Consider the following 144179-nt stretch of genomic DNA (forward strand, 5'->3'; position numbering starts at 1 on the left):
TAAACTAGACTTTATGATAGGTAGATATGTATGGGAAAAAACATAGTACTCTTGACTCTTCAACAATGTAGGGGTTAGAGGTGTCAAACTTCCACACAGTCGAAAATCTGCATATAACGTTTGATTCCCCCAAAACTTAACTACTAAACAGTCTATTGTTGAACAGAAATCTTACTGAAAACAGTTAATAACACATATTTTGCATGTTATATGTGTTATAAACTATATTCTTACAATAAAGTGAGCTAGAGAAAACAAACGTTAAGAAAATTATAAGGAAGAGAAAGAAAATACATTTACAGTACTATAGCATAAAAAAAAATCCATGTATAAGTGGACCTGTGCAGTTAAAACTGTTGTTGCTCAAGAGCCCATTGAATACATGGGGTTCAATTTTACCCAGTTTCTGGTATCTACTGAAGGTCTTTTTTTTTTAAGATTTTATTTATTTTTTTATTCATGAGAGACACAGAGAGAAAGAGAGAGAGAGAGGCAGAAAGAGAAGCAGGCTCCACACAGGGAGCCCGATGTGGGACTCCATCCCTGGTCTCCAGGCTCACACCCTGGGCTGAAGGCAGCACTAAACCACTGAGCCACCCGGGCTGCCCTACTGAAGGTCTTAGAACATATCCCCTGTAAATAAGGGGACAACTATATAGGGGGAAATCTCTACCAAATGTCTATCATAGACAATCTTATAATTTCAGGGTATTTTAATTTTTGCTATGCATTGTAGTCACCATGGTCTTTGAAATGATAACAATCAAATGACCTCTGACTCTGTCCTTTGAGTCAGAGGATTCCTTCCTTCCTTCCTTCCTTTTTTTTTTTTTTTTTTGCCTATTGCTCATTAAAAGAACAGTAAATAAAATAATTAAATACTTAATTGCTCAATTTCTTAGTGATAATTTCCTTATTTTGGTGTACTCCTCTTAAAATCTCTCTCATTTTATCTCTGCACTACTTCAGACACTACACATCACAGTATGAAGAGAATGAATAGCGTGCGGGCCATGCCAGCTTTGGGATCAAATAGAACAGGCCCTGAATTCACCATAATATGACCAAGGGCAAGTTATCTCACCTTTTCAGTATTCCATTTCCCAGTAACTTCAACTCTACTTAAAAGGGGATAAAGTAAGAATGTACACGTCCAACATAATACTTTCTATTTTCTACAGCAAGTGCCAACTGAATGAATGAATGGATTTATGTGACTTGGTTTTGTCTGTATGATAAAAAAAAGTCATGCAAGACACATTGATCTACCCAGCTATGTCACTTTTTATAATAATTAAAATGAAGTTGATTCACTGTAGCTCTGCAGGTATTGTGCAATTTTTATCAAAAGTTTCTCCTGCATAAACTCAATGCATTATAGTTTTTAGCAGATCAAAATACTGAAAGAGAACTCCCTCTCCCTATCCCCTCTTTCTGTTCATCTATCTTTCTATCTCTATCTGGGTGTCTATTTCTATTGCTTTTTCTCCTATTTCAAGAGGGAAGAAAGGAGGAAAGTTAATGAAGAGGGGAATGGGGACATAAAAGCTTTTTGGCAATTAAGAAGGCAGTTAGAAGGTTTTAATTTATTTTACTTGCCAAACTCTGAACTTATAATAAGGAAAAGAAGTGCTGCTCTCTTGGAGATTATTTCCCCCATTAGTTGCCAGGGGTAACATAATGTCAGAGACAAACAGGAAATTGGTGGGTCATGGGCTTGCTGTCGTTGCCTGGCTCTTCTTTCCATGCCACATGTTTACAAACATGCTGTGTTCCCCTTGACAAAAGAAGACACAGACACACAGTGATTTCAAGGCTTTGCATTGTGCATGTGAAATGGTTTCATTTAAGAATTTCTGCTGTCAATTCTCAGATGATGCAGAGTTCGGGGAGCGAGTGTCAGTGCCTGACTAAAAGCTAGTTTGGACAGAAGGCTCTACACATCTATATACACATATACACACACATATAAATGCACACACACACGTATGTGTATGATGAATAGACACTCCAGATTGGAATTTGTTATGGAAAATTTGGCTTACATGGCTGCAACACAAACCAGGAAATACTGAACTTTAATGTTAGTATCTTTGTTTTTTAGAAGTTTCACAGTGCTGTAGGAGGGTGGATCTCATCCCAAGAGTCAGTATGGAAATAAAGGACTATTTTGTGAGTCCCTGCCAGTCCTGTGACTATTTACTGCTTTTACACAGCAATAGTAAAGGTTTCTCATATAGCACAGGAGGTCAACTCTATCAGATGTTTTAATATTTTCTTCTCTCTGGCTCCTCCAACTCAGAACTCAAGAGCCAGTGGCACAAAAATAAGCATTTAAATGAGATTTATCCCTGCCTTATGTTGTCTCTCTGTATACAATTATTTAAATATTTAGAAGACTCTATATCTGTGCTTCTAGGAGAAACAGAGAGCCGAGCCACTTTTCCTTTATCAATCACATGCACCTCCACAAAAATTTCTTCTGTGCTGCTTTAGGGCCTAATCCTCAGTAGTTGTGAGGCTAGGTGGGGTTGTGGCACTCATCTTCATTCTTTGTCAAAACTCACCTAATACACTGCATTTCTAATATTCCCAGGAAGGTTTATCAGGTCTGTGTTTAGATTTAGGGTAGAGGTGTAGATTTATACCCTAATATGAGGATGGAGAAGTGAGGCAGGCAGCTGACAAGAAAGGACACTCACTATATGTGTGGCCCTATATAAAATTATAAGCAGCCTTGAAAGAAGTATTTCAGGGACAACAAAAAGAAATTTCCCCTGATGCCCTGAGTTGCTCAATTTGCCTAAAGACTTTATTTTGAACGCATGTATTCATTCAACAAACATTTATTGAGCATGTATTAAATGCTAGTCATTGCCCTAGACCCTGAAGATATAGCAGTGAGTAAAACAGACAAGATCCCTGTTTTAAAGAAGTGTAATTCAAATCTAATGACTGAACAGTAAGGAATTTGGATTTTTCAGTCATATTTTACTAAGAATCAATGTATCAACTTTTTTCCTTACGGAAGTTTTAGGCATGGTAAAGGCGAGAAAATAATTAAGTTCTAAAATTATCTCTTGGTATATGAGGGGTGTAAATGTGTGTGTGCGTGCATGCCTGCATGTGTCTGTGTGTGTTTATGGCAAAAGGAGATTTGAAGTCTAGAGATAATCCCTTCCTTACTTGTCATTCTTATCTGACAAAAGCCAAGCACAATAGAAGAGATTGACTTTGGACTTGAGTGAGAATGAATAAAGCAGAACATTGAAGGTGGCAAAACTAAACAGATGTCTAATGTTTGCAGATATTTTCATAAGGAAATGTAAGACTCTTATTGAGAAATACAGCTAGAGACCAATTTGTTTCCCTGCTACCTCTCAAATCAATCTCTTAGTCATTCCTTTGTATGAGAAATCAGGAGACTAAATTACTGGCATGCCAAGGTGTGGTTAGAAAAAATAGATGATTTCCACCTCAGACTTGTCCTCTTGTGAAAAGTGAAAACCCAGCAGAAAGCCTTAATACTATAATATCACAGAATGAAGAAGAGTTCATTTAACCCTGCCTGGGTTTTCCCTTTTCACTCTTGCAAATTACACATATGTATGAAGTAGAGGGGGAAAAGTCCTTTTTGTTTTTCAATAGCTGTATAAAATGCTTTTTGTCTAATTACTTAATACTGAAAATTTTTCTCCAAAGAAGTTTCTAATTAAATATTTACTGAGGAAGCATTTTTGAGTAAAGATAACTAATGAATTATATAGAACATGTTTTACTAATTCTTCTTGAACATTAAAAAAATGGAATTAAACCACTGAGGTTTTTTATTAGAACTAAAGAACATCAGTCTTCCTTTTATATTTATTTTCTGTATAGTGCACTTGGCATTTCATCATTGGGGCGTGATATTCATAAGGATATGAATTGTTTTTTTGTTTGTTTCAAGATGTTTCCCGTGTCTCGGCTGTTGAAAAACAAGTATCCGTTATTGTGTTTTTTAAGTTCCTTAAATCGACCTTGACTTCTATTTCCTTTGTAATCCCCATAACTCCTGGTAGGGGGTAAGCACAAAGTCCACACTTGTTGAATGAATTAAAGTGAGTCAAATGGTATAACTTTGGTGAAACCAATCTTAAGACAAGACAATCAACTAGTTCTAATTTTCTTCTAAAACAAGACTCCCTGGGTCACATTTGTTAATCTCTGACATTTTGGCCAAGTATAGTTACCTGAATCACATAAATATAGTCAGATATATCACATGGACCTTAAGAAATCCAATCAGTGTTTTATTAACCAATTCTTTAGAAAGGTAGAAAACATGTAGGTGTATAAACTTTCCAGCAGCTCCCTTTTGAAATTGAAGGTTTAGGTGAGTAGGTGTAAAAGGAAATAAAACATCACTTTAGAACTTTAGACTTTGACAACTAACAAATAATTTATGAGAATAAAAAAAAAATAGAATACGAGCCATCCTATTGTGTTCCAAAGAAAATGCCTTGGAGAGGTTATGAATAAAGAATACCCACTGAAGCAGAAAAATTCAAAAGAACGCAAGCTTCAAAATTTCAATAACAATGAACATGTTTTTATGTTGGCTTGCAACTTCTCTGCAGATGTTACTTTCAAAGTTTGGACTTTTGCTAGATCTTAGCATAAAACATGTATCTTTGGTCTAATCACTGAACTGTGGTTAGGGAAGACCAGCTGGAAATAGCTTCTGGAGATAGATCTTTATGTTTTCCCAAGGTGAATATACTTTTTGTGTTTTGGTATAGAAAAGACCTTTTGTAAGCCAACCCTCTACAGTAAAATTATGGCATAAATCTTGTTAAGTGTTCTCTAGGGAAGCAGTAGAACAAGCAGAACTCGGTTGACATGCTGTTTCTTGTACCTGACATTTACTGATTTTAGCTTATATCTCATCAAATTTATATTTGGATTTAAGTAAATCCAAAGTCACAGAAAATTGGTCTCTGCACAAAATGAAATGGTTAATGCCTCTGTGTATGTGTATAAGATCGTTTCAGTGGAAGAAATTGTTATCGCAATCATTTCAATCTCTTGTAAGGTAATGGGTATTAATTTAGAAAATGTACTAAGAACAAAAAAAATGACAGGAAACATTTTCAGAGAGGAAAATGCAAGTGCATGGTCTTACATTCTTGTGAGGAGTTCTGATCAAAGTACAATTACATTGAAGGTCTTGGTTACATTCACTGCCGTTGCTATTATGAACTTCACATCTAGTACTACCAGTATTATGAATAGAACAAAACAGAAACAACAAAAATAAAAACAGATGAGCAAACAAAGAAAAACAGAAAGGGGTGCCTGGGTGGCTCAGTGGTTGAGCATCTGCCTTTGGCTCAGGGTGTGGTCCCAGAGTCTCAGAATTGAGTCCCTCATGGGGCTTCCTGCGTGGAGCCTGTTTCTCCTCCCTCTGCCTGTGTCTCTTCCTCTCTCTCTCTGTGTCTCTCATGAATAAATAAATAAAAATCTTTAAAAGAAAAAAAGAAAAACAGACAAGATTTCCACTCAAAATGATGGGCTTGAATCCCAGCCTTTTAATTTACTAACCATGTACTTGTGAGCAAGGGTTTTCATATCCATTTTCCCATTCTTAGAGAGAAAGCTGGGGTGCTAATAGTTACTCTTAATGGTGTAAAGGAAATTTTGTTTATGTCACTAACCAGAAATTTGTTTATGTCACTAATTGGTATACTGTTAATCTTTGAACAATGAAGGGGTTAAGAGTGCTGATCCCTATGCAGTAAAAAATCCGTGTGTAACTTTTGACTCTCCAACTTAACTACTAATGGCCTACTGTGGACTGGAAGCCTTATTGATAACATAAAGACTCAACACATGTCCCTCATTTATGGCACCCTAAAATGAGTGAGTAATCTGATAAAACCAGGATCAATGGAACACTTAGAGGGATGATGATCCTACTATTCATACATATTTTAGTCAATTCAGCACTTTAAAGGGCCAGTCTTATATAGCAGATGAGTTTAATGCCTGTTTCTTAATAATATAAAAAAAAATTCTTTCTAAATTCTACATCTAAAACTAATATAACACTGAATGCTAACTCACTGGAATTTAAATAAAAACTTGAAAAATAAAAAAATCTTATAAATATGACAAGGACTATCATTTATTGAGCACTACTATGTATTAGATATTATATCAGGTTTCTAAATAGATGACTAAATTTTGCTAATGTCCTACAAGATCATTATTATTGTATTATTTATAGTGCCAAGAAAGAACTCTATAAGATAAAAATAAATTTTGTTTTATCTTCATACGTGGGCTTGCTATCTTCTATTTACAGGGGGAATAAATTCTAGAAGTACACAGAGCCATAGGGCCACTCAACAAATCAATAATCATTGGGCCAGAACTAGAACCAAGACATCTTGACTTCTAATGTAGAATTCTACAAACTGGTAGTTTTAAATTGTTCATCACTTAAAAATTACCTGGAAAGTTTGTTAAAAACATAAAAGACTGGAATCTTTTAGGGTAGGGCTCCAGAAGCTAAATTTTAAGTGTTTCCCAGTAAGTTATTAAGAATTCTAAATCATTAAAACTGTAGTCTCAGGGAAAATATATTAGTCACTTAGCTGGAGACTGAGGAAATAACCCTGGAGAAGAAAAATTTTAAAGGAATTTTAGAGGAAGAAGAAGGAGAAAAGGGAAAAACCATCATTTTCTGCCTTAGTAACATTGAAGTATGAATTTTAACAATTTTCTAATATATGTTTACTCATCGATCTCAAATTTCCTTTTAAAAATCTGTCAGGGGTGCCTGAGTGGCTCAGTTTGTTAGGCACCTGACCTTTGATTTCAGCTCGCCACAGGATTTCAGGGTCATGGGATCAAGCCCCACATCAGGCTCCACACTCACTCCACATACTTGAGATTCCCTCTCCTCCTCTGCCTCAGCCCCTCTCCCTGCTTGCTTGCACAGGTCCTGCTCTTGCTCTCTTTTAATAAACTCTTTTTATAAAATTGTGTCAAAACATAAAAATGTAAAAGCAACAAGAAATTACATTGGGTCCCATTCATTCTCCAAACAGAGTTGCAACTCAGGTAAGTATGTGGCTGAACACAATGCGGATTCCATCGTGGGAAACATGAAAGTGAATTTTAAGCACTCTTTCAGTATGGATGCAAGAGAGTGTGTAAGCTACAGTTCATATTCCTCCTTGCTCTCCAAACTGTGTCGGTTGTGACAGTCTGTGAGTTGGTCAAACTGGATCTGAAGCAGCAGATCCACGGCTTCCCACTCAAATTCCGCACTTCCAATACTCAGGCTTCAATTCTTCATCCCCGTGACTTTCCATCAGTTTGAAAACTGGGCACACAAAATTGATGCTAGAATTAGAGCTGTTTTAGCAGGGTTTGTCATCGTTGTCATTGTTATTGTTGTTGTTTTGATTACACAGTGGGAGGATTTTTGTAGATGTTCAGCTCTTAACTCACTTAGCTCCACTTCCTCCTGAAATCTCACCACTAATTCAACTGTGCATTGTTCTATTAACTTAAAATGACTTCAATTTTCTAACAAAGAACATGCTTCAATGATTCTCCTCATCTTATTAACACTTTAGAGCTTTCACTTACTTTCCAAGTACATGTTTATGTAAAATACAGAGTAAGGATCCTAGCTTGGTTTAGTTACTAATTAGTCAGGTAAGCAGATGGGTGCTCTTACTCAAACTCTTTCAGATTAATATGCCTTAATTTCTATAGCTGAAAAATAAGGTGCTTACAGTAAACGGATATTACAGGTTTCTTCTGATGTTAAATATCCATAATAATTCAGATTGGGAACTAACAGTCATATTCTGGAACATTACATTTGACTCTTATAAATCATGTACTTCTGTATTATGTAAATTTAAGAAAGTATCAAAACTTTATAGGAAATAAGACAAGTTGATGGACTCATAGATGTGATAAAGCAAATATAGTAAAATGTTAATAATAGGTGGTAAATGGATAGTATTCACTTTAAGATTATTTCAATTTTCCTCTATTTGAAAAAAGTTGTAATAAATTATTGAAAAGTGGTATCATCAGATGTATGATACATACATATACATATGTATAAAATTATATCTCCTGGACACTACAGCCACTCATATTTGGAATTTTCTAAAATAATTATATTCACATACTCTCTAAAATATGTCTTCCCTTATTTTGTCCAGCATGGCAGACTACAATTTTTATTCCTTAGGCTTTACTCTGTATTTCCAAAGGATTTGAAGCATTCCATGGTGATTCTAGAGCATGTCAAATTCACTGCAGCTGCAAAACAGCTGGTGCAGGCAGTTCACAGTGGCACTCTGAAATGTAGTCTGAATTGATTAAAAGCTTTTGACCTGACGATAAAGTTTATTTTCATGTTTTATGATGTTAAAAATAAATATGGGAAATAATAATATTATTATATTACTTAGTGATCCCCAGCATTAAAAAATTCAACATCCCATTTGAACTTGATTAATTTGTATGTCTCTTCCTTTTTTTTTTATTAATTTTTATTGGTGTTCAATTTACCAACATATAGTAAAACACCCAGTGCTCATCCCGTCAAGTGTCCCCCTCAGTGCCCGTCACCCATTCACCCCCACCCCCCACCCTCCTCCCCTTCCACCACCCCTAGTTCCTTTCCCAGAGTTAGGAGTCTTTATGTTCTGTCTCCCTTCCTGATATTTCCCATTTCTTTTCCCTTCCTTTATATTCCCTTTCACTATTATTTATATTCCCCAAATGAATGAGAACATACACTGTTTTTCCTTCTCCAATTGACTTACTTCACTCAGCATAATACCCTCCAGTTCCATCCACGTTGAAGCAAATGGTGGGTATTTGTCGTTTCTAATTGCTGAGGAATATTCCATTGTATACATAAACCACAGCTTCTTTATCCATTCATCTTTCGACGGACACCGAGGCTCCTTCCACAGTTTGGCTATTGTGGCCATTGCTGCTAGAAACATCGGGGTGCAGGTGTCCCGACGTTTCATTGCATCTGAATCTTTGGGGTAAATCCCCAGCAGTGCAATTGCTGGGTCATAGGGCAGGTCTATTTTTAACTCTTTGAGGAACCTCCACACAGTTTTCCAGAGTGGCTGCACCAGTTCACATTCCCACCAACAGTGTAAGAGGGTTCCCTTTTCTCCGCATCCTCTCCAACATTTGTTGTTTCCTGCCTTGTTAATTTTCCCCATTCTCACTGGTGTGAGGTGGTATCTCATTGTGGTTTTGATTTGTATTTCCCTGATGGCAAGTGATGCAGAGCATTTTCTCATGTGCATGTTGGCCATGTCCATGTCTTCCTCTGTGAGATTTCTCTTCATGTCTTTTGCCCATTTCATGATTGGATTGTTTGTTTCTTTGGTGTTGAGTTTAATAAGTTTTTTATAGATTTTGGAAACGAGCACTTTATCTGATATGTCATTTGCAAATATCTTCTCCCATTCTGTAGGTTGTCTGTTAGTTTTGTTGACTGTATCCTTTGCTGTGCAAAAGCTTCTTATCTTGATGAAGTCCCAATAGTTCATTTTTGCTTTTGTTTCTTTTGCCTTTGTGGATGTATCCTGCAAGAAGTTACTGTGGCCAAGTCCAAAAAGGGTGTTGCCTGTGTTCTCTTCTATGATTTTGATGGACTCTTGTCTCACATTTAGATCTCTCATCCATTTTGAGTTTATCTTTGTGTGTGGTGAAAGAGAGTGGTCCAGTTTCATTCTTCTGCATGTGGATGTCCAATTTTCCCAGCACCATTTATTGAAGAGACTGTCTTTCTTCCAATGGATAGTCTTTCCTCCTTTATAGAATATTACATGACCATACATTTCAGTGTCCACTTCTGGGTTCTCTATTCTGTTCCATTGATCTATGTGTCTGTTTTTGTGCCAGTACCACACTGTCTTGATGACCACAGCTTTGTAGTACAACCTGAAATCTGGCATTGTGATGCCCCCAGCTATGGTTTTCTTTTTTAAAATTCCCCTGGCTATTTGGGGTCTTTTCTGGTTCCACACAAATCTTAAAATAATTTATTCTAACTCTCTGAAGAAAGTCCATGGTATTTTGATAGGGATTGCATTAAATGTGTAAATTGCCCTGGGTAACATTGACATTTTCACAATATTAATTTTGCCAATCCATGAGCATGGAATATTTTTCCACCTCTTTGTGTCTTCCTCAATTTCTTTCAGAAGTGTTCTATAGTTTTTAGGGTATAGATCTTTTACCTCTTTGGTTAGGTTTATTCCTAGGTACCTTATGCTTTTGGGTGCAATTGTAAATGGGATTGACTCCTTAATTTCTCTTTCTTCAGTCTCATTGTTAGTGTATAGAAATGCCATTGATTTCTGGGCATTGATTTTGTATCCGTATGTCTCTTCCTTGATTTATTTTTATGACATATGTAAATCTTCTAAATTAAAGTGAACTAAATCAAACATTATTTTGTGATTTGCAGTATTTTGTTCTTTGAATGAGAAGACACACATAGGGGCATTTCTGTTACTCTTATATAGAACATGGTACAATTATCACTTGGAGGTTTTGCAAAAATCTTCTCTTGCCATCTTGCAAACAATACGTTAGGTACTGATACCTTCCTTGTTTCAAGGCCTTCCAACAGGAATGGCAATGGCATAGCCTGAGGAGGCTAAACTCTGGATGTGGTGATACCCAGAAAGAGAGGTTATTCTGCATAATAGAGGTAGAAATGCCAGACAGGATTACTGGAGATACCAGCACAAGTGGAAGCAAAGCCCAGAAGATAGAGTGTGACCCAACAGAAAGTGACCCTGTCTAGAGAGTAGGGAAAAAAAAAATATCTCATGCTATGGATTAGCTGAAATGAGTTTCAGTGAAATATTCCTGGGGACGTGTTTGAATACCTGGAACTTGTAAGAATGGGATGTCTAGCAATTATATGGGGCTAAGAACCAGTGATATACAGTATATACATGTGCACACATACACAGGACCCTTACATACCTCTGTTTATCTTTCTAACACTTTGAATTCCTTTTTATTTTGAAGCTGATGTAATACTCGGATCACTTGTGGATAGGTCCCTTTTGGATAAGGCCAAAATCCCTTCTTTCCTCACCTTGATCTTGTTTCTCTTCCACCTCTTCCATAGTTTTCTATGTGTCCTATGAATCCACACTTACACTTGTCTCCAGTGGTCCACAGGAGACTACGATTCCTTGCTTTGTGGCCAATATCTCTTGCAGTTAGTTCAACCCCTTCACATGTTCTCAAAGTTCAGGTGGACAGATACTATGCAAATGTTTTTCTTGCTCTTGCTGTTTGATTTCTATTTGCTATGGCCTAGATGTGTGCACTCCAAGAACTGCAGAAGATATGCTATTCTTGAATATCTTATTGTTCTGCTGCCAAAACCTGTTCATATATTTTTTTAAGATTTTATTTATTTATTCATGAGAGACACAGAGAGAGGCAGAGACACAGGCAGAGGGAGAAACAGGCTCCCTGCAGGAAACTTGATGTGGGACTCAATCCCAGGACCCTGGGATCCCAAACTGAGCCAAATGCAGATGCTCAATCACTGAGCCACCCAGACACCCCTCCAAAACCTGTTCATCTTATTAACATCTTCTATTCAGTGGGAAAAGGTTACTAATTGTCTTTCCCTTAAAATGTAAAAATAACTAGAACGCCTGAGTAGCTTAGCTCAGGCGTGATCCTGGTTCAGCTTGCTTCTCCCTCTAGACAGATGTCTGTCTCTGCCTTTCTCTGTGTGTCTCTCATGAATAAATAAATAAAATCTTTTAAAAAATGTAAAAATAACTTATTTGGAGCTTTTTATTTTCTGATTTTTTCAAAACACCTTACATTCTTCCAATTATAATGACTATAGTTCAAAAGTATCTACTTGCAACAAAATAGTATCACTATGGCTACCATGCACATATATTACATTGTATATTTTATCTGAGTTGGCCTGGGCAATATTCCTGTAAGGAAGGTAGGTGGGCACAGTAAGTGTTAATCGTTTCCATTTTACCTTTGGAGATCACAGAGCCCTGTGACTTTTCCAAGAGTACCTCAAAACAGTGACTTAGATTAAAAACTGGGCCTTCAAGGGATATGAGTAGTTGGTTCTGATCAACTCCTTCCTGCTGCCAGGGAATGAAGGCTTAGAAGAGAATGACTACCATTTTTGGCATTATTCGTATAGTGAATGGTGACAGCCTGGACTTTGAGCCAAATATTTGGGATTGCTTTGAGAATTCTCCTATTGGTTGACCCAAGGCTTCTCATTAAAATTCATCAGAATGTTTGTCTTTCTAGGTTATTAATGACAACTCAGGAGGAGATGGGTAGATATTGATGTGCAACCATCAGTTTTAATGCCAAAACAGATTGATCTTTCCCTGCCACAGTCCTCTCCCGTGTTACCCTCTGGGAATATGGCAACTCCATTCTTTTAATTGCTCAAGTCAGGATTCTTTTTTTTTTTTTTTAAATTTTTTTTTAATTTATTTATTTATGATACTCACAGAGAGAGAGAGACAGAGAGAGAGAGACAGGCAGAGGGAGAAGCAGGCTCCATGCCCCGGGAGCCCGACGTGGGACTCGATCCCGGGTCTCCAGGATCACGCCCTGGGCCAAAGGCAGGCGCTAAACCGCTGCGCCACCCAGGAATCCCTCAAGTCAGGATTCTTGAAGCTATTCTTGATTCTTCATTTTATGTTGCACTATATACCTAGTCAGTCAGCAAACCCTGAAAACATATTCAGAATCTGACCAATTTTACCATTTCCATAGCACATACTTCATCCGAGCCAATAATTATTGGAATGGCCGCCACCTGATATCTTTGTCTCACCTTGATCATCTTTAGTCTGTTCCCCACACTGTGACCAAAGAGATTATGTTAAAACAATGGTCAGATCATGTTTCTCCTCTGCACCAAATCATGCAATGACTTCACATCTCACATAGAAGTTGAAATCCTCACAATGACTTGCAGTCTATGGATCATCCATCTCCCTAAATTTTCCTCTCCAAACTCATCTCCTGTTGCTCTCTCACTCACTCACTCTATCCAGCTACACTTGCCACCTCTTTTCCTCTTATGTGCAAATATATTTCTCTCTTGGGGCTTCTGTGCTTGCCATTCCCTCTGCCTGTAACCCTATTGTGCCAGATAACCATGCAATCAGTTATGTGATGTTCTCTGCTCCTATCTGTCTCTGTGTTTCTTGTAGGGACACCAATCATACAGGATTAAGGGCCCTCTCCATTTAAGTCTGGCTACATCTTAACTAATTGCATCTCCATCAATCTTAGTTCAAATAAGGTCACACTCTGGTGACTAGGGTTTATGACTTCAATATATTTTGAGAGGGACACAATTCAACCTGTCATACTCACATTAAGAGCCTTATAATATTAAAAGTAACTCACTAACATATCCTTTATGTTTTTAAGATAAGTATACTTCATTTTTGCCAGAGTCCAAGTGTTCCTCAGTCTGATATGTAAGCACATCTATGGGCATTTCTTATACCATCTTGGCTTATTCATTTAGTCACAACAGGCCTACAGAAGAATGCCGGCAGAATTTAGTAGAAGGACCATGCTTCCATTCGGTCAAAAGTTAAACTGGTAACTAATTTAGGATTTAGGATATGTGAGGAGGTAGCCTTAATCTATTTTTCTAAGCCATGTCTAGATTTAATAGATCATTCTACCTAATTGGTAATAGAAAATTCAAACTTCATGAAGGGCTCTGTAAATGAAGTCCACTGCATCTTTGATTGGTAGACTTGAGGATATTCTGTGCACTTCTTGAAACTGTATGAAGTTGTGTGTGTGTGTGTGTGTGTGCACATGTGTGTATGCATAAATGTACTTTCTGGGAGAGCATTCCTAACTTTCCTAAGAGTTAAGTGATTCATCATGCTTCCAAATAGGAGAACTACCGACCTAGAATAGATAAATCAAAATGGCTCCAGGAAAAATAGTGAATGTTGGCCAAGGGCATCTCTCTATGACTCACTTGTCAATTTTCTATCTTTAACTCTTTCTCTTAGGGGTGCCCATATTACTTAAAACTTTTCATTTTAGTGCAAAACTAGAGCCTATTGTTTTTTTTCATCCTAAGCTTTGTAACTTTTCAACCAGTTTTCCTGTTTTACATCATGTCTGTCCCATTACTCATTTCCTCACAGCCACAAGCTCTCCTTTGCAAAAAAATGGTTAGATTTCTGATAATCAAATCTGTAATAAAATTTAATGATTGACACTGAGCCAGTATTATGTTTCATTCATCAAATATTTGGCTGGCCTTATTATGCTCTATTTAGGCATTGTACTACGAAATAGAGATATAAAAGATAAATTTTTTTAAAGATTATTTTTTTTTTCATTTCAAAGAGATCACAATTCACATAGCATTTTAAAAACTTTAACATACATATGAATCACCTGGGAATCACATTTAATTTGCAGATTCTGCATAGGTGAAGCAGAGGAATCCTGAGATTCTAGATTTCAGATAAGTTATCAGATGATGCTTATGCTGGGGAACTGCAGAAGATATATCATATAGCAAGTATTCTGTGCGGGCTTTTTCAATCAGATCTGGAAGAGAAGTATGTCCTCATGTTTTAATTATCCATTTTATGTGATAAATTATAATTCCACTTCAATATTTATAGAAAACACTAGTTATGTACCTCCCTTGAGAGAATTGAGAATTTTTTTTTTAAGTCTTCCATGGTCAAGTGGAAACTTGTATCAGTAGGATTAGATTCAGATTTAAGCAACCAAAAATCTGTTTAGGCACTTAGACAAATAAGGGTCATTTACTTCGGACAGAGAGTAGCCAGGGCTTCATAGTCCAGTGCTTCAAGGAACTTTCTCCTTTTTTTCTTCAGTTATTTTCGGCATGTACAGGTAGGTGCTTACAGATGTTGTCTCAAGGTTGTGAGATGGCTGTTGCATTAGCAAGTATATATCCGCTTTACCAGTAGAAGCAGGAAGAAATGGGTAAGGAAAAGCCAAAGTGTAGTTTATAAATGTCCCTTTTTAAGTTTTTCAGCAGGTAAGCACAGTGACTTCAAACTAATCTTTTTGTGTATTACTGGGTCACATGGTCATTCCTACCTGGAAGTGAGTGTAGGAACATGAGTACTTGGAACTCCAACTATGGAGCTTCTATGGTAGCAGAACCTAAGAAAGAGGTTGCAAATGGCTTTGGAGTAGTCAGGTCATATCATGTGCCACACTCATGGAATTGAAATGTCTGTCATTAAGAAAAATAAGAATTATTCATGCTGACATTTAAAATAACATAGAGCCAAAATTCTTTAAAAATGTCCAGGCTTTTAAGAACTTCAAAGTTACTACAACAGACACTCTCTGCTCTGACTCCACATAGATTTGGTTGTGCCTGTGCCTTCCACTCAATGCAAGAAGTGCACTGGTGTTCTCTAAGTAAATTTCCTCAGTTTTACAAAGTCATTTGTAAATAGAAATAATACCTTGATGCACATATGAGCATATATGTTTCATTTTTTATCTATAAAAGACCAAACTCTTACATAAAAACATTAAGTTCTGGGGGCACCCAGGTGGCGCAGTTAAACAGCGAACTCTTGGTTTCGGCTCAGGTCATGATCTCAGGGTCCTGAGATCAAGCCCTAGTGGGGCTCCCTTTCTTCTTCTCCCTCTGCCCCCTCCCCCCTGCTCTTTCTCTCTCTAAAATATTAAATAAATCCTAAAAAAAATACATGAAGTTGTGAACAATCAATATCCTACATTAGTTATAGGGAAACAAGTCATTTTGAATAGATTATTTAAACATAGCTTTCTTCTCCATTTTAAAATCAAATTCTAGTATGTATAGTTAGGTGTCTGATAAAAACACATAAAAAGATATGATGAAGAGTAGAGAATTAATAATAAAATATTGTTTACAATGTCTTAGGTACTTTGCATATTTTAATACCATTAACTCTCTTAGCAACCAATTGAGGTCTCTTTTTCTACTTTCCTAATGGGGAAACTGAAAAGAAGTAACTGCTGAAGATCACATAGCTATAAAATGTCGGAGCTGGATTTGAAGCCAAGTGTCTTTAAACTTTCCACTTCCTCTCTCTCAGAAGGCACGTGTGGAACTTATTATCTTAGTCTACTTATTATCTTAATGACATTTATGAGGTGTATGTAAAAATAGTCAGGGTTTATTATTTGTATATATTCTCCTATTTAGAACTGAATTTTATAATTAAAAATTCATCAAGTGAGAACTATTGGAAGTAAGAAATGCTTGCATTTTATTTTTATGTGGTGATATTAATAATAAAAATTAAAGGAAGAAGAAAGAACAGTGATGCATTAGTAAGTATAGAACGATGTGGGTGTCCTATAGTCAAGTGTCTCTAATGGTTTATTTCTTTCTCTGATTTCATCTTATTTTATTTTTCCCTCCTTTCCCACATGATCCTTTGTTTTGTTTCCTAAATACCGCAAATGAGTAAAATCATATGATAATTCTCTTTCTCTGACTGGCTGACTTCACTTAGCATAACAAACCGACAGTTGCTGGAGGGGAGGTGGGTGAACGGCACTAAGGAGGGCTTGGGATATAATGAGCACTGGGTGTTATATGCAACTGTTGAATAAACCTCTGAAACTAAGGATACATTTTATGTTAATTAATTGAATTTAAATAAAACTTAAAAAATAAACAATAAAATGCTAGGTTGAAAAGAAAAAAAGAAAGATGTGGATGAAATGAAAAGAAGAGAATTCAAATAATAAATTAATTGCCACCACTATGATATAATAAATTAATTGGCATTTTACTTACAAAGTAACCAATATAATAGAACTTAATAAAAATGAGACATTAGCATTTCATGCATTTTAGAAAATAAATGAAATAAAATATTTAAATTTATATTTAAAACTATATTTATGGTTTCAGGTATCATGGAGGCAATAATTCATATTACACAGATTTAAATTTTCTATATTTTAAGATTATATCTCTATAACATAAATTCCTCTAAAATTAAGAAAAAGTGTTTTTTTTTTTTAAAGAGTGAGAAAAGTTCAGGCACCCGGGTGGCTCAGTGGTTGAGCATGTGTCTTCAGCTCAGGGTGTGATCCAGGGGTCCTGGGATCCAGTTCGACATCAGGCTCCCCATAGGAAGCCTGCTTCTCCCTCTGTGTATGTTTCTGCCTCTCTCTGTGCATCTCTCATGAATAAATAAATAAAATCTTTTAAAAAAGAGATTTTTTTCATTTATAACACAATGAATTATCAAGCACCCACTATATTCTAGTCCCTGGGCCAGGCACTAAGCATGTAGTAAGATATATAAGACCTTGGTCCTGCCCTAAGGACCCACTCTAGTGGGAAAAGACATGAGAAAAACAGCAACTCAAGCACAATGTGATATATAGCGGAGCATACAGAATAAGAGTAATTTGAATCACTTTCAGCCTAATAAGTTAGTAACTCATTTTTTAAAAGTCCATTCCAAATGAATAAAATACAAGGTTTAAATCTATAAGAAGGTAAAACCAAGGCTTTCTGAAAACTTTCCACTCAGAAATGAATCATGTTGGAAGAATACAGATACAAAGGCTAGCTCTAAATGAGTTAAAAGTTGTTACATTAAAAAGAACAACAACAAAAAGTAGTTAAGAGAGTTGAGTAATTAAGAGAAAAGATAATGGTTTTATGGTTTCAAAGCTTCTCAATTTTAGAAGAGACAGTATACATATTTACATAGAAAGTGTACATACATATATATATATATATATACACACACAGAGAGAGAAAAAATACAGGCGTGTGTGTGTGTGTGTGTGTGTGTGGTACACATACACATAAACAGTTAAATGAGCAGGAAGTAAGGCGTTCAGAGTCAAAGAGGTGAGGAGTGTCCTGATTGCCTCTGGGAGTTGGCAGGAAGCACAGAGGCTGAGGATAGGAATTAGAAGTATTTGATAGCTCAGAGGAAAACCTAGCACGGAGGGGGAAATAGTGTAAACAGAAAGGTCACGAAATCAAGGCAGGGCACTGGGTTCCCTGGTGGATGCAGACAGGAACAGAGGCTGTAATCCAATAACCAACAGGGTACAAAGTGCCTCCATCACAGAAGTAGCGACCTTGGCAGGAAGCACAGATCATACCATTATGTCCTCATTTTTCTCCTCTGTTGGGAACAGATTTTATGACTAAACTTTAGACAGAAGACATTGTAGAAAGAAAAATTAGGGGGCACAGGCTTTCAGAAAAGGAAGAAAGATTGCCTTGAGTCTTTCACCTAAGAGCCTTTTCCTGCAGATCAAGTTTTTTTGTTTTTGTTTTTGTTTTTTAAAGATTTTATTTATTTATTCATGAGAGATACACACACAGAGACAGAGAGGCAGAGACACAGGCAGAGGGAGAAGCAGGCTCCATTCAGGGAGCCTGATGTGGGACTCGATCCTGGGTCTACAGGATCATGCCCTGGGCAGAAAGCAGACGCTAAACCACCCAGGGACCCCCCTTGCAGATCAGGTTTTAAGGTTAATGAGGTATATTCTATTTTGGGGGGATTGGAATCTAAGATGTGAATTTTGATATCAATATCTAAAGAACTAGACTGAAGTTTTGATTTCTATTTTTTCATTCAAAACTGATTATCAGAGTTAGATATACCCTGAAGCTAATATTAACAGCTAAAACTTCAGGTTGACTCACTTTAATTGGTCCTTACAAAACACTGTACCTGATTTGGCATTTGTAATTTTGATTCCTTTTCAAATTGCACTGAGAATATAATTTATAATTTTTATAATAAAGACAGCAGATGACCACTGTGGTCACTTCATTGACAGATTTTGTAGGTGGCTCACTTTCTTGCCAGTTCTATGGAGGCCAAATTTCTACATTCAATGTGAAGAGGGCATGACATTTCAACTAAATTTCTAGAAAACCGAAAAGGACATTTTAATGCATTTCATAAGGAAAACTGACCAGTCAATTCTAAAATGCTACGAACTGAAATTCAAAAGTTTCTGAATATTTACTTCAGTTGCTTGGATTCTTGAGGAAAACCGCAATTGCAATTTGTCAGCCTCTGATTTGACACTACATTACCTGGATAGATTTAACTTAGTTTATGAACAAATACAATGCAAAATAGATATTTTTGTAAATTTAAAATCTTTACTTTTGTTCTTATGCTACCTTTTATCTTTATCTAATGAAATTTAATATTCCATTTGATTAGAAAATCGAATATGACACTTAGGGCTACAGGTTACAGGACACCCAAGTCAAAGTGGCATAAATCCTAAGGAAATTTATGATCTTATATTAACAGAATTCCGGATATGACAGAATGGCTCAGCAATGAAAGCTGGTGCCATTATCATTTTTCCATCTCTATTCCGTGCTTGTCAACATCACCCTTTGTCATAATTTCAATCATGCTCTAATCAACTATATTGCTGTGATAGTTCCATGAGGCACATGACCTCTCTAGTGAAGGAGGAAGACATGATCCCTTCTACGAGTCTCTGTTTTTGTTGCTAGGAAAAGCTTTTCCCAAAGGCTCTTCCAATCAGGACCCAGTTGGTCAGCAATGGTCACATGTCATACCATAGCTGTAAGTTTTCCTGGTGGTCCATGCCTGGCATTTTCAGCCCTAAAGGGGGAGATGGACTCTGCCAGGAGAGATGAAGAGAGTCAAGGGGATAGATCTACGGTGAGAAGTCAAGTACTGTCACAATTAGCCTTCATTAGGAAGGAAAATTAGTTACCTATTTGCTAAATTAGTTACCTATTTGCTAAATCTTGGTTTGATGGAGTGAGATCTTTATTTCTTTTCATCTTTTGGGTATATATTTATGGTTACGAGCACATCTGTACTTTTACCATCTGTGTGTCGCATTTTTTTCTCACCCTCTAGCAACTTCACTTGCCACAAATCTTCCTCCAGAGTCTGAAAAACTTCAGACATTTTTATGTTGATGTAAGTTCCTTTGAGCTGAAGACTTTGGCCAAGTTATAACAAATCCACTAAAGTGTGGACATTTTATATCCCACTTAGGCCAAGTGAGTGGGCGTCTGGACTACATAGCACAGAATGCCAACCATTCTGCATCCAATTGCTTGGGCACAGGCCAGAACAATTGGTGGTTCCTGTCTCTAGTCCAAACTTTGAGCTGCTTCCTAGTAGAGGTCACAGGAGGTTAAAGAATGTTCCCTAAGGACTCTGCCTACCCCTAAGAACTTATTGGGAAATAGAAGACTAGCTCAGGCTTCAGATTTGGTATTTAGCTGGTATCTTTAAAGACTCACATTTATTCAAAATGTCTGGACACTGTTCTTGCACTACAGGTGAAGGTCTAGCTCCATTTCTTATTTCTCCAGAAAACTGTCCATCCACACAGCAGCCCTCACTTAGCTAACCTGAGATTATATAACTCTCTGTGTCATTATTACCCATTTGGTACTTAATCCTATACTGTTCTGCAACATCTCTTCTTCAGTTATCTTATATTCGAAGACTTTTTGTGCTTTTTCCCAAACTACAAAATAAAATATTTGCAGCTCAAGGACCATATTTTCCCATTTATTTTTTTTTATTTTCCCATTTCTTATCACACTTTTACTATCCATGTGCCAAAGAAATATATTAAATAAACAACCACACATAAAATGAAAAAAATTAAGTGGTTATAAGTGCTATGATAGAAAAGATCACGAGCCATGTGATGTACAGGGGCATTTAACCTAATCTGCAGCTGAGGAATGATTTCTCTGAGAAAGTAATATTTGACCTGATACCTGCAGTATGAGTAGGAGAAAATCAAAGATAAATACCGCATTCATGTACAAATATAAAGTTGTGGCTGGAGTACAGAGTGCAAAGTGGATGATAGTAGAGAATGAAGCTGGGGAAAAGGTGAGCCAGAGAGTGTTACAATCTGTTCTCCTTTCCAGAATAACAGCATGGAGCTGCCCAACCGGAAACTACATTTTTCAGCATCTTTTGCATTAAGTGTGGCCATATGATGCATTTTCCTCCCGTGGAATGCAAGTAAAAGTGATGTCCCTGTCTCTCAAACAGGATTTTAAGTCGATGGGTGTCCTTCCTCCACATTTTCACCTCCCATTTTCTGTGCTCCAATGGTAAGAGCAGGATGACTTTGAAAGCTGTGTGACAAAGGTAGTCGCACCACTCTCAGTCCGGGACCCTGAATGAATGCTTGCAGAAGATCTTTTACCAACTGTGAGCCCCTGTCCTGGACTGTTCCATGGAGAAGGACAAACTTCATCTTTAAGTCATTGAAAGTTGGAGGGATCTTTGCTAAGATTTTTAATCTGACCAATGCTGGGGAGTTTGGTCCTGATACCATAAGTAATGAGAAGTTATTTAAAGATTTTTAAACTGAGTGATATATGATCAGATCAAATCAGTATTTTGAAAAGATTTCTGTTTGCAAAGTTGGGGATATATTGGGTTGAGTGAGAAAGAATTAGGTGAGAAAAAACTAAAACAAACAGAAAAGCTATAGCAGAAGTCCTAGTGAGTAAAAGGTTGAGGCTATGGAAACAGAAGTGGGTGGATTCAGGAGATCTAAAGTAAGATTTGGTAAGGTAGCAAATGTAAAAAGTTGAGAGAGAAGTATCTACAAAGACAGCTACTTCTCTAGCTTTGGGCACTGGGAATTGCATGGTGGGCTTCCTTCTGAAAAGCAAACAAAAAACATGGAGGAAAGTCCTGAGTTCACATTCATTTGCACACATGTACAAGTAGATGTCCTCATCATATACAGAGGGCAATCACCTATTCCACAAAAATGAAAGGAGAGATGTGCTGTCTTAGGAAGATGTGCAACCCCTTTAAAGCAGTTGTGCTAGTGGCTGAGGTACTGAAGCCTGAAGTCAGACCAGCTGCTTAATTAAATAGCTAGGATGGTTATTCAATTTTTATCTGCAAAATGGGGAAATAATAGTGCCTGTGACACAGGTTTATAACAAGGAGAAAATGCAAGAATACATATAAAGCATGTAGAAGGATACTTACCTTGGTAAGACTCATTCACTATGGCTTCTAAGGCAGCACAGTCACATACTCTTAGACATTTTCCAGGGTGGGAAGTGTCATCAGCACATCATGTACTCTTTAGGTGGCAAAGTATATTCAGCTAAAGCACTATTAATTTTAGAGTGCGTGCTTTGTCCAAATAAGTTAATTTTATGGGCCTGGCTGGGTCACTGAATTCCACAGACAAAGCTTAACACTAATGATCTAATTTTTTTCTGCTCTCATTCTGGCAAGTTTGTTTTTAGCCCTGATTTATAGATACACTCAAACTCCTGATCCTTTCTTCCAGGGCTCCACATTTAACCGACATTACAACAGATAATGTTTTTCCTTAGTTACCTAAATCTCAACTTACTTCCAGCAATTCTTAACTCAGTACTCCCTCTACAAATACTTTCTTTATCTAATTTCTCCACTCTTTCAACTTGGTTAAGTTTCATAAATCTTTAAGTATTTTTTCTTAAAAGAATCCATAGCTGCTCTAATCTTCCTCTTGTGAGCAGCTTTATACTCAATATCAATCTTATTTCCTATCATTCTTGCCAAAATCCTTCCCATTATCTTTCTGTCTGGTGCTCACAGAATTAGTCTTATCTTGTATTTCTTTCAACATAAGTAAGAAAGGTGTATGTGTGTCTGTGTGTGAAAGAGAGAGAGAGAGCGTGCACATGTGCACATGTGCATGTAGTGGGGGGCTGGGAGGAGGACTAAGGTTGAAAAAAGATAATATAACAGCAAAACACACAATTATAAATGTAGCTCCTTACATTTATATACACATTATACACCTAAATCCAAATATTTCAATGCTTCTTGGGGGAACACTATAATATTGTTTCAGGACCTATTTACAAGAGACCCTTTGAGACCCCTTTCCTTGGAGAGAAAGAAAACCCTTTTAGCCAGGATTCAATGTTCTAACACAGATTCTACTTTTTTGATATATGCCACTCAGAATGTTGGCTAATTCTGTGCCTAAACGTCACCTTTCATTTACACTGCCTTCTCATATTAAATCCATGTGAAGTTTTAAAGAAAAATATTCTTATAATTTCTATGTATATTCAAGTGAATTATACTAAAATTTCAGGGAGTTCCAAAAGATGACAGACAGGGCAAGACAGGGTCTGTGTAGTTCTGATCATCCAGCCAAATGTACTCATAATATCAGAATAATATCACACCTTTATAGCACAGCAAAAGGTCCTGCCTCAAAAATAAATATTTGATTTTACTCTACAGAAATACTTCAAGGGCAGCTTTTCTTTTTTGAAGGAGATAGATAATTGGCAGATTTCAAACATTGCCAAATTCACTTACTCCCTCACTCTTTCTATTCATTTATGCATGTATTCATTCTTACAGCAAGAACTTTTTGACAATTTTGTTAGAGGGGGGTTAGAAAGATGTGAGATATTTTTCTATTTTGAGGACTTTAAAAATCTGCTAGGTAATTAGTAATATAATTAAATATATTCATATATACAAAATACATAATATATTACTACAATAGCCAATTAATACATCAATAATATTATATATATTAAAATTATATATATATATATATATATATATATATATATATATATATTAAGAGCCAACATCATGTTAAACCCTATAAAAAACAAGGCACTAAGACAAGTATGATCCTCCCCATTTCTCTGGTAAAAGAAAGTGACACAGAAGTTAAGTAATTTATATAAACTCACCTAACTACTACTGAAGTAGCAGAGCCAAGATTTAAGTGAAACCATATCCTCCTGATTCTACAGTAGTGTTCTGAATCACTATACATTGGTTTCTACTAAAAATTGTTTTTATCAAAATAAAAGGAAACGGTAATATTCACACAAGATACAAAAATCTAGAGTTTTTATAAAATTAATAACTTGATTTTTCAATCATGTTTTATCTAATCTTTTCTCAACATAGCTATGTTTATAGGCATATTTTCTAGTAGGTGATTCTAATTCATGTATTTTATAAGGGGACTTAGAATTTTTTTCTTTTGTGCCTTTTAAACTCCTATTCATCCTTCAGATTCTACCATAAAAGTCATCCCCTCCAAACAACTTTCCCTGAACCAACCCCCAGGCAGCAGAAATCCTTTCCTCATGACTGAACCTTCCTAGCATGAAGTGCACAGGACTAAGAGTCTAGGGCTGCAGCACACAAAGTCATATCTGTGTCTTTCTGTGTGCCTGTCTTTCTAGATTGAATATGAGCACAATAGGGCAAGTCATAGTACAGTTCCCTTTTGTCATAACACCTGATACATTGTTTTCCACATAGTTAGTCCTAAATGAATGCTGGACGCTGCTGTTATTTAACTAAAGCAGTGTTCCAAACACAGCTATACTCAGGTATGTGAATCCTGGCTACACATATAAGCCAAACTAAAATGCTGGGCACAGGAAGGATTTTCTTTTTATCTTTCTATACTTACTTTTAAAAAGATTTAAATAAAAAATAAAAAATAATAAATAATAAAAAGATTTAAATAAATAAAAATAAAAATAAAAAGATTTTATTTATTTATTCCTGAGAGACAGAGAGAGACAGAGGCAGAAACACAGGCAGAGGGAGAAGTAGGCTTTCCACAGGAGCCCAATGTTGGACTCGATCCAGGACCCCAGGATCACACCCTGAGCCAAAGGCAGAGGCTCAACTGCTGAGCCACCCAGGCATCCCACTTTCTATACTTTTCTTGATGTTAGAACAAGAGCACCAAGTAAATGTTATCTAATGGCTATATTTACTCCTGTGTATGGGTATTAAGCTAGTGACTAGAAGGATGTGTGTGCCTAAAACAATGCTTTATAAATGATTTTACTTATTAAATCATCTATACATGTAAGTATAAATAAAAGACTCTAAATAAACTAGGAAAAGTTGACTATAGGTATGGAAAATTCACAGGTTTATGCAAGGTATTATTAGACACTCGTTACTTAAGGTGAGGCCAATGTCCTTATTTTTAACATCTTAAGGTACTACATTATAATAACGCTCCATATGATACGTTCTGTAATCAAAGTGCCTGAGCTGGAATCATGTTCTTCATCACTTACTGGCTTAGATATTTACTTCAGTTTTCCATATTATACCCACCTGTAAAATTGTTGTGACAAATAAAAACGCACACAAAGCCCTTGCTGGGTTCCTGGTATACAGAGAGTTCTCTGTACATATTAGTAATTACTATTAGAAATAAAATCCAGAGTTTCAGGTTTTGTTTCAGGTTACTCAGTATGTTTACTGATGGACTACACAGGACCTAACAAAGCCTCATGAAGCTAATGGAAAACCTAAATTATAGAAGATGGTCAAAATGGTAAAAATTTTGGCAAATATTTCCCCTTTATGCTGCTGTGGCTCTATGTTCTTTTTAAGTTTTATTTTAAATTTGCAGCACATGATGTTTAAAACTTTCCACATTGTGTGGGGCCTAGTTACGGTGCCTCTTTAGGTTAGAAAATAAAAGATGAATGTTGAAAGTTTGGAAGAAATATAATAGGGAGCCATATTTATGGGGAGTATATCAAACTGCCATCCCTAAGGGATCATTGTTCACTTATTCATTCAAATAAGCATTTTGCAGCAAGCAGACTATTAGTGAGGCAGGATAAAGGAGTGATTGTACATGAGAACAATTTCCAAAGTTTCTGAAAGGAAGTAAACACTAAATACATCCATGAAGGATATGTACATTCTAGGCTTTGGTATAAGCCAGGCATCCATCTGTATGCTTGCATGGAGAAATCTTTACCTCAAATTGCAAAGTAAAGTTAAGGAAGACCTATTCTGGGACAAGAGATCTATACTCAAGCTTTCTCCTAGACTATCTCTTTTCCATTCAAGAGGTGGTTCTGAAATAAATTCCCTAAAATCATAATCAGAACAGCTAGAAACACTGATGAGATTTATAAGTAGACAAGAAAAAATATATAATGAAGAAGCAAAGGAACACAACAACTGTGAGAGACACAGGAAATAGGAAAAAAACAAGAGGAAATGCTTCATGAAATAGATTAAATTTTTGACTATACATTCTCTTTGAAATTAGAGAAACCTTTTCCTCTTTGAAATAAAAGCTCAAAGAGAAGTTAAAGATTCAAAAACAAGCTGATATACATATAGTAAAAGAAAATAAGTATTGGATGGCAGATCTTGTAAGAAAAAATAATGATGCCCAGTAGAGATGGCAAAAGTAGTAACACTCAGGTGGTGATGACAAGCTCCCCCAGTGAAAAGTGATTTTTACAGAAGAAGAGGAAAGAAATAGTAGAAGCCACATGGCAGCTGACCAGACGTGTTGGTGAGCATATATGAACCATTTCTGCCACCTTTCAAAATTAACTGTTAAGATTCTGAATTAGGCTGAAGTCCTGTATTAGTACTGAATGATAAGTAGTTAGATCACGTTTCCATGAAATAATTCCTGAATAATATAACTGTTTTGTTTGGAAGGGATATTCTAAAACAACAACAACAACAACATCAACAACAACAGCAACAAAAACCTAAAACAAAACATAGAATCTTGTATATTCACATTAATATTTTATCATTTTAGTTTTTGTCTCCAAACACAGTCCCATCGTCCCTGGATCTAAATGTCCAAATGCAAAATACTGTCTGATTCAGGTAGGAAATACACAGCTATATCAGAATCTTTTTTTTTTTTTTCAATATCAGATTCTTGATGAGATTTTGGTTACCACCTTAATAGGGATAAAATGACCCTGGATACATAGGAAAGGGCTGCTTCCTACATGTCAGAGTGAAGCTTTAATTAGAAGTATTTACTGCTGGCTCCCTGCTTCCTATCCTCCATTCAGAGGAAATACAGTTATTGTGCAATATTCATACTTCTTGGAGAAAAGTGAAGATTAGAAGTTTCTCTTATTTCAATAGAAAAGATTATAAAGAGCCAAAGACAGTGACTGGCAGAAATTCAAATGGGTGGGAACGTTATGTTAAGAGATATGGTAAGAGGATGTTAAATTATGGAGAAGTGTTTGTTGTGTTTATTTTTTAACAACTGAGATAGTGTTTTAAGAGAATGAAACATTTCCAGTTATTTAAATGTCTTTGCTCCTCAGCCTCCTTCACCATAGGGGTTATAAACTCTAGCTTCTTTCAAGTTCAAATACGTTTGATCTCTTGGCTTCACTTTTTATTTAGTTGTGTCTTTGAGAAAAGATGAGAGAGTTTTGAAATTTCACAGGGATATCTAGGTGACACGGGTAAGTATCTACTCAGGTAGCAAGTTGGTTGCTGAAATTCAGGAAACCAGGCGCCAAGCATCTGGTATTTGCTATTGAATAGTTTCATACTGAAAGACTTAATGCCATACTGAAAGTTTCATACTGAAACCTTAAGTGGTGAGATTCAAACAAATGCATCCAAAAATCTGAATTTCAAAGTTCTGACCTTGGGTTAATAAGCTTGAATGTAGGCGAGGTTGGTATTTTAAAAATGCATGCAGTTTTACAGGCCCAAGCAGTCTTCAACTTTTTGAGTAGTCCAGGGTTGCAGAATGCATCCCATATGAAAAGAGGGCCATGACTTTGAATTCCATGTCTCCAAGCCAAATTTTACAAAGGTCCCTCATTAGTCCATTTCTCTCTATAATACCCATAATCTCTCCCTGGAAATTTGTTACATTTCAGGAGAACACCAAGGTCCACGGAGTCTGCTCAGTAAATTTAAAGAAATAAACATAATTTGAACAACATCGATATCTCACATCCATAAGATTTTGATTGATTGATTTTTTTTAAGATTTTATTTATTTATTCGTGAGAGAAGAGAGTAAGAGAGAAAGAGAGAGAGAGAGGCAGACACAGGTGGCTCCATGTAGGGAGCCCAACGTGGGACTCAATCCGGGTCTCTAGGATCACACCCTGGGCCAAAGGAGGCGCTAAACCCCTGAGCCACCCGGGCTGCTCAAGATTTTGATTTAATCTTGCAAAGTCTCTTTTCTCTCAAACAATTTAATTATTTTGTCTCTTTGTCTAAATATACCTTCTTCTTTATTTAGGACAAATATTGTGAAATGAAATTATCGGGTAAGAGAATACGCATTTTACATTGTGGTGAGCATTGTCAAATTTTCCTCCAAAAAGAGGAAACAGTTATACCTCAACCAGTTTTGCATGAATGTGTTCATTTCATCACATTCTGTCTATCCTAAATATTCCTAATAGCATTTATCCTTCTATGTCTTTGTTCTGCCTGTTTTTCTGTTAGGAGGACCCATATTTTTCTTACTTATGTTTTAGAAACACTTAATATTTTATATAAGATTGTTTTTCTGCTGTAAAAGTTGCAAGTATTTTCCTAGTTTGTTGCTTGTGTTTCTGTCTTTTTATAATTAATCTATTTCTATATAGATAGAAAATATTAATGTTTATGTAATCAGATCTATTAATTTTTTCTTAATCACTTTTCTTTCTGACTTTAATATTAGTTTAGAAAGTCTTTTTTTATACTAAAGAAGGTAAAAAAAAAAAACTTTCACTATATTCCCTTCTACTTATTTTATTATTTTTAAACTAGTGGTAGCATGGAACAGTTGCTAAGAACACTGACTCCCACAAGTTTCGATTTGAATTCTGCTCTTTAATTTTAAACTATGTGAATTTCATCATATGACTTTATGCCTAATATGGGGAAGAGAATCTCTATCTCTTGTTATGAGAGTATTAAAGGAAAAAAATAACTAGGAAGTACTTGGCATGGAATGTTGTGAGTGCCCCGCATATTATGATTGCTCTACAGATAGATATTTTTACTATTGTTATCTTTTACATTTAAATTTTGGATTCACTGAGAATATTTCCCTGAGAAGAGAGAAATATCCTTTTAAAGATTTTTCTCATCACAAATCTTTCTAATAGTCCCCTGTATTCTTCCAAATAAAGTCTTGATTCCTTACCTTGTCACTAACAGTCTTTACAACCTTACTTTGACATCGATGCTCGGCCAAAGTCTCTTATTGCTCCTTACCCCCATTCTATTCTCTCATTACACCAATTTATTTACTATTTCCGAATGGAACTTGTGCTCTGATACCTTTGTACTTTCCCAAAATTATTTTTTTTTCTTCCTGGAGTCTATCCCCTTTTCTTTCCTGAACATCTAAAATAATTACTTGAGGCCTAGGTCAAGAATGGCCTTCTTGATGAAACTTCCCATTGTTGCTCCTCCCTGTCAGAATTAATTGTTTTCTCTTTTAATTTCCAGGGGATGTTTACCCTCCTCTTAGCACCACAGTACGCATGGACATTGCTGTCCTCCACCAGCTCATGAATATCTTGTGGGGAATATCCTGTCATGCTTTTCAGAATTGCCTGCCCAGTGTTTGACACATGGAGTGGGAATGGAAAATATTTGTTGACTACAAAATACAATATATAGTTTCTGTCCTATTTATGTACACAAATCACAACACTTACTTAGATCTAATTCCTCATGTAAAACATATTGTGTGCATACATATATGTGTATAATTACATATGTACATATTTTTTCTATGTAAACATTTGCTTATTACATATGAAAACCTTGATAGGTTACATTTATAAATTGTATCAACCATGAAATATATTTTTTGGCAATGTCCTCATATTTTTCATGCTTCAAAATATTAAAAAGAGGCTGAACACTTTCAGAAACAGATATATTCTGTGCAAATTTAAGTTGGCAAAAGTTGTAAGATGTATAGAAAGTAAATGCTGACCTATAGCCATAGGACTTTAGAATGATTAGCCATGTGTTCATATTATTATATCATTTTCATTACTGAACATTGAGATCTAGGGTGAACTATAACTGGTCTGCATAAAATCCAGTTAAATTAGCATTCATTGATCACAACTCTGTACTCAGATACTATCATGCAAGTCACCATTTTTCAGACTGTACTCTCTGAAATATTTGTCCTAGAAGATGTTAAAAAATTCTCTTCAAATAAATGAATTCCATGAAATAATAAGTTTGGGGGGTGCCTGGGTGGCTCAGTGGTTGAGCATCTGCCTTTGGCTCAGGTTATGGTCCCGGGGTCCTGGGATCGAGTCACACATCAAGCTCCTTACAGAGAGCCTGCTTTTTCTTCTGCCTATGTCTCTGCCTCTCTCTCTCTATGTCTCTAACAAACAAATAAATAAAATCTTTAAAAAAACCCACAAAACCATAATTTTGGGGGGATAGCACATACTGATTTCTCCTCTAAGGTAAGAGAATCATTACCTCTTGAACTCCAATTTAACTTATTGTTCTTCAAACTTATTTGAAAACTGAACTTCTTTTCTAGTACATATATAGAAGCCAGATTGGAAAACCTGACAGGTATTATCTCCCTTCATCTTTACAGCAATTTTGTCAACAAGTTCTGTGCTGAAACTCCTGTTTTACAAATAAAGAAACAGAAGGTTTGCCAAATGTCATCAGCTGTGAGAGGACAGAACCCAGGTCTCCTTCTGACTACAGGACTCCTTATACCTCAGCCTCCTCCTGCAAATGCTTACAACATTGTGGCAATTTCCTTATCTAGGAAAATAGGGTATTGCTCTGGAAATTATAAAAAGTATTTTTCTAGGGAAAAATATTTTTCTAGGCTTTGGAATACCCCACTACCACCCTAGCATTACCATCATTGTTTAATATTCTCATTCTTCCCAGACCATCCTACAGTCCTATCTTCTCCACAAGGTCTATTATGACAATTTCATCATATCTTTCTCATTCAAAATGTTGAGGAATTCTCTGAATTTTGCATTCTTTCAGCTGCTGGATATTGCTTCATGTTGCTACATAACTATTTCATGTGTGCATGTCCTGTTTCTCTAACATCGGACAATTTATCTTAACCTCTTCATTTATCTAATATCTGTATTAAATCCTTTATATAGTACTTGCTGAATGAATGGATGCATGAGTGCATAAGTGAATGACAAAGTGGATGATGGAATTATGGACACGTAGTATGGACAAAATGCCTCACTATACACCAGTTTGATATCCCAACTCTTAAAACCTGCATCTAATGGGGATAGAGTAGCAACCTGAGAGGGAACAGAGTTTTAACTAGTTCACTGGATCTCAAACTTCAGCATGTATCAGAGTCACTTGGACAGCTCGTTAATCCACAGGTTTCTGAGCTCCAATCTCAGAGTTTCTGATTCAGCAATCTGGCATAGGCCCTGAGAATTTTCATTTCCAACAAGTTTCCAGGTGATGCCAATGCGGCTGGTCCAAAGTCCATACTTTCAGACACAGTAAGCAAGGATAAATTTGACAACTTAAGTCACTGGGTTTGCTATGTTCAACTGTGTGATGGAGCAAGGTTCTTAAAGACTTAGCCTCAGAGTCATTATTTTAAAAATGAACTTAATATACTTAAGTTTCAGAGTTATGGTGATATATTATATTAAATATATATGTTATATGGTGATATAGTATATTAAAAAGAGCCAGACATAGAAAAAGTCATTATTACAGATTAGGTTGCTTCCTTTCCCCCATTCTGAGGAAGTGGCTGAGAGCGCTTCATTACTGCAGACTTCCTTTTCCTTGTCTCCATCAGTTCTAGAAATTTATACTATACTATTCTTTTGTAAGTGTGCCCAAGTCCAATAGCATATACCTTGGAACCAAGATATTGGATAACAGAAGCAATAATACAGACCTCAGGCACAGAATTCATTACTTACAGCCAAAGGCAGTTCTTAGTACAGACTATAGTCGGTTCTAGTTACAACAATTCCTTGCTCAAGTACAGGCTTCTGCTTCAAAACAACTCAGAGACACTGATTGCTTTCTGTTTTATCTCCTCATGTAGCAGTGATAGTGCTTAAAGTCATCCCAGATCTGATGCCATTCTATCTCACTCCCTCAAAAGGCACAAAGAAGCCCTATCTTTGCTTAATTACGGCATCCTTTCAAGGGACCCCTTTGCTTGAGAAAGAAAAGAGCTGAGCATGAAGCATATTGCCTCACTTAGGAACTTAACCATTAGCAAAATTAATTGTGAAAAGAGAGACTACAGTAGTTTAAAAATTCTCTGGTGAGAGATTTCTCCTAATTTTGAGTAGATAGATGGCAATGAATATGTGTCTCCCTTCAGGGTTGTATTATCAAAATGGTCTCCTTTAAAGTCTTCAAAAATATCTATTTTGGGGGCTATTTTACTGTCTCAGTTGTTATATGCATTTCATATTTTTTTTTTCATGCCTGATAATCAGAAATTATATTTGCCCAGTTGGGTTCCGAGTTTGAGCCTAAGATCTGAGTCACAATAACACATATTAAAGCTTGGCACCTTTATATTACATAAATCCTCCAAATGCTGGAGGTAGAAATGTCCCTAAGGATCAACTAGAATTGACTGGCTGGCATCAAGTCTTCCAGGCTCCTCCAGGAGGGGTTAGAAATGTGACAGAAAATACTTGGGGATCTTGTCATGCAATACAGAGAGTTTCTGAAGGTTGAGTATGACCTCCTACTGCTCTTGGAGAGACATTTCACTCCATGTTTGGGAAAATGAATTACTCCCACTTGGTTTAACTTTCTGAGAACTTTTCTCCTCAGGTTTCTGGCAATTCTATCCCTACTCATCAGCACGACAACTGGGCTGAATAAGTCTGAAACACTGTCAGTGATAGATGAGTGGGCTTATGTTTTGGTGACTTTGCTTTCTTCACTTTGGCACACAGCTTCTTTTCATCAAAGAGGTACAACAAACCATGGAGAACATGAAGAGAAAAACCCTTTGTATCTCATTTGACACCAGATGGATCGCCCCAGTGCCTGCCAGTAGCAAGATTGGTCGAATATGAGAAAGGGGAATTAGGATCACCCAGACCTTTTTGTCTGCCCCCAGGCAGCCAATCCTTAGTAGAGGAAATCATAAAATTGTATAAATCAGTCCATTCCAGATAAATACTCTCTAATTTCTACTGATTCTTTTGGTAGGTGAGTAATCCTTTGATTCATCTTTCACTGAATCATAATCGCATTTGCCATTGTAGTTATTCCAAACGGTTTCTATTTCTCATGTTTAGAAGCTTAATCCAACACCTTCCAAATTAGTACATCATTCTCCCTCTAAGTTACCAAGAATATCAGAACAATTTGACAGCAGTTTCCTCAACTTTTCCTCTCACTGGTATCACCATCCTCCCATACCTGATACACTTCTGAGAAAGGGGGTCCATCTCCTTCCAAGGCTCTGTGTGTAGACTCAATCTCACCCTCTCACACTTTCTTCTTTACTGATTAGCTATTTCTCCACTTTGCTTTCTCCTTCTTTTTGGTTCTAAAAATTCCTATTCCTCTACTTGTGACTATGTATGGCCATTAGTCTTAAAACAACTTTCTCATAACTTACCTCTCTCTTAAGCTCTTACCTAGTCTCTACTTCCTTTCACACTTAAGACTGGCTTACAATCTCATTTCTGCTCCAACTACTGTATTATAACTGCCATATTGAACAGTCTATATCCTCACACTCTGTGTTGAAATGAACGTGAGCTCCTTGGGTTTTTGTTTGTTTTTTCTTCTCTAATACTTGTGATGTTCATTGCTGCTTCCAAAATTTTCATCCCTCTTCTGTCTTCTTAATCAGTGTTCAATTTCCTAAGATTTTATGCTAAAGCTTATTTTTGCTTTCTGTAATTTGCTTTGATGAGTGGTTTTATCTTCATGGTTTGAACTACCTCCACTGAACAAATAAATAACAATCTATCTCCCTGGCCCTCCTCTTTTTCTCAACTCATACGCATCAGCTCTTCAAACTCAAAATATTATGAATTAAATGAAATCCTCTTCTAAATCAACCTCTCCTTCTACTTTCCAGTTTTAATCATTCAACACTAATTTTCTGTTCCTGTTATCATCCCCCCCCAAACAACAACTTCCCTGAGAACTAGTTTGTTCATCTCTCTCTCTCTCTCTGAACAACTAAAAAAAATCATGGCACATGATCATCATTATATAGATATGTGGCAAATCAATGAATGGGAAATGAATGGATGCATCCTGGTTATCTAGGTTTGAGAAATTCAGTCATTTTTAATGAATTCTTTCTTTCCGTTGCCTCAATAATCAAAATGGTGGCCAAATCTCTTGAGTACTTTTACAATATCCTTTCTCTTTACCTTCTCTATTCTGACTGCAATTTCTTTGGTGGTTTAAAACTTTCAATTCTTCTTACTTGGCCTCTTGTTTTAGACTTCTTATTGATCTTCCCAATGGCCAGGAGCAGTTTCTCCCTCCTCTCAATTTCTTCCATACATTTGGGATATTTATTACTTGTACTAAGTAACATAGCTATAATGTACATTTTATAATGACTGTCTAAACTGTACTCATCGAAGCAGAAGGTTTATCATCTTATCACTTTTATCTCTCACGGCATTTAATGTGTATTTCCTTATTATTAAAATAATTGGTTAGTAAATAGATGTGAATGAGTAAACACCATGGCCAGAGTAAACTTCTCAAAGCACAACTCTTACCTAGTCACTTCCCTATCATTAAAACCTTTAATGGCTCTTCACTGCATACTGAATTAAGTTTAAATTCCTCAATTACAAGTTTAACTTCTACCCTATCACTTACTTCCTACCTGTAACATAGTCCTAAACCCATTGCCAAGGTTATATCTCTTTCCCTTCTTACACATTCTGTACTGTAACCATTGTAGGGAGGGGAAAACTTTATTGTCTTAGGTTCTTAGCTGAGCTCCTTAACAAAAAAGGCAGATTAACAAGACAAAAACAGTTTATTAATGTGTGTGATGCAAGTCACACGGAGAAATCTTGAAAAAAGTAACTCAAAGTGGCATTTAGAACTCCGGCTTATATAACCATCTTCAACAAAGAATAATAAACATAGATAATAACAGCAGAAAAGAAAGTTTCATGCTTCCAAGAGCAGCAAACTGTGGGAAGGTAAATATATGGCGGCAGGAGTAATGGAGTAAGATTTGTTTGCAGATTTTTCTGGTACCTCTGTGCTGCTGAAAGCAGTAAAAAAAGAATTTACCTTCCGCTGTCAGGCAGAAAGGGAGATGATAGAGATTTCCCCACATTTGCTGCTTCATAATTGTCTTCAGCTCAGAAATAGTTTTTGTGTCAGAGGCATAAATGTAAACAGTATCATTTGCTCCCAAGTAGAAAGAGAGAAACCTAGGACATTCTCTAGGCATCACAGATATTGGTCTCATTGGATGTAATTTTTGCATCTACCGGAAGCCCTTTACTACATTGCTAAGGCTGTATCAAGCCAGTTGCACAGATGTGGCCCGTGTTGTTCAAATGCTTACAACCTGAAACTTTAATTCATAGTCCTATCTTAGGATCTGCTGAGATCAAAAGTTTTGCCTGCCTCTTCTCTACTCAGGAAACCATTAATTAACACCTCTTCACAAACAAAGCTCACTCTGACTTTCCTTCTGCTTCATTCTTTCTTTTGTCTTATGATCCTCCTGACATAAACAGGTAGGATCAAAAGCTGCACCAGTTAGTTATCTTCCATAACCACCCTTAAATCTACTCTGGTATTTATGTCTCGGCCTACCAGACAAGAGTTTCCTTTCTACTTCACCCAAGAGTGTATTCTATTGTGTTTTAGAGCTACAAGGATGCAAGCTGACACTCTGGATAGGATGCTAAACAATGTCAGGGAAACACTAAAAAGCATCCTATTGAGAAAATCATCTACTTACTAAAGATTAGAAGCACATATGCAAGCCAAACATGCCCAAGTAGGAAGGAGATACATAAAAAAGGGAGGTCAGAGGGTATAGGGGTGAGTGACTAAAGGAAATAAATAAATAGAAATCAAGTGACTCAGAGCCAATGAATTACCTAAAGCCAATGAAAATAAAACAGCACACATGAAGTCTGGTGATTATGTAAAAGTTGGAAAGTTATGTGTAAGTCTAGAACTTCTTTAATTCAAATCCTATTCAGTTCTTCTGAAAATAATCTTTTATTTTCAAATCTTCGACTTTGAGCATAGTTGGCTCCTTTTCATTCATTTATAGAACAGACATTTATATGAACACTGTACTTTCCAATGATGACTAATCTAAGAAAAGTAAAAGGGGCCACTAGCTTAGCAGTGGCTGCCAGATGGCAGCTGGGACACAAACACCCCCAGGCATCACAAGGAAGTAAAAAGAATAGTTTATTGCAGGTGATAACACCACTTAAAGCAATGCAAATCATGACTAACAGATTTGAGAATAGTGTGGATGCTTGCTTAGCATTAACTGAGACCTAAATAAAATCAACTCTGAGTCATCAGGGGAAATTAATGACACTTAAATCTATCTTCTAAAATGAAGAGACTAAGGCATTCCCAGATTGTAGCTAATGCTTTTGTGCCCCAGAAAAATTAGCTTGTAATCCTCTGAAAAGGCTATGAATAACTCAAATGAATATAGTCTTAGTTTAATTTGGAATTAAATTTCCATATACAGTTCTGCTGGCATCTGTGCTATGCTGGCCTTTAGACAGTGCCTTATTTAATTTACTCTATCTATCTATCTATCTATCTATCTATCTATCTATCTATCATCTATCATCATCTATCATCTATCTCTATCATGCCTTTATTTAATGGATATAATAGCATGCTTCCATGTTTCTGGTTGTGGGTTAATTTCTACCAATGAGATGGTCTCATATGTAATTTGAAAGATAAAATATAGAACCCAATTTTCCTTTGCCAGAGTTGAAAGCCACAAAGGCCCTAGCAGATAGGATTTCTTACAAGGGCAGTCTGAACCCATTCCCCTACCAGTCACCCACATTGGGGGTGTGGTGGCAGCTGAGACACCATTTTTTGCATTTTCCTGACCTCTAGTGGCAACAACTTCATTACTTTCTGGATAACATTTGCATCTGTGACCAAAACCAGTAATAGGTGCCTCACGTTTGCTTCCGTGGTCCTTCCAACAGTATTGTATGCACCCAACTCCCTGTATTCAGTCAATTTCATTTGAAATAACTGGAAGGTTTCTATTCTCCTAAATGAACCAGTCCCATACTCCACTCCTATGGTTAAAATCTTAGAACATTTTCGCACAATAGTATAAAACCACATTTTATATACCCATCCTTCAGGGGATAAGTATTTGAATTGTTTTAATTTTTTGGCTATTATGAATAACGGTTCTATAAACATTCATGTACAAGTATGGTTCTGTAAACATTCATGGCATTTTTTTCAGTTCTCTTGGATATATACCTCAGAGTAGAACTACTAAATCATATGGTAACTATACGCTTGATCATTTGAACAATTTCCAGACGATTTTCCAAGGCACCATTTTAAATTGACACTACCGGTGAGCGACGGGTCCAATATTTCCACATTCTTGTCAATGCTTCTTACTATCTGTATTTTTTTACTATAGCACCCTAATGGATGTGAAAGTATATCATAACGGTATTCTGACTCACATTCTTTTAATAGCTAATTATGTTGAGCTTCATTTTATGAATTTTTTAATCATTATATGTCTTTTGGCCCTTTTTAAATTTATCTTTCTTATTAGACTATTTATTTTTATTATTGGGTTGTAAGAATGCTTTATATATTATAGACCCAAGTGCCTTATCAGATAGATAATTTGCAAAAATTTTCTCCCATTGTATGCATTGTCTTTTCAATTTATTGATGTTATCCTTGAAGAACAAAGCTTCTTAAAAATTAATTGATAAGGTCATTTTTATCGTTTCTTGTGTTGCTTGTGCTTCTACTGTCATAGCTAAGAAACTGCCTAATCTAAGGCTACAGAAATTTATGCCCACATTTTCCTCTAAGGATTTTGTACTTTTAGGTCTTACATTTAGGCTTTTCATCCATTTCAAAGTGATTTTTGTTTTGTTTTGTAGATGGTGTGAGCATTATTCCTTTAACAGTGGATACCATTTGTTGAAAAGACGTTCTTGTTCCATTTATCTGTCTGGATACCTCTATACAAATTTGACTGTAAGTGTATAGGTTGCCTTCTGGATTTTCAGAGGTTTGTGTTTTTGTTTTTGTTTTTTTTTCCTGTCGATCTATATGTCTATCTTAATTTTATTATCATACTGTCTAGATTATTGTAATTTCATTTGTAAGTTTTGAAATTGGGAACTGAGTTCTCCAAATTTGTTCTTTTTAAAGTTGTTTTTTTTCTATTCTCAGTCTCTTGAACCTGCATATGAATTTTAGAGTTAGCTTGTCAATTTCTATAAAGAAGTCAGATGAGATTTGATAGAGACTGTGTGGAATCTGTAGGTCAATTTGATGAGTATTGCCATCTTATTTTTCTTTTTAAATTTTATTCCTTTATTCATGAGAGACACACAGAGAGAGGTAAAGACATAAGAAGAGGGACATGCAGGCTCCCTGTGGGGAGCCCGATGCAGGACTCTATCCCAGGACCCTGGGATCACGCCCTGGGCCAAAGGCAGACGCTCAACCATTGAGCCAGCCAGGCATCCCAGGAGTATTTCCACCTTAGTATTAAGTGTTCAAATCCATGAATGTGGGGTGTCTTTTGATTTATTTAGGTCACTTTCACTATCATTTAATAGAAGGTTTTTTTGTTTGTTTTGTTTATTTTAGATTTCAGAATATACATTTTGAACTTATTTTTCAAAATTTATTCCTAAATATTTTTGACAGTATTGGAAATAGAATTGCTTTCTTAACTTTAACTTTGATTTGTTTATTGTTACTGACTAGAAATATAATTAACTTTGTACACTGACCATATATTCTGGTGACCTTTCTAACTTCATTATATTTAATAGTTTTTAAAATGTATTCCTTAGAACTTTTTAAATGTACAAGATCATATCACTTGCAAATAAAGAAAGTTTTTCTTCTACTTTTCTAATCTGGGTGCCTTTTATTTCATTTTTATGCTGAACTATCCTGACTAGAATCTCCATTACATTGTGCTAGAGAAGTTGTGAGATAAACTTGTTCCTTGTCTTGGATTAAAAAACAAACTTTCACCATTCAGTTTGATATTACCTGTGGGTCTTTGTCAATTCAGTTTATCAGGTGAGAAAGTTCCCTTATGGAATAACAATTTGTTAATTTTTTTTCATGAAGGGTGTTGAATTTTTCAAATGCTTTTTTGGTGCCTATTGAGATAATTGTGTGATTTTTGTCTTTTATTCTATTATGTGGTATATTACATTAGTTGATTTTCAAGATATTCAGTTAACCAATAAACCCAAGACTCATTTGATCATGGTGTAATATCTATATATACTTATGTTTCTGCATTTTGTTGAGAATTTTTGTGTCAATATTTATAAGAGACAGTGGTCTGCCATTTTCTTTTCTTGGGATGCCATTATCTGGCTTTGGTATCAAGGTAATACTGACCTCATGGAACTAATTGTTTCCTCTTCTTCTATTTTTGGAAGAATTTGTAAAGATTGGTTAGATTGTTATTTTACAATTAAATTATTTTCTAGCAATTAACTTCCTTAATCAGTTCAGAAGTTGGTTGGATAGAATGAGGTAGCAAAATAAACTGATTTTTTTTTTTTTTACACTAACAGCTAATGAAGATTTTATTTACACTAAAACCTAACCAATTGGACAAGTATTTATGAAGTAATGATCTTAAATCACTGAATTGGAATATTATTCTTTAATAATACTAAATTTATAGATTAATCAATCAAAAATTGCTTAGCTAACCCTACTTTCCTTTTTGTCTAAATTGCCTAGGTTGTAGAGTCATTCCATGAAGAACCTTCATAGACTTCCTGGCTGCGATAGTAGTATTGTTGTAGAGGCAATGTCTGTGTAATATTGTGCTTCTCAATCTTATTTAGTATCTCAATCTTATTTAGCTATGTAATTAATGTAATACTATCTTATATCCTATTTCATGTCAACTCTAGGATTTTCTCAGTCTTTTATTCCTACATCTTCATCTTCATGGATAACACATTTGACATTTATGGAGCAAACAATGAACAATACATTTGTCAAAACCCATAGAACTATACAACACAAAGAGTGAATTCTAATGTAAACTTTGGATGTCAGTAATAATATATCAATATTGGCTCATAGATTGTAACAAACATTCTATATTAATTGACTAAGATGTCACTAATACATTATAATGGAGGAAAGGGGGTATTTGGGACCTTTTTATACTTTCTGTCAATTTTTCTGTAAACCCAAAACTTCTCTTTAAAAAACATGCATTGATTTTTAAATTAAAAAATTCCTACAGTTTGTCACCCAGGCATACATTTCATTAAGCTGTCCATTAGAAAAAACAGCTCAACTAAAAATGCATATTTACAAGTCAGAGGTCCTAGTTTTCTAACACTGAAGTAGAAATATGTAATTTTTAAACTTTATTTTAATATAATTTTAGATTAACCAAAGAGTTATATTTGTATGAAATACAAATAGTTCTTAAATATCCTACATCTAGATCCCCTTCATATTGACATCTTACAATATGATGGCATGCTTATCAAAAGGAAGAAGTTATTGGTACAACACTATTAAATAAGCTATATATTTTATTTGGATTTCACTAGTTTTGTTTTCCTAATGTCCTTTCTCTGGTCCAGGATACCATATTACATTTAGTTTACATATTTCTTTGTCTACTCCAGTCTTGATAGTTTTACTATGCTTTCTTGGCTTCCATGACCTTGACACTTTTGAAGAATACTGTTTTAACATTTCATAAAATGTTTCTCACTTTAGGTTCATGTGGTAGCTTCTTATAATTAAAATAGGGTTATGCTCTTTTTGGTTTTGTTTGTTATAGTTTTTTTGTTTTCTGTTTTTGTTCTTGCAAAACTTCTAGAGAGAAGAAGTGCCCCCCTGCTCACTCAATGATATCGAAAAGTACATGAAATTAACATGACTTATTACTGGTGATATTAATTTTGTTCATTTGGTTAAGGAGATGTATTCAGGTTTCTCTACTATAAAATTATTTTCCACTTTCTGCACTCTATTCATTAGAAATTAGCATTAGTCCAGCCCACATTCAAAAAGCAGATGAATTAAGTATAGAATAAATATTAAAACAATGTTTTACACACCTGTTCTCTCTATAGCTTCTGAATGGTGTCTCACTTGACTGACCATGTGTAGCATGCTCATTGTATATGAGTTTTGCCACTGAAGGGTGAGGCCTAGCTGTGAGGGGCTCACAGTATATCTCACATTTGCCTTGATAGTTAAAGTTTGGTGTCATTTCAGCAGCCATTTTGCATGGTGTGATAATAGAGATAATAGACAGTTACCTTTTCTTACTTTTCTAGATAAAAGTGTTGGTTCATTCTGGTCATTCTAATTTTTTTAATATTTTGGTATTCATCAAATTTTCTTCAATATGCATGAGTGTCTTTCATAACAACAAAACATTTTTATAATATAAAAATAAACAAAACACTGGGTTTATGCAAGTAATGTATACTAATGGATTTGAAGCCTGAAATGGAATAGACAAAAAGCATCAATCTTACACATTTTTTCTATGACTAAAAATATGGACTGGTTTTGGTAGTGTTTCTCTGATGCTCTTTGCTGAACGTTTTACATTCTGTCCAGTTGTCTAGGTTTGTTCTCACTGCTGCCACTTATAGGAGGGTGAAGGATTAGTGGATGCCAATTATAAAATAAAGAGTAAAAATTTCCGAAGGAAATGAAAACTTGTGAAGTGGATGGAACCCAGATTATGTTGCTTTTTACTTAATAAATGTGTCTTGAATTCAGCCTCTTTTCATCATCACGTTCTATGCCACAGAATTATTTCAAACCATTGTTGCCTGCCACTTTGCAATAGTCTAGCAGTTTCTGTTATTACTTACTGCTGAGTTAGGACACAATTACACACTGTGGTGAGGTTTAACTCTAAATTCTAACATCTAATGTCACTTCCTATGGTGGGTTGAATGATAGATCCTCCAAAAGATATGGCTATATCCCAAGACTCATGAATGTAACATTATTTAGAAAAAAAGATCCTTTGCAAATATAATTAAGGATCATGGGATGAGATAATCCTAGGTTATCCAGGTGGGCCCTAAAGCCAGTGATACATATCCTTATAAGAGAAACATAGAATTGAGAATACAGAGAAGAAAAAAAGGCCATGCAAAGATGGAGGCAGAGATTGGAATTACACAGCTATGAGTAAAGAATGCTTGGAGCTACCACAACCTAGAAGAAGATAAAAAGGATTCTCTCTCAGACAGAGTCCTCAGAGGGAGTGTGCCCCCTGAAAACATCTTGATTTCAGACTTCTGCCCTGTAGAATTGTGAAAAAATAAATTTCTGTTCTTGTAAGCCACAAGTATAAGATAATTTGTTATAACAGTTGTAGGAAGTGTATATACTTTCAATTTATAAGTTCTTGTTAGATCCCTGTGATCTAAAACTGCTTTTCAAACTTGGAAATTCATAAGCTCTTAAGAATATTTCTATAGGCTTCTGAAGTCTAAGGGCTCTATTTTGAGAAATGTTTCAAATTCTTGTCACCATTTGTTTTTGTATTCAATGAGTATTGCCTATGTACCAGACATTGTGTAGTCCTACAGAGTACATCAGAAACAAGACTGATAGAATCTCTACTCTTTTGAAGTTTATATATTCATAAGTGGAATGCATAAGATAATTGTAGATAGTCATAAAGACTAAAATTAAAGCATAAGCTGATTGGATGGGATAAAGTATAAACAGAGTTCCAGAAACTTCTACTTTCAAATGAGTGATCAAAAGTCATTGAGGAGGGACACCTGGGCAGCTCAGTGGTTGAGCCCGGAGTCTTGGGATCCAGTCCTGCATCAGGCTCCCACAGGGACCCTGCTTCTCCCTCTACCTATGTCTTTGCCTCTCCATCTCTCATGAATAAATAAATAAAATCTTTTTTTAAGTCATTGAGGAGATGAAATGGATAAAATTAAGCAGCCACGTAAGCAAAGTGATAAAACAGCATTCTAGATAGAGTGTGGTGGGAGATTAGAAGAGAAAGGTATTTGGAGCCAGATTCTGGAAAGCCTTGTAGGCACTGATGAAGTGTATAGACATGAGTCTAGGAACAAGGCACAATCATCAGTGAGTTTTAAGCTGGAGAGTGAAATGAGGTGATTTCCTTTATAAAAAAAAAATCACTCAGCTGCTCTACAGTAAATTGATGTGAACTCCTCAATCAGAGCATCAAGAAGGAAGCAGGAAAGTGAATTGGAATCTCAGAGTAGAGATGAAAGAGTGGAGGTGGAAAGAAGTGGAACAATGAGTGTCATATTTTGAAGGTACAATTAATAGAACCTTTCGATGGACTGGATGTAAAAAGTGGGGGAAGGAGAAATTGGCCTTACAAATCTGGATGAATAAGGTAGAAAAGAGATAGGGAAGAATGGATTTGAGAGGGAAGAAATTAAGAGTTCTGGTTTGGACACAGTAAATTTGAAATACTTTAGACATTTAAGTAAAAATGATATGTTGACATTTGGATATCCAAATTAGTTGAAGTTCACTGAAGAGGTCAGGACTACTGGGAGTCATTAGCATAAAGATGATGGTTAAAAACGTGATGGTTAAAAACATGAAATTGGATTAAATTAACTTCAGAAAAAAACAAGAATAAGCAAAGAGAAGGGAACAGAAGAGAGAAGGGGAGGGTAGGAAGAGGGGAGACGAAAGTAGAAGAGAGGAAAGGAGATGAGACAAGATGATGAGCCCTAAGGAATACTCACATTTAAATTCTTGCAGATTAGGGGCAGCCCTGGTGGCTCAGCGGTTTAGCGCCACCTTCAGCCCAGGGCATGAACCTGGAAACCTGGGATGGAGTCCCACGTCAGGCTCCCTGCATGGAGCCTGTTTCTCCCCTTGCCTGTGTCTCTGCCTCTCTCTCTCTCTGTGTGTGTCTCATGAATAAATAAATAAAATTAAAAAATAAATTCTTGCAGATTAGGAGGCCCTTTAGTGTTAGAGAAATCCTGTATAATATAGTCTCAGAAAACACAGAAACAAAGAGAAGAAAGTGTTTTGCTATTGGAGTGTTTTCAATTCTACTGTATGCCGTTGGAAGTGTGTATAATGTGAAGAACAAAGAGTTTATTTGATAATGTAAAGGTAATCGTGATTTTCACAAAAGTAGTCATAGTAGAATCGTGAGTATGGGAAATCAACTGGAATGTATTTAGAACAGAATGACAAGTGATAAAATGGAGGCGGGAACTAGATATTATCATTAGAGTTGTGTGTGTGTGTATGTGTGTGTGTTTTTTCCCCTGGAATGGAAACAGAGAGCAGGATATGTAGAGGGATATACAGGACCATGTGTGGGCTTTTATAAGATAAGAGGCGACAAATCTTATTTGTGTACAGATAGAAATAAAATGAAAGGAAGAAATTGATGAATCCTGACTCTGGGAAAAAAGTGTTACTTGCAACAGGGAAGTCCGTGGGGAGCAAGACAGGATGATATTCCAGGCACACAGAAAGGATTTAGCCCATGATAATTGTAGGAAAATCTCTTCAATTCTATCAAAAAGGAAGGAAAAAGTTATAAGATAGAAATAGGCTGCTAGCAATTGTGTCAGCATTTTAAGTGGTCATTAAGTGAGCTAGAATATCTTGTATTAATTTTAGACAATCATCTAAGTGTAAAAATTTAAGTTTTTTTTCTTGAGATTTATTCATTTATTTAAGAGAGACAGAGAGAGAGTCAAAATGATTCTGTAATGAGCATGGAGCCTGAGATGGGGCTCCATCCCAGAACTTTGAGCTGAAACTGAGTTGGACATTCAACTGACTGAGCCACCAGGTGTCCCTAAAAAAATAATTTTTAAAAACCTCTTTACAATCATGAACACCTGAGAATATATCAGCACAGTTAGTTTAATAAATACTAGTCTACAAAATGAGGCTCAGAATTATAATCTTAACTTTGAATACATGAGTCCAGTTTGCTAAATATGCATGTAACTCACTTTTTTTTTTTGTCTTTAGAAGGAAAACCTTGCCTCAATTATAAAGTTTTTGTGAACATTGTAATATTTTTTAGCCAAAGTCTAAATTGGGACAGAGGTTACTTGAAGTATATACCTCCTTAATTTTCTTTGTCCTTTTGGACATTGGGAGTTAACAGTTCCGTACTAGAGATTTTTTCTTCATTTATACAAACTAGCAGGTTGTTAGTAATTCAGTTTATTGCTTTATCATTCATAATTTTGAACTATCCTTTACTGGCCTGGAAAGATTTAGTCTTCCCACACATGCTTGTAGGAATGTTTTGTCTACACAGAATGTCATGTTAGGCTCAGCTTTCTATTCTCATTCTTAGCACAGTAATTCATTTCATCAAATGTTGAAAGGTTGAGGGGAAATTGAAGATATATATATATATATGTATATATATTATATATAAATTAGAAGCCTATTTATATATAAGATATATATAGAGAAGATACATATATTATATATATTAGAAGTCTATTTATATAAAAGATATATATAGAAGATATATATACACATATATATATGAAGTATATATATATTAGAAGTCTATTTTCAACTTTTTACACATAATGTGTTAATAATGCAATTTGGAAGAAAGAACATATTTTTAGCTTACAGGGGGTCTGAACCAAAGTTCACTGAAGAGGTAAAAATCCTACCTGACCAGAATGATAAACAATGTCAACCATTTTCAGTTAAGAATAAAGTAAAGAACCAGCCAAAGAGAGAAACCAGCATGACTAAAAGAATATATGCCATCCCTGAGTTTGATGACAGTATAGCATTAATGAAAGAGTATAAAATTAATTTGTAAATGTAAATTCCCACCTAGTTAGAAAGTGATCTAGCTTCGAAAGATAGGTCAAAACTTGACAGTATAAGTCTGAAATTAATAGATACTCACTTATATTTTTTAAGATGAGAGGTGGATGGTGTAACATGATTAGACAGACTCATGCTTTTTTAAGACAGATGTGGCAACTATGTGTCTGGAGACAAAGTTGAAAGGCTGTGAGCAGTAACTGCTGTCAAATTGCTCTGAAAGTGGAGGTTAAAGGAGGCACATATCCATAGCCAATGTCTATTATGTTTCCATTAGATTCCTTTTAAAGTTAAACAATTTAAACAAATTTAAAAAGTCCCAAATAAAACAAGTTCAGAAATTTTATTGACTCATTAAACATCCACTAAATGAGGAAAACAGTGACCTACCTTGTGTGGAGACTTTCCCAAAAGCTTGCCAAAGTGGAAATCTGCAAAATATTCTGATTATTTGTCAAAAGCCCCAAATTTGTTACAGCTAGGATAAGTCCTAATAACATCAGCTAAATATTTTATAGTGCCCAAAACATTGTTTTGAACACTTTCTAACCTATCTGACTTATTTTTATGGAAAAGATGATTATTTTATTTCTTTATTAATGGATTAGGATACTTATCCACTTAAGTGTTTGTTGTGTTGTGTTTTCTTCTAAATGACCTTAACTTAATTACATGTCTATATTTATCTGCTTAAAATGAATATGGCAATAGAGGGTAAAGTAAGATCTACTTACAAGATATGATGGTGGCAGATTTATTAGAATGTAGAATGCGACATTGTACATAATTCTACCTAACTTTCCTTAACCAGGAGATTCTTCATTCTCAGAGTAAAAGTCCAAATATGAAGATTTTAAAGTAAACATGAGCTTTTCTTCTTATTCTTTTAGGAGAGGGTATTGTTTGATTTCACACACATAATTTTAAAATGGGTTAAAGGGAAATAAAAATGGGACTTATGCTATGTTATTGATGATTTACAAATAAATTTAAAAATGACTAAAACATCTACATTTTTAATGCATCATGATTACAAATACTTAGAAATAATAAAGTATAATGAAAGTAAGTTTACTATAAAATTTTTACTAAATAGGGTTCAGCTTTAACCACAAGTGATAATCCCAGTATAATCCATGACACTGGTTGTTTATTGTTTTCTACTCTCAGGAGGAATGAAATAAAATTTTTTACATTCATGGTAACTAGCTTAGCTTTTTAGTGAAGGTAGGAGAGAAAAGAAAGATAATTTAACTCTTAGGATTTCAGGGGAAAAAAAGATATTAAGGCAAAACACATTTTTAGGGTCACTACATAAATGATCAATGTTTAAATTCACCCAAAAGTTGTAACAACTTTACTTGCACTTGTCTCCGATAAGCTAGCCTCAAATTACACAAATTACAAAGGGGATAGAACTTCTGGGAAGTTTAAGAAAATCTATTAATATAGCAGAAGAGTTCAGCATTCTTCTATTAATCACTGAAGAAACAAATAGCAACCCCCTTCCAAATTGAAGATATGAGTTGAATAGTAAAAATGACATTTATTCTAATGGAGACACACAGATTTCTGTGCCCTCAATTTACAGTATACACATTTTTCTTGAGTGCAAAAGGTACATTCACAAAACCAATCATTTCACTAAGCCATGAATAAGGTAAAAATAAATATCAAAGTGTAGATATCATCTAGATCATGTTCTTTCAGGATGACACAATTCAGTTAAAAATGTAAAAGAACAACAATGACACAAGACAAATAAATAAACCCCCAAATATTTGAAAAAATTTTAAAACCCATTTAAACATTTAATAGTGAAATAAGTTGACATAATGTAAATTTAAAATAAATAACTTAAAACTAACTAAAAAATAATTATATTGTACATCAAATCCTTGGGAAACTGCAGAAACAATTTTTTGAACGAAATGTATAACCTTAAATCTTAAACTAGAAAAGAAAAACAATTGAAAAAGAATAAACTTACTTATAAACAGAACACTGAATATATCTCAAATTAGAAGGAGCAATGGGAACGGATCAAAGAATTAGAAACATTTGCGCACATTTATCACATGTACCAAGGCAAGACTGTTCATAGCACTGTCTATAATAACAACAGCTGGAAAAAGCACAAATGCTAATCAGTAAAAGAATATGCACATATACTATGTGGCAGTCACATTAGAATATTAAACCACAGCAAAAATGAATGAAAGAAATCTACATGCAAGAAATTGTATATCTCTTGGTATTTAACTTGTCACAAAAGATGAGTTGGAAGGTGTCTGAAAGAAAGAAAAAAAAAAAGTCCCAAAGACAATATATGGTGTAAACTACTATAAAATTTAAAAAGAAGCATTGTATTTTTAAATTAGGCTTTTTATTTTGAGATAATTGTAGATTCATATACAAATGTAAGAAATAATACAAAGGAGTCTTGTGTACTCTTTATGCAGTTACTCCCATTAGCAACATCTTGCAGAACTGGTTTTGTGGTACAATATCACACCCAGGATTTTAACATTAACTCAAACTACCAATCTCATTCAGATTTTCCAAGTTCACCTTGTATTTATTTTTCTGGGTATACTGAGTTCTATGCAATTCTAGCACAAGTGTAGGTTTGTGGATCGAGAACTCAGCCCCATAGAGCAATTCCATCTTAAGGATCCCTCAGATTGCCTTTTAATAACCACGCTTCTCTAACCTTATCCCTAACCTCTGGTAACTATGGATCTGTTTTACATTTCTATAAATCTGTTATTTCAAGAATCTTACATAAAGGAAATATTACAGTACGTAATGTTTTGGGACTGAATTTTTCTCTCATTATATCTCACTGTTGATTGACTTATGTCGTTGCCTGTATCCATCATTTTTCCATTTTATTCCTGAGGAGAATTGCATGGTATGGATGTACAACAGCCTGTTTCACCATTCACCCACGAGGGCCATCTGGGTTGTTTTCAGATTTCAGCTATTATGAATAAAGCTGCTATTCGTCATGTACAGGGTTTTGTTTGTTTGTTTGAATGAATGAACATAAGTTTCCATTTCCCTGGGATAAATGCCTGACTATTCAATAGCTGAGCTATATGTAATTAAGTGTTTAATGTTACAAGAAGATGTCAAACTGCTTTCCAAAGTCAGTATACAATTTTACATTCTCACCAGCAATGTATGAGTGATCCAGTTTCTTTGCATCCTTGTCAGTATTTGTTATTGTCATTATTTCTTATTGTAGCCAGATTGATAAATGGGTGAAGATATCTCATTGTGGTTTTAATTTGCATTTTCCTAATGGCTAATGATGTTGAAAATCTCTTCATATGCCAAATATTCTGTCCTATTTTTTTCTAAAAGTTGTATAATTTTATTTATTATGCTTAAGTCTATTACCCATTTTGAGCTCATTTTTTATAAAGTGTGAGGGTTAAGTCATGGGTTGTTTTCATTTGTTTGTTTATGAATATACAAGTGTTTCTGCATCATTTGTTGGAAAAGCCCAAGGATAATTTCAAAGATTGAGTCTCTGGAAAACAGAATCTGAGAAGATTTCTGGATAGAAAGTGAAGGAAGAAGAGAGACTGTATTGGAGTAAAATACAGTTTTAAAACCAACAACAACAACAAAGGCCTCAGCAGCCCCCAAAGAGAAGTCTGGTATTGGAATGGTCCCATAGGGTTGTCCTCCATTAGAGCAAATAGGCTAGACCTATACTCCCCCCCACCCCACCCCACACACTGACTGGACACATGCTGCCTCTGAGAAAGGACGTGACCTTGAAAGAGAAGGTTCTCAATCCCAAGAGGGAGACTAAAGAAGACTTTGTCAATCACCAACACTCCCAGCACTTGGCTGAATAAGCTCTTTATTCTTGAATAGGTGATCTAGGCAGCAAACCTCAGCATCTACTACAAAAAATTCAAAATTCAGAATAATGTTTACCTCTGTGAGTGGGGAAGATAGGAAAATGGTACAGTGAAGGAGCCCTTAAAATTACGCTATTTGTAAGGGTCTAGTGTTTGGTTTGGATAGTAGTTTCATAGGGATTTGTTATATTATTAAATGAGTAACTAAAATATGAATAAATAAAAAAAATAATAAGGCTTGGAACACCTGGGTGGCTCAGTGGTTGAGTGTCTGCCTTTGGCTCAGGTTGTGATCGTGGGGTCCTGGCATGGAGTCCCACATCAGGTTCCCCTCAGGGAGCCTGCTTCTCCCTCAGCCTATGTCTCTGCCTTTCTCTCTCTCTGTATCTCTCATGAATAAATAAATAAAATCTTGAAATAAATAAGATTCTTATATTGGAGCAGTGATGAGAGTTTGACATATATGAAAAATCAATACATAAAATGAACTGTAACTTAGAAAATGAACTTGTGATTCTTCCTTAAAGACAAATGATAGCTTCAGAAGTTGAATTATCCCATTGCCCAGCTGAATAGCTTTTCCAATACACCTGCCCTTGGGGTATGCTTTCTACACCTCATGTTTCCTCTTACCTTAATATCAAATGAAATTATTTTAACCCATTCCAAAGATCTATACACAGTCTTTGCTATTTACTAACTTGCTGTTCTTATCCTTTGAGAAGCAATGAAGAAACAGACAATGTAATCAGATCTGTGGCTCCTGGAAATTAACCAAACAAAACAATGTAGAATTCGAAAGCCCTGAATTTTAACATTACTTTCTTACTTCTTTAAGAGAGAAATTATGGTTTGACATTATTGTTTCTTAAACATGAACTCTGGGAAAACGTACATGGGGAAATCATGGAAAATTTAAATAACTGAGACTCCTGCAGGCAATTTCCATTTCCAGTCTGATTTGGTGATTTCCATTTGCAGTCAGCTTCACTAGAGCGGAAGCCTGTGAACTGTCATGTGTTTGCTAACAGCGATTCTCTCTGGGAAAAAATCATTTGTTCTCTCTGAATTGTGACTCTTTAGGCAGAGGATTCTGTGAGCGTTTATTCTCTGGTATTTTAATTTTCCTCTTAGCTTGAATTTTCCTTTACTCAAACATGAGGGTAGGATGCTGGTTTCTGTGCAGGAAGAATTTTGACAAAGAACTTGAATCAGTTATTTCCAATTCTACACCTAGACTTGTCTAGAAACCCACATGCTATGTGCTCAAATTTCCGACTTTTCATTCTTTGAAGTCCTTTTATGATTCACAGACATGCTGAGAGTGATTTGAATGTAAAAGAGTATTCAGAGTTATTGTTTCTGCAGATGCTTTGTTAGTCTGTAAAGTGAATCTCCCTGAACTTTGACTGTAGTGCCAGTCAGGTTCTCCCCATGCATATGTGTGGCACTGCTTGCCCTTCTGCTATATGACATCTGATGGCAACAGCCAGAATTTGTACAGGACCTCCATCTTTGAAGTTACCCTGTGCAAAAAATATTGCAGTGTTAAGATTTACATAAATGTTAAATTTATGAAAGTATAGGTTTACAATATTTCCTCAAAGATGAAATTTCTAAATGTTGCTACATATTTTTTATATACAAATAGTTTGTCACAATTTTCTCCAGTGGTTTGGAGCTTAGAAGAGAAAATGAGATTTTTTTCTTTTTTTTAGATTTTATTTATTCGAGAGAGAGAGAGAGAAAGAGAGAGAGAGAGAGGCAGAGACACAGGCAGAGGGAGAAGCAGGCTCCATGCAGGGAGCCTGATGTGGGACTGGATCCTGGGACTCTAGGATCACACCCTGGGCTGAAGGCAGGCGCTAAACCACTGAGCCACCTAGGGATCCCCCAGAAAATGAGATTTTTAAATAGGAAATCTGGCATTTCTTATTAAATTCTCATTACAGTACTAGGCAATAGGTGTGATTATTGTCACTGTACAAACGATGACAGGCTGTGAGATGCTAGGTTATTTGAAGGATAAAAGAGACTGATAAGGTTGCTAGTTTAGAACTAATTTCCTATCCATTGCACCTAAATTTTGCCCATTTTTTTTCTGCATGACTCAGATTTTAACCGGCATATCAAACAAACAAACAAACAAACAAACAAATCCCTTACAGTTTGGTTGCATGATAAAATGTTTAGAAAATCTAGGTTAATAAATGTTGCTCAAATTTATTTATGGCAATATAGCTCAAAAATTTTAATTGTATCATACAATATGATGTAACCCACCCACCCCCAAAAGATGTAGGATTTCCATTTGTAACTTATAAACATCTCAAGGGAAATACCATTCCAAGGTTCAAAATTTTAGAAAGGTGTTGCCTCTAAAGTATATATACTTCTTAATGAAGTGGTCTTTGAAAAGAATCTAGCTCATTTTCAGAAGCAGAGAGTCACAAAATGATTTTTTCCACAAGATATAAAGAAACATTTACTTTGGAGTGACTGCAAGTATGTACTGAGGGTTGAATGTATTTTGTTCTCAATATTTTCTTAAAACCACAGGAAGGGATTAGGTTTTATATATTCTCTCATAACCTCACATCATTAAAGGAAGACAAAAGTATCAGGGTATGCTGTGATTTATTCTCAAGGGAATTTCTATTTGCATTTATAAGTATTTTTACTTTGATATATAGTATTTTCTAGAACATACCAAGAACCCTAGGAAAGACTTCAGAATATGGCAGGGTCTTTGATAAAAGAAAGGCAGATTGTCCCCCATTGTGCTTTCTGCCCTACTGGCCAAAATATATATAATTGGACTTTGCCAGTCACATCTTGTTTTGTTTTGTTTTGTTTTTAAACCTTCCAGTCTCTCTATCCTTTACCCTATGCCTGCACACAAACATACATAAATGCATATACTCACAGATGATTCTAATATGCAGACCAGAAGAAATAAAATGTGGATTATGATAATATAGGTAGAATGCTTTAAAATCTCTAGTCTTGGGCATTTGAAAGTAAGCTTCTACATATTTATCATTCTGATATACTTCCTTTTATTAAATCATATTCATCAAACTTCTATTATGTTTCAGAATTTATAATAAAGATAAGGAGGTCAGGTATGGACAAGATAGATAAAGTTCCAATAGATATGGGGTTTAGAGTCAAGTATGGACACTGACCTGAAAAGTGAAGTGTGAAGTATTAAGGAAGAAGAGGTTCGGTGTACAAAGTCATTAGATTAAAACATGAGGAATTGGGATCCCTGGGTGGCGCAGCGGTTTGGCGCCTGCCTTTGGCCCAGGGCGCGATCCTGGAGACCCGGGATCGAATCCCACGTCAGGCTCCCGGTGCATGGAGCCTGCTTCTCCCTCTGCCTGTGTCTCTGCCTCTCTCTCTCTCTCTGTGACTATCATAAATGGATAAAAATTAAAAAAAAAAAATAAAACATGAGGAATTAAACTTGTCAAGTGATGAGGAAGTCTTCCCTAAAGATCTAAGTCTTAAACTAACATAAAAGAATAAGTAGGAATAGGGTGAGGATGAAGGAGTGAAAGCATACCATACAAATGCATTCCCCTGCAAAAGAACCAGAACCAATAAATTCTGTAAATAATGCTTGAAATCCAAACGCAAGTCAGAAGATAATATAGCATAAAAATCAAAGATAAAGTGACATGAGATAAGACTGAACCTATAGGAACCATAGTGTAGGTAGTTTTGTAGGGATTTTAGATATTTTACGACAAAATAAAGCTACTCCATGGTGTTAAGAATGGCAATTATAAGGTTAGATTTCTATTTTCACAAAAATTCCTCTAGTTTCTGGGCTAAGAATGAATCAGAGAGGACAAGAATAGACATGGAATGAATGATCAGAAACCTTTACGGTGGTAAGCCTTCGAACTTCACTGATGATGGCATAAGAAGGGATATTAATATTCCAAACATATTTCTCAAGTAGGAAGAACAATTTGATGAATGATTAAACATGGACTATGAGGAAGAATGAAAAATCAAGGATTATTTCCAGGTGTCAATTTTGACTAGCTGGGAGATGGTGGTCCCTTTTGCAGTGAAAAGGAATACTGGAAAAGAAATATGCCTTCTTGAGATGATGAGTTTGGTTGGTTAATATGTTGAATTTTAAGTTAATGACCTATGTCTAATTTAACCAGAGCTTATAGGACTAATGAGAAAGTATAGAGGCAACTGGGGCTTCCTCATCCCTCCCAGTGATATTGTGTCTCAGCCCCTCATTCTACAGGGATTATTCAATTTAGGACTATAGTGTCCATCACAGTCTGATCTTTGAAGCATTGTTAATTTTGAACTGGGTTCTATTATTGAGTGTAATGCACAAGCATACAATTGCTTTTCATTCATGAGTGCTGACATGTCCCCCAAAAGTGTCAAAACCTGGTATAACTAAGCAAACCTTCAAGAAAACCCATCATTCCATTCCTCTCAACCCAATATTACTGGCAAACTTGATATCCTAAACTTAAAACAATCAGACTGAGAATCTTTTTTCTCTTTCACATTTTACTTTTGTCCTTCCTTTTTTTTTTTTTTAAATTGCAGGTAGTTTTATTTTCTTTCTGAAAATATCAGATAACTTAGTATCCATATGTACAGATTTAACTTCAACTGAAGCTCTAAGGTCATTAATCAGAATAGTGATGAATAGCTATAGACTGCTTCAAATAACTTGGGGTCCCTCGTTGTCAATTACAAATTCAAACTGAAATGTAGGGAATATAAGCAGATTTGTTAAATTTGTCCAGTTTAATCTCATAAAATGCCTCAAGATTATATTCTAGTTCTTAATAGTTTAACCGACTATTTCCTTTAGAGGTAGAAAGCAGTTACTCCTAAAACAAGACTGGAATTAGTGTGCAGTTCTTGGAACAGAAAATTGCAATCCCATCTTTGAAGGATATCTAGTTCTTTATGTCAACCTCTTTAGTTCTTTATGTCAGAGCTTTCTAACCTCGTATCTAGAACTTCTGTGGTTAAGGAACAGTAGTTCTTTATGCAAGGTTAATGAAACTCTGATTTTGAAGTTGCAGAGACTCACAGCAAGAAACTTAAGAAGAGAGTAAACAAAATGGTAAGAATTACTAGAGATTGATTAGCTCTTATCTTTGATCTTTTCTTTCCAAAGCTAAGGTATCTTTGACTTTCTTTATCAAATAAAAGATAGCAGGAGAAAAACTAAGGGGAATTTAATGTTAGAGTAAAGGCTTTGGGACAAAAGAAGAGAAAAAGAAAAAGAAACCTTTTAAATAAATCCTATGGTTTTACTGCCATACTGTGATGTTCCAGTCCATAAAGTGTATGTCATGTTTGAAAAAATAGTGTCAACCTTTGGAGCATTTAATACACAATGTAAACTTGGCTTCACTCTGTCCTGGAACAGACTGAACTCATGTGAAGCCAAATTTCAGATCCAAGTACAACTGGAAAATTAGAACTTCAGTCTTTTAGCAAAGGCATATCATGAAGTCAGTTTAATTGCCTGCCGTCGTTGCTGTTTCTGTAACCATGTCAACAAAATATAAACAATAGTAAATGTCACTATTTAGGGTGCTTAACTCATCAAGATACCAAAATTGTATGGAAAATTGTATGGAAAGGAAGTACTTTGGTAAAGGAAATCAGAGTGGAAGAAGAATTTCAGAGACAACAGCTCTTTTGTGGCAGAGGCTGACCATCCAGGTTAGATTTCTCACTCAGAAGGACCTTTGGAGATCTACCATCCACTGATATCATCTGCGTGCAGCATTTGATGTAGACCTGGACCTTGGACAGTAGGATACTTTATAAATCGGTTGCCCATTACAAAGTAAGTATCTTAAGAAAAATCACTCCCTTGTATGTATCTCTTGTAAATTTTTGAGGCTATTGACTATTTATTTACCAAACAGATCCATCAACATTAGTGGGATTTTACAGAATAAAAATAAAGTAGAAACCTGAAAAGTTTTATTCATTATTTTTTTAAGTATCAGGAATTAGTACACAAATTTTCCTAATGTGCCAAAGGCTTATAGCAGAGTGCAGTCACTAACCCTATGTCTTTCCATCACTCAGACAACTTCTCCAGAGACAATAATTTTCTTAATGATTTTTTCCACATTTCTAACCAAAATATGCTTACATTATTATTAGTGATTAGCAATTTAGCATTTATCTATTGACTTTGGTTAGGCCAGATGGAGATAGATCTCTTTCTTCAAACTGTCTTTCCTTATCCTCAAGTAATTATGTTAACTACTGACTTATTGAATTAAATAGCTAGTGTTTACATCATCATAACTATATACTATTGTTGACTATAGCACCAAGCATTGTACTGTAATTGCATTTTTAGTTGCACAAACTTATTTTCCTTAAATCAAGAATTCCCTCCTTTTCTCTTATCTTTTTCCTCACCCCCTTCCTTCCTTTCTCTTTCTCTCTGGATGTAATCACCACCAAATCAAAAACAATAATCACCAACAAATCACTTCTCCTATTATTTATTTACTAAGTCTCTTATTTTTCTGAAGCTTGTTCTCCCTCCCTAAGATTATTTTAAAAATCTACCTGATTCCCAGTAACCCTAAAGTTTCTCTTCCCCTTTCTCTTGGGTTAGATCCACCCATTCCTGTATCTATGTCTTTGTCTATCTTGGTTTACATCACTACTTCAGTATTACTACATTACTATATTACTACTACAGTATTACTTAATTAATACTTTAATTATTCATTTAAAAAGGAGTGCATAGGGACAATATTTTGGGGGCCTTCACACATCTGAAATATGTTTCTATGTATTGTATATACTTGAGTCAAGTATCTAGCTATACACCTGCATTTTTCAGAATTGTTATAGTAGTTTTTTTGAAGTCTGTATTATTCACTTATTTCTTAAAGTAATTTTATCACCTGGGGCATCTGGGCAGCTCAGTCAGTTAAGCATCCAACTCTTGGTTTCAGCTCAGGTCACGGTTTCAGGGATATGAGACCAAGCCCTGCATCAGGATCTGCCCTCAGCACAGAGTCTGCTTGAGAGTCTCTTTCTCTCCCTCGCTTGCCTCTCTCCCAACTTGCATGTGTTCTCTCTCTCCCTCTAAAATAAAATATTTTAAAAAGATAAATAAATGATCTAATATGTATGTATATGTCTAATATGTATATACGCATCTATAATATATTGTTAAGTTTTGCCATTTTTGAATTTTAAAAAGCAGAATTATGAGAATTACTTTGCAGCTAACTATTTACTCTCACTCCTGTTTTTAAGGTCCATTCATATTGGTGCACATAAGTTAGAGTTTTAAATTTTTTCATTGACATATAATAATTCTTTGTATTGAATCCCTACTGGCATTCAAAAGTTGAATGGATTTTTTCCCATCATAAACCATACTACTATGTCTACAATTTTCAACAGTGTTGAAAATATATATTGTTGTGTTTCAAGAATATATAAAGGAATGGAATCCTGGGACCATATGATGAGTACATGTTCAACTTTACTAGGTAATGTGATACTATTTCCAAAGTGGTGGTAAAATATATACTCCCATGTTTTGTTCATGTTAATCCTTCTAATTGCAGATACTTGTTTTTGTCTGGCTTTAAATTTTTTCCCAATCAATTCTACACAAAATGATACCTTATTTTGGTTTTAGTTTGTAGTTACCCAATTGCTAATGCAATTGGGCATCTTTTCATATTCCTACACATTTTGCATGCCCTATTCTGAGAAAGACATCCATGTATTTTACTCATTTTACTGTTAATTTGTCTATTCTTATTTATAACGAGTTCTTTATTGTGGATATGAAACTTTTTTTAAATTTAAATTCAATTTGCCAACATATAGTATAATACCCAGTGCTCATCTCATCATGTGCCTTCCTTATGAAACTTTAATCAATTAAATGTACTGCAAATTTCTTCCCTCAGGTGTGATTTGTCTTCTCATTCTATGCTGTTGTTTGATAAACAAAATTCTTTAATGTAACTTAATTACATTTAATGTAGTTAATACATTTAATTTAATCAATAGGTTTCTTTTTTGTTTGCATTTATTTTTTTCAAGAACTCCCTCCTCATTCAAAGATTAAGATGAGGATAAAGTATTTTTGAAAGGGCTTAATTTTTTTCTGTCACAATTATATTTGTAATTCATTAAGAACTTTCTTAATAATATGAGTTCATTTAAATTACTTTTGTAGGAAGAATAATATTCATATTTTCTACTTCTCTTTCAACCAACATTGTTTGTTAGATACAGTTTCTTTATTGCGGCATTGTTTAACGTGCATTTTCTTTACTGTATAGCATTCTATTGAGTGAATATAACAATATTTATCTATCCCTGTGGGGGATACTTTAGTAGTTTTCAGCTATTAAGTATAGTGCTTCTATTAGGATTGTAAGACATATCTATTTCTGAATATTTGTATTCATTCTGGAGGATGTATACAGTGGAGAAGAATTGTTGTGTTACAGGAAATATATGTGTTATCTATGTAATATGTGTATCTATGTAATAGCCAATTTTTCTACAGAAATGATACAAAATTATCTTTCTACTTAAAATGTATGATAGTTTTACTTTACATGCTCACAGACACTTGATATTTTCAGCTTATTTCATTCTAGCAACTCTGGTAGATGGGTAGTATTATCTCAGATTTATTTAAATTTGTATGTTCTAATAAACAATAATGAACACCTTTTCATATTTATAAACATTTGGATATCCTCTTGTGAAATGTCTTTGGCCCATATTTCTATTTTATAGTATCTTTTTCATATTCATTTAAGAGTTTATTCAATATTCTAAATCTAAATTCTTTGTTAGATATATGTATTATATTTCTCTTTTGCTGTGGCTTTTCTTTTCAGTTTCTTACTGGTGTCTTTTGATTAATAGAACTTCGAAAACTAATAGAATTCAATTTACAATTTATTTTTGATAAGCACATTTTTTTTGTTCTTTTAAAGAAACCTTTATCATTCCCACATGATGAAATGTTCTCCTATTCTTTCCTCTAAAATTTGCATTATTTTATCGATTATTTTTAAGTCGTCAAATCAACTAGGACTGATATTTTTTCATAAATGATGCAACATAGAGATTTAAATACTTTCATTATATGAATAGTTAATTGAGCACCATTTATTGAAAAGATCAAGTTAACCACTGACAATAGTATTTCAGTATTGTTTTTGTATTTTCTGTTTCTAAACTGTTCTATTCCATTGCTGTTTTTCTACTCTTGGTCCAATACCATGCTGTCATCACGTCTGGTATTAGTAAACCTTCCATGTTTTCTCTCCTTCAAAATTGCCTTTATTATTCTTGATTCTTTGGATTTTCATATAAATTTTAGATCATTTTGTCAATATCTGCCACAGAAAAAGTTGACATTTTCACTAGACTTTAGGTCAATATATAGATTGATTTGATGGAGCATTGCTGTATTACAATATTTTCTTCCAACCCATGAATATTGTATATCTCTCCATTTATACACATTTTAAAAATTTCCTTTAATAATGCTTCATAGATTTAAGCATAGCATCTTATGCATCTTGTGATATATTTATTTCTATATTATTTGATATTTTTATGCAATGTAAATAACATTTTCATTTTTGTTTCCTTTTAATTTTTAATGGTACATAAGAATTAGATATTGTATTTTGACTGTGAAGATACGACAAAAAATTAAATTTGCTAATTAATTCTAATAGTTAATTCTAGTCACTACTATTAGATTTTCTAGGTTCACAATAAGATAGTCTTCAAATAATGACAATTTATTTCTAATATTTATGGTTAATTTCTTATCTTTGCTTTATAGTACTAGCTACGATCTCCTATATAATGACAAATAGAAATTGTGACAGTAGCCAATTGTGAATTGTCTTTCATTTTTCCGAGCTCAGGGAGAATATTTTTAGTATTTCTCATTGAGTAGTCTAAATTAAATTTATTCACATAAAGTTGTTTATATTTTCCTGTTATATCTTAGCTGTCTGTAGAATCTATGTTCTTGATATTGGTAACCTTTTCTTCTCTGCTTATATTTTGATCAGTCTTGATTAGTTACAGTTGTGTTAATTTTATTTGAGGTATATAGCATAATGACTCAATATTTCTATATATTGCAAAATGATCACCACAGTGTCTAGTTAATATCTGTCACCATACATAGTAACATTTTTTATGTGTGATGAGGAAACTAAAGATCTTTTAAATATGCAATATATTTATTAGCCATATATTACATCCCCATGATTTTTTTTAAGATTTTATTTATTTATTTATTCGTGAGAGAGACAGAGAGAGAGGCAGATACATAGGCAGAGGGAAAAGCAGGCTCCTCGCAGGAAGCCCAATGTGGGACTTGATCCTGGAACTCCAGGATCATGTCCTGAGCCAAAGGAAGACCGCTTAACTGCTGAGTCACCCAGGTGTCCCAGAGCCACCCAGGTGTCCCCGCATGAGTTATTTAATAACTGGAAGTTTGCACATTTTGACCTCCTCCATTCATTTTGCCCACCCCCATTACCTCCATCTTTGGCAATCAGCAATCTGTTCTCTGTACCTACAATATCTTTTAATTCCGCATGTAAGTGAGATTATATGCTATTTGTCTTTCTTTGATGACTTATTTCATATAGCATAATGCCCTTAAGGTCCATTCATGCTGTTGCAAATTAATTATTTTGCTTTGTTTTGTTTTGTTTTTTTACTAGTATCTTAAGATAGAATTTTGAGTTACTGATTTTTTTTTAATTAATTTTTATTGGTGTTCAATTTACCAACATACAGAAAAACACCCAGTGCTCATCCCGTCAAGTGTCCCCCTCAGTGCCCGTCACCCATTCCCCTCCAACACCCGCCCTCCTCCCCTTCCACCACCCCTAGTTCGTTTCCCCAAGTTAGGAGTCTTTATGTTCTGTCTCCCTTCCTGATATTTCCCAACATTTCTTTTCCCTTCCTTTATATTCCCTTTCACTATTATTCATATTCTCCAAATGAATGAGAACATACTGATTTTTAATCATTCTCTTTTTTTTTTTTAATTTTTTTTTTTAAATTTTTATTTATTTATGATAGTAACAGAGAGAGAGAGAGAGAGGCAGAGACACAAGCAGAGGGAGAAGCAGGCTCCATGCACCGGGAGCCCGATGTGGGATTCGATCCCGGGTCTCCAGGATCGCGCCCTGGGCCAAAGGCAAGCGCCTAACCACTGCGCCACCGAGGGATCCCAATCATTCTCTTTTTAACATATTTATTTAAAGCTATACATTTGTGAAATTTTCCAAATTTCAGGAAATTAGTGGTTTTCTATTATTTTTATTATTTTCTAATTAATTCCATTGTTATCATTGATTAAGGCTTTGTCAATGGCCTCAAACATTGTGGGTCTATTGTATATGTACTTGAAAACATGTATATTGCATGTGCACTTGAAAAAGTATATATGAATAATGTTGCTGTTGTATATAATATTCTTGATAAACCCATTTGGCCAAGTTTTCAAAAGTTTTTGTTTAGATTTTGTATATTCTTGTGAATTTTTTTTTCTATATGTTCCATTAACTATTGAGAGGTGTATTGTAATCTTTCTCTATATTTACTGGTTTATCTGTTTTGTTTTGTTTTGTTTTTATTAGTTCTGTCAATTTCCTATAGTTGAGTAATACGTTGTGTGATTCAGATTTAAGATTGTTTTATCTTTTGGTTGTATTGATCCTTTTTTGTATAGCTCTATTTTGCTCAAAGTCTATTTTGTCTAATATTTCTAGAGCTTCATCAGCTTTATTTTTGTTAGTATTTGCATTGTACGTGTTCAGTCCTTTTGTATTAAACCTTTTAATGTCCTTATATTTAAAGAGTGACTTTTTAAAGCATCATAGAGTTGGGTTTTGTTTTATTTTAATCCCACAATCTTTACTACTAAGAGTAGTAATTACTGACATACATGTATTTATATTTATCTTCTTACTATTGTTTTTAATTTGGTTTATCTATTTTTGTGTTACCCTTTCCGCTGTTTTTGGCTTTATTTTTGATTAATCAAGAACTTTATTACTTCCTTTTACTTCCATCAATTTTTAATCTTTGTTCCTTTAGGGATTATCTTAGAAATGATAACGTACATTCTTGTTCTGAAGGCTTGCAATATGTCCTTCTATCCTTTTAGAGGTTCCTAGCATCTGTTTTTCAATAAGAATGTAAAATCAAAAATATTTCACATAAATTTGTTTTTTCCTTCATTAACATGTGGATTTATTAAATGCAAACCTCACATTTAAATTTACTTTGAGTCAGATCTTGCCATAGTACCCAAATGTCACATTTATAATTTCATATAAACTTGTTTCCTTATACTTAAAGCCCATTAATAAAACAATAGGTAGACTTCTGTTTTGTAATACAGTTTCTTTTCATCATTTAAATAATAACCTGTAGAACTACAATCATTGTATAAATTTTATATACTCTTTCTTATTTGTGCAGGAAAATTAAAGTTTTCCACTCTAATCCTGTCTGATTAGAAATAGTAAAATAAAATGGTGAGTCAGCATTTATGATTTATGTTAAACAGAACCAATATTTCTTTCATAATTTTTATTTAATTCTATAAACTCACACATTTCCAACAAAATAAATATTTCTCACCATCAAGTAGTCCTAATGACACAGCATGTTTCAAAATCTTAGAAAAATAGCCTAACAATACAGCAAGAGTAAGGGGCCATAAATAAGCAAAATAAAAATTTAAATGATATAAATTATTTCTTTAACTTATCTAGCACAATAAAAGTTAAAAACCCTGGTGAGGCTTAGCACACTTAAATATCTTTAGATATTTGAAAGTAGATTCTATATTTTAATGATCATTCAAGTGTTCTTTAGATGCCTGATAATATGATAATACAGATTCTTAATTTAATAAATATGATAAAATTAGTTTATATTTAATATTTTTATTTTAATGATTTACACCTCAAAAAAATCATGTTTTTGAAATGTCATGTAATTACTCAAGATCAATTATATTGACCAGTTGCATACATGGAAAGATATGGAGCTGTTTGCTTATCATTTCCAACTTTAAGAGTAATAGTCTTGACCTCTTTGATCCAAATATTTTGTCTGAAAATTGAGATTTGTATCATTGTAGTCTTTTATTTCCTGTTCTTTTTCTGAGAGATATATCTAAATAGAGATGTAACAGGAGTCTCTGGTATTTTTAGCTTTGCCTAAGGCTACAAGTAGAAGTAAATATAATATGGTATGAGTTAAACTGTTAAGCTCTGTCACCACAGAACACAATGGAAAATAAGTTTTATTAGTCCTATGTTATATCTCCTCCCCCCACAACCACACATCAAACATACAAACAACTCCCTAAGGTAGAAACAATATGATATTTGGACATCCCTGCCCCCAGACTATTTTCTGGATGCTATAGAACCGTTTTTTAAAAGGGAAAATATTAAAATTGAAAATAGCTTAGAAAATTATTAGTGTTGATAAGTTTTCTTAGAACTTAGAAATCAAATTTATGGGCTCATATGGCATTTCAAAAAGTAACCAAATTTTTCTTGTTTCCCTTTTTTGAAAGATAGACTACAGTTAAAGGTTTGAAGAAGTACAATTTTTTTTTAAGATTTTATTTATTTATTCATGAAAGACACACAGAGAGAGGCAGAGACACAGGCAGAGGGAGAAGCAGGCTCCATGCAGGGAGCCCGATGTGGGACTTGATCCCGGGACTCCAGGATCACGACCTGGGCTGAAGATAGGTGTTAAATCACTGAGCCACCCCGGGATCCCAAGAAGCACAAAAATTTTAACACTACTGTTAACATACAATTTGTGAACAATGAAAGTCCATTGAAGAAATGAAAAGTACACCTTGCTGAGACATATGTACTAATGATATACAGATGGACAATGCATAAAATTGGCAGTATCCATAAGGTTATGATATATACTTTAGTCTATTAAAAATGGTAAACTAAGACATGTCTGGAGGTAGTGCCTCTAGGCACCACTGACATTTACCCTTCAGATTTAGGTTTCTACTCTCAGAATTAAAAAAAAAGAAATCACTATTTTATTGTCAAACTCATTAGTGTTTGTGGAGTCTCATTTCTTCATCTCTCTGTAGGTTCTCAGTTTATTGAATACTTATTTTATGTCCTCTGCCTTTAACATTTGATGATTCTTCTTATTTTCTTGTCTTTATAGCTGTTCTCTCTTTGCCTCTTTTTCAAGTTCCTTACCTGGGTTCCAGAATATTGAGAAGATACTAAAATTGTGCCTTTGGCCATATTCCCTTGTTTCTTTAAGTCTGTTCTTGTTAAGAACCACCTAAGGTCCTCAGGATCAATTCTTCTCTGTTCTTTGTGTTCTCTCTTAGCTCTCACCAAGAATCTCTACGTGGATATTCTTTAAGAATCCCAATTCAACCATTATAAATTTAATTCATCTGCCACTCCTGAATTGTAAAAACATTCTTGCTCTTCCTTTTCCTGCTGACTCACCTGTCATCTGAACTCTGGAAACTCAAATTCACCGTGGGTACTGTCCCAATGGCTGACGATAGTAAGCCCCAATTTCTGTCAATTTAGTATTGCAAAATTTCACTCAACACCAGTCATTCCTTTTCACTCACATTTCTCCATATTTGTTTAAGTCCTTGTGATAATTTGTCTGAACCACTACAATTGTCTACTAGCTGCTCTTAAGGGTTCTAATCTCTATACTTCAAAATTAGCTCTATATAATGACAAGAAATTTTTTAATAATGTAATTTCTTCTTCAAAAACACTTTATAAGCAGGTACATCTTGAGTAAGTATATATGATCATTTATTCCTTGTGGGTCTGGCAGTCAGAATCAACATTATGAAAACTGGTATCAACATACTAGTAAAGTGCATTTTTTAAAAAATCTAATAACATCTAATTGAGGGTAAACCAGTTAACAAAAGGCTTTTAAGGAATTTTTACATTAAAATAAATTGTGAATCATCCATTTTTAAAGTGAAGAACTCTGCCTTTTGAACATAACTTGCCTTTGAACATAAAGGATTTATAGTTATAGTGTCTTTTTATTACCCAATGTGATAAGATTTATATGAGCTATATTGTATTTACTTTGCAGTGATCACTGAATTTCCTTTATTGTCTTAATTTCTAAGTATGATTATTGCAATCATTTCCAATTCATACTCATGACATAAAAAGTATGAACATTTACTATTTCTTACATTTTTTCAAGTAATTTAATAGATATTATTTTAGCATTTCTATTAACCTGTGAGATAAGGAAACTAAAATGATAATTACAATCAAATGACTTGCATTTTATTTTTCTATTTTTTTAAATGACTTGCATTTTAACAAAGAAGTTCTTCATACAGATCATTAAAAGCATGTGACATTTTTAAGAGAGCTAGGGATAGAAAGACCAGAGAGCTGTCACTATGTGTCATAGTACCATAGTCACTATCCAGAGATCAGGTACTGGGGAGAAAGGAACTGCTACCAACTTAATGGCTGCCACTATCCAGAAAGTTGGTAATGAGGGAATGAAATGTAGAGTACAACCTCCCCAAAAAACACTGGCAAAAGGAAAGGGAATGGCTTTTACCTTCCTTCTGCCTTCCAAAAAAATCACATGGTTGCCATCTCATTGGCAGAACTTCAATCACACTCTCGTGATGGAGTCTGGCAAATTTACTTCTCAATCTTTTAATATATGGAATATAAAAGAAATAGTAAGATAATGTATATTGATTCTGGCTGCCAATAGGCAATGTCTATCACATGGGGTAGACTTGATGAATTTGTATTCTGTGTTTAACATTCCTTCCTTATGAGCAGCCAATAGCAGTTGTGCCAGCTGTGTTCTGCACATTCATAAACTATAACCCAGGCTTCACTCAGTTCTTTTATATTATATATGGAATTAGCATTAGGAAAGTCAAGTAACAATATAAAGAAAATCTGTAACCATGATAGCTTTATACTAGGATTTTCCAGTAGAACTAAAACATAAGCTGTATATGTACTTTCTTAGTAGCCAACGTAGAAAAAATTAAAAGAAACAGATAAAATTAATATCAACAATATATTTTATTTATCCTAGTATATACCCAATGATTTTAAAATATAATTAATATAACATTATAATGAAATATTTTACTTTTTTCATATTGTCTTTGTAATAAAGCATATATCTTATGCTTCTACTACACCTCTTCTGGGTGCTAAATTTTCAATAAAGATATTGAGTTGTATGTATTTGGATATCATAAAATTCATAACTGAAGTAATAAATTCACATACCCAAGTTGTTCCAAAAATACTGGCATGTTTTCAAATACTGACCCAACCCTCCTCACACAAACAAATATTTGTATGGGATTGATAAAGCTGGTTTATTCTTCTTGCATGGATTGATTTGCCTTTAAAACGAGTATATCAGTATATAGACAGAGGATGCCCCCATCCCAAGATGCCCACATCCTAAACTTTGGAATCTCTGAATATGCTATTATATAGCAAAGGAGAATTAGTATTGCAGATAGAATAAATGTTGCTAATCACCTGACTTTAAAATAAATAATCCTGGATTATCCTGGTAGGTCCAGTGTAATCACAAGTATCCTTAAAAGTAGAAAGGAAAATCAGATGAAAAGATGGCAGCTTAACAAAGTCTCTACTCAATGCTGCTTAGCTTTAAATATGGAAAAATGAGGCCAAGGAAGGCCTCAAAAATTTATGAGGCAAGGAAAGCAGGTGGCTTACTAGTGGGAACTAGTATTGAAGTAAGAAAACTTAAAGTGTAATTGAGGAGTTTCTGGAGACTCACTGTGAACAAGTCTGAGAATTAAAAACTCCAAGGAAACCCAGTACTATGAGAGACATAGTAACTTGTAGTTTACCTCCAGAAGCTATGATGTTCTCATAGTGAATATCAGAGGAAAATCTCCTCGTGCTTCCTGAAGTGGTGGTGGGATATAATTCCATTTTAAAATATGCCAGAGTATTTGGTTCTTCTTAACCAGGCCTACCCTCAAAGAAGCTGTTTCACCAGAGCCTAACTAACCTGGGTAAAGGGAAAACCAAACTCTAACCCCTTAACACTCTCCTGCCCCAATCCAAGTGGGGGGAAAACCCGATAAGCATTTGCAAAGTTCACAGTACAGGGACACAGGCTCAATAAAAGACTGAGGCATAATCACAGGACTACAGAACACTCTCCTCACTTCATATTTGCAGCACATCACTGAGGTTCTATTCACTAGAGTTCAATTTACCTACTATACTATACAGCTTTCAACAAAAAATTATGAAACATATTAAAAGACAAAAAATACAATTTGAAGAGACTGTGAGAGCATCAGAGCCAGATACAGATAGAGCAGATATGAAGGAGAAATAAAGACTTTCTCATATAGAAAGACTTTCTCTCCTTTTTTTAATAATAAATTTATTTTTTATTGATGTTCAATTTGCCAACATACAGAATAACACCCAGGGCTCATCCCGTCAAGTGCCCCCCTCAGTTCGTTTCCCAGAGTTAGGAGTCTTCATGTTCTGTCTCCCTTTCTGATATTTCCTACCCATTTCTTCTCCCTTCCCTTCTATTCCCTTTCTCTATTATTTATATTCCCCAAATGAATGAGACCATATAATGTTTGTCCTTCTCCGATTGACTTATTTCACTCAGCATAATACCCTCCAGTTCCATCCACATTGAAGCAAATGGTGGGTATTTGTCATTTCTAATGGCTGAGTAATATTCTTTCTCTCCTTGAAAAAAAAGTCAAAAGAAGTTCTTCAGAAAAAAGGAAAATGATATAGGTCAGAAATTTGGATCTACATCAAGAAGGAAGAACATTGGAGAAAGAGTAAGCTTCCACCTTAAGAGACTAGAAAAACAAAGCAAATTAAGTCCAAGGTGAGAAGGAAAGAAATGATAATTATTAGAGCAGGAATCAATGGAACTGGGGAAAAAAAGGAAAGCAATAGAGAAAATTACAATAAAGCCAAAAGCTAATTATTTTGAAAGATTAAAAAAAAAGACAAGTATTTGGCCAGGCTAAGAATAAAAGAGAAGACATAAATTACTAATACCAAAAATGAAATAGAGGACATCATTAAATTTTGCATAAAGATTAAAATGGTAATGAAGGAATATTATGAGAAACTTTATGCCCATAAATTGTATAACCTAAACAAAAGGGATAATTCCTTGAAAGAAACAATCATCCAAAATTCATATAAGAAACAGAGAATCTGAATAAGACTATATCTGTTAAATTTAATTGAAATTAATAACCTTCCAAAAAGGAAATCACCAGGTCCAGACAGGTTCACCCATGAATTCTATCAAACATTTAAGGAAGAAATTTATGAATCTCTATAATCTCTTCCAGAATACAGAAGTAAAGAAAGTACTTCCTAACTTATTTTCTGAGGCCAGCATTCTTCTAACACCAAAATCAGACAAAGACATCACAAGAAAAGTACAAACCAAAATCTCCCATGAACATAAATGCAAAAATCCTCATGAAAATATTAGAAAGTTGAATCCAACATTATATAAAAATAATCATATACCACAATCAAGTGGGATTAACCCACATATGCAAGGCTGACTCAATATCTGGAAATCAATCAATGTAATCTATTATACCAACAGGCTGAAGAAGAAAAAACCACATGGTCACATCAATAAATGCAGAAAAAGCATTTGATAAAAGCCAATACCTACCTGTGATAAAACTATGTAGTAACCTATAAATAGAGGGAAACTTTCTCAACTTGATGAAGAATACCTACCACATTACTAGTTAGCATGATTTTTAATGATGAGAAACTTGAAACTTTCCCACTAAGAACAGAAACAATGCAAGGATGTCCTCTCTCTCCATTCCTTTTCAACATCATCCTGAAAGTCCTGGCTAAATTCAATAAGACAAGGAAAGGAAATGAAAGACAGATTAGAAAGGAAGACATAAATTGTCTTTGTTCAGAGATGACATGATCATTTATGTAGAAAATCCAAAAGAACCAACAAAAACTCTAGGAACTAATAAATTGTTATAGCAAGGTTGCACGATACAAGGTTAATATAGAAAAGCCAACCACTTTCCTATCTATACGATGAACAAGTGGAATTTGCAGTTTACATTAGGCAAACACACAAAATGAAATACTTAAGTATAAATCTAACAAAGTTGTGTAAGATCTATATGAAAATAACTACAAAACATTGATGAAAGAAATCAAAGAATAATTAAAATAAATGGAGATATGGTCCATGTTTGTCGATATGAAGACTCAGTGTCAAGATGTCAGTTCTTCCCAACTTGATCTATAGGTTCAATGAAATGCAAATCCAGCAAGTTATTTTGTGGATATCAACAAACTAATTCTAAAATGTATATGGAGAGGCAAAAGACCCAGACCCAGAATAGTCAACACAATTTTGAAGGAGAAGAATAGAGTCCAAGGACTGGCACTACCTGATTTCAAGACTTACCATAGAGCTAAAGTAATCAAGACAGCTTGATATTGGCGGGGGTGGGGGTTGGGGTGGGGGATCAATGAAACAGAATAGAGTACTCAGGAATACTCAAATACTCACATAAATATATTCAAGTGGTCTTTGAAAAGGGACAAAAGGTAGTACAATGGAGAAAAAAATGCCTTTTAAACACAGTGTTGGAACAACTGAATATACACATGCAAAAAAAACAATCTAGACACAAATTTTATATCTTTCACAAAAATTAAAATAGAGCTAAATGTAAAACGCACAATTTTGTTATGATGGAAACTAATCTTTCCATATCAGGCTAAAATTCTTCTTTGACATTAAGAGGCAACTTAAAAACCTACACTATAAATTTGATATTTTAAGCTGTAGATTGACATTTCTTTCTAAATCTGGAAGTCTTTTGGCACAAAATGCACCCAAAGTACTCAGTGAGTAGTGCCTCTTACATCAAATGACTAATTTAAGGCTAGAAACAAATTCTTGAAAATTTCTGAACTTTGAATAAAATAATCTTTTATATTGTTAGAAAGATTTCTTTTGGATCATGGTTTAAATAAGATCTTTTGCTTTTTGTAAGACAGTTTTAAATTATATATCTTGTAGTTTCATTGCAAAATATCCATAACTAAAATAATAGGTTTTTAAACCATCTTTCTCTCTAAAAGATGTTTTCTTTGAGTCTACAAGAATCTAAGCCATTTTAAAGCTGTCCAAAGTTATACTCTCAGGTTCTGTTAAATGTTTAAAATTTTTTGTTGGACATTAATCCTAATTCCATGTGACTAATTTTGTTGTTTCTTATTTAATTATTGAGGGGAAACTTCAAGTAAGGTCACTATGTATTTACTGATGTAGTAATTGCACAATTTATTCTCTTCAATTAACTTTAACATCACAATAATATAGTTTTTTATTTTGTTTTGCTCTACTGCAGCAAATTGCAATGAATGGCCAATTCATCATGAAATTCATGACATGCCTTTTATTGGCTTCTTTTTTCTCTACCATTCTGAATATAGTACTATGATCTTTATTTCCGTTCAATTCTGCATTAATGATAGGTGAAGTTTAAAATTTGTCCATATTTTTTTAAAGTAGAAAAACAATTTAATTATATTTTAGTTAAGATATTAAGCATTTCAATATATTGACAACATATGATTCCTTTATAAGAAATAGCCTACATTCTATCAAATTTATCATTTTTAAATTTTCTAACACATTAGGTAATTTTCATTATATACAAATATATTTACTTAAATAAATATGATTATTTAAATTTGTCCCTAGACTTCTCTTGAATAAAATTATTATATCTATGTCTTTTATTGTAAATTCAAAATGGCAGTTTGGCTTCATGGAACAAATACCATAAACTCAAGTCAGACAGAACCACTCTTTATTGGCCAAATACATGACCTAAGCTGCAGTTTCTACAACTAGAATGTGGACAATAACATGTACATTTGAGGATTATTGTGAGGGCTAATTTATAGGGCACAGACCAAGCGCCAGGTCCTAGAGATCTAAGAATGATTATGATATGATTCTTCACCCAGTGCTCATAATGTTGCAGAAAAATCAGATATGGGGGGGCCACAACTATACTGTGACTTAAGTTATTTCAGGAATGTATAAAACAAGGAAAGTAATAATTTTCAGGAAGGGATAAGAGAATATTTAAATTTCAACTAATCTCAGGGATGCCTGGATGGCTCAGTGGTTGAACATCTGCCTTTAGCTCAGGGTGTGATCCCAGAGTCCCAGGATCGAGTCCCACATCAGGTTCCCTCCATGGAGCCTGCTTTTCCCTCTGCCTGTGTCTCTGCCTCTCTCTCTCTCTCTCTGTATCTCTCATAAGTAAATAAACAAAATCTTTAAAAAAATAAAATATATTTTAACTAATCTGCAAAATATGTAGGAGTTGTGGTTTTGCTGGAGTAGATATTGGTATACAGGAAGAAGAGAAAGATGGAGATATATAAAGAAAATAGATGACAATTTCAGAAAGGGAAGAAGGTAACTGAAGAAACCTGTGAACTTTCAAGGACCATGTGAAAATACATTAAAAATAAAACTGAGACAAATTTGTGAAGATTCTTATTTTTCATGTCTTACTAAAGCCCAAACACCTGACAAGTACAATGACTGGGTGAAACAGAACCTGTCAGGAAGAGTGAGGGGGACAGTGGAGAACAGCTAGTGCATGCCCCCATCTAATGGTGAGTGACTAACTCAACAGGAGACAACTGATCTGTGAGGATTCAAGCACAGTATTGTTAGATCTTCTGATTTTTTTCAGAAAAACTGGCAATTCCAATTTTTATGGGCAGTTTGTCAAGAGTTATCAACAAATTCTAATATTTTGAAAACATCATAAGTATTAAACATTTTTGTTGACTGAATCCAATTTGGAGGCAACAGTTTTCAAACTCTACATAGACAATAAAGTGATTAAGGCTTGTAGGCAGGTATTGACATGATAGCATGTTTGCATATGGCATATGAATGATAGAAAAATGCCCTAAACTGCATGAAAGATAGAATTAATTGATACTCAAAGCAAGAGGATTATGTCATGATTGATGTAAGAGCAGTATAGCATTATAAGTGACAGAAGAACTGTGTTTGGAAGTGTAAACCACAAAACATCCAAAATAGAAACAGAATAGAGGGAATAGGTGAGAAGAAGACAGAAAGGCTTAACATTCCTAAGATTTGACTGAGGTTATGGTGATGCAATCAACCAACGAATGAAGCAAGGAAGAGAAGAAAAGTTGAGAACTTGGAAAAAAATATACCGCATTCTACTATTTAATATATTACAATCGAAATGGAACTATGAAGGCAGAGATACTCAATAAACAGTAATAAATGTTTGAATTTCAAGAGCAAAATGAAGTATGAAAATATTGATGTTTTAATTAATTTTAATTGAGATATAATTAGAGTAAAATACATAGTTCTAAGAAGAGAGTTCAATAGTGTTGACAATGGAGCACCTGGGTGACTTAGTGGTTGAGTATCTGCCTTTGGCTCAGATCGTGATCCCAAGGTCCTGGAATTGAGTTCTGCATCAGGCTTCCCATAGGGAGCCTGCTTCTCCCTCTGCCTATGTCTCTGCCTCTCTCTGTGTGTCTATCATGAATAAATAAATAAAATCTTTTTTTTTTTTAAAAAGTGTTGAAAATTTATACAACTGTCTTACCAATATCCCAATTGAGATGCAGAACAATTATTACCTAAAAAGTCCAATTACCCCTTCAAGAAAATAACCTTCCTTCCAGGGTTATAGCTATTTTAATTTCTATCTCCATGAATTAGCTTGCCTGTTTTTGAGCTTCACATGAATGGAATCATATAAATTTGGGGGGTCTAGCTTCTTTCACTCAACATGGTATTTTTGACATTTAAAGCATGTGCATTAGAAGCTCATTCTTTAAAGTAGTGTATTGCTGAGTAATATTCCATTTTGTTATTCTATAATACATGACTTCTCATGATGGATATTTAGGTTGTTTCCAATATTTTGCTATTATAAATAAAGCTGCAGTGAATATTCTTATACAAGTTTTGGGGAGAGACAAACGTTCTTTCTTTTTCAGGAGATGTCTAAGATGGAATTACTGGATCATAATGTAGGAGCATGTTCAGCCCTATAGTGACTGCCAACATATTTTCCAAATAGGATCGCACCCTATCACACTCAGAAAAACAAGGTTCAGCTGCTCTGCATACTCTTCACCATACATACTTACTGTTTGTTCATCTAAATTTTAGGGGATCCCTGGGTGGCGCAGCGGTTCGGCGCGTGCCTTTGGCCCAGGGCGCGATCCTGGAGACCTGGGATCAAATCCCAAATCGGGCTCCCGGTGCATGGAGCCTGCTTCTCCCTCTGCCTGTGTCTCTGCCTCTCTCTCTCTCTGTGACTATCATAAATAAATAAATAAATTTTAAATTTTAGCCACTCTACTGAGTGTGTAGCAATAGCTTATTGTGATTTTAATTTGCATTTCTGATGACTAATGATGTTGATCATTTTTTTCAGGTGCTTATTGGCCATTCTTATATCTTGCTTTTTGAAATAATTAGTCTTTTAACCATTTTTATTGCTTTTTTAAGCTATTGATTTGTAGGAATCCTTTGCTCGATGTATGTATTCAGAATTTTCCTCATAGTCTGTAGACTTTTCCATTTTCTTAATGATATGTTCTGATTAGCAGATGTTTTTAATTGTTATGAAATCCAGTTACTTTTCTCTTTTATGTTTAGTAATTTTGAATTTTGTATAAATAATCATTTGCTTGTTCCATTTATGTTTAAAATCTATTTCAAGTTAATAGCTTGTTCTAATGAAGAAATCGAGGCTAATGCTTTTTTTTTCCATATAATTATTCAGTTGATTCAGCATTATTTCTGAAAAAGATTGCCCACTGTGCTTTTGTCAAAAACTATTTGACCTTATATCGGTAAATTTATTTATGTACTTTCTGTTCTGTTCCATTAATCTATTTGTCTATCTTGCATCAATTCCACACTAGCTTTATCAATATAGTTTTTAAAATGCAGACTTCTTGATGTATAGATAAGCTAATACACATATATTCTTCATATGTGTCAAGAGCAAACCACTCTGGGAAGAAATAAAACTAGGAAAAGAAAGCACATTGTAGTTCACCAAACCTTATATGAAGTGAGTAGAAGAAAAGTTACCAAAGAAAATAAAGGGTACTCAAAAAGGTAAGAAAATGAGAAAAGTTATGAACATGGAAATCAAAAAATGAAAGAGTTGTGAGAAAAAAAGTTTCCAGAAGGGTCTCATGCTGCAGAAAGCCATAAAGATGGTAATAAATAAATAAACAGTAAATAAATAAATAAATAAATAAGTGATCATTTGACAATTACATGAAGCCATTGATTACCTAAATGAAGACAGTTTAAGGAAGGTGATGGCAAAAAAAAAAAAAAAAAAGGATGGTGATGGCATATATTTATTCAATGGATATTTAGTGATTGCCTAGCCATATTGCAAAGTGTTGTGAACAAGATATGCTGTCAGCCTTTCTGAAGTTTATGGTCCTGCAAACACACAGAAGTTATGTTCCTATTAAGGAAAGAAAGAATGGATAATGTGGAAAATAAAAATCCAAAGCACAAAGCATCTTTATAGGATGGCAGTAAAATAAAGAAGCAACATTTGGTGGTTTTATGAGAAGATGTTGAGAAAGGGATTTTGTTTGTTTTAGTTTCAAGGCAGGGAATGTTTCCATCAGTTTTTAGGCAAAGTGGAAGGTAAGAGTAGAAAGAGAAAAACTGAAAAACAATCTAGGGAAATTGGAGTAATGATGGAATCCACATAAAGAAAATAAAATGACATTCCCTCAAAAAAGGAAAGGTAAAAATTAAGTTTTAAAAAGAAAGGGGGGTATTTATTTCTCAAAAATGCTGATGGAAAGTAGTGAGGGATGAGCAGAAACAAAAGTAAAGGTGGGAAGAGTATATAACATCATTCTTGAGATCTCTGTTCTTGGAGATGGAGTCTGCTGAAAGAATAGAAAGGTTCTAAGAGCTATTTTGAGGAGCAATAGGAGGAACTAATTGAAGTAACTAAAAAAGCATAATACTCTTTTAAAAGACTCACCAAAATTCAGAGATCGTGCATTAAGATACAATCTTAAGGTACAGATGCACAATTTTCTCCAGACCCTTTACAACCAGGAAAAAGAAGTGGGGGAAAAAAAAAAAAGACTTGGTTGATCCTGGGTTAGTTTTGATGGGTGTGTATAGTACAATGGGAAGGGCTGGAGAATTTGATTCTTTGGGGAGTTGTGTTTGAAGTGATGGCCAATAAGCTTTCAGAAATTGTTTGATGTTTAGTAATTGATATATTCAGTTTAATATTGAAAATATTTTAATAATATTTAGGAATTATCTTGTCTGCCCATAGGCCTAGTAGTTAAATACAAAAGTAGTTATTAAATGATAAACTAATAAGAATTTAAAATCTAAGCATTAGAGTCATAAGATTCTCTTTCTTTCTGTTATATTACTTTTTGAAAAGAAGTCTCCTCCAATGTTCTGTCTCCTGTTAAAATATAATTTATTGAATAATAAGAGAAAATGATTTGGAAATTACTCACAGACCAGATTTGCTTGTAGAAAGAGAAATAGACACATTATTTTTCCAAGTATAATGTTAGAGTATTAATAAAAACAATGAGGAAATAATAAATAAGACCTAGCATATCTTAAACATAAAATAGCTAAAGAAGAGTTCACACACATCCCAACATGAATTATACTTCTTGGAGAAGAGCTAAAACACCTGGCAAATTAACTTGAAGAGGAACACTAATATAGGAAATGCTGTTTGGAATTTGATCTCAAGAAATCTTGAGAAAATGTACTTGGGAAGGCTTTGTATACTTTCAATTATCTTGTGAAACTTATGTAAGTAAAAACTCATTCAACAAAATATCTAATATAATTATCCAACATCCATTTGGACTTCTCACTGTCTTCCTAAAGGCCTCAGTCCCTGAACCAAATGTTCTTAATATTTTCAATATACCAAGTACAAACATATGTGTATCATTAGAAAAAAAATAAAGTACACTTATTCAGGACCCACTTCAAAATACTGAAACAAAACCCACAAAATATATCCCCTAACTCTCTTACATTTAATAAAAGAATGTGTTTTTACACCCTTTCCCTCATATATTATATTATATTACTCTTTTCTCTCTTCACTTCAGGGAATATGAATTCTCAAGCACAGACAGAAGAGAAACCTTCAATCTTCTCCTTCTGAGCCAAGCTTATGCTCAGGACGAAAAGCAATGAATTGTTGCGCCAGGAAATGTTCGATGGCTCCCAGTTCTGAACTTTTATTTGTACACTGAAAGGCCTAGAAATCTCTAGGCCACTCTAGGCCTAGAAATCTCCTAGTAAGATTTAATGACTGCTTAAACAGCCTTGAAACTGGTAACAGTGGGGCAGTTTGGAGCAGAGGTAGGAAAGAAAAAAAAAAATACAAAAGTGCTTGAATTTTTGCCCATCCCTATACCCAACTGTTTTTGCGTTTCTATCCTGTTGCTCACTGGCCAAGAACCCCAATTCCTGAACTTTTTAAGCTTAGCCTGGAGCTGAGAAGTCTTTCCTTCAGCAGTGGAGATGTCAGATCCCAACACAGAGGTATAAGACAATTCACCAGACTGCAACATGCCATATAGTTGAATGTTCTCTACCTTGACTACACAAGGAAGGTGTACACAGTAAGTTCCTCAGGGACCTGGGGTCTGCAGATTGTATTAAAAATCATGTGGAACTTGAAGTTCTCTGCCACTCACCAAATAGGTGATCATGGAGAAGTTCATTTAGTTCATTTAGTCTCTGTGCTTCATCCAAATGGTATGAGTTTGCATAGTTGAAAATGACGATTGCCTATTCATTTCTATGTCCTGAAACATAAATCTGGATGTATTTCTGTGCATATAAGTGAGCATTCATGTGTGTTCAGTTGCCCTGGAGGCTCTTTACTCTAGTTTTCTTTTTACAAAGTAATCTTTTGATTATATCATCTAAGATTCACTGCTTGTAAAGTCTCAAACTGACCCTTACACTACTATTCATGTTAACCTAATCATTCTTTCATGGCAATAATTAACACAAGGGATGGTTTGATTAGTAGGACATTACAAATGTTTTTTCTTCTTAGAGATTCTAAATTGAGGATAGAAAACAACATCAATATTATCAGGCATAACCATTTTCACTACTTTTTTTTAAATAACACAGATCCATAATCTGGAATAGGCAAGGAAAGTTGGTTGTGTGGACTAGGGAATTTATCCAGGTATCTTAAACTGGGGACACATCTTTGCCTCAATTACCTACATAATTAAATGACATGCATTTTAACCTAAATTTCTCAGAGATTTACATTTATAAAGCAATTAATGCATAATGTGGAAATCATTCCACTTTCTCTCTGACTCTTGAATGAATTATTCCTTTATTTAACAAAGCTTTAAGAGGGCTATGACATTATTCTCTTCTCTAGGGATTCTGTGATGAAGAAGATAGAAATATTTTTGCCCTCATGACCCAATTCTACTTGTCTGAAGAGTTATCCTTGATCCTCAAATACAGGTACTGACTACATATTCAGAATACTTCCAGCACTTTGCATCTATCTCTATTAATTATTGAAATGCACAATCCATGAATCTCCATGCTAAACAGACTTCTTATTATATGATAAGTACATAATACATATTTACAATAGGAAGAATCAATGAGTGACTAAATCAAAGCTCTTAAGAATTCAGATTTATTGAGCCCCTATTTAGGATTTATTCCAAATGTTACAAAGCAAGAAAATATGTAAACAAAATGTAAGTATGTGCTACTACTTGGTTAGTGGGTGGAAACATAGCAGTGAACATTAGCACAATCTCTGTCTTCACAGAACAAGCGGCTCAGCATGGAAAAGAGACAAATCAGACAATGGAAATATAGCACTATGAAGCATGGAGAAGGGCACTTTAGAAGGGCACTGAACTCAGAATTTGGTAATCCGGAAAGACTTCTTGGAGGAAACATTATCTAAGCTGAGATCTGCAAGATTAGTTAGTAGGAGTTAGCCAGAAAAGGAGGTGAAAGGAAGAGAAAAAAAACTGGAGCAGAAGCCTGCCGGTAATCCTATTCTGGCCAAAGATTTCAAAATCATTCAATATAGCTGGAGGTAGTCAGTAGGAGTAGAAAGTAATGAGGCCTTTTCAAGAGATGGACAGACACATACATAAGGGTAGCAGAGTCGAGACAGAATGTAAATACTGAACAAGCGCACTAGTAGGTCTAGTTCTGGATGTATTTATCTCTGCTACTATGTGTAGGATTTCCTGTTACTTGCAAGGAGATGAGAAATTTGAAATTCATTAAAAAATTGTATTTAAACATGGAAAAATTATTTAATTATAGACATTAAATAACTGAGTGAAAACTCCATATATGTCTGTCTTGCTTAAATGTATTTTACTTAGAATTTTGCAGATGTAGTGCTCATGAATTGTTAGGATCTAAGGATTTGATAGTACTTTGATGATCATTTAATACAACTGTAGCCCTAATCTAGAATATGATGATATATTTTGAAACAAATTATGTAATTCCTTGGGTAAATTAAGTATTTTTTAAAGAATAAAAGTTTTTTTGGTTATTGTTTTTGTTTCTCGTTTCAATTTTTTTGGTCCTCTATCATTTATTTGAATTACTTAAAACTCTATAGAATTTTCTTCCCAATTATAAATGAATATGCAAATTTCTAGACATGCACAGTAATGTTTAGGGGTAAGAGAAACATACATGCTATTAATTGCTGTATTGATTAAAACAAACCCTCTAATCTCTCAAAAAAGAAGAATACAAACGCATTTTTCAGTATATCCAGTTAACATACTGTCTTTCTTAACAAACAAAACTTCAAAATTTTTGAAGTTTAATGAGTGTGTATAATTTCTATAAAGAACTTAGAAACTAATAGACTTAGTTTCTAATTTTCTTACTAATAAACTTAGAAAGTAATAATTCAAAATATACTATGTCATCCATAGCACTACAACCACTTTTACTAAATTTTTATATATTTCACCAAAATCAGTGAGAAAAAAACAAGTGATCATCTAGTAATCAAGAAGAAAATAATGTATTCTCCATTATTTTTTAAAAACCAAAGCCAATGTCTACTGAAATTATAGTCCATCTTATGTTGAAATTACCTATTTGTAATTTGAATTCAACATGTAAATTTTGATTGAGTGCATTTTAAATTTAATATGAATTTAGAAGCTCTAGGGACATGTGGGTGGCTTCAGCAGTTGAGCATCTGCCTTCAGCTCAGGGTGTGATCCTGGAGTCCTGGGATTGAGTCCTATATCAGGCTTCTTGGAAGAAGCCTGCTTCTCCCTCTGCCAATGTCTTTGCCTTTCCCTCTGTGTGTCTCTTATGAATAAATAAGTTAAAAAAAAAAAAAAGAAACTCTAAAGTTCCCCTATTGTGTCTCCTTATAATACGTTTTATTTAAGCAAAAACTGGCTTTAAAAAAAATCAGTGAGACGCCTGGGTGGCTCAGCTGTTTAGCACCTGCCTTAAGCTAAGGGCGTGATCCTGGAGTCCTGGGATCGGGTCCCACATCAGGCTCCCTGCATGGAGCCTGCTTCTCCCTCTGCCTGTGTCTCTGCCACTCTCCCTCTGTGTTTCTCATGAATAAATAAATAAAATATTTTTAAAAATCAGTAATTGACAATAGAAATGAACATCTATTTTCTTTCTCATTCTGCTGGGAGAGATCATCAGCAAGACATGATCACCAGCTGACCCCATGGAGCCGGACCTGGCAGTCGAAGTTCTTCACCCTTTCCCCCGTCCTTGGAATATACATTCTGCTTACCTTCCCCACTCCCAAAGTTGCCCTAAGGACATGGCCTTTAGACAGTGATATGGTGACGAGATCACCTAGATGGTCTATGTGACTAAACCCCCCTAAGGCCTCTACCTAAGTTTTCCAGGTTTTGGCGGGCCATTGTGCCACCTATAGATCTGGAATGGCCTTCCTTTTTCTTTGGTTTCTTCCCGCCCTCCATGAATAGGCTTCAGTTATAGATTAAAGCTAGGAAGCTCCTGAGGTTTCAAACTAATGAATCTTACTCAATATATGAAAATAATGATCAGTTGTTTGAGTTAGAGAACACTAAAGGAAGAGTATGGCAAATTTAAAGTGTGAAGTGAAAATTGCAATGGAATATTTTTGAATACACTTTTGAAATTTCTTCATTTCGTTTGCTGCCTGATGTGAATACAAACATAGCATTTGGCTGTTTACACCCTCATTAAAGAAGTATCAGAGATCAGGGATCCCTGGGTGGCTCAGTGGTTTAGTACCTGCCTTCAGCCCAGGGTGTAATCCTGGAGTCCTGGGATCAAGTCCCACATTGGGCTCCCCGCATGGAGCCTGTTTTTCCCTCTGCCTGTGTCTCTGCCTCTCTCTCTTTCTCTCTCTCTCTCTGTGCTCATGAATAAATAAGTAAAATCTTAAAAAAAAGTATCAGAGATCAATTAAATTATTCACTCATGCATTCATTTAATTTGTTAATTTAATTTACTCGACAATCACATTGAGTACATACATGTGCGAGCACAACACAAAGCACTGAGAAAACAAAATAGACAACTAGTTTCTGCTATCAGTAAAGGCAGATAAATAGTGGAAACAGAATATCACATGGTAAATGTCAATGCTATTTTTGTAGGAGAATGAGGCAAACCAAAAGCCATGTGAGAACCTCTCTCTTCAAATTAATGTTAAATAACAAAGCACACTTAGTACAAGTATTTATATCGTTTTGCTAGATAAAATACAGAATAACATTTTTCCAGTGCCCTTCTTAAGACATTGTAAACCCTACCATCTCCTCGTTTTGAAGTTAAGTCATCCTACTCCACAGATAATAACACAGGATAAAGGCTGAAGAAGGGAAAGGAGGGGGTGCTGGAATTGGTTTTTATTGGTTTGTAATGTGATATATACAAGGGTGGCTGGACCAAGCAGTTCTGCCTAAACTTCTCTGCAGCTGCTGATAGGGGGAAAAACTGGTGGAAAGGGGAACAGAGCCAAAAACCATGTCAGCAGTTTTCGTCCTGCAGTTTGTTGCAGTCTACTCCCCCCACCAAAAACACAATGAAACCCCCAAACGGAAAACAAACAAAAACTAATGGTGTCATACTATCAGGCTACTGTTGTTTTTTTTTTTAATGATATACTCATTTATTTTAGGAAAAGATTGAGAGCATGAGTGGTGGGAAGGGCAACAGGAGAGAGAGCAAGAGAATCTTCAGGAGACTCTTCGCTGAGCTCAGAGCCCAGCACCACTGGATCCCAGGACTCTGAGAGCAGAACCCGTGTGAAAACCAAGAGTTGGCAGCTTAACCAACTGAGCCACCCAGGGATCCCCCTATAATGCTACTGTTTACACTATCTTTTTCTTTTTTTAAAGATTTTATTTATTTGTTGAGAGAGAGAGAGCACAAGCATGGGGAGAGGTAGAGGGAGAGGGAGAAGCAGACTCTCTGCTGAGCAGGGAGTCAGACATGGGGCTCGATCCCAGGACCCCGGGATCACGACCTGAGCCAATGGCAGATGCTCAACCAACTGAGCTACTCAGGTGCCCCTGTTTAAGCTATCTTTTTGTTTTGTTGTTCATTTAAAATACGGTAACAGTGTTAACATGTAAATTCCTTATATATTTTGAACTCTCATTTACATGTATTAAAGCATTTAAACGTTAATAAGGCATCATGTTTTATAATCAAACATCAAAGTTCTACATATTATAGTCTAATAACTAAGTCCAATTTATGGAGTAGGATTAAAAATAATTCGGTCCAGAAACCGTTTTATTAGAAAAATTTATTCATAAGGGTAAAATACAAAGGCCCAAGAATTCTAGAAGCCAGAGGAAGGTCATTTAAACCTTTCTTGGAGCTTCAGGGTGAGCTTTTTTTTAAAGGTCACTGCATAAAATAAATCTTGTAAAATCCATAGTAATCAGCTAGGCATGGTGGAATCAGTGACCATGGTGGAAGTGTGAATGATAAGACGAGGGCATTCCAGGCAGGTTGACAGAATGAGAAAAGGCACATATATGAGAAAAACCATAGAGTGTGAGCAGCTTTCATTTCCATTAGATGTAAGAGCAGCCCATGTGAGCCTGGAAAAGGAGGCTGGAGGCTAGAAAACAGAGGAAACTTTATGCTATTGAGCCACTGTCAGGCTTTTGCTTTGGAGAGCTATCACTAGCATCTGGGAGGCAGATGGATTCACAGGTCAGGTCAGCTGGCAGAGAGCCCGGTTAGGTGGCCAGGAACACTGGCCACTTGAGGAATGACAGAAACTTTTTGAGGACGGTAATAATATGAAGAAGAGAGCTCAACATTAAAAAATACTTAGTAGTCAGATGGGTAGGGTATAGAAAGGGCGATTGGATAGGGGGCAGGGACAGAGAGAGGACAAAGGAAGCTATAAGGAAAATGCCTGGATCTTTAGCTTGAGGAACTAGGTGAGGGATGATCCCTCCTGTAAAAGAATATAGACTATAGGCAAAGCAAGTTTTAGAGAGATTGATGCCCATGTAGGGACTTGAACTCAATTTTCTGGAGCTAATGAATTCCATCTAAAAAATATATATTTTCTAGAGGTAAGGAACTATGCATAAACTTTCTGAATATTGAAAGATGATGCCCGTATTTGCTAAGACTTCAATCCAGCATCATTACTTCACTTCTAGGTGCTCAAATTAGTAGTCTAAAAAAACACAAAAACACAAAAACAAAAACTGGAGAGGGATATTTAAAACAATACAAAAGTAGCCAAATAAGTATTTCATATAATAATCAATTTTCCAAACGCTTGACCTGTATAGGATGCTTGACATACATAGGGTGAGCATACTTTACTCATTAATAATCAGAAATCTTATATAGTTTTTGTTATGGGCTGAGTTCTAAGTATTTACTCATTTCATCGTCATACAACCCTGTGTGGTAAGCATTGTTTTTACTCATATTTTATAAAGGAGGAAACAGAGGCCAAGAGTCACACACTCGAAGGGACAGGACTGAAATTCAGTTCTTGATAACCTGACTCCCTAGTCTGTGTTCTCTAATTCCAGACTAAGTTGCCTTTCTCACAATACGGAAAGGTCCTAATCTGGTTGTTCACCTTATCCTAATATCATCTTAAAATGGAATTCATTTGCAGTTGCAAAAATAATGTAGTAATGTTGGGTTATTTTATATTTTAAATAATGTAGGGCATGGGACATAGATGGCCTAGGAGCTTCAGTCAGGGAGGTGGGCTGTGACCCCTTAGCAGGTGAGGCATGTGCTCCACTCACAACCCCTTGCTTGGAGCCTAAAGTTCCAGCCTCCCCTTTTCATCCAGAATTAACCTTTTGTGACCACAAACATGGAACCCCACCTTACCACGAGGTTTCCTGGCCAAACTGCTTATAATTCTTGTCTATTCCTGGGCGATGGAGACTTTTCATCTGTTTGGGGTATTTTTAATTCATATATTTAATTATTAGTACTTACACAAATACTTTTACCTAGCAATCCAATAGATTTGAAACTAAAAGGAATTATTACCCATGGGCATATTCTGCTTTTGAAAAAAAGTATCTAACATCTTTCTAACCAAAGTAACATATTGACACACATTAAAATAAATCTTAAATTAAACAGACTTAAATGTAGTTCATTTTAACACACATAATCTTCATATTTCAGAAGATTAGCAAAGACCATATTTAACAAACTCATCACAATGGATCAGGAAACACTTGACACAAAAACCATAAAAAAAAATCACGGAACATCTTTGAGCATTTAAGAAAATGTTCTAATCATTGGGAATCTAGAGATGCATAAAAAAGATCTAACTCTATTTGAATGGTTGTACAGGACTGGTCTTTAAAGGAATCCGTAAATAAGAAAGCAAGTAAGGGAGCACTTGGGTGGCTCAGTCAGCTGAGCATCCTACTTTTGATTTCTTGCTCAGGTCATGATCTCAGGGTCGTGAGATCGAGCCCTGCATGGAGCTCTGCACTTAACAAGGAGTCTTCTTGATATTCTCTTTCCCTCTCTTCAGCATCTTCCTCCTCCCATTGCTAGCACTCTCTCTCTCAAATGAATAAACAAACAAACTAATAAATAAATAAAGCAATTTTTCTAAATATGTTTCTCCGCATACATTTTTGTTCTTTACAATATAAATTTACTTACCACTATCTTATGTATATTCGGAAACCTCTAAAAATAATATAAACTAATATTTGTTGAGTACTTACTGTATGACTAGTACCCTTCAAAGTACTTTATATGTTTTAGCTTTCTTAATCCTCAGAAAATGCATATAAAAGTATTATTCCCATGTTACAGATGCCAATAAACAAGTAGTTTATATAAGATCATAGAATGGGTAAGTTAAGGGAGTATTTTTAAAATATTTAACTGACACCTTCTTCCTTACAATGTACTTTTCATTAATTTTAAAACACAAAACCCATTTTTCCCCAAAAGATAATAAAGTGCAACTTAAACTGTTGCCAGCATAACTTATTTGAATAAAGACTATGACATGCTACAAGTATGATGGGGTCTCTTATTACTGGAAAAGTTAATACGCTGGAGAAGTTTTATGACAAATATTTCTGCTGGAAATACAGTGATTGAATTTTCTTCAATAAAGAACAGGAACACATGGCCTGGATTTAAGATAGGACATTGAAATAGAAACTGCTCTAATTATTTTGAGACATATATTCATCATAAATCTGAAGTGAAAAAATTATGAGGCTATATAAGCAGCTGACAATTCTAGGGTGTTTCATCACATTCCTATTTTGGTGAAATAAAAATCCGATTTGTTCTTTTCTTTTTCCCATAAATTGTCCAATGGCATTTAAGTTATTAATATAGTCAAGAATTTTAAAGGTAGTGATGATGGATTTATTTCTGTCCCTCCACATTACAGAGACAAATTCAATATTGTTGTACAGGATAATACAGTATTAAACAGAAAGAAAAGCAAAGTGTCTTTTGTTTCCTAATTTAAATTAAGTAACCAATGATATCCATTGCTTTTATTAATATCCATAAAATAGAGATTTGTACTTAATTATACATGAAAAAAGAATAAATTGTATAGTCATTTTAGACAAGAGTTCAGGAATGTCATAAACAGTTAAATGGATATTTACGTTTGCCCATGCCTATGCATGAATGTTTCCCTCAGCCAAGAGAAAAGGAAATGTATGTCTATACAAAATTAGTTCATGAATGATCATAGAAGCTCTATTTGCAATAACTCTAAACTGGGGAAAAAGCCCAAAAGCCCAAATGTCCATCAACAGATGCATTGATAAACATATTGTAAAATATCCAAACCTGGGAATATCACTTAGCAATAAAAACAAATGAACTACTGACACATGCAACAATGTGGATGAATCTCAAAATAATTATTCCAAGTGAAAGAAGTCAGACCACCACACCCCAAAAAGTGTTCATATTGTATAAATCCATATAGAATATGTAAACTGACTTATAGTGACAGAAAATAGATTCTTGGTGACCTGGGGGGAGGGGGAAACAGGGAGGGGAGGGAGGAAGGGATGACAAGGAAGTACAGGAAACTTTCAAAGAAGATAAATATGTTCACAATCTTTGTTGTGATGATTGTGTGTATATGAGTGTGTGTATGTGAAAATATATCGTTATATAATTTAATAATATCAATTATATAATTTATAACATACGGTTTATGTCAATTATACCTCAATACACCTCGAATTTTCTATAGATAAATTTAAAAAGAATGACTGTTAAGTCAGTAATTTAAATTTACTTTTAATAGGTTTGACCATGTATGGAAAGTTATCCACTTGTTATCTTAGAACAGCTACTAGAGTCTAACTGTATTGCATTTACATTTTTTTTCCCTGAGTGCACTTAACAGATTGTAATTGCTTGATGAAGGCAATCTAAATGTTTTCAAATGGGTTTCTTTTATTTGCCATTTGACTAATACGCTGAAAAGTGTATTCTTGTTATAATTTTCACATACTAAACTTTTTAAAGTGGACATTGCATGCCCACTAATAAGAAAAAAAACGCATTTTAATAAATCCATCTCATAGCTAATTTTCTTTGCTATTACATTATCAAAGTATTCACTATTATTTTCCAGATAGTCAGTGTAAATTACTGTTAATTTCCAGAAATGTGTGAATTGTACTTAAATTCTCTTATGTCCTTGGACAGAACAATGGACGACCCTGGTCTCAAATTCCTCCATTTCTTAATTGTAGTAGTCAGAGGATTGTCCAATATGCCAGCCTGCTGAGTATCCCTAACGCCACTATCGTTCTATAGCTGGACAACATTTATCCCAAGACTGCTTGAAACTTACCTTAAATCTTAGAAACCATGGGCTCCACCTAGTGGCCTCTCCCCCCGTTGGCATTATTGTTTTAAATACAGCATTTAGCTTTTAATTTACAGCATTATTGTTTTTAAATTGCTTTGATAAAATTATAAAATAACAACTATATTCTGTTTAAAGAACAGATAGACTTGTTTCCATCATTTTTTCTAATTATTTAACCTTACTACTATGGTGTTTAATATCATGCTTTTATTTGATTTATGCTAAATGGAAAGGAAATTGAATCATTTTTTTAATGTTAAGGAAGTGGAGAGATGTATGTGATTGCATTTTCTAAAAAGGGAATCCATTAACCACTGTGCATAATCTCTAATATTACGTCGAAGGAAATGAATTTAATGATTCCATAATATAAATTATACAAAGCAATGAGCTCACGATCATGGCTATAAGTTTTCTTTGGCTTTTTATTTGCAAACGGTTGCTCTTTGAGACACCTAATTTCACCAGAATATCTTATTTTTTATTTGAAAAATTGTATTTACATTGGATCATATTTAGATTACATAGGAACTTATTAAAGGCCAATTAGGATTCCTGAAATGATCATACATTTGCTCAGCAAATAAAAAATACTTCGGGATTCAAATTGCTCAGCCTATGAAAACGTACATTTCATTTCCACTGGGTCAGACAAGTGGGAAAATGTGGGTTACTCAATATGTCAGGTAGGGCTTCTAAACATAACAAAACTTCTGGGAAGCATATCTTGAGCCAGGAGCTGGAAACTCATCCTCCATTCCTTTTATCTGTACTTCAACTTGCTTGACTTCCCTATCTGATATTCCCTCCACGCATTCACCAACTCACAGGTATGTGCCTATAAATGCACAGGGACACAAGCACACGTGCACGTGCACATGCAACCACCCACCTACCCCCCCACACACATACACACACAGCTTTCCTAGCTTTTGTGATTACAACCAAAATATACTCAGCCTTTTAACTCATACCAGTGATGGATTGATGGAAAGAACATTCTAGGGCAACCAAAGGGTGGAGGCTAGGAATTGGTGGAAGATATCACACCTTTTGAGAGCATTCTTTATTCATTTTTAGAACTGGGTTGAGGCCCTCTGCCTACTAAAGCTTCCAGGTGGCAGGAGTCAGCAGGCTGTTGCCAAGAGTTTCTGGGAAGGCAGAAGGTGCTACTGTGCACGTTGCACAGTGGCAGTGGCTGCTCGCTGACCCACCAAACAGAGCAATGATACTGCAACATCAGAGAAAGCCTTGACAATGATAGAATGAAAATAGAGTAGGGACAAATTGTTTTTTTCTGCATGTCCTCTATATAGATAAATGTAATCCCTGGCATATCTCAGATAATCAGTGAAGACTGCAGTTAAAAAAAAAAAAAAAACAGCTCTTAGCCACTGCTTTACCATCAAATTGCTGTGTAACACTGTGCCATTTTCATTTTGAGTTAAAACATAAAATTAACATTTATATATCTTATAAACACATATATGTAATATATATATATATTTTTCTTGCATTAGCCTGTGTGTGTTTAAAAAATACGTAAAAATGTTGATGACCAGTATCTTAGGGAGACCTGCATTTTTCAGAATCAATTCAGGAGCATATTGACTGCCTTTATGGAGATGAGGGCCTCCTCCATACCTTTTAGAAAAACCTCTATGGTTTCAGTTGGTCCACCCAATTGAATGCATTCATGATCTAGAAAGGAGACAGCAGTACCTCCTTTCTTCTCTTCCTCCTTCTTTTGTTCAGGATTACAACTAGGAAATCAAATGTAAACAATTCTTATATGAACTAAAACCAGAGTTCACAATACAGAACATTTATGTGATGAAGATGTTAAGAGTCATATATAAAATGTAATCATATGCACATGTTTGGTGGGACACACAGGAGCCATGTGGTTCTTATGGTTAGTGGTGATTTCAAATGAGAGTCTAGAAGCACATGGCTTTGAATATGGTTGCCATAGAGACAAATAAGCAATTTATAGAATCTCAGACCTAGAGGATTAATTCTAATAACTTCCATCAAGAAGCAATATAGCATCTTAGTTGATAGCAAAGGCTCTGGTGCCAGGTTGCCAGGGTGCAAATCCTCATTTCATAACAGATTATATGTATGTCTCTGGGAAAGTTAATTAATTTCCCTCTACCTTAATGTTATTATCTGTGACTCTATAAAACATATTAAGAATATAAACATGGTTGGTGGGCACATGACTTAAGTGAATCCATATATATATATATATATATATATATATATATACATATACACACACACACACATACACACATATACATGCACAAAACAGCATCTTGCACAAGTGAATGCACAATGCATATTACCTATTAATCCAAGTAGTTATTAAGACTTGTAACTCTTGAGCATCTATTTTGCAGAAAGCATTTGTTGTCTGAAAGATATATCTTATCAACAAGCTTGATCTCTCTTAAAGGAAGACTGTTTCTTTGTCCCTTCCTCATTGAGCTGGTTCAAATACTCTATTATGCTTTCCCTTCCATGTAGGCTCTGAGTTGCAAAGGACAAGATGCCTGAAGCTATTCTGGTTGTGACATACCTCACATAATGAAAGCTTATTGTAAGACTACATGGAGAAGTGAGAAACAAATCTCACTCTTTTATCAACAGGAATTTTAGCAACCTGTCATTGATAGGACTCTATTAACTTTTGGTCTCTCCTTCTATTTAAGTGTCTTCTCTGCTTCTTTTAGCTCAGCTGGTTAATTTCTTCCAGCTTTCTCATTCTAAGTCAGGAAGGTTTTGTTTGATTTTGTTTTGTTTTGAGAGAGAAGGAGCAAGAAAGCGCACACACACCTGCAAGAAAGGAGGGGGGAGGGGGGAGAGAGAGGATCTTAAGCAGACTGTATGCCCAGCGCAGAGCCAATGTCAGGCTCAGTCTCACAACCCTGACATCATGACCTGAGCCAAAACCAAGAGTCAGACGTTCACTGACTGAGCCATTCAGGCCCCCATTCTAATTCAGGAAGTTATTATTTTGCTCATTAGAATTACCTCTGGGACAAGCCTGGCAATTCTATTTTCCTCTGGCCAGTGTTTAGATTGACTTTGCCTGGTCAGAGGCCAGCTCCTAGTGCAGGGGTTCTCAAACTTTGCTGTGCATCAGGGTCACCTGGGGGGCTGATTCAAACATAGATTGCTAGGCCCCCTCCAAACAGTTTCCAGGCACTAGGTCTGTGGGTGGAGCCTGAGTATTTGCTTTTATAATGGGTCCCTAGGTGATGCTTTTGCCATTGTTCCAGGGATTATATTTAGAAAATCTGCCCCAAAGCAAACAAGTGATCATCTTTTATTAAAGAAATAATTTGGGTTCCATTCCTCTGTATTGGATACAACAGAGCAGCTTTTTTTGGAAGTAGAAGTCAGAATAACAAAGCAGCAAGCAAATTATACCTCAGTAAAGTTGATCAAAAATTAACTGTTAGAATAAAGAATTCTCCTCCAGCCCAGATATCCGCTGAGAGTTGCCTGCAATTGGAATCATAACTCTTTGAATGCATGCCTTGAACTGTTTACAACCTATAATTTCCTAATATTTTACTGGAAAATGGCTCCATAATTTCTATACTCCATACTTGTGTTTACTTATTAGCTCTCTTAGGCATACCTAGAAAGTTCTACTTCACTATTCCAGAATCCTGTATATTCATCCTAAAAACATAGATAGGAAAGTAATACCCTTTTAAGTCATCTGTCAGTAAACACTAGAGAAAAAGAAACAAAATCATTTTAAATATCAGTGGTGGTACACAGTTTACTAGACCAAGACTTGATGTTACTTTTACCTATAACTTTCCAGTTTTATCACTAATTAGCTTCATCAGAGTTAAATTTATGGTGTATTAGTCTATAAATATGTTTTTAAGTAGTCAATGCCATTTTCCTAAGTAATAATTTGAAGCGAACCCAAAAAAACAGAACTGTTCTGCTTAAAATGAGCACAGGGAACCAAACTCTATTCAGACACCCTTCCTTCCCCACATTGTCCCCACAAGGTGACTCCCAAGGCACCTCCTCATGGCCCTGAACTCAACAGAACTCAATTTGGAAATCTCTGGCCAAGTAGAAACAGAATGAATGCTGAGGCAAAAAGATCGGTGTTTTGTTTCCACCTTTTACTTAGCAGTGTGAAAGTAAATATCCCTTGAGAATCAGTCTCCTTACTAAAAAACTGTTAGAAATCCTTGCTCAATATATTACTGTAATAAACTCGAATATACAAAAATCCTTGGAATACAGTCAGTTTCATAAATATTAGTTCCCTCCTCTATAGTCTGAGTTTGAATTGAAAGACTGTGACATACAGAAGCATTAAAATTCACATTTTATTCTTTCATAGACACACAAAGTCCAAGATAAAGCAATGTAAACATAATATCTACAGCTAGAATGATCAGAAATAGGTTTTAAATCAAGGAATTTTTTTTTACACCTCCACAGTATCAAAGTATGAAAACCATTAAATAAATGGGAATAAAGTTCCCTCTTGTATGCCTGGTCACATCAAAGATAATCAGAATATATGCTTTACAGGCTGTATCAACCACACTATTTAATATTTGTGAAGATCCATCATAGATTTAAAGTAGCTTAAATTTCTAAAATTTCATTTTAAAAAATCTCAGAGGGAAAACTCAAAATTGAACATTTATTTTTATCAGGTTGATATTGCACAGTTTTTAAGGAAATCCTTCTTTCCTTAAGAGCTACCCCCTCACTCTTCAGGCCAGTACTACTCTTAGCATGGAAGATAAACACACTGATTTCCCTATTTCGGATAATCAGATCAAAGTCACAGAAGACATCTGGAAGTGGGCAAACATTTCAATAATTCAAAAATATATTAGTTTCGTATTGGCACTTCTGTGCGGTCTTTTGCACAGCTAAGTAGCTATATTAAGGTTCTTATTATGGATAAGAGACATGTTCTTTTCTATGAACAGGGCTGCCCAATACAATGATAAGGACTCGCTTGTTAGGGAAGCTAACATGTAAACACGGAAGGTAGACCATGGCTTCTAAAGGGCAAGGTTGTATATTTTTCCTGTCAGTGCAAGAACACTCTGTGTGAAACTTCCAGCCTCAGCATGGTTGGAGTTTCTGCATTATGTTTGGAGACACAGCCTGGGGAAAAGTCAATTTGGGAAGTAAGCAAGCATTTTCTCTGGCCTATATCAGCTACTTTGGCATGTCTACTCTTTTTTTGCATTTGCATGTTTTCTTTTGCATTTGAAAGTCATTTTTGAAGAGAGGAAAGCATGCATCCAAGCTCAATATTCTGCTCTCCAGATGGAAAACCCAGCAAACAACATGGCTTTGCCAGTGGGAGAATACGCCAACTTCATCATGAGTGTTCTAATCACATGGCTCCAACTTCCTACTGTACATCTCCCCTTTCGAAGCCCCTTAACACCTGCACTCTACCTTCACTCAACTTATCCTCTTCTCAATTAGCCATCCCCACGTCTGCTTCCAGGAATTGGCACTGCCAGCGCCTAGCAGCTCATCTGGAGGTTGTCCTTGGCAACTCCCTCTTCTTCACATTTCCATCTAATGTATCATCACTTCCATCTCCTATATACTTCATGAGAGCGAATTCATCTTTCCTCATCTTCGGGACCACTGCCTTTGAAAAGCTGCTTAACTGCTCTCTCTAATTCACTCTGAAACCAGAGCAACTGCTTGTAACACAAATTGAGTAGTTTTCAATACCTTACCATTGACTTGACAATAGAGTCCATTTTTTTTTTTAAACCCACCATATTATGAATTCTGGAAGTCTTTTACCTTATCCTTTTTCATTCTTTCCTTATTTTTCTCTCCTGTCAATATGAAAATCTTTCATGTATTTGAAAGCACACATTCTCTCTTTTCTCTGGTCTTTTTTAATTGGTTAAACCCTTTAACTAGGAGAAACTACATCAATTCATTTGGGTAGTCTCCCTCAAGCTTCAAATTCCAGGAAGATACTATTTCCTTTGGGATGCCTGATGGCACACCCTCCATCAATCACCATTACACATCCCCTTCCAGGCCACTCTCCTGAAATGAGGACCAGGCCAAAGGCTTCCAGGAGAACCCCATACAGATTAGTACTAGAGCTCCTCTATGCAACTGATAGCTCCAAAGTATGTGGGAAGAATTGAAGGTCCTAGAGAGTAAGTTCTTCAAGGGGAGAAACAGAGACCAGGACAAAAGTGCCCATCTTGAACTGTATTGCACGTTCATGCTGGTCTCAAGCAATGGAAGCAGATCTAAAATATAGGTCAGGTTCCTGAGGCCATGGCCAGATTAAAGTCCCCATTTCCTAAAGTCTAAAGAACTAATAATAAGCCCAATTTTTCAAATTTCCTTTTACTGGCTCAAATGGCTGATTTGGACAGTGTGAGGGCAAAATCACCATATTATGAATCTCTGTGCAAATAACAGATATTCATGGAGGCTTCCTTAAGTCAAATGGGTATATATTATAAGGATGGAGAAGTATCTAACCGAACCTCAAGGGCAGAAATATGGCTGGCCATAGAAAGAAACTAGAAATGATAATTAAAAACTTTTCAGACATTTCTTTCAATATTCCTCAAATCTGCTTCTCACTTTGCATTCATTTCCCTTTGCTTCTCCATCTACTAGATTGTTCTGCCCCTTTACCCACAAACAAACCACCACCACAGTCCTCCTGTTTATAGGCTAGAGGTCTAGCTTCTTATAGCCTCAGGTCCAAGTTGGAAGTGGTCTCAATTTAAGTTTTGAAAGAAAGAATCTGATGGGTTCAATGTTGCTCAGCTACCTTCTCCTGACCCAGTGTGTTATATCCAAAGAGAAGAGATCACACAGCAGAAACATAACACTCAGGACCACATTACTATAACACAATGGAAGGTTGTCACGGAGAAGTTTCTAGGCTTCCTCCACCAGGGCACCTGCATTTGTAGTTTCCAGGTAGCTAGAAATTTCCTACCTTGCCCAATACATCTAGGTCCCCACCACCATCTTAAGAATCCACCATACTCCTGTAGGCCCAAAATCCATGTGCTTCTGTAAAATTCTTCCATCTTATCCGCTCCATGAAATATATTTTTTTTTCCTTTCAAAAGACCATAAATTGGAGAAGGAGATGCTGGGAGGTATCTTTTTCCTGCTAGTAGAATGCCATCCCTATTAGATCTCAGAAAATGTCCTCTGCACTTCATAAAGCAATGCCAGAAGTCCCAATTTTATTGCATTCCCTATTTCTCATCTCTTTGTTTAAGACTTTGGCACCATTCCAAATGAATTGGGTCAGAACCCAATCTGTCCTTGTCACTAGCCAGAGCAGGAATCCTGTCACAAACCAAGGCTCCTTGTCTTACCACTCTTCCTCTTGCTACAGGGGAATTCCTTTCCTATCTGATATACTGCAAATTGTTCTAATGTGCTGAGAATTATTAGTACAATGGACTTGACCACCACAAGTTTTAAAATTTCCACCTGCTGTTTTTCTTTTCCTCTTCATTTATTCATGATAGTATAGCCCTATCAGGCCCATCAAAAATAACCTGACAGGCCTCGCAATGACTGAGTTGGCTTAAACTCTTGAGAGTGACTCTCCATGTAGTACGACCTGACAGTCTTCTGTGATATTATTTCACTTTAACAAGGTAAAACAAAGGGTTAGTATCCAGTATATTGAAAGGTCTCCTTTAATTGTACTTTTCCCTCCTGGTTTCCCTCCCACTACAACCCAGTAACTTTCAGGTGAAGTAAAGGAAGACGGCCATCAAGCAAGCACTGCTCTCACCGGCTACAGGCTGCAGAACTCCTCATACATGCTGTACTTTCTTTCAGCAGCTGTTCTTCATCTGCCCTTTTCTCCCTCTCTCCAGACATTGGAACTTCTTCCAAAAGACATTTTCCCTCTTTGCCAAACTTTCCATACGTTAGACTAAAGAATTATTCCTTGAACCCTGGGGACTCTGGTTTTAGGCTTTCAAAATTTGCAAAACAATCCTTCTTTTTTACTCATCCCCCGCTTCAAACAATTCAATAAAAAGATCATTTTCTCTCTCCTTCCTTTCTCTCACTCTTTCATGCTCTCCCTTTGTGATATGCCACATACGAAAACATTATCCAGTACTGTACCCTTTTTAGTTTCTTCTACCCTGGAATCCCTAAATCCCATTTTCTCTAAACTAGTTTCCAAAAATTATCTTATCCCATCCATACATAAATCCTCACAATGGCTGCCAAAAGTAGCAAAAAGAGCAGGTGCTACTTTGCTGAATAAAAAAATCAGCATTTTAGTGAAATTTAATACAACTCTATTTGAAACAATAAAAGCAGAACTTTTCCATTTCTTAATGTGTCCACTAGATGGCAGAGTAGTCCTCTATTTTTACTTCTATGAAGAAAAGCCCCTTATGGCTAAGAGTTTCTTTCAAGTAGAGCATATTGTGTTGCTCCATTTATTTTCAAATTCTAGACTTCTGATGAACTATAGAGTTACTAAAAATAAAGACAGCAAAAGTTATCATCTAGTGAATAACATACAATGTAGCTTGTTATGATTCGCTTTAAGACTGTAAGCGCATATACACAAATAAGTTATGATAGAATGAATAATAGTTTTTAACAATGGTGATAAGGTCAATAAGAAATAAAATACTATTCCACTAGGTATTCTTACTTTCAAAACTTAAAAAGAAGCTTTAGTAAACTTAAATAATTTTAACTGACTTAAGTTTCAGGAAAGGCTACAATACCTTCATTTCTGTTTCTACTCAAAGGTAAAAGAATGTGCCAAACCAATATGTGGAAAGGATAATGCTATCCTCTGGGTCATATTACCATTCAGCGAACATTCTGTTCCCCTTACTGGCTAAAGGAATTATTTGGATTTTTAGAAATACAGCTTTTTAAAAGGTTAAGTAGTATAAATAAAATACCTTGATTATATCCAAAGCAATGAATGGTAAGGTGAGTAATGGTTTGGATTTTCTGGTAAATGGTACTTAATTTTTTTTATTTCCAAAGCAAAAAACATGTTCTTATGAATAAAGCCTTGCCATTTTTAAAAAAATATATATAACACTAGATACTGAACCAAAGAAATATATGCAACTCTTCAAAAGAAATTTCACCTACATGAATTAATTCTCTACTCCAATGGATTTAAAACTGTGCCCTACAAAATGCTGCAGGTTCTATGGGGATCTGTGTGTGGCCTTTGTCCAGACAGTAGGAAAAAGGGGTCTGACTCTATTCATTTTCCTATTTCAACCAGAATGTAGAGACATTCATCCTTTCCCCACACTAGGCAATCCCTTTAATTTTAACAAAAAAAATTTTACTGCTAAAAAATACATTAGATGTCTGTTATTAAGTATAGGTTGAATGAAAATCATTTGGTATAAATGAAAGTTAGGATTCTATTTTTACCAATGGCAAAAAGTGACTTAATCTGATTAATTTGGTAAAAAAAAAAAAACAAACAAAAAAACCAAAACAAAAACCTCATAAATTTGTGTCAAAAAATTAAAACTAGATTGCAGTTATCATATGAAAGAGCAAACTTGTTATATTGGATTTGTTATTTCAATCATTCTGTTGTCATAACCTGACTTAATGAAATATACTTATAGCAGAAAATGAAGGAAAGCAAGAGATTTAATAAGCAAACAGAGTGCTCACAGGCCTGACACTGGGCCTGATTTTGTTACAGAGGTTTCAGGGAAGGAGTTACACAAATACCTATGCATGTAGAGATGTGTTGGTAAGAACCTGTCCTATGTAATGGGAAAGACAACACATGAACTAGGCGGAATATAGGACATTGTCTTAAAGTGGATAATTCTTTAAGCCATAAGTTTTAGTCTTTAAGTCCTTATGCTCTGTTTCTCTTGTATACATATCATATTAATCTTAAATTAGTACAGAGATACAAGATGTCATTTGAAGGGAATAAAATCTGACTTGTTAATGAATGCATGTATGTTATATCTCAGAGGACAGTCAATTAATGGGAAAAATTGAAAAAAAATATTGTGTAAGAAACATTATTCATTAATGTAGTTTAGCCTCTGAAACAAATAAAACTCCAAGTTTCACAGGGTGAGCATAATAGGGACTTATTCCAGTCATGTGACCACCTAGTGAACATATCTGTTAGGCTCTTTCCATCTAGTCCATTGGTGACTTCACCAATCCCCTAGGGTCTTGGGATCTACTGAACTCTGGTGGCAGAAGGGAAAAGTCAGAGCTTGACCTGGAAATGGTATTTATCACATGGTCACACAAACAGCAATGTAGTCCTGGATGGCCCTTTAAAGGCCAAGGGCAGGCCACCCTCGATGGGCCACTTTGGCATAAGCATTATTTTGAGTTAAAAGCAACCAAAACCCAGCAGATTCAGGAAAAGCTCTTTATCTTTCTTCAACTTCTGGCAGATATCTGGAAGAGTGTTATTATCAGAGATTTCTCTTTACCTAAAAAACACATCTACATAACAGAGCAACCTTTGTTTTCTAAACATCTCTTCTCACTTTCCTGCTAATGACCTTTCTTCCCCTTGATTCCTCAGACTCTACCCTTCTCTTTAGACCATATTAGCTTCATATTGCCCCACTGTCTTTGGAATTTCAGGTCTGTGTGAATTCCCCATATACTATTAAATTTGATTTTTTTCCCATTAATCTGTCTCATGTCAATTTGATTCTTTTTTAAAAAATATTTTATTTATTCATGAGAGACACACACAGAAAGAGAGAGAGAGGCAGAGACACAGGCAAAGGGAGAAGCCCGCTCCCTACAGGAAGCCCAATGTGGGACTTGATCCCCAAACTCTGGGATCATTCTCTGAGCCAAAGGCAGACGCTCAAGGGCTGAGCCACCCAGGCGTCCTGACAATTTGATTCTTATTCCAGAGATAAGGACTTTGAAGAGCAGAGTAAATTCTTCCTCCCCAACAGCCCTTTGCCAACAACTCTATGCTATCCCTTATAATGGAAACTTAGCCATAGTAATAAAAATGTTAAAACATAAAATAATTTATTTGATTAAGTAAAGAATACAAAATGCCAGGAAAAGTGATTGGATGAACTTTGTAAAAACGTTAAACAAATATTTGGCCCAGAAGATGTAAGAGCCTTATTATAGCTTTCCTTAAGTAAAACTGCTAGATTCTATTTTGATTTACATTTAGTTTAATGCTATTCAACAAATAGTTGTCGTTTTTCTTCTGTAGAAAGACATTTAAAAAGGCGCACATATAAGTACACAGATTCCAACTACCAACAGCGTAAAATCAAACCATAAGACAAACAAAAACACTATTCTTGCACTAAATAGAGTGGAGTAACAAGAAATGTACAAATAACATGCACTAGAGTATGGGTTGGCATAACTTTTGGGCAAAGGAACAGAGAGCAACAGAAAGCAAATATTTTAGGATCTGTGTGACTATTCAACATTGCTTCCGTACTGTGAAAATAATCATAGACAATATACAAACAAATGGGTATGGCTGTGTTCCCATATAACTTTATTTACAAAAACAGTTTGAAAATTAGAGCTTAAGCTATAGTTTGCTGGTCCCCAGATTTAAAGAATCAATTAACAAAGGTCAAACCTAGTTGCAGGAGACAGTCTTAATAAGCCAGACAAGGCTGAAGTACAAGTAAGAATACAAGTTGCAGTGTAGCCCTATAGCCCACATTATAAGACAACTAACATTATCCTAACGAGAAGAGTAGACAAGTACTAACAGACCTCGGTCTCTTTCTCAGCAATCTTCTAACCTTGACTCCCTGTAGATTTCAAATTTGCCTTTTTTTTTTTTTTTTTTTTTGCATTTGGCTTAGGCATTGTCAAGTTTTGTGTTTTGAGTTTCTATTCCAGGGCTTAAATTATAATCATTTTTTTTAACTTTTTATTTTAATTCCAGTAACTTAACATACAGTGTTGCAATTGGTTTCAAATGTACGATATAGTGATTCAACATTCCACACAACACCCGGTGCTCATCATGACAGGTACACTCCTTAATTCCCATCACCTATATAACCCATCTCCCCTCACCCTCCTCACCCTCCCTCCCTCCTGGTAACCATCAGTTGGTTCTCTAAAGTTAAGAGTCTGCTTCTTGGTTTCCCTCTCTCCCGTCCTTTCCCCTTCCACCTTTGCTCATATCTTTTGTTTCCTAAATTCCACATATGAGTAAGATCATATGGTATTCGTCTTTTTCTTACTGACTTGTGTCACCAGCATTATACTTTCTAGCTCCATTCATGTCATTGTAAATGGAAATATTTCATTCTTTTATACGGCTGAGTAATATTCCATTTTGTGTGTGTGTGTGTGTGTGTGTGTGTGTGTGTATAGAGAGAGAGACAGAGAGAGAGAGAGAGAGAGAGAGAGAGAGAGAGATAACACCTCTTCTTTATCCATTCATCAATTGTGGACACTTTGACTGTTTCTATATTTTGGCTATTGTAATTAATGTTGCTATAAACACAGAGATGCATGTATCCCTTTGACTTACTGTTTTTGTATTATTTGGATAAATATCCAATAACTCAATTGTAGGTCATAGGGTATTTCTATTTCAGCTTTCTGAGGAACTTCCATACTGCTTTCCAGAATGGCTGCAACAGTTCACATTCCCACCAACAGAGCAAGAGGGTTCCCCTTTCTCCACATCCTCACCAATGCCTGTTGTTCCTTATGCTTTGTATTTTAGCCATTCTGATGTGAGGTGACATCTCATTGTAATTTTGCATTTCTCTATTGATAAGTGATGAAGAGCATTTTTTCATGTATCTGTTGACCATCCAGATGTCTTCTTTGGAGAAATGTCTATTCATGTCTTCTGCCCATTTTTAATCACATTATTTGGTTTTCAGGTGTTGAGTTTTATAAGTTCTTTATATATTTTGCATACTAACCCTTTAACAGATATGTCATTTGCAAATATCTCTCCCATTCCACAGGTTGCCTTTCAGTTTTGTTGATTGTTTCCTTCACTGTGCAGAAACTTTCTATTGTGATGTAGTCACAATGGTTTATTTTTGTTTTTGTCTCCCTTACCTCAGGGAATCTATCTAGAAAAAAGTTACTACAGTGTCAGGGAAATTCCTGACTGTGTTCTCTTCCAGAGTTTTTTTATGGTTTCAGATCTCATATTTAGATATTTAATACATTTTTAGTTTACTTTTGTGTGTGGTGTAAGAAAGTGGTCTGGTTTCATTTTTTTTGCATGTTGCTATCCAGTTTTCCCAGCACTATTTGTTGATGAGATGGTCTTTTTCTCATTGCATATTCATTTCTGCTTTGTCCAACATTAATTGACCATATAGTTGTGGGTTTATTTCTGGATTTTCTATTCCGTTCTATTATCTATGTGTCTACTTTTGTGCCTATACCATTCTGTTTTCATAACTACAGCTTTGTAATATAACTTGAAGTCTGGAATTGTGATGCCTCCAGCTGTGCTTTGCTTTTCCAAGACTGCTTGGCTATTCAAGGTCTTTTGTGGTTCCATGCACATTTTGGGACTGTCTGTTCTAGTACTGTGAAAAATGCTGTTGGTGTTTTGATAGGGATTGCACTGAACTGCACTGAATGCACTGCATGTGTAGATTGCTTTGGGTAGTACAGACATTTTAACCATATTTGTTCTTCTAATCCATAAGCATGGAATGTTTTTCCATGTCTTTGTGTCATCTTCAATTTCTTTCATCAGACATCAGAGTACATCAGACCTCAGAGTACAGGTCTTTCACCTATTTGGTTAGATTTATGCCTATGTATTTTATTATTTTTGATGCAATTGTAAATTGGATCTATCCCTTAATTTCTCTTTCTGCTGCTTCATTATTGGTGTATAAAAATGAAACAGATTTTTGTACATTGTTTTTTGTATCCTGCTACTTGACTGAATGAATGTATCAGTTCTAGCAGTTTTCTGATGGCATCTTTTGAGTTTTCTATACATTGTGTCATGTCATCTGAAAATAGTGAAAGTTTTCATTCCTTACCAATTTGGTTTTTTTAAAGATTTTATTTAGTATTCATGACACACACACACACACACACACACACACACACACACACAGATGCAGAGGCACAGGCAGAGGGAGAAGCAGGCTCCACGCAGGGAGCTCAACGTGGGACTCCTCTCCCGCATCACGCGCCAGGCTGAAGGTGGTGCTAAACTGCTGAGCCACCATGGCTGCCCATCTTCCTTACCAATTTGAATGCCTTTTATTTCTTTTGTTATCTGATTGTTTTGGCTAGGATTTCCACTCCTATGTTGAAGAAAAATGGTGAGAGTGGATATTCTTTTTTCTTTTTCTTTCTTTTTTTTTTTTTTTGAGAGTGGATATTCTTGTCTTGTTTCTGACCTTAAAGGAAAATGTCTGTTTTTTCTCATTAAGGATGATGTTAGCTGTTGATTTTTAATTTATGGTCTTTATTACGTTGAGGTATGTTCCCTCTAAACCTACTCTGTTGAAGGTTTTTATCATGAATGGATGTTGTACTTTGTCAAATGTTTTTTCTGTGTCTATTGAAATGATCATATGGTTCTCATCCTGTCTTTTATTAATGTGGTGTATCATACTGATTGATTTACGAATTTTGAACCACCCTTCCAGCCCAGGAATAAATCCCACTTGATTGTGGTGAATGATTCTTTTAATGTACTGTTGGACTCTGTTTGCTAGGATTTTGTTGAAGATTTTTGCACATATGTTTATCAGAGAAATTGACTTCTTTTTTTAGGTGTCTTTATTTGGTTTTGGTATCAAGATAATGCTGGCCTCATAAAATGAATTTGGAAGTTTTCTTTCCTTCTCTATTTTTTTGAAAACATTTTTGAGAAAAATAGGTATTAATTCTTCTTTAAATGTTTGGTAGACTTCATTTGTGAAGCTGTCTGGTCCTGGAATTTTTTTTTTTAATTACTGAGTCGATTTCTTTGCTGGTAATCAATCTGTTCTCACTTTTTATTTCTTCCTGTTTTAGTTTTGGCAGGTTATATGTTTCTGGCAATTTATCCATTTTTTCCATGTTGTTCAACGTGTTGCCATGTAGTTTTTCACAGTGTTCTCTTATAACTGTATTTCTGTAGTATTGGTTATTATTTCTCCTCTCTCATTTGTGATTTTATTTATTTGAGTCCTTTCTCTTTTTTTCTTGATAAGTCTGGCTAAAGATTTATCAAACCAGCCCTTAGTTTCTTTGATTCGTTCTACTGTTTTGTTTTGTTTGTTTTTAGTTTCTGTATCATTTATTTCTGCTCTAATCTTAATTATTTTCTTCCTTCTGCTGGCTACAGGTTTTGTTTGTTGTTCTTTTTCTACTGCCTTTAGGTGTAAGTTTAGGTTGTTTGAGATTTTTCTTGCTTCTTGCTTCTTTGACTTGTTATGTCTCAAAGGTTTTGAGCTGTTGTGTTTTCATTTTCATTTGTTTCCATATATTTTTTAATTTATTCTTTGATTTCCTGATTGACACTTTCATGTTTTAGTAGTATGTCATTTAACCTCCATGTATTTGTGGTCTTTCCAGATTTTTTTCTTGTGGTTGACTTCTTGTTTCATAGTGTTGTGATCAGAAAATATTCATAGTATAACTTTGATCTTTTTGAATTGTTGAGACCTGTTTCTTGGCCTAAATGAGATCTGTTTTGGAGAGTGTTCCATATGTACTTAAAAAGAATGTGTATTCTGCTCTTTTAGGATGGAATGTTCTGAATATATCTGTTAAATCCATCTAGTCCAGTGTGTCATTCAAAGCTATTGTTAGCTTGTTGATTTTCTGTTTAGATGGCCTTTCCATTAATGTATGTGGGTGTTAAAATCCCTTACTATGATTGTGTTATTATTGATCAGATCCTTTATATTTGTTATTAGCTGTTTTATGTATTTGGATGCTCCCATGTTGGTTGCATAAATATTTACAATTGTTATATCTTCTTATTGGATTGTCCCCTTTATTACTATATAGTGTCTTTCTTTGTCTCATTACAGTTTTTGGTTTACATTTCATTTTGTCCAATATTAAGTATTGCCACTCTAGCTTGGTTCTGACATCCATGTGCATGATAGATGTTTCTCCACTCCCTTACTTTTAATCTGCAGGTGTCCTTAGGTCTAAAGTGAGTCTCTTGTAGGCAGCATATAGATGGGTCCTGTTTTGTTTTGTTTTGTTTTTTACCCATTTTGTCACCCACTGCCTTTTGATTGTAGCATTTAGTCCATTTACATTCAAGGAAATTAGTGATAGATATGTATTTATTGCCTTTTTATTACTTGTGGTTGTTTCTAAAGATTTTCTCTGGTCCTTTCTTGTGTTTCTCCCTGTCATGGTTTACTGGTTTTCTTTAGTGATATATTTGGATTTATTTCTCTTTATAACTTGCATATTTATTAGCGGATTTTGATTTGTGGTTATTATTAGGTTTGTATATGCCATCTTCACATATAGCAGACTATATTAAGTTGATAGTTGTTTAAGTTTAAACCCATTCTTTACTTCTCTCTCTCCCCATGTTAGGAATATGGTGTCATATTTTACAACCTTTCGTTTTGTAAGTTCCTTGATTTTTTTTTACAGAAATATTCATTTTTACTGATTTGTGTTTCCTACCTTCATACTGTCATTTTTAGTCTTTCCTTTCTAAAGAGTCCCTTTAATATTTCTTGCGGGGCTGGTTAGTGGTCATGAACACTTTAAATTGTGTTTGTCTGGGAAACTGTCTCTTCTATTCTGAATGATAGGGCTACTGGATAGAGTATTCTTGGCTGCAGATTTTTTCTCCCATTCAGCACTTTGAATATACCATGCCACTCTTTTCTGGCTTCGAAAGTTTCTGCTGAAAAATCTACTGATAGCTTTATGGAGTTTCCCCGTATGTAACTATCTTATTTTGTATTGCTGCTTTTTTAAAGATTTTATTATTTATTCATTAAAGACACACAAACACAGAGAGGCAGAAACATAGGCAGAGGAATAACCAGGATCCCTTCAGAGGGCCTGATGTGGGACTCAATCCCAGGACCCTGGGATCATAACCTGAGCCAAAGGCAGATGCTCAACCTCTGAGCCATCCAGAGTTGCTTGTCTTGCTGCTTTTAATATTTTTATCACCATATTTTTTCATTTTAATTTTGTCTTGGTGTAGATCTGTTTTTTATTTCATTGGGGGCCTCTCTGTGCCTCTTAGATCTAGATAAGTGTTTCCTTCCCCAGATCATTGAGGTTTTCAGCTATTATTTCTTCAAATAAATCCTTCCTGCCTTTTCTCTCTTCTTCTTCTTCTTCTGGGACTTCTATAATATAAATGTTATTACATTCACAGGAGTCCCTGAGATTTCTAAGTCTATACTCATTATGCATAATTCTTTTTTCTCTCTTTTGTTCAGCTTGATCATTTTCCATTAACTCTGTCTTTAGGCTGTTAATTAATTCCTCTACTTTTTCCAGCCTGCTGTTCATTCTGTCAAGCAGTCTTCTCACTTTGTTTATTGAGCCCTTTATCTTGTCTATGTTATTCCTTATCCTTCTGTTTAATGGTCTCACTGATGTCTTCCACCTTTCTCAAGTCCAGTCAGTATCTTTATGAACATCACTTTACATCTCTATCAGGCATGTTATTTATATCTGTTTCACTTAGAATTTTGGCCAAGAGCTCATTATGTTCTTTTTTTAGCACAAATTCCTGTTTTCTCACTGTGTTTTTGCTTCTCTATGTTAGAAAAGTTAGCTACATCTCCCATTCTTCAGGGTAATGGCCTTATGAAGGAAAGGTCCTGTAGTGCCCTGCAGTGTAGTGTCCCCTATTCTCCAGGGCTTGGTGCTGTAGGGAGTGTCTCCAATGTGTGCTACATACACTCTGATTCATCCTTCAGGCCAGTCATTTGCAGAGGTTCTCTTTACTGTTGTGGGGAGTGATTGGTCCCTGACCTGAATGAGGCAACTTTTAACTAGATGTGTTCTGGTCTGCTTGTGAAATGAAACCTGTAGGCACTGCTGCCAAAACCAAGATACTGCAAAACTCCAAGGATGGGAGACATGGTGTTGGCATAAGGGTTTGGGCTGGTCTACTGGGTGAGGGGGACTGAAGGAAGTGTTACTGGGAAGGGCAATTTCACTAGAGTAGGGGGCAGGACTTGGTTACATGACCAAGCTAACAGTGAGTATCCATGCTGCACTGGTTCCCACAGGTGGCCCTGTGCTTATACTGAGGGACTGGGTAGGGAAATGATGCCTACTAGTTCCTCTGTTACCAGAGGGGTCTCTCCATGAATGCTGCCTCTCTGGGACAGGCTCCAAGATGAGCAAATAACCTTCCCACTGTGTATATCCCAGGTGCTCTTCAGATCCCTGTTTCCATGGTGTGTGCCAGCAGGCTGTTTGCCCCACCTTCTCTCCAAGAGCAGCCCCAATGCCTCTGGGTTCTCCCTGAGCCAAGCCTGCTGACCTTAATACTCCAGGCTTCAAGTCCCACTGGTTGCAAGAACTTATGAAATTTGGCCCCTTTTTCTTTCTAAGCCAATTATTATGGGGATTCATTCGCTCCATGTGCTAGTTTTTCTCACCCTTCTCCATGACCATAGCTCCTTCCTCACCACAGAGGCCATAATTTATTTCCCAAACTCTGTCTCTGTATTTCCCACCTTCTTCAATATGGCCTCTTCTCTACCTTTAGTGGTGGAGTTTGTTCTGATAGTCTTCAGGTCGATTTCTGGGGTTTTTAAGATGATTTGATAATTATCTAGTGTATTCATGGCATGAAGGGAGCCTAGGGCCCTCATACTCCACTGCCATCTTCCCCTCGTATTCTTAAATTGTAATTTTTTATAAGAATGAATCAATAATCTTATTACTTAACAAATTAATTTCTCTCTTTCTTTAAGGATGGTCTCTGTATCTGGTTGTAGACTGATTTGTCTAAGGAAGATTGCACTTCACCAAATAGAGTCCTCTAGGCAAAGCTGACTGTTTTCTAATGTTAGATTTCCACTCCTATTATATATAAGCATAAAAAGGACAAATACAGTGTGTGAAGAGGCAGATGTATATTTATCTAAGCAAAGATATCTAAGAACCAGGAAATAGTTATAATATTCTTAACCTAGGAACTGAAAATATTTAAAAATTCTATTTTATTTTTCTACAATATTTCTCTATTTCATGAGCACATTGTGACATATGTTAAATTTTTATCTTACTTAATGGGGCCATAGGCCCTAAAAATTTTGATGTACTATAAAGCAAGTTATGTTTTGAAGTCTTGCCACTTCCTCCAGGTTACATGGTATAGATGCATTACTATGAGTAATAATCACACAAAACTCAGCTAGTAACAAAATAAAAATATGTTTGTTCCTGTCTCATATTACAATCCTTTGTACATTGAGGGCCTCTATTCCACACAGTCATTCACAGATATGAATTCCTTCCATTTATTGGAGGCCTCTATTGGAAACTTAACTACTAAGTTTCTAAGGGGGAGGGGAAGGAAGAGGTTAGCAGGAAGGACACTGGCTGTCAGTTTCTCAGTGAGAAGGTCAGAAAATGATATGTACCACTTCTACTCGTATTTGATTGGTGAGAATTAATCATATAATCACCACTGACATAAAAGGGAGTTAGAAATACAGTCTTGAATTGTGCCCTAGCAGAAACAACTAGTCTGATGACCATGTATCATTGTCTGTCAAAACAGATCCACTTCACTTTCAAATTCCCTAAGCCTATCATGGAAATTTGACATGTTAACCTTACCACTGGGGTCTTTGCTGGGAAGGGAGCAAACATAAGCCACAACTGTACATTCATATATCCTCTCCAAGTCCCACTGACCCAAACTGGGGAATCTTAGCTAGTCATCTGTCAAGAAACTGGCTCTGACTCAATCATCTTAGCTTCCAGAGTCTTCTGACTGTGCCTATAATTCATATACCAGATATTGAATGAGGAGTCTATTCTCTGCTTTAGACTCAGGATACATCGGTGAGGGGAGGAAAATGGGAATGAGCATCTTTGCCCTTGTGGAACTCTAGAAATGAAAAACCGAAATAATAGACTATTATTTTGTATGTTAGAGGGTGATATATACCATAGAAAATGTAGGGTATGGGGCATCGGGGTGGTAGGAGAATGGATAGTCAAAATTTTTAAAAAGGTGTCCAGGATGACTTATTGAGAATATGGCTAATAAATGAAGGTTTGAAGGAGGTAGGAGAGTTAGACACGCACAAATGGAAGGAGAAATCATTCCATCCAAAATTTCTGAGGAAGGAACACTACTGAGATGTTTGAGGAAGGACAAGGAAGTCACCATGGCTGGAGTAGAGTGAGTAAGAGAGAGAGAAAATCTCTGGAGTCAAAAGAGAGATAAGAAGGCCTCAAGCATGTGGGGCTTGGCAGTTTCTAATTATCCTCTCTGGGCTATGAGAAAATAGACAATTCCTCGCCTCTTCATTTCTAATCTTAGATTGCACTGTGACCTCCTGCTGTTGCTTTTATTCTTTTCCTTCTTCTTACTTTCTAGGAATCACCCTCTGAGAAACCAGCATTCTACAACACTCCACGTTGCCCTGGCGCCTCATTTCTCTGTTTGGGGTTTCTTCCTTCTTTTTGCAACCTAACAATTACTCTCCCTTCACAATATTATATATGAAAGATTTTAATACCTATAAAAATAATAAAGAATCTTCTCTCTCTGATACTGAGGTCCTTACTAATTCCTATCACAGTGAGGAATCTTATTTGCATGGGACATACTGATAACCGCAAGATTACTGTTGCAAAGTATTTTACCTAAGATGTTCTCTCTGTCGCTAGCTCATTCTGTCTCTGTTTTTCTCTCTTTAAATACACACAACCCATTAGAAACGACAAATACCCACCATTTGCTTCAATGTGGATGGAACTGGAGGATATTATGCTGAGTGACATAAGTAAATCAGAGAAGGACAAACAGTGTATGTTCTCATTAATTTGGGGAGTATAAATAATAGTGAAAGGGAATATGAGGGAAGGGAGAAGAAATGTGTGGGAAATATCAGAAAGGGAGACAGAACATAAAGACTCCTAACTCTGGGAAACGAACTAGGGGTAGTGGAAGGGGAGGAGGGCGGGGGGTGGGGGTGAATGGGTGACAGGCACTGAGGGGGGCACTTGACGGGATGAGCACTGGGTGTTATTCTGTATGTTGGTAAATTGAACACCAATAAAAAATAAATTTATTAAAAAAATACACACAACCCTCTTTCTTTCTCCTCTATTTCCTTGCAAATACTGGTTTTACTTGGGAGCTGAAGACTGTCTTGGGAAAAGAACTAGGACCAAATCCCAAGTGGAGCTGAGACATATGTAAATTGTGTCTGAAGACCTTAATGTGTAAAGTAACAACTGCAAAGGGCATGTGTTGGCATCTGAGGGGATCTACCAAGGGGAAAGAAATCTGGAATTCTGAGATGGATCCAGAGAGAGGATACAAGATTGAAAGGATCGCATGTTTTTGTTAACAGCACAGTAGTGGTTAGCTGATTATAATGAAGCAAAAATAATAATCTGATTAAAATGGATAACATGATGGAGACAAATAATCAGAAGTGAAGAAATTATCCTTTATCTTTCAGAGAAGACAGTTGTCCCTGGGGCCAAAACATCCCCAGGTAACTTTTGTCAAAAGGAATGCTTCTCAGAGGAGACAGGTAAAGGGAGCATCTTGAGCCTTGGGGCACCCTTGGGTAGTACATGAACAGATGTAAGATGCCCTTGAAAATTCCTGAATCACTCATAATAAGATCCTACATTCACAGTGAACAAATAAAAGCCTAGAAGTAATTTCAACATGTCTCCATGACTCTAGGATGGAGATTCCACAGTGCTTTCTGCAGGGTGAGCAGGATAGGTTGGAGTGTGTTTTCAGAAAGCAGCTATGATGCCACAGACAGTTTATCTCTGACCAGAGGAGGTGGTGGCCATAGGGCCATCAAAGCAAGTCCATATAAAGCAAACAGACAATGGCAGTGTAATCATTCTTTAAGAATGACAATGACCATCTCTGGTCACCTCAGACATATTTGTAGGGCACTTATCTAAAGTCACTTAGGAATCCAATAAAGCAATTTCTTACAATGAGATGCATTCTCATTTCAAATATCAAAAACAGAAAACTGTTAGGTACTTGTGGATGTATGCACTTGTGTGAATGTGTGAAACAATGTGATTATCAAAAACACATTATGCTTAAACAGGTTCAAGTGGCCATGACCGTGTTCTTGAAGAATCCTGTACACTAGTTATCACAGTAACTGTCTCACTTTATCATGACTAATTTTAATATTTTTGTCTCTCCAACCTAAAGTACATGGAAACAAGAACCACATCTTCTTCACCAAGCAATCCTAAGCTTTTATTTTAATTTTTTTTAAAGAATTTTATTTTATTTATGATAGTCACAGAGAGAGAGAAAGAGGCAGAGGGAGGAGAAGCAGGCTCCATGCACCGGGAGCCCGACATGGGATTCGATCGCGGGTCTCCAGGATCGCGCCCTGGGCCAAAAGGAAGGTGCCAAACCGCTGCGCCACCCAGGGATCACAATCCTAAGCTTTTAATAAGGCATATAGCTCTGCCTAGTAAGTCCTTATCGAGTGAATGAATAAATTGAGTGAATGAGTAGAGCAGCTATACAATCTCTATGATACCTAGTAAAAGTCTCAGCCATAGGTATTATATAAATCTAACCAGCTAGCATCAGCCATAGGCATATAGTACACATACACATACACTCTCAAAGCTGCTTTTTCCTTTTTTATTTGTTGCTTTCTTCACTCTCAGTAATCAAAAACTTAGCTTTGTCATATACTTGCCATGTGACTTAAGAAAGATTTTTTTATGTTTCTCCGAGATTCAGTTTACTCTGCGCAAAATGTTTATAAAAATGGTTTCATACAGTGTAACTATGAGGACTAAGCAATAGAATCATGTTAAAAACCTAGTTATGGGTTCATAACTTCATCACCATAAAATAAAGGATGAAAAAATAAGGAGAGTATCAGGAGTGTTTTCCTTTCCTATTTACCAACTATTAAGTAAGGTTTATACAACATATAGGGGCACCAGCCTTATGGCTTTCTTTTATACTTAGAAGAAGCTCTTTTTTAAAGTTGGTAGTAATACAACAAAATATTTTAATTCCATACTTAACAAGTTAGTAGTTTATGAGAGCAAGAGGCTCCCTGGAGGGAAGTTTCTTGATTACTTTTGAGCATAAATTGCTTGAAAGGAACAGCTGACTACAAAGCATATAACTGCAGACCTGCCACCTTACAAGTGACTTTAGTGTCAGAATTAATTCAAGCCATATAATGTGATCATAAGATTAATATTCTAGACCTAGATAAAGGCATTTTCACCAGAATGCTGATTAAGTTTTTAAGGTAAGAATTCAGGATCTGACTGACTTCTGAGGTTCAAAACTACTTTGATTGTCATCTAATCTGAACTACTCTTATGACACATCATTTGCAAACTTTTGTAAACTGTGTTTAATCAAGCTGTTCAAGGTTGAATATAAATTAGCTATTTGTAAACAGATAAAAAACATAATTTTCCAACCACCTTTTGACTTAGGTATTAAACTAGCCACACATGGTGTGTGTGTGTGTGTGTGTGTGTGTGTGTGTGTGTAGGGTATATACTTTGTTCATCCTCTGCATCCAGATATTAATGAGCAGTTGACATTTATCTGACTGTGGATTATGTAGTCTAAAGATTTCCTAACTGTGGTACTAATCTGGTCTCCTTGGAAACCCTAAGGATGGTCATGATGCCATTGATGAAGGAGAGAAGCTACGTAGGAAGGGATATGGGCTGACCAGTGCTTCCTCAATAGTTACTGCATTTTACACCAGCTTTCATTTGTAAAGAGAAATCAGCTGCCAGAAAACTTTGCAAATCACTGCTTTAGATAACCATGGCCTCAATTTACAGATGAGAACCTAACCTCAGTTTACTCTGGTTTGCCTTGAAAGGGCAGAAATTTGTTCTTTTTAGTCATTCTTGAACTAGAAAAAAAAATTTAGTCATCCTTGAAAAAAAAAACTTTATTATTTTTAAAGATTTATTTATTTTAGAGAGAAGAGAAAGAGCACAAGTAAGGGGAGGGGCAGAGGGAGAGACTCTCAAACTCCCCACTGAGCACAGAGCCCAATCTCAGGACCTATGTGATCATGACCCAAGTTGAAATCATGTGTCAGTCCCTTAACCAACTGAACCATCCAGGAAACCCCCCAATTATTAAAGTATTATTACTTTTATATTATTACTTTAATAATAAGTAGTCTCAAATATCTAATTTTAACTTAATGGCAAAGTAACTAAATGAATTAATCCTACTATCATAGATTAGAAAATTTTGAAGTGTTCTCACTAGCAGCATCCTAAAAGTCCAGATTTCTACTAACAGTCTGTTGGAGGACATTTAAGCTTTCTCTACCATGGTTCTCAAATATTTTTTCAGCATCCACCCCTTGTCTGGTTCCAAAACAACTCCCACAACTTTTTTACTTTAGTTAGTTCCAGTAGTGTCACAGTTCCATGTAAAATTTTTTTGTTATTTATTGCTGCATAACAATATTCCCACAAATTTAACAGCTTAAGATCATACATATCTATCTATTATCTCACAGTTTCTGTGTATTAGAAGTCTGGACATGCCTTAGCTGGGTCCAAATCACAATGTAATGAATGCATCAGTCACAATGCTTTAGTTGCAGTCAAGGTGTTGGCAAGGGCTGAGATCTACCTGAGGTTCTACTGGGAAAGAATTTGATTCCAAGTTCACTCAGGTTGTTGGCATACTTCATTTCTTTTTGGAGGTAAGACTAAAGGTCTCGATTTCCTGCTAGCTCTTGGCCTGAGAACGATCTCAGCTGCTAGAGGCCACCTTTAGTTCCTTGCCTCGTGAAATATTCCCTTCTCAAAGCTAGCAAGAAAGACACAGACTCTATTCTGAAAGGTGCTAAAATCTTACATCACAAAACCACATCATCACGTGCATGTAATCACACATTTTCCATCACTTTTGCCTCATTTTGCTGATCAGAAGCAAGCCACAAGTCCATCTATACTCAAGTGGGAGGGATCACACATGGGCATGAATATATCAATATGTACATTTATATTTATATCCATATATACGTATGTACAAAGGCATATAAACATGTATATATACATGTTATCTATCCATATATAAAATATTTATGTATATTTTAATAAATATATATTTGTAATGATATTCTGACAATATGCTTTATACTTTTTTAAACTAACAAATGACAGACTAAGGGATTAGTTGGTTGGTTTATTGGTTTCACTGGTAAAAATTATTTAATCTAACATATTTAATTATTTAATTATTAGTAATTATTTAATCTAACATATATAGCTATAAAAGAATGACAATGTACTTGGAGTATGATAGAATTCACTAATTTATAATCTTGACTACTGGGAAACAACTGGAGAAAAATGATCCAATTTAGGAGTAAAAATTTATTTGGCCAGTATTAGATATTTTAATATCCTAATTAGATAGTCTAAAGTAAAAAAGTTGCATGATTGAACTTACTAAAATTAGTGCCAAGAAAACCAGTCTCCGTTTTTGAGAGTATTAAAAGAGGTTGAGTCAGGAACTCAGAAACAATGTTTACTAATTGGATGAGCAAATAACTGGCACTTGTGTTTTCTTCTATTTTTTCACTTTCTCTTTGGTCCAAAAATTTCAAACACAGAATGTGTGATTGTTGTGCTGCCAATAACTATCCTGAAAATATTTATCTCTCCAATAAACTGGAAGCTAATTAGGTATGGTTTATTATTTATACTATGCATTCAAGGCACTCATTACTAGTTTGTCTGTGAGTTCACTTTTAATATTTAATAGGGAGGGAAGGTATTCAAATAATCTTTGTCCTGTGATCCATCATCTATGACTGGACCTGGACATTTTAAGTATATTAGATCATGAATGCAGCCATATTTCGATCTTAGTTAAGTCTAATCATACTCACAGACACACAAAAAAAACTACAATTAACAAGAGTCAAGATAAGTATATTTGAGAAATTTGTGTATGATCATAATTCCTAAAGTGACTTGTATATAGTAGATGCTATAGTCTGAATTTGCATCCTTACAAAATTCATTTGTTGAAAACCTAATCCTGTGGTGGTGGTGGTGGTATATGGAGGTGGACTTTTGGGATGTAATTAGGTCAGAAATTTGGAGTACTCATGAATGAGATTAGCACTCTTATGAGACACCACAGAGCTCCCCAGAGCCTATGTACTAAGTGAGGATACAACGAAAAGTCTGCAAGATGGAAAGGGCTCTTGCCAGACCATGCTAACACTCTGATCTTGGATTTCCAGCTCCAAAACTGTGAGAAATAAATTTCTGTGGTTTATGAGCCACTCAGTGTGTGCTATTTTGTCATAAGAGCCTGAATGGACTAAGTGCATAACAATAAATATTAGTTGAATTAATAAATATAGTGTGTTAATCTAGAAATATCCTTTAACCTTTTTTGTTACTAATATTAATTGAAGTTATGCCACTATAATCAAGACTTCTCAAGCACACATGCAATATTAAAAACAAATAAATGAACCAACAAAAAAAGTTATATAAATGTATGGATCATTCACTTGGGTCTTTTTACTGGCCAACTATATATAAAAAATAGATTCAAAAATTTTTGTTATCAATAATTAAGAAGGTGTATGCCAGCAGCCAAACAATTTGATTATGCTGAGCATTTGATAGAATACATAAATACAGAGTTTTGAGTTCACAAAAATTGTAGTTAATCATACATTTTTTTATTGATGTTACAATATACTTTTTATACTTTTATTGTGATATAATTTATATACCATAAGATTCTTTCATTGGAGGTCTAATTCAATGAATTTTTAACAAATTTTTAGAATTGTGTAACCATTTCAAAATTCCAATGTTAGAACTTTTCCTCATGCTAAAAAATTTTCCTTAAGCATCTTTGAAGTCAATCTCACTTTCCCCTCCCAGCCCCAAGCAATCACTGTCTGCTTTCTGTCTTTATAAATTCACTTTTTCTGGATATTTCACATAGATGAAATCCTATAATATGCTATCTTCTGCACCTGGCTTCTTTCATTTATCATAACATTTTTGAAATTTATGTTGCATCATATATTCATATCATTTTGCTTTATTTCAGGATAATATACCAGCATAAGAATGTACATAACATACCATTTTTATTCATTCAGCAGTTGATGAGCATTTGGATCATTTCCAAGTTAGGTCTATCACAAGTAATGATGTTATGAATATTCAGCTGCAAGTATGTGTAGACATACGATTTCATTTCTTTTGGGTAGATTCCTAGGAATAGAATTGCTGGATAAAATGATAAGTTTATGTTTAACTACTTAAGAAATTGTCCAACTGTTTTCCAAAATGACTGTCATTCTCACCTACAGTGTAGGAGAGAGCAGTTTTTCTTTATCTTTGCCAACAATGGGTATTGTCTGACTTTGTGATTAGGACCATTCTAATGCATATGTAGCGGTGTGATGGTGACTTTATTTTGCATTTCTCTAGTGACTACTGAGTTGACAACTTTTCATACGCTTATGAAGCGTATCTTTCACTGCTGAATGTTTACTAAAGCTTTGCCCATTATTAAATTAGTTGTTTGTCCTCTTATCATTAATGGAGTTCTAAGAATTCTTTATATATTCTGAATATAAGTTGTTTTTTCAGATACATGATTTGCAAATAATTTATCTCAATCTGTACCATGTCTTTTTATTGTAATTGTGTTTTTCAAAGCACAAACATTGTTAGTTTTAATAAAATTTAATTTATCACAATGTGGGGGGATTTTTATGGTTCTTAGTTTGGATATTGTATCTAAGAACTATTTACCCAACTACAAGGTTGGTTTTTTTTTTTTTAATTTTATTTATTTATTCATGAGAGACACACAGAGACAGGCAGAGACATAGGAAGAGGGAGAAGTAGGCTTCCTGAGGGGAGCCTGATGCAGGATTCACTTCCAGGACCCCGGGATCATGCCCTAAAGCAAAAGGCAGGTGCTCAACCACTGAGCCACCCATGCGTCCCCCTAACTACAAAGTCTTGACAATTTTCTTCAATATTTTCATCTGTGAGTGGTATCATTTCAACTTTTAGATTTAGGTTATGATCCATGTGAGTTAGGGACATACAGGGCTAGGCAGGGCTAGGTAGGGGGCCACAGAATCAGGCTCACAGAAATGCCCCAGATGCTGAAGTGTAAGGAAACCAAAGATGAGGGAGCAAGCCAGACCACCCTGCCCTAGGAATGGGCAGGGAGGGTATCTTTTTATGACAGTCATCCATGACCAACAAAGAATAACCAGACCCCAAAGAAGTAAGCCATTAAAGATGTTATATCTGCAGTCTTAACTCAAACCAAGACAGCACAAGAATCTCAAGACCACAAGCTTCCTAGTCAGTTCTCCATAAAAGACTGCCACTACAAGCCCTCAGTGGCAACCCTGTCAAGACCCCTCTGACTTCGGAGACTTTTCTCTATATCTTTGCTTAATAAACTTCTATTGCTTTACTCAGTCTCTGTTGTCTGCGAGATTCATTCTTCGACTCCACGAGGCAAGAACTTAGCTCTCCCATATCACATGTGGATTTAAATTTTCTGTATAGTGTGAGAAAAAGTCAGTTCATCTTTTTTGGATAAATATATATAACTGATTTACCTTGTGATATATTTCTATACTTTCATTTGTATATATTTTAGTCCAATGCACCTGTAATACACTTAATCTGAGAGAATTGTACTAGGATGAATGGAGAATTATAGAATTATACTCAGTATGAACTGAGAAATAGTTCTCTCGGCCCTGTGCCATATCTTATCTTTCTAACTAATCCATAGAAAGAAAGAGATCTGTCAGCTTGCTACCAGGCAAAACCAAAACAGAACTTCCCACTTCCACATCCTCTTAAAGAAGTAGAAGGTTTTATTTCAGTGGAGTTCCCTGAGGATAACAGTTTATAATTCTGAGTATCTACAGGAATATTTAGAAGACCTACTATCAAAATAATTGTAGGAAGAAAAAAAAACAGGAAGAAGGATCAGGATCTAGAGTAACCCATGTAATTGTTAATTAAAATGTGTTGAAAATGCATACAGTGCTTATAATCTAATGTAAAGCTGTTCTAGATATAGTGTGACATGTAGTGAGATTTTTCCCCCCTTTGCTGGTAAGTGGAATAATACTGGGAAATTTCAGGTGTTTTTTTTTTTTTTTTTTTCAAATAAGACCTGCTTATTGCTTTTCTACATACAGCTCTCTTTTCTCAATGTTTTCCTCTTTATATACAAAAATCAATGTTGTCACAATCAGTCTGAAGAGTCAACCGTCCCACCATACACAGCAGGAAAGAGTGATTAGTAGATGATTTAATCATGGTTATGTTTACCTTTATAATATTAAAGCTATCACTTTGGGGCTACTATGAATAATGTCATTGTTCATAACTAAAAGTCAACTATTTGAATACTAACAGTATCTTAGATTCACAGTAGTAAAAAAGTGGTGATATGCCTTAGCCAATATTTTCATTGTTACCACTCATAAAATAAAATTCCTTTAAACTTAAAGAAAGCTTTGAGTATGTAATTATAATCACAATTTTAGCTCATGAATTTTTGCATTCTTATTACCAAATGTTAGCTTGAGTTCAATTTTTATTTAAGAAGGACATATAATAATAAGTCCTATTACCTCTTGAAATTATGAATAGTACAAAGATATATATCCTAAAGACCATGAACTCTTATTCAATATAGCTTTTGGCTGAATTTTTTTCCATTCATACCACCTATAGTCATTGAAAAACAGTGTGTCCCTTTGAGTTCTTCACTACTAAATCCAAAGACATCAATAAAAGCAAGTTTTGAAGATGCAGTTCAGTCTTGTGTTAAAGCAATTGTTCTCAAAAAATGTGTCCCAAACAAGCAGCCTCAGTGCCATCACTAAATAAGATCGGAAACAATTGGGATAGCACCCAGCAATCTGTGTTTTAACAAGCCCTCTAGAGGATTCTGATGCATGCTAAAGTTTTGATAACCACCAAGTTAATAATTACTGATAAATTCTTATTAGGCAGACTCTTGTTCTATGAGCTCATCTTTGTTCTCTTCTTTTAAATTATCTGACCTCCATTTCCCTCAGAAGTGACTGCATGTGAATCAACACATCCTCCCTGGGGACTGATGTGGAATAGCTCAGGGGTTCAGGGGTAGGGAAGAGTACCAAGACTCAGCTAAGGTAAAATTCTATAATGTAGAAAGGATGGTCAGTTCTAAAAGGATGACCCCCGTGGACATATTCATGTTGAGCAGCCTAACTCTAAGGGTGCAAGGTAATATATTTCAGAAACAGGAACTAGATGGAAAGAAACTGGTGCTAAAGTAAGGGAAGTGTCTAAGTAAATTAGGCCATTGTGCATTTTTCTCAAGGCCAGATAGAATGCTTCCCCAAACGGTGACCTAATTAATTGTAAGTCTTCACTACCAAGGCCTTCTCTCACACAATATACCCCATACTTAGAAGGGAATTATGTGAGACCTTTAACTTCCAATCTCTCTCTTCTAGATATCTCTAAACTTTTCTATTCTACCAAGCATATGCTGCCTTTGTTTATGTTCTAAATGCTTTTAAAGAGTTTAAGTTATGTCATGTCACTGTCTAAATGTTTGCAGGGCTTCCATTTTCTCTCTATCTATGTACATTTCTGCCAAGTTGACATTTAGGTCCTCTAAGGTGGATTTCAATTACTCTTATATTCTTACCTTTAACTATTTCTCAATATGCATACCATTTCTATCAAGTTGAACTATTTTTCCTGAATATGCCTAATGTCCTCTGCAATGTTACCCCACCTTATTCTGTTCCTCCAACTCTCTAGTGATACCTGCTGCATAAAATCTTTGGTAGGATGTGATCTCACCCTCTCACTTGGAACTTTATAATTCCCGTATTTTTCTATAACATTCTGCTATAAATTGTACTTATTTGCGTATAATGTGGTAAATATGGTAGGGTAAGAATTCAACCTCAGTTTCCTTAACACATAAAATTAGAATTGTAATATAGGCTTTATGAATCTTTTTAAATAAGAAAATGATTGAGTATCCTTTAGTTATATTTATTAACCTTGAATAATATTCACTTAAATAGAAGAACATTATTAAAATATTAATTACAAAAATATTTATCAACTACTTACTATATGCCAAGACCTAGTCCAAGTTCTAAAATGTTACTGCCATCATGACAGGTAAATAGTAAAGTCTAACTGGAAGAAACATAAAAGAACAAATTTATACAATAATTTTAGAGAATGAGAGTTCAATGAAGAAAATAAAAAAGAGGGGAGATACTTAACACTCATTTTTCAGGCAAGGTCTCTCTTGTGATTTATTCATTTTTTAATTATTCATCTTCTACATGTTAATTTTTCATGAGTACACAGGACAAAATAAGTTGCTACTTTTGTAGAATATTCACTAAGGATGAAGAAACAGACAATAATAAGCAAACCAATAAAAGGAAAAATAATATAATGTTTATAGTAATGTTACAGTAATAAGCATTACACAAAAAATAAACCAGGGCAAGGGATAAAGAGTGACTGGTGGGGGTGGACATTGTTATTTTCGATAAAGTGATTAAGAGACATCCTTCAGGAAGTCATTCATTTTAGATAAGACCTTAATGACAAGCAAGAGTCAACTCTCTGATTATCTGGTAAAAGATACTGCAGTGAGTAGACATTAAAAAGTAAAGAAAATTCCCACAAAAATCAGGAAATCTTCTAAGGAAGTCTGCTTAACAAATGTTCCTGCCCAGCTGGGCAAGCTTTTAGATATTTTTGGCTCAGTGTCCAAAGTACTGAAGGCTTAAGCTAACCAACCCTCTCAGATCTGGGGTTTTGCTTGCTACATGTTGAAGGTCAGCAGATGTGAATGTGGGAAATCTTCTCTCCTGAGTAAGAACATTTTGAGTGGTATCCAATGAATTCCTCTTCTGCTGTGAGCAAATGCTTCCTTTATTTTGTGTTCTTTAAAGTGATGCCAGAGTCATCAAACTGTGTCTGTTTCTATTTTTTTCTCCATTTTCCTTGTCTGAAAAATGTGAGCATATTCATATACCTCATAGAACTAAACAAGCAGGTAATACAGTAACCTGTTCTCACTCCTTTGTTCCTGTGGCTGGACAATTTCTTACTTGAGTTTCCTGACATATTTCTCATTAACACATTATGTATTCCTTATAAAAGGAAGTGTTTTATGTGTTCCTTATAAAAGGGGTTTTAATGTTTTACTCCTATAAATTTAATTAAAATAAGAATCAGTCCTGCCCTTTGTTTTACATTGTTTATGAGTAAGATCAATAAATTGACATTTTACAAATAAATCTAATCAATTAAAATGTGACTGAATCATGTAACTCTTTTGCTATTTTAAATATATTGGTTGGATACCAACTTTTAATATGTTAAAAGAAAAAAAGCAAAAGAGGAACAAGAAATTCAATCCTAGTCAACATGTAAATGCACTGCAAAAGCAAATCATATCTCAAAATATTTATATAATAAATGTTTGTGCCCCAAAATGTTAACACATCCCTCCTTTGTTCTCAGTTTACTTGTATATCAATGAAATTGCTAAATAAATTGCCGCTGCTAATCCTGGTTCTCCACTTGGCTCTGCTGTCAAAACTTTTGTGTTGTACTTTAAAAATCAATGAAGATGTAGCTAAGAGGAATAGCCTGTAAAATACTCAATAAACACCAGCCCAAAAGCATGATCACCTGAACAAAGCATTAACACTGGACACTGGGCCTATCTGCCTTTCCTCCAAAGCTGTGACAATGCACAAATCTCTGAGTAAAAGTCTTTTCCTGGCATAAACCTAGATAAGCCTCATCATATAAGTCTGGGAAAGGGGATTCTCAACTTGCCTCTGCTCCTACAATTTGTGTGGTCCTAGATATACTTAACCATTTTAGAACTCCACTTTATGGTTTGTGACGTGATGGCTTGATCTACATGACATCCGGGGTTCTTTGTGGGTTTACATTTCTGGCCCTAAGGTTTCCGCTGGTCTGTTTGCTTCCAGTCGGCTAGTCTAAGTCCTCTCTCCTGGGAAGGCTGATTTATGAATGAGATTCACTGCTTCTCTTTTTCTGGGATTTCTAAATACAGAGAAATGAGCCTGGAGGTTGGAACAAGAGACCAGAGGAGGAGGGAGATAACACACCTTTCACCACCACACTTAAGAACAAATTATTCGCCTTTCCATTTGGGAATGACTCTTAGGCAGGAAAGAATCTTGGGCTAAGTATTTAAAGAGGAACTGGTGAGCCTCTCCTCTCTTGTAAGATTTCTTCAGGCTTGTCTTCCTAGTCAAAAACATGTGTTAAAACAGTGAAGGCATTTCCTTTTGTGGTAGAACAATATCGAATTTGAGAGGTCCAGTACAAACATCTATGGCAGTGTAAATGTCTTTCTTTGGTAATATAGAAGCACAGTACAGGCCAGTATTTTGAAGATTTCACATTCACATTTAGAGTATTGGAGATGAGCCTATAGATCCATGTGTGAATATGAATCACTGGCTATAGAACTGATTGATATGCAGTATTTTTTTTTTTTCACTGAGTGCAACTAGTGATGGTGGGAGACCTCCCACCATCAGAAGTTTGGTAGGCATTAACTCTAATTAAGATCAGAATAGACAGTTCACGATCTACAGTATTTAATAAAGTGAATTAGGCTGAATTGAGACATTGGAGAACTTGAGGTTTCAAAAAGTTTGGGCATATATTCTTTGTACATATCAAACATGCTCTCCATATGAAAAATATATTTGCATATATATTTTAGAAATTTGGCACTTATAATAAAATATCTGTTATAGACTGAGTTTGTGTCACCCCAAAATTCATATGTTGAAACTCTAATCTCCCAATATGATGGTATTTGGAGATGGGGCCTCTGGGAGGCAATTAAATCATGATGGTGGAGCCCCATGATGGGATTACTGTCCTTACCAGAAGAGAAAGAGACTAGAGCTCGTCAGCCCTGGAAAGATACCATGAGAAGATGGTCATCTGCAAACAGGAAAGAACTCTCCTTAAAAAACAAATTTACCTGGACCTTGATCTTGGACTTCTCAGACTCCCAACTGTGAAAAATAAATGTGTGTTGTTTAAGCTATCCACTGTATGGTAATTTGTTATAGAATCCAGAAGACTGACTGTGTGTTTCACATATTTGATCTTTCTCATGGTAATCTTTGTTTACTTCTGAGAGAAGATGACAGTTTGAGAAAAATAATTCTGATCATGTGCATCATCTCCTATAAAGTGCCTCCGTCTTTTTAGGAAATTATTGTTTTGGTTAATGGACATTTTGATATTTTAAATAACAAGGCTGCCTATTTGAAAAATCAAACTGGAAGATAAAATACCTGCTTCTGAAAAGGGATGAAGTGGTCTGTATCACATGGTTAAACAGATCTTTTAAGTTTTCAAATGTTACTGGTTTAAAAGCCAACTACATGGGACCTTAGCCTGAGAAATCATATTATGATATTTTACTTATAACTAATAGGTATTTTCCTGCTTTGCCTATATATTCTCAATTGAAAAATGTTCCTACTCATTGAGCATCTGGTACCTAAAACATGGAGCTGAGTTATAGGTATAACTAGAGTAGTCCAATGCAGCACACTTGCTGGCCTGCTTCTGGTTAGGTGATCCACATCAGAAGTCAGGTGTGAAATTTGTCACCTAGAGTTCCATCTAATAACTATTACAAATGGAGCAAAATGCCTACTTTCCCATCACATGTCACCACCTTTATACTTTTTTGGAGCATCTGTCCTTATTCCTTACTTTGAACCTACATGGGAATAATCAACACAGCCATATTGGAGCTTTCAGAATCTTTATCCTCTGCCACAAAAGCAAAACACAGCACTGGTGGTACTGCAGTACTGTTATTAAATACAGTCTTTGGCAGGACATTTTGGCTGGGAATGTCAGATACCAAACACCCAATTTATGATTTTACTGCTACCAACCCCTGAAGGTATTGTTGAGGTAACCATAGTGAAGTAACTATAGTAAAGTAACCTGTTTTTCTTATACTCATTCATTTTTTAATTAAGATTAAAAGCACAGCTCTTCATGCTTCATGAAAGGTTGGTTTCACAACTCTGATTTTATAAGAAACTCAATCCTTTTGGCACAGCAATGTATTAAATATAAGTTAGTTTTTGCAATAATCTTTTCAGGGGGTCTACTTAAATCTATTCTGAATCTCAATACGGATCTATCTTCCCATTAGGCATAAATTTGTAAAGCAAATAAAAAGCTTTTGTCTTTCATTGCAGTTACATTTAATGAAATCTTGTGACAATAGGCATCTCTTGTTTCCAGACAAAACCTCAGGAACTCTCTGAGCTCTTGATTTTCTAATTCTAGTTTTATAATGGAATTTGTAATGTAAAACCATAAAATCCAATATAAAACAGGAAAGTTGGTAAATCCTCCCTTGACTTCATTTTCTGTTAAAGAAAAACTAGATCACAGGTATAGAGCCAGATATACAAAAAAAAAAAAAAGATACTAAAAATACACTATTGACACCAGCATGCATGCTTATTAAAGTCTCCTTTTATGGGTGTATCCATTGGATGTGAAGTCTAGAACTGTAAGACACCTTCCATTTTATTTTATTGTTTTTTCTGATGTAAGCTTCATACCAACACCCTCCTTCCAACATCACACTGAGAAGCCCACACCAGACCCCAGTCCCAGGAAATACATGAATTTTTTGGTCAAGGGGAAGTTAGAAATGATATTGTTTGACCTCTTCATTTTATACATAAAAAGAGAACACTAAGAGAAGTGAAATGAATTGTTTTTCATCACTCAAGTAATTCACTGATTTAACATACATTATATTGAGTAGATAGTATGTGGAAGGCCCTGTGCCAGGAAGTTAAGTTGGAAAGATAAATAAGACTATACACCAAAGTAGAAACCTCTAAACTGAGTGTTAGAGTCAATGAGGTAAGAGAAAGACAATAATAACTTCCAGAAGAGAGGAAGGATATCTAACCCATCTTAAAACAATCAAGAAAGACTGAGCAGTTTAGGATAGGATTCACATATGGTAAGTGCAGGAGAAAAGGCATTCCACTGCACAGAATGCTGCAGCAATGGCACGGTGGTTAGAAACAGCCTCTTTCCAGGATTGTGAAGCATTAAATAGGACTTAGGTAGCTATAAGAGATGAGGCTGCAAGGAGAACCATTCTGTGTTCAAGAGAAATATTCTCAGCTATTATGAAAGAGGCCATACATTTTCTGATTTTGGTGAAGATTTTTTTCCCCTTTTTTTCTAATAACTTGTAAAGTGTTTTCAGAGAGCCACTTACCTTTACTAATTGTGTTAGTCCTTCCACTCCCCATTCTTCTGGTGGGACAAAATTAACTTCTAATCCACTCTTAGCTTTCTTTCCTCTCCTTCACTTCCCCACTTCACAGAAACTTGAAACAGCTTTTAAAAAACACTTCACATCCATTATTTCTGCTTGAAAGTTTATAAGTAGTTGAAAGTGCTTATGTCAGCCCAATAATCATACCTGAACAATGTCAGCACTCCTGAATTTAGAACATGTAACAACAGAGTACAGCATTACTTTGCCTCATTCCAGTCAGACCAGAGGAGCTACTTACTGCCCTAAAAAGACTAATTGTTGAGTGATGGCTACATGTGAATGGGAGCTGGACATATGTAGAGAGAACAGTTTTCATCATAAATGATTCTTGCTGTTAATGTATCTGAGATAAGATTATTGAGCAAAAGCCCATGGAAAGTTTCCTTCCCATGGCCCTTCCCTAGATTTCAAGATTTCCCAGGTGTATGGTTTCATTATGACCTGGATTTTAGTGTTGAAAGAAAGTCTTTAGGACCTAGTTAGTAGGAAACACTGAAGCTGCTACTTAGGGGCAAAGTCACTTAGCCATTTGTGACATTAGATAGTGAAAAATGAAGGATTAAACACATGTAGCTTCTATGAGACAAACCTCTGTGATTGTTTCCAAGATATCATACGGCCCATCTTGAGGAGCCATTATAGTTGGTTGAGTTGGAAATCCATCAGCCTTCTATTCTTTTTTCAAACAAGCCTTGGAGATAAGATTATATTTAAAAACAGGGCATCTATATACTTCTTTATAGATCCACACTATAGTCTATAAGAGACTACAGCAAAGAGATTAAGAGCTTTAAAATCAGAAAAAACTTGATAATGAATCCTTCCTTAATTAAGCCCTAGGTAACAATGTTTAAATTAATTATATCATGTCAGGTTTGGTATCTAAGGTTACGCTAAATATATATTATTTTCTGGAAAACTGTGAAATCTCAATTTTTCTTTCTTAAAGATTTAGTAGGGCTCACTTGGAAAATTACTTAGGTTCAAGATTTCTTGTGGGAAAGTCCTGATTACAAACTTAGTATCTTAGTAGTTATAAGACTATTTAGACTTTTTACTACTATCTATGCTAGACAAATGAGTGGTAATATGAAGTGCTTTCTAGGAACTTTGTCATTCTATCTAAATTTTCAAATTCATTGCATTAATTGTTCATAATATCATATTTTATTATCATAAGGATTTATAGAGCTGTCCCTCTTAAAAATTTGCGATATCAGTAATTTGTATCCACTCTTATTTCTTCATCAATGCCACTAGGAATTTAGCAATTTTATTTTATTTTATTTTTAAGATTTTATTTATTTATTCATGAGAGACTCAGAGAGAGAGAGAGAGAGAGGCAGAGACACAGGCAGAGGGAGAAGCAAGCTCCATGCAAGGAGCCCAACGTGGGATTCAATCCCAGGTCTTCAGGATCACACTCTGGGCCGAAGGCAGGTGCTGAACCACTAAGCCACCCGGGCTGCCCTGGAATTACCAATTTTATAGTTTATTCAAAGAAAACATTTGTTTCACTTATCTTTATTGCTCATGTATTTGTGTATTGTTCAACGTATTTTTTCTGATTTTATCTTTATTATTTTCTTCATTCTACATTCTCTTAGTTCAAGATACTATTATCTTTCTAAGTCCTTGAGATAAATGTTTCGATCTTTAATTATCTATCAGCCTTTCTTCTTTTCTAATATATACAATTAAGAATATACACTTTCATTAAAAACCTGACTTTGGCTGTATCCCACAAATACTGAAATAGAATGTTTAAATATCACTTAGTTCAAATTAGTTTCTAATTTCCTTTGCGACTTCTTTTTTGATGCACGGTTATTTCAAAGTGTATTTCTTACTTATTGTGACGAGCACTGAGTAATGGACAGAATTGCTGAATCACTATGTTGTATACCTGAAACTAACATAACACTATATGTTGATCATAAAAAATCTAATATAAAACATTAGTACAAACTTTTAAAGAATAAATAAGTAATGTACTTCTTAATTTTAAAAGAGGTTGAGATTTCTATTTAACTTCCTGTTATTGTTTTCTGGCATAATATGATTGTCATCAGAGAATGTAATTTACATGATTTCAACTTTAACAATGTACTAAAATGTGCTTTATGATCCCATATATGGTCAATTTTCAATGTTTCCTATGCACCTGAAAAAAAGTATGTATTCTGTAGTCAAAGGTATATATTTATCACATGCATTAGTCCACATTTGTTAGCTGTATTGCACAGATCTACATCCTCCACTATACTTTGATTGTTTCATCAGTTACAAAGAAACTTTTATTAAAATAGTCAACCCTGATTTAGGATAATCTAATCTTCTGTATCTATCAAACTTTATATTTTGAGGAGCAAACAAAATTAGAATAGTTATAGCTAATCACTAAATTCAATTTATTTGCACCATACAGGGATGCTCTTTTCTTATAATAATGCCTCATACCTTGAAATTCATTATGTCTGATATTAATATAACTACTATGATTTTCTTCTTTTAGTGTTTGCATAAGTGTTTTTAACCCTTTTATTTTTAACTTTTCTGTGTCCTATGTTTTACTCATTGTACATATTTTATATTCCTGTGCCAGAGGGCAAGACCACCACCACCACCTATCTATATCTCATTAAGACTTTTCAATTCAACTGGGTACTTTTTATCTTTTGCCTATAGTAATTAGTTCATTTTAATTTATTTGGTGATATATTTTAGAATTAGGGCCACCTTTTTACTACGTACTTTCTATGTTCCCTGGTTTCCACTGTTCTTGAATTGAGAGAATATTTGTATCTTTCCATTTTCTATGGAAGTTTTATACTATATATCAATTGTTATAGTGATTACCCTAGAAATGACTATTGGATATTAATGGAAATTTTTATCCTTTTCCTTTTGAAACTTGAAAAAGTTTTAGAACAATAACTTCAAACACACATGCTATTATTATATATTTAAATTGCATGTAGAAATATTTTTTAAATCTTCCAAGATATTGTTGTTATTCTATATATTAATATGCATTTATGTTTACCCATATATTTCATTCTATTTTATTCAATTTTAATTCCTTTCCGAAATCTCCATATATTTACTTTGTGTATTTCTTTCATTTGAAAAACATCATTTGAAGAATATCTGTTGCTTGAAAGTTGCCCAGCTTTTGTTTGTCTGAAATACTTTTATTTCACCCGTATTTGTGAAAGATATATTTGTTGAGTATAGATCCTATATTGGTAATTCATCCTTTGGAATATTGAAAATTCTCTCCCAAGGCCTTCTGGATATATTATTGGGATTATATTATTGCAATGAAGATAACATCTGTTTACATAAATTTTGAACTTTGAAAAACAAGTATTTTTTCTTCACTTTTTAAGATTTTTGTTGTAATTTTTTTCGTCTCAGTGCAGGATTTTTTTTTTTTTTTTATGATAGTCACACACACAGAGAGAGAGAGAGAGAGGCAGAGACATAGGCAGAGGGAGAAGCAGGCTCCATGCACCAGAGCCCAACGTGGGATTCAATACCGGGTCTCCAGGATCACGCCCTGGGCCAAAGGCAGGTGCCAAACCACTGCGCCACCCAGGGATCCCAGAATTTTTTGTTTTGTTTTTGTTTTCTTGAGTATTTTTATTCTTTCTGCTTGGGGCCATAGGACTTACTGAATATGTGGCTTAATATTTTTCATATATTTTTTAAGATTTTATTTATTTATTCATGAGTAACACAGACAGAGAGACAGAGACATGGGCAGAGGGAAAAGCAGGCTCCCTGCAGGGAGACCGATGAGGAACTCAATCCCAGGACCTGGGGATTATGATCTGAGCCAAAGGCAGAGGCTCAACCATTGAGTCACTCAGGTGGCCAATATTTCTCATAATTTTTAAAAAATTCTTATCCATAGTATCTTTCAACATTGCTCCTGTCCCTTCTTTACTCTTCTCCTTTCAGAATATAATACAAGTACATATACAAGCTTTAATATATTAGCTCTGTATTTTACACTTTTTTGATTGTTATTTTCTACTTTTTCTTAGTGTTAGATTTTTTTTTCATCTACTATTTAGGTCATTAATTCATCTTCACTCAAAAAGGAGCAACTGATCTGTTGTTACACTTATCCTTGTATTTTAAATATGGTTATTTTAGTTTTAGAATTTATACTTGGTTCAATTTCAATCTGTTATATTGAACATTTAGAGTTGCCAAATATCTGTTGAAATTTGCAAGCTTAAAAACAATTTTCAAGCTTGAATGTTATTTCTTTGAACACATAAAATATAGTTCTCAGATACTGTGTTCTGATAGTGCCATTATCTATAGTCTCTAAGGGTCTGTATTGAAAAAAGTAGACCTTAGTTTACCCCACAAATATTGCCTCTGCAAAACTCTGATATTTCTCATTCTTCTGGCTCTTGCTCACTTTTTCTGTTTCCTCTTATGCCTGGTTATCTGTGTACTGGATATTATATTTAAGAAATTATTAGAGGAACTCTCTTCTAAAAACTATAAAACATTTCTGAGATAAAATAAATTAGTCCTAAATAACTGGAGAGATACACCATGTTTGTAGACTGAAACACTGAATACTATTAAAAAGACAATTCTCCCCCAAGTGGGCCTACATTTAACACAATTCTAATAAAAATCCCAACAGTCCTTATATTTTTGTAGACATTGCTAGCAAATTGCAAATTTTTATGGAAATACAAAGAAACTAGAAAAACAAAAGTTTAAAAGAACAAAGTTAAAGAAGTTTCTATACCTGATTCAAGGCTTATGATACAGCTGCAGTTATCAAAAAAGTTTGCTATCAGTGAAATGATAGAAACACAGATCCATATGACAGAACAGGAAATCCATAAGTAGACCCACATCCTTACTTCATATTACATACTAAAATTAACTCAAAACAGATACAGATCTAAATGTAAGAAACTAAAACTATAAACCTTTTTGAAGAAAATACAGGAGGAAATCTTTGAGGCTATGGTGGAGATAATCTCTTAAATAAGACTACAAAATCACTAACAACCAAAATATAAAAAATTAGACTTTTCAAAATAAAAAAAATTGCTCTTTCAAAGACATCATTAAGAAAATAAAATGTAAGCCACTAGTGGGAAGATAATGCTCATAGCACATATATCTGATAGAGCAATATCTAGACATTGATTGCAACACAATAGTAATGATAGCCTCATTTTAATGGATAAACATGCAAAACAGATTATATAAAATGTGATTAAAAATTAAAAAGGATAAATATTTGATAGAATAAATAAATAAATAAATAAATAAATAAATAATAAAATTAAAAAGGAGCTGGGCGCAGTGGCACGCGCACCTGTAGTCCCAGCTACTTGTGAGGCTGAGGCAGAAGGATCACTTGAGCCCAAGGAGTTCTGGACTGTAGTGAGCTATGCCCATCGAATGTCCGCACTAAGTTAGTCATCAATATGGTGACCTCCCAGGAGCAGGTTGCCTAAGGAGGGGTGAACCAGCCCAGGTCAGAAACGGAGCAGGTCAAGAATTAAAACGGATAATAGTAACTTTAATAGCCCAATATTATATAATAATTTTTTAATTGGGTAGTTATCAAGAAATACTTAGAAATAAAAAAGCATAATATTTACTTTAGTAAAGAACCACCCTTCCTATATTCTGATTTTAAGAATTGGACATAGAACCAAAGAACAGAAAGCAATATGTTTAGATAGAACAACCCAAAAAAATAGCAATAAAAAAAGAGAGAAAAAGATATGACTTTTGAAAACAGTAGACTTTAGGTATCTAATCCAATATTTAATGGATCTGCCCATTAAGCTGTGTAGCTGGTTAACAACTTGAAGGAGGTTTTCAGAGAACCTAGAGAAAAAACCTGAGAACATGGTGTCATAAAGCCAAGAAAGAAGAAAGTGATACATTGAGTACTAATGCAATAATATTGAAGACCTTAAACAAAAATGAAGAAATGACCACATATTTGGCAATTAGGCTCTGGCTATTCTAGTGGGATGAATTATGGTGGAGTGGAGGAGACAAATAAAATTGTAGCAGGTTGTGTGAAGAAGATACAAAGAAATGGAAGGAAGAGTGGAACACAGACCATTCCTTCAGCAAGACTGATTATAAGTGAGTTACAGAATGAATAAAAGGAGATCTCTCTAGTAAGAGGTTATGGAGAAGATATTACAAGAAATGGCATGAGTATAAACTGTGTTATTGAGATTGGTAGTTTGGGGGATAGGGTTACATAAAGAGAAGAGAGCTAATTATATTATTCATAAGTGAGCTTAAATCTGAAGATGCTCTTAGTGGGATTTGTCTCATAGGTATACATTAACAATGAAAGAGTATGGAAACAAATGTTTAAAGTCCACCAGGAATTTTCAGTCTATGGTTTCAGACCCTCTTTTCTTTGCTTTAGGGTGAACTCTAGATGAAAAGGAGAACTGAGCTAAAGAGCTTTAAAGTGACAACTGGGATTTATTTTTAAAACACTTAAGTATTAAATTTAAATAACTTGTTCAGGTTTTGCTGCCTCCTGGGAATTTTCATGTTAACTCTCCATCTCTGTAACTTAATCACATGAATAACAATGATAATTATTTGAAACAGATACTTTATTTTAATTTTAACTGTAGGAATAATATTCATACTTCCATAGGTTTTAAATCTCATTGACATTTAGTTAGAATAGATTTAGTTAGAAATGGAATGGCTTATGTTTCAAGTAATAAGACTTTATGTCATTTATAGGTGATAAGTAAAACTGTCAATTATATACTATTTTAGGGGTTTTTTTAAAGATTTTTTAAAAAATGTATTTTAGAAAGAGAGCATGTGAGTGGGGAGAAGCAGACAGGGAGGAGAGGGAGAAGAATTAAAAGCAGACTCCACGCTCAGTGTGAGCCTGAAGCAGGGGCTCAATCCCACGACCCACGAGATGATGACTTGAGCCTAAGCAAAGAGCCAGAGGCTTTACCAATAGGACTGAGTCACAGGTGCCCCTATACTATTTTAGTTTTAAACTTTGGCAGATATCCTTATTATTCTTATTCTCCATGCACTAGGATAAGGACCTATCACATTTTATTTAAAAAGTATATTTCTTGTGATTAGAGAATTAAAAAAGAAAAGAATCCCCCAAATTTAGTAATATCATGTAGTACTTTCACAGATTTGAAACAGACCATTAATTCATTATTTATTTTACATGTAATGAACTGCAGGGCAAAAAAAAAGTGCAATAAACTGAAAGTCCCCACAGCCAATTATGAGAGAATGTCAGATGAGAAATTAAAATACAGATCTTCAAAACTTCATCCTATTTTCTTTTCAAACATTAGATAACTCTAATTTATGTTTAATTATAGGTATTACCAAGGACAAAATTATGATTCTAAACCCCATTCAGTAAATAGCATGAACTCTCTGGATCTCACTACACTGAGGCAAGAATGCTAGATCACTTGAAGAGAGGAGGTATATACAGATTTCTTCAAAATTGTTCAGCTAACTTTTACTCAATTTGTTGATATTTAAGGTATCTGTGATGCCATTGACATCTCCTTGATACTAAAGGTGAGAATGACAAAGATTTATAAAATTACTCCTTTTAAAATGTACTGATAACTTTACAAACATTGAGGCAAAAATTCACAAAATGTAATTATTTAGGGAGAGGTCCTTAACATCTGCCAAAATCTCTTTAGTGGATGGAAAAGAAATGATTAGAAAAGAAGAGAAAAGTTAAAAAAAAAAAGGAAGAAAAGAAAAAAACAAAACTGTAATGAGTAAAGTTTCAGTCTGCACATTTAGATGTGAAAGAAATGTAGCTTTGTTTTTTCAAATACTCAAGTAAATTTCTTTAAATCCACACTTAGCCTTATTATGAAAATAAATGTCATTCTGAAGTTTCAGAAATTTTATTCCTTTCATTTTAAAGTCTCCTTTACTCCATATAAATTCTAGAACCCTTTTGGATAGGACACCAAGTCCAAAGGAGAGGTCTTCTGATTTCAGTCTAAGGTTTCTGTCACTTCTGAATTTATTTTTAAGCCATGAAATTCATATTGAAATTCACAGAATTCAGGGAAGGCTTCCCCAAAATATGCCGCTTTGGGATATTGATTACTTTGAATTAAAGTTACTTAAACAATCAGTGCAAGAAGAACAGTCTGACCCTCCTTTTGGTCTCCCTGAAAGGAAGAAATAAATCTCCTATGTGAAAGGCACCCTCAGTGTACCAGAAAAGGTATTGAGACATCATCACCAGAGATAGGAAATTCAGAGCTGAGAAGGCTATATAAACAAACTCTGTTAATTTACTACCCAAGCCCAAACTTCTTTATCTTGTCAATTCATCACAAATGTATTGTTTCTTTGTTTAAAAGGTATAAAAGCGGGATCCCTGGGTGGCGCAGCGGTTTGGCGCCTGCCTTTGGCCCAGGGCGCGATCCTGGAGACCCGGGGTCGAATCCCACATCGGGCTCCCGGTGCATGGAGCCTGCTTCTCCCTCTGCCTGTGTCTCTGCCTCTCTCTCTCTCTCTGTGACTATCATAAATAAATAAAAATTAAAAAAAAAAAATTTTAAAAGGTATAAAAGCTGTCTGCTTTGGTCATTCCTTGGAGTCTCATATACTTATGAGCTCCCATACATAGGCAATTAAATTTGTTTTTCTTCTGTTAATCCATCTTATGTCAATTTAAGAATTAGGCCAGCCAAAGAACCTAGAAGGTATGAAGGGAAATGTTTTCCTCCCTTACAAAATCAACATGTGGTTTTCATTGAATTTCCTCCACACAATCCAAGAAAAAAAAGAAATTCACATTTCAGAACATTGAATTGAGTCCACAGTCCAAATATATCATACTGAAGCAAATGTTTTTAGGCTTTGGGATGGTAAATTAAGTTTGCCCTGTCCCGATTCTTTCAAATGGGGAGAAACAAATTGGATTTTATTTATTTGGTAAAAGTAAAATAATTTCTTATAACAAATGAACAAAACAACAAAGAAAATCCCATTAAGAGTGATGGAGCATAACCTCATATCCTAGAAGAAAGGAAGCCTCAAGTTTGAACCAGAGCCCAACACACACAGCTCATTCACATATCTCACACACAAACTCTACCCACCAACTCAGATAAGCTGCCATGCAGTGACACTCAGGATGATGATCTCAGACTCTCCCTTCTTTTGGAGGGAGAAACATCCAAAATGTTTGATACATTGTGTCATTCCTAGTGTTATCTCAACATACAATGATCACTTACTGAAAATCATAGAACAAAATTTTCATGTAACTCAGAATGTGTAACTAAGGAAATTAATCAAAATGCCATAAGATAAAATATATCTATTAGTTAGATGTTACCATCTAGGTTCATTCTTAAATATTTTCTTCTTTTCTCTCCAGCTCCCTTCCTCATTAAAGTTTCTCTTTTTTTACTTAAATACCTCATTTACCACTTTAAAATTTATACTCATAAAATTTCTGTCAGATAGGAATAGAAAGTAAAGGGTATGGAAAGTATAAATTCATAAATTAATTGCTCACAATGAACCTACATATTTTATTCAGTCACAATTTTTCTATCTGATTTTGTTGTAGATACTAATTAAAATATAAAGTCAGAACCAAAATAAAAATTACTATTGACAGCATGATAAAGTAAAAATATAGGTTATATTAATGATGTCAATTGATTTAAAGTATTTTCTTGTTGCCTATTATGTGCTAGCCATCATATTTAGCATATTGTGTGCATAATTCAGCCAACAAAATTTTTTTATAAATTTATTTTTTATTGGTGTTCAACTTGCCAACATATAGAATAATACCCAGTGCTCATCCCATCAAGTGCCCCCGTCAGTGCCCGTCACCCAGTTACCCGCACCCCCCACCCACCTCCCCTTCCACCACCCCTAGTTCGTTTCCCAGAGTTAGGAGTCTCTCATGTTCTGTCTCCCTTTCTGATATTTCCCACTCATTTTTTCTCCTTTCCCCTTTATTCCCTCTCACTATTTTTTATATTTCCCAAATGAATGAGACCATATAATGTTTGTCCTTCCCCGATTGACTTATTTCACTCAGCATAATACCCTCCAGTTCCATCCACATTGAAGCAAATGGTGGGTATCTGTCATTTCTAATGGCTGAGTAATATTCCATTGTATACATAAACCACATCTTCTTTATCCATTCATCTTTCGATGGACACCGAGGCTCTTTCCACAATTTGGCTATTGTGGACATTGCTGCTAGAAACATTGGGGTGCAGGTGTCCCGTCAGCCAACAAAATTAATAGAGAAATGTTTAGAGCCTGAACTAGTTCATTTTCAAATATTAGTTGAATTCGTTTCAAATAATTATATTCATTTCAAACATTAATCATAAAACATTTGAATATTTACATAAGCATACATATAAAATAAGATCTCAAATAAAAATATTACATACTATTATTGATTTCAGAAGTATTTGAATATTATTTCATAAAGTAGCATTTAATAAAATAATAACTATAAAATTGCCTAATTAATAAAATGTTTGAAGGGATTTATATGTTAAGGTTCCCTTTTACAGCAATAAAACTATATTATGTATACTTAAACATCACTGTTCTTGGACTTTTTCAAATTATTTATAACATTTTTTTTCAAAATGTAATGGGATATGTTAAGCAACAGCAACAAAAAAGCCAAAAAGCTATTACCTTATTTCCTGAAAAAAAATCTATTTAGCTATTCAAACTGCGTAGAAAGTAAAAACAAAAGTTGATAAGCTTCCATAGGTATGCAAGATGACTCTTCTTCCTTAGGCTATTCCTAACAATGCATTCTATATTGATGGTTAAAATGCTGCCTCTTTATATTTTTTCTACATTTTTTGTGATATTTGTTACACAGATTTACTAAGTACTAGGGATTTTTCAAACAGCGTATAATTTGGACATAATGCATAGGTTATTTTATCTGAAGTCTCAGTAAACTAAGATTCAATTTTCTATTGAAGGTGTGTAGGTAATGTAAGGTAAATATGGTATTTTTAAATTTAGGACTATTATAGTAAAATCATTTGTTATTTACAAGCCATAGTTAGGTTATCAGAAACAAATCAAGCTTTTTATAATACCTTTTTATTCCAAGCATCAAGCAACAGGATGAATGGGACAAATACTGCTTACTTGGCTCTGGGTGTCTGAAATGATTAGTGTAATAGTACAATGTGGTTTTATTTATTTAAAAGAGAAAGGGAAAAAAAGTACGCTTAGAAAATGTTCTCATCCTTCATAGGTACCCAGAGGGAAACAGTAGCTCCCTTCATCCCTAGCCCACGTATAAAATCACCTTCTTTCAGCCAACTTTAAAGTAAATTATAAGAGGTGCTTGCCTAGGCCAAATTCAAATACCAACATTTAAAAGAAGTTGCCTGCCAATCTGCCCACTTTCAACAGGTTTATTCAAGGAAGACTTAAGTGCAACTTCCTGAAGCCTCAGGGTAGAAATAGAAAAGGCATTTCTCAGTAGTTTTATAGATATCACTTTGATGACCAACTCTTTATGTGTGTATGCAACACCAACTCTCTATGGAGAACATTCTAATTCACTTAGAGTTATTTGGTAGTTCACAAGGACTTACAAGTTGGATAATGAGGATATTTAAACATCTCTTTGCCACTGCCATTGACTTATTCTGATATTTCACATAGTCAGAAGACCCTAATTTTAATTAGGCATTCAGTGACCAATGGTTTTTAACTTCTGCCGCTCATTAGAAATTGGGGTTTCTTCAAAAAAATCTACATTAAAACACCATCTTTGGAGTTTATTTTGTCTGGGTTAGAAATCTGACACCAATATTTTTAAAAGCCCCTAGATGATTCTAATTCTAATTCAGGGTCAAGAATTACAGAATTAAACAATTGTTATGATTCTCTACTATATACCATGGGGGGGGGGGTGGCAAGACTCTAGAAGTAAAAAGGAAAAAAAAAGTAATATTATCTTATGAGAGTTGAGAGATGAAAGACGATGGGGAGATTGGAGCCAACAGTGAATATGTAGAAAGGTTCCTGAAAGTACCAACTGGACAAGGTTGGGCTATTGGATGGTTTAATTTAGGACTAAGCATTTTTAGTAGTAATTTTCTCCCAGTTGTAAGAAGCAGTCCAAGCAGAGAATAGGAGCTAACTGTGAAATCAGCAAGTATCAGGTAATTTGCCAAAGTCATAAGTTTAACAGAGAAAAAATGTCTCCATATTTTTGTTTCCCTGAATATTGAGGGTCTTGTGAAAAAGATTTTTAAGATTTGTAAATGGAATTCAGTGTTGGTGAGCAAGGAGGATGGTAAAAGAGGGCTTAAAAACAGGAGAAAATTGGACCCCTGGGTGGTTCAGCAGTTGAGCATCTGCCTTCAGCTGGGAGCCTGATCCCAGGATCTGGGATCAAGTCCCATATGCGCTCCCTGCGAGGAGCCTGCTTCTCCCTCTGCCTATGTCTCTGCCCCTCTCTGTGTCTCTCAAGAATAAATAAATAAATCTTTAAGAAAAAAAAAAAACAGGAGAAAATGGAGGCATTATAAAATGGAAAGCTTAATTAGATACACAAAACAGGAATAAAAGAAAGGATGGCATTAAAATATCAGAAAGAAATATGGGAGTATTTAAATTTAAGAATTAATGTATGAGATATTTCCACATGATAAAATTTTATCAAATAGCTATGGGTACAAGTTAGTAAATTAGAAAATCCATAATATTTATTAGAGTCCTTGAAGTCAAGAAATATAAAAGCCAATGGTGTATGGAAAGTCCACAAGAATACTATTTCCTGAAAAGAAAAATAAGTACTTCAGATAGTGCCAAAATTTTCAGTTACCATGGCAAAGTGATCTGGAAATTTACGAATATCCATAATGGGCAGATGCTGAGGATATAAAGGATTGTTAGAATAAATTTCAAAAGAGTTCTGGTTGTAAACAATTTTTTAATGAATGCTTTTAAATCCCCATCACTCTCCTACACCCTTAAGTTTACCCTTGAATGCTAGGATGACAGTGTAATGAGTAGAGTCTAGAAAAGCCACCAAGTAACAGAATATACAGGACAAAGAATTGTGTCATCTATCCTAGTATGAGATGATAACCAAATACATTAAGAGATAAAGTTAATCTAAAAATATCTTAAAGATACTCTAACAACTATGTATATAGATCAGATGAGATTAGAAAGAATGGAACTGGGGAAAATTAGAAAGTTATTTCAGGCATCCAGGAAGAGAGGTAAAGTTTAGAATAAAATGACAATGAACAAGGTAAGAAGTACAGATGGAAAGTTCTTTATAGGTAGGACAGCCAGGCTTTGGAGATGACATGGATGTCTATATAAAGAGAGACCAGTGACAAGGATTATTCGTAGGCTTTTGGCTTATGCACCTAGGTACACAGAGAAACCATATACTGAGATAAGTAAAACATTGGATCAGGGGTAGGTAAGTATGATACAAAGTGCAGTTTTTAACATGTTAAGTGAAAGAGACAAGTGGAGATATCAAGCAGGCTACTGAATATATCAGCATGAAGCTCAGAGGAAAAGTCTTCCAGTATCTTTCCAGCTTAAGAACAAATACCTTTTTGAAAGCAAACTTTGAAGAAGTTGAAACATGTTTATATTTTCTTTGGTATTTAGGCAACAAACCTACCTATTTCTCCAGTAGTTATCAGAAACTGAGATTTAATTATCATGCGAATGTTCCAAGTTGCATCTTTGAAGACAATCAAGCTGAATATAACTGCAGTTAGTACAGTATATTAAACAGCCATGATCTTCTAGCTAACAATAAGCCAATAACCAGTTTGGCACTTCTTCCAAGTCCTTCAGTCTGCCAGATGGGAAGGTACATATTTACTTTCTTTTGTGTACTTTCTTTTGAAACTTATCCCAAGATCTGGCCACCTGGTCTGTCATATTGGATATTAATTGACTATAGCCTGCCAATTAATGATAAGATTTGTCTGTCTGTAGCAGAAGTCATTCTGACTTCCAAAATCAATCTCCATTCTTCCTAATTAAGGAAAACAAAACTATTGATCTCACCAAACATTTTTTTAAACATGCACATTACTTGCCACACAGATCTTGTAGTAGTAACATAGTAAAAAAATTAGAATAAACTCAAAGAGGAATTTTTAGGAAAAAGCGAAAATACTTTTTTCTTTCTTCATATTTAATACCTCAGCCTTAAACATATTTAATACCTCAGCATTAAACAAAACAAAATAAAACAAGGAGGGTGAGAGATTTGTAGAACTTTATATATATATCATGTAACACTTCCTTCATCATCATCTTGGCACTATCCTATTTATTAATAAAGGCATTTCTAATACTTTCGATAACTAAATATCTTGGGACAAAAATCTGAAATGCATACTATACCAAATTCTGAGCTTAAAAAGAAGAGGTACAGGGCAGCCCGGGGTGGCTTAGCGGTTTAGCACCGCCTTCAGCCCTGGGTGTGATCCTGGAGACCCAGGATCGAGTCCCACGTCGGGCTCCCTGCATGGAGCCTGCTTCTCCCTCTGCCTGTGTCTCTGCCTCTCTCTCTCTCTCTCTCTCTCTCTCTCAGTCTGTGTCTCTCATGAATAAATAAATAAATAAAATCTTTAAAAAAAAAAGAGGTACATCGGTGTTTGCTGACGTTTATAGAACAGATAAAACTCTGAACACACGGAATTACTTTCTTCTCTATAAATATGCTCTCACTTAAAAAAAAAAAAATCTGCTCTGTTCTGTAGCCCTCTTGCCTTTCCTACTCCAAGTGACAAAATCTCACTCACCTTCAATGCCAAGTTTCCCTGATCTTCTGAGATAAACCTCTCCCTCTCTCATGGAATTGTGTTAAGTACCTAAACTATGTTAAAAAATAAAAATAAAATAAATAAATAAACTATAATGTTTGTGTATTTCTCTGAGTTGGACTAAGAAATCCTAAAGTTGTAGTAATACTTCTTGAATCAGAGAATATTTGCTGATAAGGGGAAAAATTAAGTTGCCCAAGGAAAAATGTATGTTGATTGTATGTTATAGAGGAATCTCATAGAAACAAAGCCTAGTTTATAGAATCGGGACTCATAAAAATTAGAGATTGGTTATTAGTCACTCTCTTCTTCACTCTTTCCTCATGGTATCCAGGGTCTCTTGTCTTTGTCCCTTTCAATTCAGTCCTATCAGCAGTCATGATTTCTCTGCACAACTGTATTCTTGCATATTCTGTTTCCTATTCTGGGAGAAAGAATTTACTTGGTTCACTTTGTTGGGCTTGTTTCAATTCTCTGTTCCTGAAAAAGTACTCTTATTTTTCTGGCGAGGTAAGCCTGATCCCCAAAAGAAGAAAAAAAAAGTTTTAAGAGGCCAGGATCAGGTAATATTTTTGGCTACCCAATCTAGGAGCTATGGATACAAATTTTCTCCTTAAAAAGAGAGGATTTAATGGAAAGAGATCCTTGTAGTTTCCTTTTTATCTAAGTGAAATCCGTGACATTAAACCAGAGTTTCCTGAAGCCAAACTTTTTGTGCCTTTCTATACTCCTGGTGCCTCCCTGCGTAACGCTCTTGGTTAACCTTGAGCATTTGATTTCCCCTTTCTTCATAGTAATAAAGTTATAGCTTTGCACATGGCCACATTGCTAAAGAAAAAATTCAATCTTTCTTGTGGCTAGTAATGTGAATATACTCTGGCCAATAGGGTGTGCTCAAAAGAAATGCGTACTATTTGAGTATTGCCCTTGAAACAATCGCTTGTGTACATTGTTGTTTCTTACCCCTTTCCCAATGGCTGGAAGTTGGTGAGAACCGGTGAAGCTGCCTTTAACCTATCAATTGAAGTGCTTTGTTGAGGATGGTAGAGATGACTAGCCACCGTGGATCAACAGCCTATGTTTGAGCCTCTGTGTAAGAGGGAAGTAAATAGTCTGTCTCCCTCCCTGCCCCCTGTCTCTTTCACTCTCACACTTTTTAAAATGTCATTGTGTATATTGTCTAATTAAAGATTTGTGAAACGATGAGGATTCTGAAGTAATATAGAGGTAAACAGGTACAATTGATTTAGCAGACAAGCAGCAGGTGCTGAGAATACAAAAACTGCTGATTGGAAATTCAATTATTATATTATGGCCATTAACCAAATTTGTTAAAAGTGTTACACTGAGTAATTCAGAAAGAAAATCTAATGTTAGTAGAATCCATACTTCAGTGAATGTATCAGAAACATTCAGAATATTGGTGTATATTGCTGATGGTTTGTAGCTTTTAGACAAGTAAGAGGAAAGAAATAGAGAAACTCTGATGAGAGTAGTTTTAAGCAAAAATGGTAGAAAATAGGTTCTTTTATAAGGAACACTTTGCCTACAGCCTGTAATCTAAACAAACTGTGCGGGAGGCAAGCAATTTTGACCCTCACCATGTTGGAAAGCCAAGTTCCCTAAACCCTAAATGTAGTAAGATTGAGGCCTGAGTCTTTTTAGAGGGCTCTGACTCAAGTGATCCTGGCCAGACAATGGAACCCAAGGCAGAATCAGATTAGATTGAAGGTGTAGTTTTCCAATCCCTATTGTTTCAGATAGCCTCAAGGTAGTTGCTATTAAATAGAGGAAAAGAGATGGGCCAGTTCCAGAGGCCAGTGACTAAAAAGGATTTAGGCAAGTTTAAGGTCTATGACTAGACAAGATCCTTGGCTATAGTTATTTCACACAAAACTGACTGCAAGCAAATAGACTAGCTTTGTGTTACTTGTATTGACAAAGATATTGCAAGTTTATACCATAAAAGTATGTAGTTGCTCTATTCCTAAAAAAATTTCTGAGCTTCTAAACTACAAAAGGAGATTGTGCAGCCTCCAAGCATGCATTCTCTCCAGTGCAATCTTTAGATGTGGCCAGAGACAACAAACAAGCAAGAGTCCCCAGCTCTCATGGGGAAAAATGAACAAAGGAGTTCTTCCCTGAAAGTAGAAACAAGTACTAATCAAACAAGTTTATTCTACTGGTTTGACAGAGAATCTTCACAACTGCTGCTTCTCAGGAACTCATTATTGTTATAATTATGTTTTCCTCTATTTTTCCCCTTTTTTAAAAAATAGGAATTTGTAGCTATCTTATTTCATATCCACTGACATTATGACTTGAGCCAAAACCACATACTTAACTGACTGAGCCACCCAGGTACCCCTGAAAAAAATTCTACAATCAGAATATTAATTAACTTCTTATAAAAATAATTGCATGGAACAGACTGAATTTTTTAAAAGCATATTTAGGTCCTCAAAGTAATAAATGAAGGAATTTATTCCATCCTTATATCTCATCAAAAATAAGACATTGTGAAAAATTAAGGCAGAAATAAAGCAAAAAAAAATCAATGTAAAGTCTTAATATTGAACACAATCATTAAAATAAATGCATACACATAAAATGAGGAATATACTCTATGTAGCTCATAAAGAGGAAAAAAACTAGTAAATGTCTGAGGACAATGAGGAAACCACCCAAAACAAAACATGAAGAAATGTAAAGATATACAAATCATTGGTCATGATCAGGGAAGGTAGATTGAGAAGATAAATTAATTGACATTTCAGAAAAAATAAAGTAGGGAAAGACAAAGAAAGGACAATATTTTAAATGTATCCAGAATTAAAAGTATGACTACTAAAAATAAAAGCATATTCTGATTACTAAGTAAAATGAAAAATACAGACACATCATAATAAATCTGAAAATCATTGAAAACAAAAGGAAATGTTTTAAAAGCTAACAGAGAGAAAAGACAGACCACTTTTAAAGTAACTGATTAGACCAACAGCAAGCAGTATTACTATAAGGGGTAATATACATGCCAGAAGAAAATGGAAAAATATATTTAAAGTGCTAAGGGAATATAACTATTGTTTAGGAATTGTAGATCAAATTACCATTAAAGAATGAAGGCAAAATTAAGACATTTTAGGGTATATAAAGACTGAAAATTTGTAACCCATAGACTACTTAAAAAAATCTCCAAAAAGATGTACTCCAACTAAGAATAGGGAACCCAGAACACAGAGTAGAATACAACAACAACAATTACAACCAAACAGTGAAAAATTTATTAGCAAACAATTTACCACTGACTATCAAAAATAATATTTGTGTGTGTGACTGTTAAAGTCAAATCTAACACATTAAGTAACAAAATGGGGACTAGTTAACTGATAGTTAAAGCACTGTAAGGTCTTTGTCATTTTCAAGAAAAGGATAAATATACTGAATTGCTGTAAGTTTTATTAAATATATTTGTACTGAAATGTGTATAAATAAATTTATACTGAAATGTATACTGAAAATTAATGGTAATTATTAAAATAATACAAACATAGTCATAAGTTTCTGATGGGAGACAAATTCTTACAAAAACAGAAAAGTTGGCAATATCCACTGAAGCTAAATCTATTCCTACCTTATGACACAGGATTTCAGCTTCTGGGTATACTCTTAATGAGTGTGGTATATCTGTCAAAAACATGAGAATTTTTATAATATAACCACCCAAAGTTGAAAATACCATAAATGTCCATAAACAATAGAATAAATAAATTATGATATAGTCATAAAATGGACCAACACACAGCAATAAAGAGCAAGCAATTGCTACATATAACATGGATAACTTTCAAAACCATAATGATGAGCCACAGACACAAGACTCAAAAAACTATGTATAATATAGATATGGTTTAGATAAATTTCAGGAATAGTGACTTCTAGAATGGCAGAGTAAGGCATTCAAAGAGCCCACTATCATAAAAACAGTGAAAATACCGACTAAGCAATTAAACTCAAGCATTCTAGAACTCTTGAAATTCACTAAAGGAACAAAACAAACTGAAGTGTTTATTTACAAAAAATTACTGAATCTCAGTAAGAACAGAAGAGTCGGGCAGCCCGGGTGGCTCAGTGGTTTAGCACTTCCTTCAGCCCAGGATGTGATTCTGGAGACCTCGGATGGAGTCCCACATCGGGCTCCCTGCATGGAGACTGCTTCTCCCTCTGCCTGTGTCTCTGCCTCTCTCTCTCTCTGTGTCTCTCATGAATAAATAAATAAAATTAAATTAAAAAAAGAAGAACAGAAGAGTCTGTAGTATTTGAACAGGGGCTGTATCTAACCCTCCTTTCCTTCTCAGTTAGGTGGCATGGTCATTGAAAAAAGCCATAGACTCATAGCCAAAAGTGAGACCTGACTTCTTTTAGTCTCTATTAATAGATGGATACCTAGAGTAGTCAATAGTTTGAACAAACTAGCAGTTTCCTGGAAATTTTCCATGCCCACAATTTTGTCACTATTTTATTTGACTCTTACTGTCAAAAACAAAACAAAACAAAACAACTTCCATCTTCAGGACATTACTGAAAAACTAAAAATAACAACAGTATACTGGTAATATTGCAGCTACTCTGGCTGTGATTTTAGTTGAGACAAACAGGAACCTGACAAAACACTTAAAAGAAAAACCTGAAGAAAGAGACAACCATACAGAATTTTAAAAAGCCATCACATATTTTGAAGATTTAAAAGTCTACATGTAGGTGAAAGATCTGTTCACCCAGGAGAGACTGGTCCAGGAAAAGACAAGGTCCTGTTACTCTGTCTAGTTGACAAGAGACCTTCTTTAGGCAGGAAGTGAAACCTTAAAGCTGACTCATAAGCTGCCTGAAGTTTAAAGATATGACTTCATCTACAGTTCTCCTTGGCAAAGAGTGGCTCATGCATTTAGGAATCTTCTCATTGATTATTGCTGACCGGTAAATTGTGCTGACCCAGGGATGACTTCTAGAAACCAGGTTTAAATATTAAATTATAATTTAAACACACAAGAAAGCTAGCAGAGGAATGTTGACCTATAATAGAGGAAGAACTGAAATAAGACAAAAGTATTTATTAGGAGTTTCACATTGTAATTCAGGGAGCACAAATTCAGGTAGCAATCTGAACTGTGTCCTCCTGGGGAACAAAAAAGCAGAGATTTTTAGAAACAAAGGCAAGAATGCCTGTATACATTGCTTAAAAAAGAATTTTGATTGATGTTGATGGCAAAAAATTAATCTTGGCTAAATGTAGTGGTTGCTAAGGCTATCACTAAGCAAAAGTATATTACTGTAACAAGTTGCAGATGTTGTTCCTATAGAGTCCTTGGAATATTCATCATTTGGTCCAGATCAAAGGTCCATGGTTCCACTTGGTGAAAACATGCAGAAGGCCCACCTCCTTTCTTTTTTTAAGATTTTATTTATTTATTCATGAGAGACACAGAGAGAGAGGCAGAGACACAGGCAGAGGGAGAACCAGGATTCCTGCAGGAAGCCCGACGTGGGACTTGATCCGGAGTCTCCAGAATCAGGCCCTGGGCTAAAGGCAGCACTAAACTGCTGAGCCACCCGGGCAGTCCAGGGCCCACCTCCTTAATGGCCTCCCATCTCCATTTTAAAAAACCTTGACACAAGTGACTCCATTTTATTTCACCTTTCACAGGGGTCATGGTAGTATACTTCAATGAGTAAATAATCTAAAGAATTAGAATAGGCAAGCCACTGAACACATAAATAACAATGAGAACAGTAACAATAAATAGCAACAAAAACAAACTCAGATACAGAGTTGTTATAATATCTTATATAAAATGTCCTGTTTTCAGTAAGAATTATGTGACATACAAAGAAATATGAAATTATAATGATATACAGAGGAAAAAGCGACCAACACAAAATATCTCTCAGGGGACCCAGATGTTGGACTTAGTAGGAAAGACATTAATTCAGTTCTTTAAAAACACATTCAGAGAACTAAAAAATTGGACAGCCCTGGTGGCACAGTGGTTTAGCGCCTCCTGAGCCCGGGGTGTGATCCTGGAGACCCAG

This window comes from Vulpes vulpes, chromosome 4 (genome assembly GCF_048418805.1).
Source record: "Vulpes vulpes isolate BD-2025 chromosome 4, VulVul3, whole genome shotgun sequence".
NCBI lineage: Eukaryota > Metazoa > Chordata > Mammalia > Carnivora > Canidae > Vulpes > Vulpes vulpes.